Source organism: Pelodiscus sinensis, chromosome 15 (genome assembly GCF_049634645.1).
Source record: "Pelodiscus sinensis isolate JC-2024 chromosome 15, ASM4963464v1, whole genome shotgun sequence".
Classification (NCBI taxonomy): Eukaryota; Metazoa; Chordata; order Testudines; family Trionychidae; genus Pelodiscus; species Pelodiscus sinensis.
Window position 1 is genome coordinate 16,725,915 of NC_134725.1, and position 143,048 is coordinate 16,868,962.

At 45.0% G+C, this 143,048-nt stretch overlaps 5 protein-coding genes across 9 annotated transcripts; 3 read left to right on the forward strand and 2 right to left on the reverse strand.

Moving 5' to 3' along the window:
* Positions 1-7,732: 7,732 nt before the first annotated feature.
* Positions 7,733-13,961, reverse strand: LOC102445756 (peripheral-type benzodiazepine receptor-associated protein 1-like). Its single transcript, XM_014569134.3, has one exon. The coding sequence runs from the start codon at positions 13,637-13,639 to the stop codon at positions 8,024-8,026; it is 5,616 nt and encodes a 1,871-aa protein (XP_014424620.3). The 5' UTR covers positions 13,640-13,961; the 3' UTR covers positions 7,733-8,023.
* Positions 13,962-22,011: 8,050 nt separating this feature from the next.
* UBE2L3 (ubiquitin conjugating enzyme E2 L3) lies at positions 22,012-48,023 on the forward strand. 2 transcript variants are annotated; one of them, XM_075898273.1, is made up of 5 exons: positions 22,012-22,097; positions 23,250-23,334; positions 35,581-35,676; positions 41,618-41,804; positions 45,934-48,023. In XM_075898273.1, exons 1-5 carry the CDS (start codon positions 22,027-22,029, stop codon positions 46,086-46,088), a joined length of 594 nt encoding a protein of 197 aa, XP_075754388.1. In that variant the 5' UTR covers positions 22,012-22,026; the 3' UTR covers positions 46,089-48,023. The 2 variants fall into 2 exon arrangements, with proteins under 2 accessions (XP_075754388.1, XP_075754389.1); XM_075898274.1 differs by lacking the exons at positions 22,012-22,097; positions 23,250-23,334 and adding an exon at positions 23,507-23,872.
* Positions 47,965-71,605, reverse strand: YDJC (YdjC chitooligosaccharide deacetylase homolog). Of its 3 annotated transcripts, none has more exons than XM_075898271.1 (6): positions 71,469-71,605; positions 69,192-69,370; positions 58,124-58,280; positions 55,770-55,869; positions 53,302-53,467; positions 47,965-51,741 (listed from the first exon to the last, which is right to left on the reverse strand). In XM_075898271.1, exons 2-6 carry the CDS (start codon positions 69,353-69,355, stop codon positions 51,399-51,401), a joined length of 930 nt encoding a protein of 309 aa, XP_075754386.1. In that variant the 5' UTR covers positions 69,356-69,370; positions 71,469-71,605; the 3' UTR covers positions 47,965-51,398. The 3 variants fall into 3 exon arrangements, with proteins under 3 accessions (XP_075754386.1, XP_075754385.1, XP_075754387.1); XM_075898270.1 differs by having other exon boundaries at positions 53,290-53,467; XM_075898272.1 differs by lacking the exons at positions 47,965-51,741; positions 53,302-53,467 and adding an exon at positions 53,486-55,295.
* Positions 71,606-90,375: 18,770 nt separating this feature from the next.
* On the forward strand, positions 90,376-108,039 carry CCDC116 (coiled-coil domain containing 116). Of its 2 annotated transcripts, XM_075898276.1 has the most exons (6): positions 90,376-90,633; positions 90,985-91,100; positions 91,197-91,339; positions 96,307-96,906; positions 102,621-103,415; positions 107,047-108,039. In XM_075898276.1, the coding sequence occupies exons 3-6, from the start codon at positions 91,280-91,282 to the stop codon at positions 108,037-108,039; spliced, it is 2,448 nt and encodes an 815-aa protein (XP_075754391.1). In that variant the 5' UTR covers positions 90,376-90,633; positions 90,985-91,100; positions 91,197-91,279. The 2 variants fall into 2 exon arrangements, with proteins under 2 accessions (XP_075754391.1, XP_075754390.1); XM_075898275.1 differs by lacking the exon at positions 90,985-91,100 and having other exon boundaries at positions 91,168-91,339.
* Positions 108,040-112,164: 4,125 nt separating this feature from the next.
* On the forward strand, positions 112,165-118,129 carry SDF2L1 (stromal cell derived factor 2 like 1). Its single transcript, XM_075898277.1, has 3 exons — positions 112,165-112,826; positions 115,988-116,184; positions 117,439-118,129. Exons 1-3 carry the CDS (start codon positions 112,667-112,669, stop codon positions 117,715-117,717), a joined length of 636 nt encoding a protein of 211 aa, XP_075754392.1. The 5' UTR covers positions 112,165-112,666; the 3' UTR covers positions 117,718-118,129.
* Positions 118,130-143,048: the final 24,919 nt, after the last annotated feature.

A 143,048-nucleotide genomic window follows, 5' to 3' on the forward strand; every position in this document is an offset into this window, starting at 1 on the left:
GCTGAGGGACTTGGTCTTATTTAGTCTGCAGAAGAGAAGAGTGAGGGGGGATTTGATAGCAGCCTTCAACTTCCTGAAGGGAGGTTCCAAAGAGGATGGAGAAAGGCTGTTCTCAGTAGTGACAGATGGCAGAACAAGGAGCAATGGTCTCAAGTTGCAGTGGGAGAGGTCTAGGTTGGATATTAGGAAAAACTATTTGCCTAGGATGGTGGTGAAGCACTGGAATGGGTTACCTAAAGAGGTGATGGAATCTCCATCCCTAGAGGTTTCTAAGTACTGGCTTGACAAAACCCTGGCTGAGATGATTTAGTTGGGGGCTGGACCTGCTTTTGACCTCCTGAGGTATCTTCCAGCCCTAGGATTCTATTATTCTAGGATTCTATGTCTCAGGCTCCTCTCTTTTGTCTACCTCCTTGACCGTCAGCAAACCCATTCCTTTACCCTCTGTGGTTGCCCTCGCGAACACCTCAGCTCTCTAGCTATGGAGCCAGAGCTGCCTCTCAGAACTTGATGGCTCTTATTTGACATGATGCAGCTCCTGCAGCAGTTTCTGCAGGCTGCCATCCAGGCCCTGGAGGAATGCAACCCCTAGCTCCTTGCAGAGAACATTACCATCTTTCTGTGGGTGAAGCTCATGCAGCTGGACCCCACTGTGCCCGCCGCTTCTGTCATCTGGACACCAGTTCACACTGGTAGAAGCAGCTTATTATGGAGCAGTGGGACAACCAGCAGTGGCTCCAGAATTTCTACATGTGGAAGGACACCTTTCTGAAGTTGTGTGAATGACTCGCCCCTGCCCTCAGATGATAGGACACCCACATGCGACCCGCCATCCCTCTTCAGAAGCAGGTTGCCATCACCCTATGGAAACTCACCACGCCAGACAGCTACTAATCCACTGGGAACCAGTTCAGCGAGGGGCGATTGACAGCCAGTGCCCTGGTCATGCAGGTATGGCACTCTCAGCTATTGTCCCAGAAGGGGGGTGAAGTTCTGGAAAGGAGTTCCCTAGGAAAGGGGGGGGGAGTGGTGGAAGAGGTTTTTCAGTCCTGCCCTCACAAAACTCTTCCAGGGGATATGGTAAATAGGGGGTTGCCCCTGATGTGTGGGGGAAAGGGAGAGTGAAATCAGGGATCTCCCAAAGGCTCTGGCAAACGTGTGATTTTCTGTTTGTTTGTCTCCTTCTACAAGTGGTGAGGACCATCAACACCATCCTGCTGCACAGGATCATCAATCTCGGCATGTGGACCCCATCATCACAGGCTTTGCAGACATGGGCTTCCCAAACTGCGGGGGCGGGAGGGAGGAGACTATTGACTGCACCTATATATCCCCATTCAGGCCCCCAACTACCAGGCATCTGTGTACATCAACTGGAAAAGATACTTTTCAATGATTCTGCAGGCCATAATGGATCACCAAGTTCACCGACATCTACGCTGGGTTGTCAAGGGAAGCACATGACATCCATATCTTCTGAAACTCCAGTGTGTTTTAGAAGGTGCACGCCAGCACTTTTTTTCCCAGACCATATCATCAGGGTCGAGGACGTGAATATGCCAATGGGAAAAAATAAACTCTTTTGTTTTTCGTTATTTGGGTTTTTTTTTATTTTATTTATAGAAGTAACTGGGGAGAGAACATGAGAGAGGGAACTGGGGAAAGAACCTGAGAAGGGGGGGGAAGGGAGAGAGAGGCTCACGGCTGAGACGGAGTGGCGCTTGCCTCTGGTGGTCCCACTGCCTCATTAGGACCTTATAAGGACCTTGGCGGTCATGGGGGGAGAGGAACCTAGGGGGAGAAGCAGGAGCTGGGGGAGGAGCTAGTGTGTTGATGTGCATTGTAGAGGGGTGCAGCCTACCCTCTGTTGCCCTGGCTAATGAACCCCTACACTTTGACCACTCCAAGGAACGCGTCAATGCCAGGTTTAGCAGGGTCTATATGCTGGTGAAGACAAGACATCTGAAGGCAAGATTCCAGTGCCTCCTCATCCAGCTGGATGTTGGGGAGTGAAACATCCCCCAAGTGGTAGCCACATGCTGTATCCTTCACAATTTATATGAAAGGAGGGGGAGATGTTACTGCCAGGATGGGGGGCAGAGGCTGGCTGACTTGGCAGAACCTTTTAGCAGCTATGCACGGTTGCCATCCGGCAGGCCCATCAGGGAGCTATGTGCATCTGGGAGAGAGCGTTCCTCTCAAGGAACCCAGTGACACTCTCCCCTGGGCCTCCACACTTGGAGGCTGTGCATTGCCCTTCTGTGCCTTCCCTTTCAATCTCTCCTTACCATTCTCCCTCCTCCCCTACAGAGACAATAAACCACACTTTTTGTTTTGAAAAAAAAAACCCTCTTTTTTTTATTTGGAGTAGAAGTAACTGAGAAAGGACTGTGGAAAGAACCTGGAAGAGGGGAAAAGGGATGAGAAGAGGCTCAGGGCTGAGGCTGGGAGTGGTGCCTGGCTCTGGTGGTCCCACCGATTCAGGTGGAGGGACCTCATTGGTCACGGGGGCAGCTAGGGAGAGAGGCAGGAACTGGGGCAGGAGCAGCAGCAGGAGCAAGTACCATGGCAGCGATGAGTGCTTGTACAGCTGTGCAGATGGTGCGGCCCTGCTCAGCATCTCCTGCCAGGTCTGTTGCCACAGCTCGATGTCTTCTTCCAGTCTCCAGTCCAGGGTTTGTTGCAGAGCATGCTGTATGGAGATGTGCTCCTGCTGGAATTTCTCCTGGGTTCTCCTGTGTGGATGGTTCACTCAGGGACGAGAGGCTGGCCCAGATGGTGTTGACTATCACCCTCTTGCAGCTGGTCCAGCTGTGGAGAACAGAGAGAAAGTCTGTGATCCCTGGAGACTCCTCCAGGTGCCTGAAGCGTTGCCCTCATCTGTGAGCCGAGACTGAAAGGTCTCAGGTGAGACAAAGGCAGTGTGCTTGAAGCATGGCCAGGGATGGCAGGTTTGTATAATTTTTGGTGGTGCTCCATTAGCCACACCCCCTGACCCATGTTAACCACTCCCCTGACCCCTGTTAACCAGGCCTTTGGAGGTAACATGCTTGAGGCAAGATGGACACATGACCAGAAGTAAAAGGTGTCATGTCACCCCTCTTGAAGGACTTTTTCCACCAACCTCTTACCAACAAAGATTAGTTTGGCCCCCACCAAACCCCCCTCATGCAACTATCTTGCAATTGCATTAACCCAGTGTGTGTGACATTAACTTGGGGGCAGAGAAGCTGGGGGAAGTGTTCCCTCTAAGGCTATGTCTACACTCGTGTCTTCTTGCACAAGTATAGCCTCTCTTGTGCAAGAATCCACAGAGCAGCCACACTTCCTGCCTGCTCTCATGAAGGAAATTTACAGTATGGCGTGGTAAGAGAGGGCGTTTTGTGCAAGAGTACACTCTTTTCTAACAAGTATAAGCTCTCTTGCACAAGAGGGCAGTGTGGATGCTCAGCACGGATTTCTTGCGCAAGAAACCCCTATGGCTAAAATTGCCATTGGCGCTTTCTTGCGCAAGAGAACGTCCACTCTGCCATGGATGCTCCTGCGCAAAAAGCACAGCTTGCACATGGCAGTGTGGACGTGTTCTCGCACAAGACTTCTTGCACAAGATGTTCTTGCGCAAGAAACTGCCAGTGTAGACATAGCCTAAGAGTTTCCTCCCATGAGAATGAATTTTCTGTTATGCACCAGTACTGAGTTCATGTGGCTTGTTTGGATGTGCCACTGTGGCACCCAAGTTATTAATAAATATTTTATAAACCTTTACCTTTTCTCTCTGCTGTCATGTCTTCTCCCCTTGCTCCATCAGCTCCCCTGGTGCCTGATGCCCCCCAACTCCTCACCCTCCTCTGCTGTCCTGACTCTTGCCCTTCTCACTGCCCTCAGCCCTCCTGCAACCTGCCCTCCCACCGGTCCTTCTCTCCTCCTTGTGCCAACTTCTCCAGTACCCCCACTCTGATCATGTGAGCTACCCCTCCTCATCCCCTCTTCTAACACCTCCCTCTACACACCTGCCCTGCCTCTCTCCTCTGGTGCTGGTCCCTCCCCTGCAGGTGTCTGCCCTTCTGCTTCACCCCCAGAATCCCCTGGCACCTGCACCTTCCCTTACCCCTGCACCTTCCTGGTGCCTCCCCCTTCCCTTACTGCTTTTGCCCCCTTTGCCCTCTTTTTCACTGATGCCCATCCTCTCATCACACTCTGCCCCCAGTCCTCTTATGCCCTGGTGCCCTCACACATGACTTGTTTCATCCCCACCTTTCTCATGCCCACCCCTTCTTTCAAGCCTTTTCCCAGCACCTCCCCCTACCCCCTCTAGCTCCCAATGACCTTACTCTCTCCTCTCCCAGCATCACCCTGTCCCCCCTCCCACTGATACCTCGCCTCCTGCCCTTTTCCTCATTGTCTGCATTTGGGACCCTGGCATTTGTCTCTCCTCCATGCTGTCCCTTGGTGCCTTCCCCTTTATTCCTCTCCCCCTCCCCCTCCACACAAGCCCCTTCCTCTCCAACCCCTTCCCCTATTTTCCCCCTCCCCCGCCACACAAGCCCCTTCCTCACCCACCTCTTACCCCTAGTTTTCCCTCTTCCCCTCCCCTCTCCTCCCTTACCTTACCTTCTGCCTTCCACTTTGCAGGGCTGGAGTCTGTGCTCGGGCCCCAGAAGTCCCCAGACTCTGAACCCAGAGCTAGGCCATGTGGCGCAACGCTGTGCTGAGCAATTTTAAAGTCCCAGGACGTGATGTCACGTCACACTCGGGTGTCTCCCCACTCACCTGTAAAAGCTGCACATGGCAGCAGCAGCCGGCAGCGCAGGCTGGCAAGGGGGAGCCAGACTGAAAACTGCGCACAGGGCCGGGGCCAGGGGGGACGCTCTGGGGCCAAGGTGGGAGGACGTGCGGGGGGGCTGGCAAGCGGGGGCCATGAGCATGGCTAGCTGTAGACTTGACAGCAGGCCATTTCCAAGGGGGGAGCCTTACCGCCCCCACATCATGGGGACAAGTAGGCTTGGGAAGGTGGCAGCTAGATAGGATCCTGTGGGCAAGAGTGGGGCCACAGGATGGCTGGGCTTCCCTCTGTGCTGCTCATGTGTGGATCTGGCAATGGCAGTGTCCCACAGAGAGAGGACTTGTCAGCTTAAGGAGGGGGAAAGGGTGTTGGTGGGAAGGTGTGTGTGAGCAGCTGATGCTCATGCGCTTCGCTGCACTGTTCACCTGAGCGGGTGCTCTCCTAAGAGTGCAGGCATGCCTGTGTACTGTGTGCAGCACTCCTGTGTGTATGTGTCTCCAAGTCCGCAGCAGCCTCCTTCTAATGGTGGCTTGTGGTAGGAGAGTGTCCCACCCCAGTGTCAGTATGGCAGGGCTCCACAGACCCTGTGAACAATATCACAAGGGTACTCTGGTGCAACCTCCTGGGGCTGTATGCCCCAAACTAGTGCTCCACATGCTGAACCCCAGCCAAGAAGGCTGAGCAGAGTGCCCCCCAGCCCTTCACCCCCTGCCACCTCCACCCTGTGTGTGCAGAGAAAGTAATGGCACTCATCTGAAGTGCCTTCCCCGACTTGGACAATGCCTGGGAGACATCCAGGGCATGGGTTATCAGCTCAAGGGTGAGCATCATGATGGTGTTAGCCTTGTCCAGCTCCTCTTCTTCCTTCTCCTCTGCGTCTCTGTCCCCCAGGAGGATGACAAAAAGCATCTCCAGTCTTGAGTCCACTACTTGGGGGGGAGGGAGAGACTGACCCGCGCCCTAAGATGCAGTGCAGGTCTGTGTAATAGTGGCAAGTGTGGGGTTCAGCCTTGGAGCAGGAGTGCTGGCCTTGGCATAGGCCTGCCTCAGCTCCTTAACTTTCATCCGCATCTGATGTGGCCCTTGGTACTCAGGCTCTCAGCTATGCGGCCATAAATGTTTGCATTCCCTCATCAGGTATGGAGATCCTGGAGGTTTGCCTCCTCTCCCCAGACTTCAGTGAAGGCCAGGATCTCTGCACCAGACCAGGAAGGCGTGCACCTCTTCTGTCGCCTGGCAGGGTTCTGGGAATCTGCTGCCTGTTCAGCTGAAGCTGTGGAGGGCTCAGACAAAGCATGGGGGTGGCTCATAGCAGCAGTGACATCTGTGCAGGCTGTTTCAGTGTGGCAGAGGAATGGCAGGGCCTGCTTCCTGCCACAAGCCCTTTCCCTTCTACTTCCAGCTTTAAGGGCTGCAGAATAAGGGAAGCTATAGAGTTGTGATGAGTGTCGACAAAACAGCCAGCAGGGCACCTGTGGGATTTCTTGGAGGCCCTTTATTTTGAAATAGGCATTATTCCTCGCAGTATGAGGTTTATAGAATCCAAAATAAGCTATACATTATTTTGAAATTATTTTGAAATAACAGGCTCACTGTGTGGACACTTGCAAAGTTATTGTATAGATGCACCCTAAAATGCCACAGGACTTCTTGTTGTTTTTTCAGATACAGACTAACATGGCTACCCCTCTGAGACTGTTTAGACACAGAATGAAATGGAAAAACCAAACAAGAAAAGTAAAAAAACTTTGAATCAAAATTTTGCAAGTTTAAAACACCACTTTAAGTGTCAATGAAGAACAGAGGCAAATTCTCAGAAAATAAGAAAATAGGCTTTATTATATTAATATTTTACATAAAAAAATGTATCACCAGCACCCATGGATATCAATTTTAAAATGCAAACTTGAAAATTAAATATATTGCTTTCTTAAGACAATAAAAGTGAAATATGCAAGGAAAATAAAAGATAGTATAAAAGATTGTAAACTTCCCATAGGTCTAAAAAGTAACATTATAACAGGAAAAATACATCTCGTAAGTAAATATCTGCAAACTCTCCTGTTTTCAAACTCATCTACACATATAGCTCTGATCTTACCCCAAGAACTTTAAGATACTTTTCACAGCTTCTGTAGTCAAATAAGTATTTAAATATAAAAACAATTATTTACATAAATATCTCAGTACATAAATGAACAAGCAAAATATTTAAATAAGTTTAAGACAAGACACTACCACTCCATTTTCAACACAATCTGCTCAAAAGGATGCTCTGTTCCTGCAAGTAAGTTTGTGCCTGAACGGAAACACCTCCAGATTGAGAATCTAACTTTAACCCAACCAAACCCTTCCTATTAAAACCTGTCTTTGGGATGATGATTCTCTGAAGCAAAAGTAAGCTCTACAGTGTGCAAAACTATTTAACGTAGCCTTTAGTTCAAGAATGCTTTTGGTATGAACTCCTATGTGGAGCATGACTTATGTGATGTTAGTAACCTCTGAGATGTGAGACAATAAAGTGCAACCAGTGGACGCAAACCAGCTCTCTTTGAAGACAACTGAAAATCTCCTACTGACTTCAGTGGCAGCAGAAAAGGACATTCTTTTCAACAAATGTTGAGAAATTACAGATCTCCCATTCTGAAATCAGAAAGAGAAATTCCAGGGTAAATCCCAAAAAGAAACCAGAGTGTTAAAGTCTCTCTTAGATAATACAAGTTTTCATGGGAGCCACTGGCTAGAGGGAAACTAGTGTCTTCCTTAAAATCAAATCTAAAACAAAAAGGGCAGATATTCAGTTGAGAGCGGAAATCATTTGGACACTGTTCTAAATAGGTCTACTCTGTGTCCACAATTAGAACATTCTGCCCACTGTCAGTGTAGCATTCTACACATTTGGAACATTTTCTTCTTTTTGAACTGCAGCTCTCAATGAAGAAGAGGAGATGAGGGCTAGTGAATCGTTTATTTGTCCAGAAAAAGACATGCTAAAAAGTAGTTGAAGTTCACTTACCCCTTACAAAAAAACCTATTTGTCATGCTTTAATGAGCTATTTCACATCATTACTGTATATACCTATAGTTGTTTAACATATATTTTTTGTAGAAGGCATTTTTATGGATAGTTTTTAATGCTACACTTCACTATAGATTGAATGTGTGCTTTTTTGTTGATATATCAGATTCTTCAGTTCTTCTATAGCTCTATGCAAAGGTCTCTTTCAAATGAATACTCTTTTATTCTTCATCCCAAGAAATAGCTGTGAGAAGGTCAGAAGGAATAAAGCCTCTCTGTCCATTGAACTCTCCATAGTAGAATCCATCATCATCCACTGACCCAAATACTGTGATGATGTCCCCAACACTAAATGTGAGTACACCTTCCACATTTGCATTTAATGAGTTCTCCCCTGGGTTGTGATCACAGACAGCCACCATTGTCTTAGAAGGAAGCTGTTCATCTTTGCTATCCTGCAAGCTGTGTTCTGAGACAGACTTACTGTTATTCTGTGCATCCACCTCCACTAAGTTACTCACAGATTTTTCATCAGTAACAGAATCTTGTTTTAACAGATGCTGTTTCATTTCATTTCTCTCCACATGCACTTCAGACACCATATTATAGGGAATATACCCTACCCTACCTGCATATTCACCTCTGTAAAAGCCATCATCATCTTTATCACCAACCACCTTTAGAATCTGCCCTTTTTTAAATGCGAGCTCCTCTTCAGCTGCATCAAGATTAGGTGACATAGATATGGGATCATAGTCAAAAAGGGCCACAAACATTCTTAATGAATCATCATTCACTATTTCCTCTGAGACAAAGCTTTTCAAAGGGCCTGTTTTAGAAAATGAAGATGTCCCTGCTTGGCCTACTCTTAAAGACTTGCTCATATTTCTGTTTTGAGCCACCCACTGCATGGGAAACTCTGGAAGCTCTGTTAGACTGTTATCATTACCAGCCATCTTTAATATATTTTCTTCCTGCATGTTTAAATCCAGGTCTTCTTCTTCCTCTTCCAAAATATCTGAAAGATCAGAACTATGGCTGTGATCACCAACAGGATTCAATTGCCAGTTTCCTGTTCTTGACGTTTGGTCTTCTTGTATTTCACTTCTAGGCATCCCAAGGCTAGGGTCTTCTTTGGATAATTCTTTCATCTGTTTCTTCTCAGTGGAAACATCTGGGATTTCCTGAACACAGATACCCTGTATACCTATGTCTCTGTAACATTCCTCCTCTAATTCAAGTTGACTAGAACACAGCTGAGGTACAGAACTTAAGCAGCTCTCATCATAGCCTTCAATATCTTGAGTGGTTGAATCTTTCACAGACTTGTCATCAGGGTGCACACACTGGGTGGTCATAGACATTTTCACGTTACTAGTGACCGTTTGATTTTCAAGTACAGCTTTTTTAGTTACAAAGAGCTTTTTTACCCTCTTTCTCTGGCTGTCTTCAGAAAGTTCTTTTAATGTTGGCATACTGGAATTGACTGATTCTTCATACCATCTGGATGGAAAGACAAGGTCCACAGGTTGCACGCTGACTGCTGTCTGATAAGACTTTAAACAATTATCATCTTTATCTCTTGCTACATTATCACCAGTGTTGCACATTGCAAGCTCATTTATCAAGGAAGAACTCTGAGAGGAGAACTGGTGTGTGGGGATGCTTGCTGGCAGAGAAGCTACTGAGTCTCCACAGTTGGAGGCAAAATGAATGGTGAATTTTTCATCTTGACTGGCCATGCACATCTCTGAAGAGGGAGAAGACATGAAATGCATGAAAGAGTTTTTCACATTCTGAGAGTCTATTAATTCCCCATAGAGCAATTCAGAGTTCAGACTGGTAGACAGGGACTTTAATGATGAAGAACAACAGGGAACATTCAAGACAGCTGAGGGAATCAGAGCTGGCACAGAATCAACTGATTCTCCATTGGGTGATACAGTTCTCACAGAAACCCTCTGAGATCCTGGTAGCATCTTTAATTGGGACAGTTCTAATATGGCACTCCCAGCTGTTGGAGACATAACTTCAGTTACTCTTTGACCATTTACATATACAGCATAACCAGTAACTTGTACCCCATTAGATGATCCTGCTGCATCAATTGTCACTGGTATCCAACTGATAACTAGAATGTCTGCTGAGTGACCAGGCTGTACTTGGACATCAAGTGGAGCATCAGGTGGTCCCACTGATGGTGTAATGAATTTAATCATTGAAGATTTCTGTTCCCATTCCTCTTGAGGCAAATCCCATAGTAACTTCTGAGGCTTTGTTTCCACTCTTGCTTTGTACTGAGTGTTGGGTTGCAAGTTGTAGAAAGTGTACCAGTAGATCCCTTCCTTTGTTACATCATACTCCTTCTCATTAAGGTACACTGCATGAGTGTAGTTGCTACTGCTTGGCAACCAAGTGACCTCTGCTGAAGTGGCAGTGACACTCCTAAGTTTCAGAAGTGCTGGCGCTATATGGAAACCATGCCCCACGAGGAAAGTGCATTGCTTCTTATCTGAGTTTCCCTTCTCAGTCACACTTTGTACAGAGATCCGATATGACTTAAACTTTAAATCCAAATTCTCAATTGTTGCTTGAGTCTGACAACCAGACCTTACATTTTGGTATAGTTCTGTATCTATGTAAATGTTATAGCTCTGCACATCTCCCCAGCCAGCTGGCATGAGTGGTGGCTCCCAGAATATAACAACACTTCCTGTAAATTGTTTGATTAGAGTCAAATTTCGTGGACAAGGCACAGCTACATGATCATCAGGCATCTCCATGTCTCCTTCTAGTCTATTAAGCAATAGACTGACAAGGATTTCTTCATCTTCACTCTTTTCACCACTACTAGCACTTCTGCTGAGGAAACTCATTTCATGATCTGAAGCACAGGAGAGATTACTTGTCTTTGGAGGCACAAAAGTCATGAGATCATCATCTGAAACTTCTTCTATCAAATTAGAGGGAACCAGCCCTCTTCTGCCATCCATCAACTCTCCTTCAAAGAAGCCATCCTCATCCATGTCTCCATAGATGTAAACGTATTCTCCAGCTGTCAGGGGAAGCTCTGCCTCAGGGTTCTTATTAGGACCATCAAAAGGGTCATAGCTGTAACGAGCTAAAAAAACTTGAAGTTTTGCAGGACCTTGTCTCTCAGGCTCCAAGCTTAGGGAAAATTTCTCTGTCTCCACTTCATCCATCTCACTTGCACTATCTCCCTCTGGAGTGGGAAAATACTTTGGACTGTACTGTATGGATTCTGATTTTGAAGAGTTTGACTGGAACTCCAGTTTCTTGGTTTGTTTCTTAGAAGCTGTTGGAGTGGCCACAAACTCTATGTGATTAATATTTTTACTGCACTGAAGAGCATGGCAATCTTCTGAGGAATGGCACATAGAATGTGGCAACTCTGAAGACATAAGGTCAGAATTTTTTATTTGTAATTGTTCAAGTTCCTGAGACAGAAGATTAAAATGTTCAGTTTGACTATGATACTGATTCTCCAATTCTCTTACCTGGGCTTCTAATAGCTGTACTACATCTTCATGTTCCCTTTTTGCTTCTATCTGAGCCTGCTGCAAATATTTGACCTCCTCTTCTTTCTTCTGAAGTGCTAACAGTGCTTCCTCATGGTCAACTTCCAGCTGCTGCCTTTTCTCTGCCATTTCTTTCATGTCCTTCAAAATAAGCTCTAGATCCTCTACCTTGGTTTGAAGTCCTTCGGTCAATTGGACAGCGGAATTCTTTTCCTCTGTCATGCCCATTAATTTCTCCTTTAAGTCAGCATTTTCGGATTCCACCTTCTCAGTCCATTTAGTTTTTCCACTGAGTTGAGCATTTTCCTCAGCCATTCTGGCATTTTCCATCAGCACTTTTCTAAGCTGCATTTCCAACTCTTCACATTTTTTCTGCTTTTTCTCCACTTCTTGTTCAAGGGTTTCACACTGCTTAATTTTTTTACTAAGCTCTATTTCCAACTGCTGTATTTTTTTGCTGTCTGAGTCTGTTTTTAAAGGGATATTTTCATATTCCTCAGACACATTTCCCAAACATGGTACTACTGGTTTAATGTCCTTTACCAAAATGATTGATCCTGATGGTGTTTGTTTTGGCAAAGATGAAGCATCTAAGCTTCTATCAATGTGGGTCACGAGTGTTTCCTGTGTTAGGCACATGGTAGGAGCTGAAGAACCAGTGTCTGGACCAATTTTGGAGAACTGTAGAGACTCTTTCAAGTTCTTCAGTGTGATTTGTCTCTGTAAACGTAACACTTCTTTCTGAGACTCCCTCAACAAATGATCAAAATCACTTAAATTGAGCCAGCATGAGCCTTCCTTGCCTGTGGCCAGTTTGGCCTGCAGCTCCCAACACTCTCTTTGCAAACTGTCTATCTGTTTATCTTTGGCCAGAAGGATGCTGGCTTGTTCGCTTAAATCTTTTGCCCGCTGCCGGGCAAAAGCTTTTTTGCATAGTTCCACATTGGAGCCTTTGAAGGGCAGTGGTATTGGGGCATTGACCACCTTTAGGTTGGACTCCTGGAGTTTCCTGGCTCTCTCTTCCAATCGCTTGGCAATGATGGCCAGCTCTGCATTTTTCCTCTTCAACCGCTTCACCTTCTCCTGCATTTCAGGAAAACTGTTTCTCCTTAGAAGGCCATTCTCTTCCTTAAGAGCTGTGCATCGTCGCTCTAGATCCTCCAGGGCACTTAACAGGTCCATGTTCTGCTTCACCAGTTGGCTATAACTGTTGCCAGAGAGCCACTCCTGCTGCTGCAACCCTGCCTGGGTTGCACCTTCTCCAGCAGACCCCCAGCTCCCTATCTTCCCTTCCGGAGGTGAGTCCAAGCACTCCAAGGGACCCTCCTTGCTAGTGGGCTTCATGGGAAGCTCCTTGGCTGCTCCTTCCTGCGGATGGGCATCTTCTTCTAAGGCCTTTTGGGCCTCCTCCTGCTCCAGGCAGGGACTCTTCAGGGGGCTCCCCTCCAGCGGGGACTGCTGCGCTGCCTGTGAAGGCTCGGCCTTAGCCAGGCTGCTGTCCAGCGAACGGGATCTGGCGGCTCCGCCATCCGGGGAGGCGGCAGCGATGAGGCTCTCTAAAGAGCGGGGCCTCGGCCCTTCCAGGAGCCTTCTGCTGAGGCGGCACTGCGGGCCGTGCCTGGCTCGGTGCGGGGAGCCGGTGGGCTGCTGCTCACCCTCGTACCACTCCAGGATGTACTTGAGGAAAAGGCCCTTCTCCAGCTCCAGCTCCGCCTTGAGGTGACGGATGCGGGCGGCCTGCTCGCCGTCGGTCTCCCAGCGCAGCTTGCCCAGCACCTCCTGTAGCTTGCTGCGGCACTCGCTGCTCAGCCCCGCCGGGCCGCCCCGGGTGCTGCTGTAGCCCCGGCTCACCAGCTCCTCGGCCAGTTGCCGCTGCAGGTCCCGGGCCTGCCGGACGGCGGCGTCCCGCTCCCGCTGGAGCAGCTCCTGGGCCTGGCGCAGCTCGGCGTCCTTCCAGCGGATGAGCTGGCGGATCTCGGCCTCCCGCTCCCGCAGGTTCAGCTCCCGCAGCTGGTGCAGCTCCCGGGCCCGCTGCTGCTCCCATTTGGAGCGGAGCTGGTCGGCCAGCAGCTGCCGGTCGCGCTCGGCCGCCTCCCGCAGCTCGCGGGCCTCGACAGCGAAGCGGCGCCGGCTCTCCTGCGAGCGCAGCCGCTCCCCGTCCAGCTCGGCCCGCAGCGCCTCCACCTCCCGCTTGTGCTCGTCGTGCTGGGCCTGGCTGCCGACGGGCTGCGCCGGGGCCTTGCGGGGCGATAGCCGGCCCCCCACGGGCGGGCCCGCGCCCGGACTGTCTCGGGTCATGGTCCGGGAGAGACGCGGTTCCCGCGCAGGGGCCTGGCGAGGAGCGCTGCCTCCGAGGAACGGCCGCCAACCGCCACCCGCGCGCGTGGCCTTCGGGGCCCCCTCGAACTAGGCGCTAAATAACGGCTTCCCGAGCTGGCCAGCCGCCCCCTTCCACTATCGGCCCTGGGCCTGTGCTTCCGCAGGCAGCCCGTGTTCACATTCAGCTTCTCGGCAAACGTCAGATTTCTTGTCAACATGCTCTGGTTCATCCCCCTTCCTCTTATCCTCAGGGCTGTAACACCAGGCCTGGTTTTCTCCTGCTGGGTGTGTTCCCCTCCAGACAGGCAGCTGCATCACCATCATGACTTAGCCTGCATGTGCAATGAAGTAGAAAGCATTCTTTACCAAATCGAGATTATTTTACAAAATTGAGAGGATTCTACTCGTTCCCCTAATACACCAACCTCTTGAGACAGCTGCAGCTAAGCAAGTCAAAGATGCCCTGTGGTTAAATTCCACAGGAACTACATTGCATTCAGAGCAGGGGTTGCAAAACATTTTAATGGCATGGTCCACTTTGTAATACAAGAAGTATCTCATTGGCAGCTTTCCCATTCCTGAGCTCATTGGCAGCCTTCCCATTCCTGATGGTAGGAATCACCTTTTCTCTCATTCACCATTACTTAAATTCCCTGTAGAAAGGGCAGCAGTTTTGTTATAGGGATGTTAAATATCAGTTAACTGAATAGTCGATTAACCTCATGAATTCTTATTGGTTACTCAACTATTCTATAGTCCCTGGGGGTGCGACCAGCAACCAGCGTGCTCTAGCCCCACTCCTAAGGAGCCCCCCTGCCACTCCGTGCTGCTGCTTTTGTACGGCCGCTTTAAAAAACAGCTCCCCATGCGAACTGGCTGCCTGTCGCTCTGCGCTGCTGCCTCTGTCAGGCGGAGGGAGTGTCTGAGCTCCCCGATCCGGTGCAAGTCGGAATTGAGCCGGGGTACCTACCAACCTGGTTCCTAATACACTTTAAATGCAGAGCCACTGCAGCGGTAGGTCCCAGACCCAGCGCAAGCCAGGACTGAACTGGGCTGCTGATCAGCCTGCTAGAAAATGTGTAGGGGAGGGGAGGAATCTGTGTAGTCTATAGCATTAACCAATACACTTTTGCTTATTGGTTAATTGACTAAACTACTATATTTCTATTTTGTTGGGAAAGTATTTGCGTACTTTTTTGCTATCATTATGCCAGGCATCTGCAAGTATCACCGATTTCCAGTCTTTGCACTGATAGATCTGAAGTCATATACAGGCAGTTTGGAAAAAGAACGAAAGCAACTATGTTACTAGCCAGTGAAACCTCCTCAGAGCACCAATGGTCAGAGGACCACACTTTATGAATTGCGATTTAAGTATTTATTCTGTTTATAAATCTATTCTGCTCTCCATCCACTCACTGTTCCTTCATGAAGGAGGATGTATTGCTTTTAAGACAGTCATCATGCATACCATCATTGTTTTAAAACCATGTAATGGCAGTTCCTTCCCCCTGTAATAGGTTAACCAGTTAACCAATTAAAGGGATTTGATATCCCTAATTTGAATCACCAAAGCTTTGTACTGTGTACACTAGTTGTCTGTCAGCCAACCATTTTTAAACATGGGTCTGAAAAAACTGTCATGCCATCCCATAAATTGGGTATATCTCTGTTATATAAACAATTCACTAATAAGACTAGGTTATGAGAATCATAGAATCATAGAATAATAGGACTGGAAGGGACCTCGAGAGGTCATCGAGTCCAGCCCCCTGCCCTCAAGGCAGGACCAAGCTCCGTCTACACCATCCCTGACAGATGGCTATCTAACTGTTCTTAAATATCTCCAGAGAGGGAGATTCCACCACCTCCCTTGGCAATTTATTCCAATATTTGACCACCCTGACAGTTAGGAATTTTTTCCTAATGTCCAATCTAAACCTCCCCTGCTGCACTTTAAGCCCATTACTCCTTGTCCTGTCCTTAGAAACCAAGAGGAACAAATTTTCTCCTTCCTCCTTGTGACACCCTTTTAGATATTTGAAAACCGCTATCATGTCCCCCCTTAATCTTCTTTTTTCCAAACTAAACAAGCCCAGTTCATGAAGCCTGGCTTCATAGGTCATGTTCTCTAGACCTTTAATCATTCTTGTCGCTCTTCTCTGTACCCTTTCCAATTTCTCCACATCTTTCCTGAAATGTGGCGCCCAGAACTGGACACAGTACTCCAGCTGAGGCCTAACTAGTGCAGAGTAGAGCGGCAGAATGACTTCACAAGTTTTGCTTACAACACACCTATTGATACAACCTAGAATCATATTTGCTTTTTTTGCAACAGCATCACACTGTTGACTCATATTCAACTTGTGGTCCACTATGACCCCTAGATCCCTTTCCGCCATGCTCCTTCCTAGACAGTCGCTTCCCATCTTGTATGTATGGAACTGATTGTTCCTTCCTAAGTGGAGCACTTTGCATTTCTCTTTATTAAACCTTGTCCTGTTTACCTCTGACCATTTCTCTAACTTGCTAAGATCATTTTGAATTATGTCCCTATCCTCCAAAGAAGTTGCAACCCCACCCAGTTTGGTATCATCTGCAAACTTAATAAGCGTACTCTCTATCCCAATATCTACGTCATTGATGAAGATATTGAACAGTACGGGTCCCAAAACAGACCCTTGCGGAACTCCACTTGTTATCCCTTTCCAGCAGGATTTAGCACCGTTAACAACAACTCTCTGACTACGGTTATCCAGCCAATTATGAACCCACCTTATTGTGGCCCTATCTAAGTTATATTTGCCTAGTTTATCAATAAGAATATCATGCGAGACCGTATCAAATGCCTTACTAAAGTCTAGGTATATGACATCCACCGCTTCTCCCTTATCCACAAGGCTCGTTATCCTATCAAAGAAAGCTATCAGATTAGTTTGGCATGACTTGTTCTTCACAAACCCATGCTGGCTATTCCCTATCACTTTATTACCTTCCAAGTGTTTGCATATGATTTCCTTAATTACCTGCTCCATTATCTTCCCTGGGACAGACGTTAAACTGACCGGTCTGTAGTTTCCTGGGTTGTTCTTATTCCCCTTTTTATAGATAGGCACAATATTTGCCCTTTTCCAGTCTTCTGGAATCTCCCCTGTCTGCCAAGATTTTTCAAAGATCATAGCTAAAGGCTCAGATACCTCCTCTATCAACTCCTTGAGTATCCTGGGATGTATTTCATCAGGACCTGGTGACTTGCTGACATCTAACTTTTCTAAGTGATTTTTAACTTGTTCTTTGTGTATCCTATCTTCTAAACTTACCCTTTCTCTGCTTGTATTCACTACGTTAGGCACACCTCCAGACCTCTCGGTGAAGACCGAAACAAAGAAGTCATTGAGCATCTCCGCCATTTCCAAGTTTCCTGCTACTGCTTCTCCCGCCTCACTAAGCAGTGGGCCTACCCTGTCCTTGGTCTTCCTCTTGTTTTTAATGTATTTATAAAAGGTCTTCTTGTTTCCCTTTATGCCTGTAGCTAGTTTGATCTCATTTTGTGCCTTTGCCTTTCTAATCTTGCCCCTGCATTCCCGTGTTGCTTGCCTATATTCATCCTTTGTTATTTGTCCTAGTTTCCATTTTTTATATGACTCCTTTTTTATTTTGAGATCATGCAAGATCTCCTTGTTAAGCCAAGCCGGTCTTTTGCCATATTTTCTATCTTTCCTACACAGCGGAATTGTTTGCTTTTGGGCCCTTAACAACGTCCCTTTGAAATACTTCCAACTCTCCTCAGTTGTTTTTCCCTTCAGTCTTGCTTCCCATGGGACCTTACCTACAAGTTCTCTGAGCTTATCAAAATCTGCCTTGAGGATATTTTTCATCCAGTATAAAGTATCTGAGGAAAACCATCTAAATGTTTTGTTAGTCTATAAAGTGCTACCAGACCATTTGTTGTTTTTTTCTGTAACAGACTAACTTGGCTACCCCCTGAAGCTGAAGAAATAGTGTTCTAACTTGTAGCCTAGCTTTGGGGACTCTATATAGCAGATTTCAAGTAGTGTATTAGCTGAAATATTGCTAGTTCTTAGAGCAGCTTTTTTCAGTCTTCAACTGCTGGTCTCTGCAGAATAGGCTGGTCACCTGGTGCTGGCTTTCTTTGTTTCCTGCTGATATAAAACATTAAAAGGAAGTAATAATATATTACTTATTTTTCAAATATTATTTTCCTTATAATCAATTACTGTAGTTGTGACAGTAGTGTTATGTGATCATGAGAGAAATGCGAGTTGCTATAAATGAAAAATATAGTAGTCCATGAGTCAATCTCTCCATTAAGACATGAACATACTAACAAAAAGCTTGAGAAACCTCTGTATTAGGATTTTGTGCATCTGTTCATGCTACTGTTATACACATATATAGTGTCAATTAAGTCATACATCCAGCTTTTTTCTCAGGATGGACAGTTTTGTGGACTTTTCTTCTGGAGGGAGAGGAGCTAGGAGACATTTTTTCATTAATGTTTTAAGAATTGTTCCATAATACAGAATTAATATGGCAATGTACATTACACACAAATCACAGAAGGAAAGAGAGAAAAAGAAAAAAAAGTTTATAAATCTGTATTAAATCTTCAGATGAGAGAGTAAAAGTCACAATAATCACCTCAATACATAATTCATTGCTTAAAAATGCTTACTATTAGAAACAGCTTGAGATAAGACAGCATATATAGGAACAGCATTTGTCAGCAATTTTATGGGAATGTAGGGTGAAAAATCCCAAATGAAAAAAGTTAAAACTATATCTTCATTCTTTTATCCATTTTAGACTTTTAGCAGATGCAGCTGAGAGTCATATAAAATGGTTTAGGACATGGAGAATTTTTTTATAAATGTTTTATTCTATTTGTAGTAGTTATTGAAAATGAATGTGACAGTACTAGATTAGAGATAGAGTCTTTAACTGAATTTCTATCTAAGCAAATACAAATTCTAAAAGTAAACATAATAAAGGATTTCTGTTTTTCTCTCTGCTCCACTCCTGTACCCTCACCTTCCATCAGCAAGGGTTTTTATGTTTGTTTTGTTATTACAAGAAAACTTAATAAAAGATATGGGCTTTACATTTGTCTAATGAGACTGTGAGACATGTCTAATATCAAAACCTCTGGGACTGAATTGCTGTTGTGGTCTAGTTGCTGAGAAAACTTTATTGCCTCTCAAAGTTCTGTACCCTGCATCAGTGGAACTGTAAAGGAATATCATCTTCAAGAGTGATGAGGCCTGCTAGTTTAGGCCAGGCCCTAGGGGAATTTGGAAGGTAAGGACTGAAATCTGGGCTCTTGATTATCAAGTAAACTCATGCATTTTTAATTTCTTGGCATTGTTTTCTCATGTTTTGGTTTAAGTCATATACGTTTCATTCTTGGGTAGAGCGATTACAGTAATCAAACTTGATGGTCGCAAAAGCAGGAGCTGCATTAGACAAATGCAGAACATGCTGCAAAATACAGTATAGCAGAGGACTCTGGTCTGATTACATGCGGGAGAATGGTGATGGAGGAGCAGTTTCCTCCATGAGGAAACCTCTGCCACTTCTCTGAAGTGATACATCAGCACTAACTAATAAATGTTATGGAGAGATCCAGCAGCACAGCTGTTTTACATTGCCTGTGTTTATGGACAAAGATGATCCACCAGTGAGATCACTACCGAATATGTTCTGTGTTGAGTCTGAAGTTGAAGGTTATGAAGGATATTAGCAATTGGTAAGTGAATATACCCAGTTCTTTGCAAGCTTCTGGATCCTCTGTCTAGAAAGAGGATTAAGATACCAGGCAGTAATTCAACTGCAGTGAACAATGTTTCATAAAAATGGATGGACTATCTCTACTATAGTCTAGGTGGTAGCTTTTCCTCTACAAAGTAAGGGCCACAGATACCTTGTTGACTGTTTTACCAGCTATCAAGGGCACGGATCACAATTGCAGATGATGTCTTAGTTTTCATGAACTTTTAGGACTTCATATTGAAGAAAGATGAAGAGAGATGGGATTCTTTTTCCAGGAACAGTTGGGGATCTGAACAGTTGTATACAGGCAGTCCCCGAGTTACGTGGAGCACTTACGAACGGGGCTTTCTCACCCCAGAGCTCGCAGGCAGCGGGACCGCCCAGAGCGCAGCGGTCTCGCCACCTCAACCTCCGGGGCGAGAAAAGCTGCTCTGTCTGCCCCTGATCTGCTGGGGACCGTCTCCAGCAGACCAGGGACACCTGGAGCAAAGCCGGGGAGGGGAGGGGTCCCGTGCCTCTGAGGCTTTGCCAGAGCAAAGCCTCAGAGGTGCGGCACCCCGCCGCCACTGCCACTTTGCTCCCGGTGCCTCTGGTCTGCTGGGAACCGTCTCCAGCAGACCAGGGACACGGGGAGCAAAGCCGCAGCGGCGGCGGGGTGCCGCTGCGGCTTTGCTCCCCGTGTCCCTGGTCTGCTCCCCGTGTTCCTCCCCCAGCAGACCAGGCTTTTGTTGTGGACCCTGGGGTAGAGCAGCTGGGGTGCTGCCGGGTTGGTCCTGCAGGGACCTACCTGGCAGCCCAGCTGTTCTGTCCCAGGCTCGAGATTCAGCTGCTGTTGAAACTGATCAGTGGCTGATTCCAGGAAGCTGGGGGCAGAGCAATTCTGCTTCCAGCTTCCTGTAACCAGCCCCTGGTCAGTTTCAGCAGCAGCGGCTGAATCTGGAGCCAGTTCCGACTTACATACAAATTCAACTTAAGAACAAACCTATAGTCCCTATCTTGTACGTAACCCGGGGACTGCCTGTATTTGGGAAAGCTGAAGTTTAAAGAATAAGGATTTATGTTGTCTTTGAAGGACTATAAAGCCAACATTGATCAAGGGTATGTCTAAACTACTTTTTTTTTCAAAAGAGCTTATGCAAATTCTGTGGGAATTTGCATATCTTCTTCCGATCTCACTTTCAAAAGAGAATCTTTCAAAAGTGAAAGTCTGGATGGGTTTTTTTTTTTCAGAAAAAACCCCTTTTTCAAAAAACCCGCTCTTCTTTAAAAAATGAGGTTTACATTTTTTTAAAAAAAAAGGGATTTTTCCCCGAAAAAAATGCATCCAAACTATTTTCACTTTCAAAAGAGGAGCTTTTGAAAGTGAGATTGGAAGAAGATATGCGCAAATTCCCGTGGAATTTGCACATCCTCTTTCGAAAAAAAACCCCATAGTTTAGACATACCCTAAGGCTACGTCTAGACTGGCATGATTTTCCGGAAATACTTTTAACAGAAAATTTTTCCATTAAAAGCATTTTCGGAAAAGAGCGTCTAGATTGGCAGGACTCTTTTCCGCAAAAGCACTTTTTGTGGAAAAGCGTCTGTGGCCAATCTAGACGTAAGAATAAGTAAGAATAACAGCCTCCGGAAAAGGGCACTTTTTCCGGAGGATCGGGGCCAGTCTAGACGCTCTTTTCCGGCTTTTTTAAAAGCCGGAAAAAAGCGGCGGACATTTTTATTTAAATGCCGCGGGGGATATTTAAATCCCCCGCGGATTTCCCTACGACGACTGCTGAAATTTACATGCCCCTTCCGGAAAAGGGGCCAGTGTAGACGTAGCCCCTATGTTTGACAGGACTCTACAATTTTTATGAAAGTCTTAAAGCTTTTCAGGGAAGAAAAACAGCATTTCCTAAAGAGTTAGATTTGCCATGTCTCAGTCAGCTGGGAACATGTCCAATGCAAAGAGGACCTAAGGGACACACATATAATCAGAATGGAGTTAGGTACTCCCAGAGAGAACTGTGCCAACAATGTGAAAATTGATGAGCCAACTGGGAGGAAATAGAATGGAGATAGCCATGCTTGGAGACCAGGGAAAAGACTATAAAGCACATCAAATTGTTGTGCTGGTTAGTATTAGCTATACTATTCCATATTTCATTCTTCCTGGAGAAAGGTAAACATAGCTGCAGAGGGGAAGCCAGCAGCATGATGGCACCTGAACTAGCTGTGCTTCTTAGTGTATTTTGTGGTGGAGTTAGTCTGCACATCATTTCTTATTATCCCTGGGGCACATGGCGGATTCATAGTCTCATAGAACACTAGAACTGGAAGGGACCTCAAGAGGTCATCAAGTCCAGTCAGTTCCATGCCCTCATGGCAGGACTCAATATTGTTAAATGAGTTCCCAGTATGTGCTGGAATTACATACCGCACTCTTGTAAAAGTACCCCGAAGAGGGAGCATTTGTGGCTCAGAGATCAGATTTATTCAGTAGCATTCTCTTTTTTGCACAGATGTTTCTGTGGAAGAGATGATGCAGTAAATAAAATTCAACACAGCTGCCGCAGCTAAAGCAGTAATCATAAAAAATGGAAAATAATAAACTGACCAACCTAAACATCATAAAGGAAGAAGCTTTTAAAGCTAGTACCAAAGAAAGGTATGTGCAGTGCATTCTCCATTCTTCCCTTCCTTCACCCCAGATTTGTGAATGATGGGTTCTTCCTCTGCCCCATATCAGAGCCTACAGGATAGAGGACAAGAAGAGTTGCCTCTTTTCCCTGTGCCCCAAGAGGATTCAGGGGGTAGCCAAGTTAGTCTGTACAGGATAAACTTAAAAAATAACAAGTGGTCTGGGTAGCACTTTATAGACTAACAAAACATGTAAATGCTATCATGAGCTTTCATGGGAACAGCCCACTTCTTCAGATGACCAGAGTTTTGAGTTTAGGATGTGCAGACCCAAAATAAATAGGGGGGGGGGGGAGGAAAAAAGTGGAAGGGGCCAGGAAACAAGGAGCAGAGGATATGAAAGAGAAAAACAGGAGGCAGAACTGGTAACCTATAAGCACCTAAATATTGTATAATTAAAAGAAGCAGATAAGGATCATAAGATAGCAATTAGATAATACCCTTATTGGTTACCATTTCTGCCTCCTGTTTTTCCCTTTGATATTTTCATTCCCTCTGATCCTTGTTTTGCTCCCCTATTTATTTTGGGTCTGCACATACTAAACAAAAACTCCGGACATCTGAAGAAGTGGGCTGTGCCCAGGAAAGCTCATGATACTATCTACATGTTTTGTTTGTTAGTCTCTAAAGTGCTACTAGACTATTTGTTGTTTTTTTTAAGTTTATCCCAAGAGGATTGTGAGTGTGCAGATTTCTGCTCTTACACATACCTGGCTGCACAGGGCTCATCAGGCATCTCCCAAAAGGGTCCATGTGCCTGATGGTGGGGGACGAGTGGGATGGAGTTTTGTTTTCTAAAGCTTCAGAGGGGGTAGCTTAGTCTGTAACTGGAAAAACTTAAAAAACAACAAATAGTCTAGCAGCACCTTAATGACTAACAAGACATGCAGATGGGATCAGGAGCTAGTGTGGGCATAACCCGCAGGGAGGACCCTCTCCTCCTTTCTTCAGAGCCCAGCCCCTCCGCCCCCAGAAGAGGAAGGGATGTTTACTTTCCCCATTTCCACGTGCGGCAAACTAGATGCGGGGGGCTGGTCTCTCCCTGCCCCTCCCCCAACCCAGAGGTGTGTGAAGGGGCGGGGAAGGAGATTGGCCCTTGTTTCCCCGCCCTCCCTTTCAGGAAGCGCCGCCCTGGCTGCAGCCGCCATGCATTGTGGGGTAGCAGAAGCAGATCCAAGATGGCGGCCAGCAGGAGGCTGATGAAGGTAACATCCAGCGCCGCGCCAGGGGAAGGCGGGTAGGGGGGCGGCCTGGGGCGGGAGCGTTTCCTCCTCGGGTCCCCCTTCGCGCCAAGGGTGTGGGGGGGAAGCTCTCGCTTCCGACTCGGGGCGGGGGAACTGTCCCCTCCCCCAGCGGCAGTCCGTGGGACGAGGGGACCGGAACGGGAACAGCCGGCATCTAGGCCGCGCCTCGGAGAGGCCTCCCTCCGCCTGCTCTGCCCGGAGCTTGGCTTCCCGAGACGCTGTGGCCGCCCGACACCGTGTGGGAGCCGGCGAAAGGTGCTAGGGGTACCCTGGTCCGCTCGGGCCCCTCCATGAGGGGGCTCTTGCGGTGACTAAGCAAAGAGGAAGAGTTGGTGCGGGAGGAAATGCTGCCTGGGCTCCGGCCGAGGGCAGGGCTTTTTCTCCCCGGGTTCACTGGGACGGAGCCATTCGCCCAAACTGCTTGACGTGCTGCCCGAGCGCCCCGCAGCCTCTGACGGGCAGACGCCCCGACCTGCCGGGACAATGAGAACTGCATAAGGTGGGACGCACTGAGGTTATTACATTCATTTTTGTGGTTTTAACGGTATTCTTTCTGCCCCGCAAATGAGGGAGAGGTGGCTGTGTTTGAAGTTGAAATATATACTTAGATTCAGAAGTTACTTCATTCAGTTTGTCTTAAAGACAGATGCATTTGTTGTTCCCAAACTTTTATTCAGTAGGACTTGTTTAATAGTAACGTAAAGAACAGCTCAGGCCTATCGTGGTAGGTTTTTTACTTAAGAATTATTTTATTATAATAGTTTAATCCTATTCTTCAATGTGTCTTTATTCTCTTGTAATAGCTCTCACATAGTGTATGTAGCTATTCCAAACACTTAAAAACTTCAGGGGGTAGCCAAGTTAGTTTTACAGAAAAGCAACATGAAATGGTCTTGTAGCACTTCATAGACTAACAAAACATGTAGATGGTATCATGAGCTGTTGTAGGCACAGCCTGCTTTTTCAGATGACTGGAGCTCATGATACCAAAACTTAGAAGGACAGCCACTGCCCCCTGAAGTTTACAGTGTTTGTAGTGGATGACATCATCATCATCATCATCAATTCAGATTACATACTACTCTGGGCAAGGATCTGCCACACTTTCTTTATAGCAACTAGTAGGTCTGAATCAACTAATTATCAGTATACCATGAACTATATAAATATGCTTTGCTCTTTGCATTGAAGTGTTCATAATTGGAGTCAGATTATATAGCTTCAGAGGGGTAGCTGAGTTAATCTGTAATAGGAAAAATTTAAAAAAACAACGTAGACTAGTAGTATCTTAAAGACTAACAAAACATGTAGATGGTATATGAGCAACTGGGGGCGCAACCCACTTCTTCAGATGACAAAAGTATTAGAATTCCAGATCCAAGAATAAATGGGGGGGGAGGGGGAGGGGGAAAAAAGGAGGGTGAAAGGAGAGAAAAAATAGAGACAGTGAGTAAATTGTTCAAATAGTTACAACAGGCATAGTTTATCCATGTGATACATAGATGCATGGACATACTGAATGTGGTGCAATATCCTTCATTTTTCACATATCTTGTATGTGATGGGAGAGAAGTTTGGTGCCACTACTGTTAGTTTTGTTCTTTAAAGTCTTGATCCTGAAACTGGCATCAGTCAGGTGGAGCCCTGCTCCGAGTCTTACTAAGATCAATTGTGTTCCAACCAGACATAGGGGTCTATCCTTGTTGAGCCAGTTGCTGGAATGGGGTCTGAAACTTAAGTTATACAAATGCACAGTCTATACATTCAAGTGTGCTAGAGGATTATAATGGAAAAGAGAATTATGATAGCTCAATATTGGCTTCATTTAAGATTAGCATTGCTATTTTCAGTTTGTTCAGAGTGTAGATCGTAATTAAAACTGGAACACTTTGGATGCCGAGTCATGCATACAAGACAATATCCATAACCTCAGCGAGGAATATAAACTGCCCCTTTATGAGTTTAGTGAGATTGAACTAATTTGGATTTATTTTTGTATTTATTTTAATAATATATATTTATTACTACCACCTGTGAAGCTACTGCTGCAAGTATGTCAAAATGAGAGTTCCCTCTGTTTCACATGGTGAACAAGAATAGTTATTTTGTTTTTATAAACTTAGGTTTTTTGTTCTTTGAAATTAAATTTCATCTTTTTAAACTTTTTGTAAAGTAAATGTATATAAATACTCCTAGTACATTTCTGAACAGGAGTAAAACATATACAATCTTAAAAATCGGGAGGCCTGCAGAGAACTAATATTACTAAGCATCTCCCAAAGCTAGTTATCATTCTACTACATTTTGTGGTGCTAATTGTATTGTCAGTATGTTTACAGAGACAGAATATAGGTTTTAAGGTTTTTAAAAAAATATTTGGTTCTCTAGCTGCAGTTAGATATATCTCTTGTAGAAGAAATTTGTGGCCAGCCATTAGCTGATTTGAGAGAGTGGTGTTAGGACTAAAGAGATGTATTAATAACAAAACTAGTAGATTTTACTTTCATTTTTGTTTTGTGTTCATGAATTGTAATAATCAGAAACTTTTCTCCAAGAGTTCAGCAGCTACATAATGCTCTTAGGTGTTCAGAAGTTACCTTTTGATAAACACCACAATTAGCTGAAATTGTTACCCACCCTCCCAATTACTCTGATCATTCTTTCTATACTAGCTCAATCCAGCTGCCATCAAGTTTTGTCATGGGACTACCTGAGAGCTAGATTTAAAAAAAAAAAAAAAAGATCCAGATTCTATAATTGGATCTGTGTGGGCCCTTCAGTGGGGACCTGGCTTCAGCATTTTGGCCTATCATACAATTCCACAGTACACAAACTTTACCCATGTGTTTCATTGCTGAACAGATTTTCCTAATTTTTTTAAATAATTGGATGTCTCCTCAGTTATGTAAATTATGCTTTTTTTAAACAAAGCTTAGGGTCTTATAATGAATTCTGGAAATATCAAAGGAAACCAAGTTTTAGCTCTATTTTCACTCTTAATAATAATAATAAATTAATAATTTTAAAATCTCAACTTTCTTACAAGTCTTTGAACTAAATGTAGTTTGTTTTATAACTGAAAATAAATTTGGAACTTCCTGTAAGATTGTTCAAAATACAACTTACACATGAACAGGGATGTAAGTGAATGGAAAATGTTTATTCTAAAGTATTGGAGTTGCTTGGAACCATTGATGTGGACCATGGTTATTTATTTGTATTACACCAATAAGCTCCATTTGAGATCAGGGTCCTATTGCATTAGGTAATAGTGCTTGTTGTGAAGAGCTTACAGTATAACTAGACCAGATAAAGTGTGGGAGATTGAAGTAACACCCCTACTTTGCAGATGAAAACTTCATTTTTAAATTAAGAAAACCAGTATTTATTTATATTTAGTTTTGACCGAATTCAATTTTTATTTTTATAATTTCAGTGGATAATATCTATTTATTTTGAGCATTTTTTAGATTTGTATAAATTTAATTGTTGACATTTGTGTGAAGTTATGAGTCTTAAGTACTGACCTCTAATTTCATCATTTTAAATGTTCAGTTTCAGGAAGCTTTGTGGACCGGGGATTATTTAGTGGCAGTAGAACATTGAGATTAAAAAAATTCAAGCTTTAGAACTGTTAAAATATAACTATGTCAAAATATATACGAAGTAAATATCTAGGATTTGTTGATTTTTTTTTTTTTTTTTCTCATCCATTTGTTAGTCCATTTGTAGTGAGTCTGATTCTAAATCACTGGATTTTGACTGTTTTCAAGAAGTGTTTTTTCTTTCTTTGCCTGGCTATACATTTTGGTTACTGTTGACTGAAATAGTTTTGTTTCATGACACTGACATATTACCTATTAAAAATAATCTTTCTAAAACAATCTCTTTATATATAAAAAAGGTTTTTCCTGCCATGTGATAGAATCACATCAGTCTCTCTGGCTGTGAAAGTAGCCAGAAAGAGGGGGGCTGGCGAGCATAACAAGCAGGAGGCAGTCCCCTAACATTTGTTTAATTTACAAATCTTAATATGACATACTGAAATTTATACAAATGCAATTGTATGGTTATAATCATAAACATTCAAGATGGTGAGTGAGATGTTGTGATTTCTAGAGTTCTGAATCCCATTGTGCTAGGACCTGTACACACAGTAACTAGTGAGGGCTCTTTTGTTGCAAACTCTCATTCATCTGACTAGTCTAATAATTGAAGTCATGGGAGGGTACTTGTATGAGAATTTTACGGGATCAGGCCCCAAGTTTACTGTAACAAGTGTGGTTAGTAGATTAAAACTGGGATGTTGATGTACTTGTTGCTTAATCTATGAACCATCAAGACAGCTGTGCTCCTTTAGAACAGTGCAGATCTCAAACCTCAGAGCAAAGCATGTGAGAGTTGGCAACAAGGCATTCTCTGTCAAGAGGATGCAGCTATGAACCAGTTTTCCAGAGGAGATGTGGCAAATTTGGACTCTTTGAAAACCCTGTAATGCTTTCCCTTTTCACAGAGCCTTTACATCATAATTGATACAATTAAAACACCTCTTAGTTCCAAACTGTTACTAACCCTTACCTATCAACACCACAGAAATCCTTAAGTAGAGTTCTAATTCCAGAAACAGAAGTACCAGAAACTCAGTGATGTCCATAACCAATTATTTTGCTCTTGCTATTGATTTTATATGTTGCTTGGATACTACAACAATGGGCAAAGTATAAAACCCTAAAATGGATGGATTGTTGGAGAGATGATAATAGCGGGTGGTACAATTGAAGGTGGGAGAGAGGCTTGTATGGAAAAGGTGGTGAAGTTATTTCTTTTTGCAGATATGCATCATGTTAATATAAAATATCATATATGGAAATTTATACTTTTTTAATTGGATTGGGTCAACTGTATATTGAGAGAGAGACTTAAAAACATAACTAGTAGTCCAGAAGACTCTCTTGGGTAGTATCTGATGTGGTGTTGTGTGTATGGGTGTTAAAATATGTTTAATTTTGTAAATTTGTAACCCCTGTAAATTTCACTGGTTACACGTTTACATATAGGGGAGCAGGTGGGAGCCAGCTCCTTGGGAGCATTGGCTCCCATCTGCCCCCCTCTCTTTTCTCCCCTCCCCCACTGCCTCTATGGGAGGCAGCAGGGTTGGGGGGAAGCGACTCCAAGGATCCAGCTCCCCATGTGTACGAGCTCCAACCTTGCCCCCCTTCTGTCCCTGTATCGAGGAGGGAAGGAGGCAGGCAGCATGTGGAAGCCAGTGCTCAGGGAGGCAGCAGCATGACAGGGTGTACCCTGTGAGCATGAGCTACCACCTGCACCTCCTCCCACCACACTGCCTCTGTGGGAGGCAGCAGAGAAGGGGGAAAGCAGTTCTGTGGAAGCTGTTACAAGTGGAGAGCTGGCTATAAAGCCAGCCCCCACACTCCACCCCCGCTCACTGGCTCCTGCCTGTCCTGCCACTCTTCCCCCCCCTCCCCCACACACACGTTTGTATTGGAGGCAGTGGTGGGACTTCATGTTGAGGATTTTAAAAGGTGGGTAACTGACTAATCATGTAATCGATACAATTTGTATAGACTATTAGACACTAAAGGAAGATGCTCTGTCCAGGCTCATGCTAGTTCAGGAGGTAGCCTGGCTCCTGCAGCAGGGATAAGTACTGGACCAGCATGCACTGGGACAGAGCAGGAGCACTGCAGCTCTGCATTTTAAATTTAGTTTAAAATACAGAGCTGCAGCAGTCCTGGATCGGCATGAGCCAGGCTCACTCAATACTGGCTGTCACTAGGTCCAGCAGCCTCTGTCCACAGCCAGCCCCAACTGCTGCTGTTACCTCTGCACACGATGAGCCTGGGCTCACTGTAGGCAGAGACTGCTTTGCAGCAGCCTCCCTTTACCCCCCTCGCCCTTTAAATTGCCCTCCCCTATTGAGAGAACTAGCTTTTAAGCTGGCACTAGTTCTTATTCTCCCCCCACCTTTGATACAGAGGTGGAGGGGGGGAGTGAGTAGTTGACTCGACTGCTCATTTACATTCCTACTGTGTATAACCATTAGGAGTAACTGATGCGCCTCCAGACTCATCCTGTAAATGGCTACATGTTCCCATCCCTAATTGTATGGGTTTTTTAAGTTTGCACATTTTACAGCAGAAGTGAGAACAGTATGGTTTTATAATTAAAAAATGGATAAAGTTATTTTACTCAATTGAATTTGAGCAGAGATTAAACTTTAAGTCTTCTCACAGAAAGTCTTTCAGAAAATAAAGGATATGTGGTAACGCAACACTGTAATGTTTCAATTGAACCTAAACTATAGCTTTTATGAAAACTAAATATTACACAATTTGATTTTAAAAAACCCACTAACTTGCGGTACCAAAACCAGAAATGGAAATAGATTAACATCTTATCACTGGCTTACGGGACATGTAATAAAAACAGTTACGTTTAGAAATTGTTTTTCTACTCTTATGCCTAAATATTCGTTACAGAATATCTTTTCTCTATTCAGTTTGTTTACTTTGTGCATTTAACTGCACTTTTGTGCCTGATACAAAGCTTACTGGAGTCAGTGGAAGTCTTTCCATTGATTTCAGTTGGCTCTGGGTTTATACCCTTTGGGTGTGTGTTTTCCAAATAAACTAAAATTTACATGGCTCCGTTGAGCCATGTAGTCTAGACATACCCTTTCTGTGTAGTTACCCTGTTTTCCCTATGTAGACTGACAGATGGCAGTCTTGGGATGGTTCATGTGCACAAGTCTTTTTTCCTTATTTGTGTAGCTTTTTCAGAGATTAGCAGGACATTTTTCTGGGTTTTTCAGCTATTTATAAAATCACAAACTGGCAGAGGGACTCAGGTGTATGTTTAGTACTTGAAATTACTTTTAACTTTTTTAATTGACAAGATTTCAAGTAGATGGCACTTTTATTTTTTGCTTGCTTTTAAATTTTTAATTTATGCTTTCTAATAGCATACATGGTTAAAAGGACTTTTTCATTTTTGGTAATAAACATATAGGAAAATACTTAATTCTTTTTGTGATTGTCCCTTTACTGCTGTAACTTATGATTAAATATTACATATCAATCAATATAGTCTCCATTTTATATACAGTAATATTTATCTCAACATGTTGAAACACTTGGCAAATATGAAGTCCCAATGCATACATATAATATAATATCTCCATGTTATAAAAGGGGAATCTGATTCAGCAAGGTCACCTAGAGTTGGTGGCAGAACTGGAAATAGAATCAAGAGTGTGCACTCCTGCTTCCATGTTCTGGCTATTTGTACACACTCTCATAAAGTCTCTAATTTTACGTTACTTAAAACAGCAACATTGAAGAGGATGTGAGAGAATGGGAATCTGAGTACTCACTACCTTTCTAACTTTAAGGTGTCTTCTAGAAAAAAAATGCATATGTAGCCTCAGTCTCTCACTTCCCAGAATCCTTTTCGTCCTTTCAGAGTCAGTGGTCATAAGGTGAAATTAGACATCTTTCTGATTCTGAAAGGTGCTACCTTTTACCAGCCTGTTGCCTGTGGACATTCAGCAGAATCATACTTTCTTATTTCTTTGACAATTGTTTGTTTTTTATTCATTAGCTTTATTGCCTTTGTTGTGCTAACTTTTTTTTATGAATTTTGTATCACTAACAGAAGTAACTACATTTCAGTTACAAAATCTTTTTCTGGCAATGTACTAGCCAGAGGGGGAACGCAACTTGATTTGCAGGTTCCTGGTTGAATTTGCCAGAGAAGCATTAAATGAAAGCCTCTTCTAAAGTGAATAAGTTTAATATGGAAGTTACTGATTTGTAGTAACCATGAAACCTTAGAGTGCTACTTTCAGTCTGTTGCTTTTGAATATAAGGTGAAACTTGTAAGCAACCACAAGGTAGTAGGGGATGTTAAATATCAGTTAATTGAATAGTTGATAAACTTCATTAGTTCTTATCAGCTACTTGACTATTCTAAAATCCCCAGGGGTGTGGCTGATAGCCAGTGTGCTCTGGCCCCACTCCCGAAGAGCCCCCTGACACTTGTTTAAAAACCAGCTCCCCTTGCAGACCGACTGTCTGTTGGCCTGCACTGCATGGGGTGGCAGCAGCACCTGTCCCGGGGGGGGCAGGTCTGAGCTCCTAGAACTGGTGCGAACCAGAACTGAGCCAGGCTGTCTGTCCACCTACCACCGTATACACTTTAAATGCAGTGCCGCAGCAGGGGTAGGTCCTGGACCCAGAACAAGCCAGCAGCCCAGCTCAGTTCCAGCCAGCCTGCTAAAAAATTTACTGGTGGGGGTGTGGAAAGCATGTAGTCTGTAGCAAAAGCTTATAGGTTAATGCTTACTGGTTAATCAGTTAATTGACTACACTATTACATCCCTATAAGATAGTGACACAAATGTCTAATGGAGATGGTTTTCTAATAAAGAAGTAGGTTGGTACTAAAGAACATGATTCTCCACAGTCTTGCACCTTGTGTAGTCATACTTGTTTAAAATACATGTACTATATTCTAGTCTGAGTTGGCAGCTTTTTATACCTACTTTGTACTTCCTGTGCAGAGGTAGAATTGCTGCAGTAGCTAAAAGTCAGTAGAGAATCAGTCTCAGACATTCGGTGATACTTGACAGAAGAGATCTCTTGAACTAGTTTCACTATTATATGTCATTTCAAATGGAAGCAGTGTTGAGTCAGTAGTATTACTGGGGGGAGGAAAATCTAATTCATTTTCCTTTGAATGAAGGAGTTTAAGGGGGAAAAAAGGGAGGCTTGCTGATTTCACTTGAAACTTACTTTGGTTGTATATAAAGCTTAATAATTTTGTGGCAATCACAGTTTATAGCTGTACTCTATTGCATTTCTTAAATCAACCACATTAGACATGTCAAGATTTTAAAATAAAAGTGAAAGTATTTGTGTATTTTAACGTCATTCATTTTTTCATTCTTTTAAAGCTTACCCCCCACTTATATGTACAAATGAGGCCTGTGGCACCTTAAAGATTAATTTGATCAAGTGGATTTTTACCTAAATAAATCTGTTAGTCTTTAAGGTACCACAAGATTTCTTGTTTTTGCAGATTCAGAATAATAGGATTACCTTTCTGACATTTAAATGTCAGTTATTTTGATGGAGGCACAGACTTATCACGGTGATTATTAACTTGTCTTAAAAACAGATGAAATAGTTATTTATGAGTACAGATAGGGATCTCCCTGGTCTGGTGACCTTGGGACCTGACTGGTCCTCGGATTCTGCCAGGGGAGGTCATTCCTGGACCTCCTGCTACCACCCCATGTCCTGTCTTCCCACCTCACTAGGCTTCCAGGCAGCCCAGCTGGGTCGCAAGCCAAATTTCTTGACCCCACCCCTTGTGATTTCCCAGCCCCATGCCAGGTTTTCAGTCCCGCCTTCCCCAGCCCAGCTGAGACATGCATGCTTGGCTCCCTAGCCCCCTTCTCTCCTCCCTTCCCCCCCCCATGCATTGTGCTGGGCTCCCAGCCTCCCCCCTTCCCGCAGCACGGTGCTACTCTCTGATTCTGGAACATCCATTGTCCTGCTAGACCTGAGAATTCCAGTTTATAGAGGTGCAACCTGTATTCGATTGCAAGCTTGTCTAGTCAGAGACATGTCTTTTTGTGTTTGTAGAACTTCTGACACAATCTTAATTCTAAACAAGGAGCAATTTGAGAGAACTAATATATATAAATGTATATTATATAAAAATCAGGAGTTAAAAATATATCTAAAATAACCAGTTTTCTATCTTTGCTGGTTTTTGGATATGTTTTGTTTTAAATGTGTGCTGGTATCTGTAACTTGCTCTCTTAATGATATTCCATAAGTTATTTTTGGCTTAGAATATGCTTTGTTTTTTAAAATTGTGGGCTATGAAAAAGGGTAGTTCAGTGTGAAGACTCAATGCTACATGCAAAAAAATGAACCAACAAAAAACAATGAGCTGTTCAGAAAAAAACACAATCTTCTGCACTCTCGAACCTTTTGTACTTTCAGTGTCCAAAATTAAATACAGGTTGAACCTCTCTAATTCAACACCCTCCTGACCGATGCCAAGTAATGGGAGGTCAGTATTGTCAGCAGCATTACCAACATTGCCACTGCTTCCTGGGCTCTTAAAAGGCATTTAGGGATAAATTAGAGCTAAATAACAGCACAGAACAGTGAGAGTCAGGACAAGTGATTGTAAATTAACTTTATGGGAACTTGTCCACATCCATAATAAATGGACATCCAGCTAACTAAAATCATGCTGGACCAGATCTAGGGATGTTAGAAAGAAGGGTTTTTAATAATCATGTAACCACTAATTTTTTTAGTGGTTACATGATTACTCAATATCGCCACAGGGTAGCCTTTGTTTGCAGGTAGCTTGGGTCCCTGTGCTGCTGTCTCTGAAACATCAGATTTGGACTGGGAGTGCCCTTTACTGATTTATTTATTAATACAGTAAATAAACATAGGGTTTGTTTTCCTTGATTTAAACTCTTAAAATGTTGTGTAAACTTGTATGTAATTGGCTTATTTTTCACTGAAAACTAATAAGTTTTAGCTTGTAAGGCTTGTCATTCCCTCAGAAATAATTGCTGAAGAAAGGGAAAATACAGTTAGCTCACTACATGAGCTAAGAAACTATATTGCAGCTCCTGAAGGTATTAAGTATCCAAATTGCTGTAATATTGCTGTTTCTTTGTTTTGTTTTCAGCCTTAATTTAGAGCTTTCTCTATATGATGGAGGTAAACTGAATTGGTTTCTAAACCAGTCTAATTAGACTGGTACAATCCTCTGGTTTATTTTGGTTTAAGGTAGGCTTATTTCTGTTTAGCTTTAATCTTAAATCAAAATAAGTATCCACACAGTGGTTTGTGTAAATTTAATTAGATTAATTTAAAATAATAACTTTAATTAAATCAGTATAACTTTCTCTTATAGTCAAGTCCCAGCATATCTGTTTCTTGTATTGTAGCTGACAAGTTGATAAATATTCTCAATAGGGATGTTAGCATTTAGTTGTTTAAATGATGAACCGATAAGCCTATGCTTATCAGTTCATCCTAATGATGAATGTACCTCCCTTCCCTGCCTTTGCATCAGCAGAGCGGCAGGCAGGCTGATCAGAGGCAGAGAAGCAGGAGCCAGTGCCCATGGGGAGCTGGCTTTTAAGCGGCTCCCCATGTATACTGGTTCCCGCGGACCACCTGCTTCCCCACACCTGTGCTGCTGCTTTTGGTAGAGAGGCAGCAGTGCAGAAGGTGAGTGGCATAGACGGGAGCTAGAACATGAGGGAAGCTGACTTTGCCAGTACCCTACATGTATTTTCTCATTCAGAGCCATATGTCCTCTTCTCTCCCCTGTTCCTGCCTTTCTATCAGAGGCAGCAGCACATAGGAGAGAGGGGGGCAGGTGGGAGTTGATACATGTAGGGAGCTGACTCTCTGCGCATGCTGGCTCCAGGGAGCCCCATACATCCCACCGTACCTCCACCTCCATACACATCTACCTCTGTATCAGAGGCAGCAATGCGGATGTGGGAGGAAGCAGCTGGTATGCTGGAGCAGGCTTTGTCCACAGGGAGCTCAGACAGGGGCTGCTGCCACCCTACACTGTTGCCTCTGTATCTGGAGTCAGTCCACAAGTGGCCTGTCCACAAGGGGAGCCAAAACCTCTGATACAGCGGCAGCAGTGCAGGGAATGCACTGTCTGCCAGCTCCACCCCAAAGAAGTATTTTAGTAATCGTGTAGCTGCAAAAAAATGTATTGATTACATGGTTACTAAAGTGAACATTATCTAACATCCCTAATTCTCAATCCACAAATTCTTTGAGAATAAGTTTTTAAAACGAATTAATGTCATACATTCATTTGTGTAACAAAAGTGTATAGATATAGATAGTGATGATGCAATATTTTTAGGCTTTTATTATAATTTCATGGTGTATCTTTTAATTCATTATATAAAGATTTTGATTGCCTGCTTTAGATAACTGATTCTTTGAGTGCAGGAATTCCATGTGTTTTGTTAATTATGTGGCTTGTCACAACTCTCTTCTGAAACAGATTAATATAAAACAAAAGAACCCGTGTTTACCTTTAAATTTCTTTAAAAAAATGAACATGATGCTTATTACTGTTGTTAATGTACACTTATGCTCTGCTTTTTTTTTTCAGGAACTTGAAGAAATCCGCAAGTGTGGAATGAAAAACTTCCGTAATATCCAGGTTGATGAAGCTAATTTATTGACTTGGCAAGGGCTTATTGTTCCTGTGAGTATAGAACACTTGTGGAATGCTTTCAAGCACAATACAGCACTGTTTGTACCTGGTGATAACTTGTGTTGCAAATGCAAGGGGGATGCATCCATAACTACAGGCAGTCCCCGGGTTACGTACAAGATAGGGACTGTAGGTTTGTTCTTAAGTTGAATTTGTATGTAAGTCGGAACTGGTACATATTGTAGCGGAAACTCTAGCCAAACATTTCTCCAGAGCTCAGTTTTATTCTCCCACACCTCACTTCCCTCAGTCCTTTATTCTCAAGCTGAGGTGTCTGCTGAGAAAAGCCACTCCGCGTCTCCCTGGTCTGCTGGGGGGAAGCAGCTAGTGCGGGGTTGCTTCACCCTGTTTGTAAGTAGGGATCCGATGTAAGTCGGATCCATGTAACCTGGGGACTGCCTGTATTAGAACCTGACACATGGGTGATTATTTGCTGTTTTAAAGCATGGCTTTCATAGTATGGTTACTCTTCTTATGTATGAAGAAGAAAATAAGATCCAGCAAATGGTTGCCCTGAAAATATTCATGTTTACTGGCTATAATAATAACTAGGCTTAGCAGGATTCAGTTTCAGTTGCTAAATGTTGATTTCATTGACATGTTGAAATTGACCAAAATGAAAATCAGTAACAGTTAACATGCCTACAGCAATCAAGCCTTCATTGGCCCTACAGCTGTTTAGGGAGCACTCTGGAGCCCTGTTGTCAGAGTGAGTGAATGGGTCCAGCTGCAGAGGGCTCCCTGTGCTTTCAGGGCTGGTGACACCTGATCCTGCAGTGGGAGTACATTTTAGCCCCAGGACAAGCCTTAATTTATGGGGGAAGGCTAGCCCACTGCCAAATGACTCCAGCAGTTTAGGGAGCCCTTTGCAGCCCCACTGTCATGGACCTGCTTTCTCACACACCAGTTGAGTGCCAGGAGACTTTCAGGGACCTTTGCACCTATAGAGATTGGGTGTCACCGGTGCTGTAGCCATTGAGGGAGCACCTTGCAACTTTGCTGTCTCAGTCCCTCTCCCTCACTTGTGTGACAGCAGAATTGCAGGGGTCTCTAGTATCTGGGTACCAGTAATACCCAATACCTGCAGGCACTATGTGCTAGAGAGGCTGCAATTATCTGGGACCATTGGAGCAGAGATCCCTGGCCAGAACTGCAAAGGAGGACCTCAGGTCCCTGGCCATGCAAGAAACCACTTTGTAATTGAAGAGGTCCTGTCTTCAGAAGGCTCCCATGTTCCTGGTGGGAGAGTGAGTGAGTGGGGCTAGTGATACTGGACACTGAACTGTGCTCTGTTTGGGAATGGCTCCCATGCTCTGAGCTGGTGAATGAACAAGCTGGCCTGTGACAGTGGAGCTGCAGAGGGCATCCTGAAATGCTGCTGGGCCAGTGATGCTGGATCCCTGCAGGCACAAGATGTACGGAAAGTTGTGGCCCTAGCCGAACAGACTAGAGAACCCTAGCCAGGAGTGTGCAGCAGAGTCAGTGTCCCTGATGTGGAGGGTTCCACCCCACTAGTGAATGGCTCCATTGCTGTGCAGGAGCCATTTAGTAGTGAGGTGGCCTCTCCCACAACCAGGGACTCATATTTGTCCTGTTCACAATCCTGGCTTACAGTCCAGCATCGCCAGCCCTGCAGTTTTTCAGGATGCTCTCTGCAGCTCCACCATCATGTCCCTGCTTATTCATTAACCAACTCCGAATGTGGGAGCCATCCCCAAACAGGGCACAGGTCAGCGGTGGGGTGGCCTGACTCATGACCCACAGCTAACCCTTACCCCTGACGTATTTATTTTTATTTTCAATGATAAAAAATGTAAAATGTTAATTGTTAGCACTAAATATAACCTAGGTATGTATGCGTTGCATAATTGCATTTTTAGATGCTCCAGGGAAGAAGGAGATTTTGAGATTGAAGCACTAATGTGGGTGATTTTGGGAGTTCTTGATTCAGTTTTCAGCTGTACCGCAGATTTCCTGCATGACTTTGCGCAAGTTATCTCCTACTCTCTGGCTGTGTCTAGACTCCAGGGTTTTGTCGACAAAACTATACCTGCGTGTCTATTGCTGCTGAGTTCTGTCAACATAATGTCGACAGAACTCAGCAATTTTTCTCAATGGCTGTAAACCTCATTCTACGAGGAATAATGCCTTTTGTCGACAGAGTTCTGTCAACAGAAGACATTATTGCATCTACACGGCAATAATGTTAAAAAATATTAAAAGCGGCTTGCTTTGTCGACAGAACTGGATGCAGTCTAGACACTCTGTCGACAGTATCTGTCGACAAAGCCTCTCAACAAAAGCCTGTCTAGACGTACCCTCTGAGACTATAGAGGTATAGGAATTACCTTATCTCACATAGGTGTCAGGATAAATCCGTAGATACTAGGAATGCTGTCATGATGGACATCACATTAGTACCTGTATCAGGAGTGAGGAACCTTTTTTCAGTCGGGGCCACTGACCCACAGAAGAATCAGTTAGAGGCTGCACACAAGTGGGAAGCACAAAAACAAATCTTCACTGATGTGGTCCCTGACTTAGAAGGTAAAAGACACTCCCCACATTCCTCTGGCACAATAGAGACCAGTGGGGGCCTAGGCTAGTACATTTTGTAATCTCCAGCTTCATGGGAGGGTGGCATGGGGACTGGAGCACCAGCACCGGGCTCTTCATTGCTGGGCAGGGGCCTTGAGCCAGATCCACATCCATTCCACAGGCCCTTAGGTTCCCCATCCCTGACCTAGATAAATGCTTGAAAACTTCAGGTCTGATTTTGCAACTGGCTCCTTGTGAGCAGGATTGGAGCCTTAGTCATATTGTTATGTTGTCCTGCTTTTTTTAGTGTACAGACACTTTTTTTAATATTAAAATGACTATTTAAAAAAATGGATTGTCGGCTTATAAACAAAGCATGTTTAACAAAAGTGTCATAATCCTCAAATGGCATTATTTTATAATCCCAGTTTATACCAGGTCTGAGGGAAAAAACGTTTTCCTACAATTAAATATCAAATTGTCATGGAATTCCTATATTTAACATCTTTTAAACTAGATGAGTCTTTAAATGTGGAAATACTAAATTTGCATATAGAATCTTTTTAACTACATTATGAAAAATTATAGTCTGATCTAGGGCAGTTAGAATGTAGTGTGTATATATGAGGGGTAGGGCTTTCAAAACCACTTGCCACCCCATTGATTTTTTTTTCCTGAATCAAAATAAGTTTCTAGGTTAACTAGGCATCTTTGAATTTTACTTGCTCACAAAGACAAATGCATTTTAAATGAAATTTAACAAGCTGTATATTTTAAAATAAATTCTGTTGTAAGGGAACTTGAGCATTTAAGTTGCTTAACAATCACTTGCAGCTTAGTTGGGAGGAAGAGGACAGAGAGGTTTGTGGTGACAGTCCGTAATTCTGGGGTAATGCAATAACATGTAAAGACTATCTTACTTTGAAGCAGCTAGACTAAGGCTTTCTCTATGCTGCCACAGCTTTCACGGGTACCCTCCCTCTCCCTCCCCCAAGACAAAAGTTTTGCCAGGGCAGTGTGAATGGTTAGTTGTCAACAGAAGTGCTGTCCTGTCAACAACACACATCCTGCTTCTAGGGAGCAGGAGTATTTTGTCCACAAAAGTGCCAACAAACAGTATTTACACTGTATCGATGCAACCATTTAACTAAAAGCTGTGTGGTAACAAAACATAAGCAGATACAAAAGCTCTAAAGCTTTGTGTGAGATGGCACTTAGATCATGATAGTAAATCGATTTTTACAATTCTAAAATGGTTTCTGTTAACTTGGCATAAACATAGTTTGTCTGCCTATTATGACTTAGTAAAAAGAGTATTAAAACAGTTATGGCAGTATTATCATAGCCAGGCAAACCATATTTACCTAATTTTAGCAGGAATAATTTTGAAATTGTTTTAAAACAGTCCTTCTAGTATGGTTTTTATGCCAAGATAGGTGGGCCTAAACCGGTCTTAAACTGGTGCAGGAAATACAAAAATAACTGAGTCCATAACATTGTTCCCTTAAGATGATCCCTGGCCAGCTGATCAGGAGAGATTCAAATGCTGCACAGCTGATTAGCAGAGCGCTCACAGCTAGGTTTTGTGTTTTTGTTGGTGGTGAACATTCGCATATGACTTGGTGCATATAGACAAATGTATTCAACACATGGATGGAAAAGATGAGGGGGAACATTTTTGGTCCATATAATCAGGTGTGCTATGGCATCAGAGCTTACTATCTACATGATTTAAAACTGACTAAAGATAATGGAGAAAGGGGGAATTATGGGAAAACATGCCATTAATTTTGACATACTTTTTTCCCCCCCCCCCAAAAATCTAGTCTCACTACTTTAAAATGCTCAGTGTAAAATAATTTTGACTGAATTTTCAGGATTGGGCATTTTAAATTAGGCTCTTAGAGCTGGGTTTTAAAAATCTCAGGACCTCTGGAAAAACAGGCCACTTAATTATGCATTTAGGTAAGGATTTAGGTAACTAAATGTTGGCATCCACTTTTAAAACTGTCTGGGGTTTTATATTCTTGAAAGAGGCGTTTTAATAGGAAACTTTTCATCTTGTCTACATGGTGTTTAATGCATCATATGGGGTTGTGACTTCTAAAGCGTATTAAGGTGCTGTGCATTAATTGATCTGTGATGAACTCTGGTGTGCTTAACAGCATGCTGTTTATATTATGTGAAAGTTCACTAGGGAACCTTTACTGTGCACCAGCAGAATTCTACAGGGATGACTTGATAGTTAAAGTTCTTTGGAAATCACACCCTTATAGACTACATTAATGCACTGTTTAGACAAGCCCTAAAAGTAAATTATTACTATATTAGCTAAATAGAGAGGGATTTGTTGGAAAGGGGAAGTGTATTTAGTTGAAGTCATGTGGATTTTCACCTTTATTTTGGGCATCTTCCATTACCAAGTTTCATACTCACTTTCCTGAATGAATAGCTACATGAGCTACTTGGACATCAATGCTGCCTTTTGGTTGGATGCACTAGAAAGCTGGAGAGAAATTTAATCACCATGTGATCTTAAAGACTTTCAACATCAGTTCTGCAGTGCTTCTGGCTTTGTTAGTTGAAAGCCATTCCTGAACATGGATAATATATGCTACATCAAGATTCTTGCTGATCCTTTGGATTTGAAACACTGTAGAATGACAAGTTTAAAGTTAAAATCTGTGTTATCTAATTCATGCAAATAATCCATTTCAGTCTTTCATGCCTCTTTTGTGAATGAAGTAAGAAAGATTTACCTTTAGGGAAAGAAATGTTTATTAAGTAATATATTTTTTATAAAAGGGTTTTACTGCTTTGGCATTTTCCTAAACAATATTAAGCCCTGTGCTTTTCTTTTTAAATAAAAACTAGGTTTAAATAAAAACTGCACCCCCTGCTTGCTACACTTGCCAAACCCCCTCTCTCTGCGGGGTAGGTGTCTGGCCAGGGATGAGGGGGCAGGAGCAGGCTAGGAGTAGGTGTCTGGCCACGAGGGCCAGACGGTATTTATAAGAAGACTTGAAAACCTTTATGAAATGGAGAATAACAAAAACATTGAGATTGGAGGCCTTGTCACCATTATCACGAAGTTCTGCTTTCACCTAGTAAAAATGTCAGCCACCCCTCAGTGCTGCTTTTTGTGTAGTAACTTTTTTCTTCCTTTTATGGGTAAATAAAAAATATTGACAAAATGCTATTACCTTTCTGTAAAAGAATATCCAAGTTTTGATGTTTGACACACACTTAAGTAAATGGAGCTGAAGGCCTACCCAGAAAACAGGTGTATCTTAAACATGGACCATTCAAAATCCTGAGATCTATAGCCACAGTCCCTTCAAGTATATATGTTCTGATGTCTGAAATACCTTAATGTTTTATCTTCTCATTCCAGGACAACCCTCCATATGATAAGGGAGCCTTCAGAATTGAAATCAACTTTCCAGCAGAATATCCATTCAAACCTCCCAAGATTACATTTAAAACAAAGATCTATCACCCTAACATTGATGAAAAGGGGCAGGTTTGTCTGCCAGTAATTAGTGCTGAAAACTGGAAGCCAGCAACCAAAACTGACCAAGGTAAATCACTATGTATGGAGAACTTGAAATTAAGTTACTATGTTGGTTAAAGCCAATGGGTGCTTGGTTTTATCATGTGGTAGCTGATATCCCAAGATATCTGTGTATAGGTTTATGCAATAGATTACTCCCTATAGCAGGGTTAGGAAACCCTTTTAGGGTCAGGGGCTACTGGCCCGTAGAAAAATCAGTCAGGGGCTGCATACAAGTAAGAAGCTCATACGCGTGCACACACAAAACAAACCATCACTGAAGTGGCCCCTGCCTGAGAAGGAGAATGACACTCCCTATTCCTTTCACACATCAGAGGCCCACAGATAGTAGATTTTGTGTGCTCCAGCCTGGCAGTGGGGAGGACCCCTGAGGCATGCAGGCCCGGCCCTGAGGTTTCCCACCCGTGCCCTATGGGAATGTAGTGAATCGGTGGTAGTTGATCTTCAGTTATACACTAGGATAATGCATTGACGTAGTATCTGCAGCAGTAGAGCTCCATCATTGATGACGAAAGCACCTAGAAACCATAGAACTACAAATTCAGACCCTAACAAAGATTAATTCTTAGATCTTAAAAGATTATATGAAATTTAAGGTGTGAGGACTCTTGGAAAAGACCTTTAACATTTGGATTTGAAGGACCTTTTGTTTCCATTTACTGTCAGGCTAAGAATGTATCTCCATTTGATATTTGATGCTGGCTGGCAGAGTTGATATTGAATGCTGCTAGGTGGCTATTGTAATTCTATTGTTAGGGAGCTCCTTTTTTGTATGGGCTTTTTTTAGTGCTATAAACCCAAATTAGTAATAGAAATTCTTTCTTCTTCAAAGCTTTAGTGATAATAAAGAGCTTTTTTTATGTAATAGGCAGATTCTGTACAGATAAATTCCCTTCTCCCAGCCTTCGTCTGTCAGTTTCTCACCATGAATAGTGTGTTGACAAAACCAGATACTATAGTTACATATAGATATCCATGAAAAAGCCTTCAATTTCTGAACTCCCATTTTCACTTCCATATGCTCATAACTTTGTAATTCTAGGCTTGACTTCAGTTCAGAGAAAGCTTTAGGAAAATAATTTAGGTATTTTTGTCCACCAGTAACTTAAATAGCTAAATAAAATCCACCAAGTCTACTTTGTGGTGAGTCCTCCTGGAGTCAGAGCCTCTTGGGGAAACAACTATGCACCTGCTAAAAACTGAAGGTGGTGTGCTTCAGTAATTTAGCTGGCACAGAAAAGTAAAACGAGAACTATACATTCTCTCTACTTGGCCTTACAACCCAACTTTGCTCAGCAGTCTCAACTGAGACCAACTGAAAAACAGTAAAATCTTTTTTTAAATAAGTGAGGGAAGATAAACTGGTTTAAAATCAGGAATCTGAACAAATCCTAGGTGAAAAAATATTGCTGATCCCACCTTTTTTTGCCATATTTTGCAAGTTTTAAGCCAGTTTTAAAAATTCGTTTTCTCTTTCAATGTCAAATAACTGTCTGCACCCAAATATTAGCAGTTTGACCGAGGTGCAATTTTTTCTTATAATGGAATCATAGGACTGGAAGTAACCTTCAAGAGGTCATTTAGTCCATTGCCCTGCCGTTTACCCCATCCCTGTTCTGTGTTCTGAGAGATGACTTTCAAAATAGGCATGAACCAAAGGAAAAAATGCAACATCAGTCAAATTTGCATGTTTAATTAAAACTATCTTGATGCTGCTCTCAGGAACTGGGAAAGTTAGGAGTATTGACCTTTTATATACTAAATGCACATCTTAAGGCTATACTACATATTAAGGTTGCAGCTGCTTAATATTAAAGACATGTGCATTGTGACTGAATTATGTTAAGACTCATCTTAATACTATGTTAGGGCCTGATTTGTGTGTTAAATGTTGCAGTTATTTTCATACTTTATTTAAACATCTCTTGTTTACCTTAAACACATATAAGCCAGCCTCCTGTCATAGCAGCAAAGGATGAGGTTATCCTACTGGGTTCCAATTTTTTGGTCTTGAGCTATGCTTCTTGCTGCCAGGGTCACAAAGGATGGAGAGTGATGTGAATACAGTGTGTTATGTCTTCTAGGAAGAAGTACGACATGTCTGCTTTGACTGATGTTGCACTCCCTGGGAGAGGGGATTATCATAGTCATGTAACTGCTAAAATTTGCAGTTACACGATTATTGAATTAATCAATAGCTAACATCCCGATTAAATACAACTTATCAAGACCACTTTTAAACTGTCTATAATACATATTCATGATAGTTTTCCATGCACCATCATACAGCTAACATCCGTAGAAATAATTACACATAGAAATCCTAATTTAACTAGTGTTATTTCTATCATAAATTCATTTTTAGCTGTATGCTGTGGGGAAGGGCTTGAGTTTAAGCACAGGAATGTAGTGGTTAGTTTAATATGTGTTTTACTCTACAGGCTTATTTTCTACTGTCACTCAGCACATTAACATACTTGGCACTGTAAGAAACAATGAGTGTTTTGGTACCTATCCAAAGAAACTTTCAATTGACACTTTATTTCAGAGCAAGTTTTTTTTTATTCAGTTAGTCTGCCTTTGGACGTATCTACTGTAATCAGTGTTAGATCACGTGCTTCTTGATCATCAACATCATATGTAATGTGTCTTGGTCTCAGTTACGAAGCTCTTGCTCACCTTTTGACACTATACAAAAATGAATTAAAACTGTCAGATGTTTACTAATTTGTACACTTTTGGTTAGATAATCTACAAAATTTTATAAAATCAGTGATGGTTTTAATCCCATTACATTTATTTTCCTTGGTTTCCTTTTTCGGTGTTTTCTTCCTTTCAGGATATCTAAAGTTTTTATTTTGGGGGGGGAAGGGGGTATTTTTCTTTTTTTTTCCTTTTTTCTTTTTATTTTTTTTTAACTTGCAGTTTAGGGTAATTGTTGCAGATCCCTTAGCAGAAGTAACAGTTAGACCTACAGTGTGCTTTAGCTAGGTTGAAAAGCCCTGATGCTAGAATAAAGTTTTGCTACTATAAAACTAGTTCCTGTCTATTCAGTATTAGGAATGTTGGCATGTAGCCGTTCACACAATTAACTAGTAAGACCAGGCTTATCGGTTAATCTTAACGGTTACGCACGCGCACACACACACACACACACACACCCCCTTGCTGCCTCTATTTTTCTATTCCATATGGCAGCTGGTTACCAGTGTGTTAATGAAATTTTGGCTTAGTTATGGAAGCAATTTTATATATTGTTTGAGACCCCTAAATCTGACTAGATTGAGGTGTTATGAACGTCAGACAATGAATTCCTATTTTTTTCCACATTTCTTTTCTGTAGATTAAAAAGATTTATCACAGATAAGATACCTTCCATTTATGCTCATTCCTTTTATTGACTGCATGCAGTACAGTTTGAGAATTTGTAATTACTGCCCCCTATCGGTTAGTCTCTAATGGTCACGGGTACATTAATAAAAGTAGCATTAGATTTCACAGCAGTATGCCAAGTCCATCATTTGAGTACCATGTCTAGTTTAGTTGAATATGGTTTAGACTGAGGTTTCTGATGGAGAACATTGACACTTTTGGAGCATGGTCCTGAATATTGGTGTGAGAAATATCCTGAAGTATTACCAGTTTGTTCATCTAGTATATCTTCACCAGCTGCTATATTTGGCAATTTATTTTAGAGTAATGGTAAAGTAGAAGCTGTTTAAGGAATTGAGGGAATATACAGTTTACTGTATTTATTTTATATCTGTTCCTGTAACAATGGTAGTTTTTCCATATGTAATTAGATGAAATACACTGTATTAGTCATGCCAGAAAGTCTGGAGTCCAGTTTGAACTGTATGGGATTTGTCTATTTTTCTAATGTCAGCTTCCAGTTTTTCCTTCTTGAGATGAATATTAATTCAGAATCATTACCAAACTACAATTTTGAACTGGGTCCAGTTGCTATGTTCTCAATAATTTATCAATGTATTGGTTTGTTTTTGGAAAGCATATAGATTTATAAGGACATTCTTAACACCATTTAAACTCTATTTTTTAATGCATCATTCATACATTTCAGCAATTTAAAAATTAAATGTTCAAACCACTGACAATACTTGTACTTCTTTTAACAGTAATCCAGTCCCTCATAGCTCTGGTGAATGACCCACAGCCTGAGCACCCCCTTCGGGCTGATCTAGCTGAAGAATACTCTAAGGACCGTAAAAAATTCTGTAAGAATGCTGAAGAGTTTACAAAGAAATATGGTGAAAAGCGACCAGTGGACTAAAATCTGACAAAATTGATGTCAGCAATGTGTGATAGAAGATCCGGAGCAGTGCATTTCAGACACACCACAAAGCAGGACTCTATGGAAAATTGACAAGTGCCACCTTTTGGTGTTTGCTTGTGGCTGTTACTAACTTTCTACAGTTTTCTTAATCAAAAGTGGTCTAGGTAACCTGTAAAGAAAGGATTAAAAAATTAAGATGTTCTAGTTCTGCTTTCTTTGTTTAAAAATCACTGCTTCAGTATACTTTAAAGGATGCTGTTTCTTTTACTTGTCAGAATTTATCAAAATTATCTTAGACTTATATTCTGCCCTTAAAATTCAAAAGGTTGTGGCTGTTGTTTCTTCTTTTCCTTTGCAGTTCCCACTATCTTGCATTCATTTAATTTTTCATTTAATTTTCTTCCCCCAAACTGATGTCTTAGAAAATATATCCCTGTCCTCATGGAACATGGTTGGATGTTTGGCAGTTGTTTACTTTTTCTCTTTAAATGTTGCACTGTGCTTTGTGGAACTTGGGTAGCAAGTTCCCCTTAACTTCAGTTTGTAACATAATAAACAAAACAAAACCCCACAAAAACAATCAGAAAAATAGCCTAGGGGTCTTATGTAAATTTGGCTGATGTTACCACAATAATGTTTATTAAATGGGGAAACCCAAGTTTTGTGTGCGTGATTGAATTAAAATATGGCTTATGTCCTAGTTTTGGAAAACTAAAAAAAAATCTATAGCAAATGAATAGTGGAATGTGATTGTGAAATTCTTTCACTTTTATTATTAATATCTATGCAGACGAGCTAGGAAAAATTGCACAGAACAACATTGCAACCACTTTAGGAAGTTTTTGAAATTGGGGACCAATAGGTACCAAAGTAAAAAAACTGAATTAAAAATCAATCCTTTTGGAAATATTAATTTTGAAATTGAAAGCTAAATCTGACGCCATGGCTAGCTATTTGAGTACATCTTCACATCAAAATGTATTATGAAACCATCTGTATTTTTTGGGATAGCAATGCCCCTCCCCCCACCAATTATTGTATAATTCTTTTTTAATGGTATGATAATAGCATTAAGCAATAAATAAATAGAATTCATTTCACTAGTATTGTTCATAAATATCTAAAATAATATACTACACTCGAGTTAGATGAGTCAATGAGTATTTAAAGTAATACTCCCTCCTCACTTATTCAGGTAAAAATAAGGTATTTTCCCTTCCATCCAAGGCATCCCTGCTCAGATAAAAGGAAGCTCTTCCTGTTCAGGACACAATACCTTTTACGCTTTCATATTTTTAGCTGCCTTTTTCCCCTCCTTAAATCTAAAATGAGGTCATAGCCACACAGTCAATTGCCTTCTCTTCCCAACCATTAGAATTTTGGTGTCTTATTGAAAAAGCAAGTTTATTTCCAGAAATCTGAGATTTGGAGTGCATATCTGTTGTGCAGAAAGCTATATTAGTAAATTCTTCACACCCAGATGGTTATTTGTACTCCTACAATCAGCATTAGTATAGGATCTGTCTTTGCAATGTTTCAGAACTTGTGTGTGAAACCCTTTTTGGTTTAAGTATGTCTTGTATATTTCTGTCTCTTCTGCCCAGACTCTTTTTAATCTAGATCCAGCTTTGATTTAGAATTTAGTATAACCAATGACAGCCCAGTACCTCTGTTGAAAAGAAAACATTTTATAAGTGAGGGAGCTTAAGAACTTTTGTTTAAGTGTTCTTAGATTCTCTGGCAGGTAAATAAAGTTAAACCATGGTCACCTTATAAAGGAAATTTGCATTTCCTACGTGTGTTCAGGTTTGGTGAGCACTGTCTATTACCAGATTTTCACATCTTTGTCTTCATTTGCAGAAAGTTGGTACTGATTTTGTTTCATTCACGCTCACTGATTCAAAATAAAAAAATGCCAAATTATCTGTCAAACTGAAATGTGTAACTTCTGCATCAGATACCTAAATGACCTATTGCTTTTTCTCCTCTTGATCAAGTGTGTTAGCATGGAGACTTGCCATTGCCCAAATTTACATTTATAAAAACTGTAGCACCGGTTTGTCACTTTTCTTTCTATTTAATAGTGAATATACTTTGACTGTAAACCTCTCAGGTTAAATGCTGAATTCATGTGAATTAGATACCACTGAAAGGGAACTGAAGAGGTTGGATAATGTTAAGAATTACATTTCAAATTCACAACAGCCAGTAGGAAGGCCATGCTTACCCAATTTTATGTCTAGGGTCAGGTGGAAGAAAATACTGATCCCAAGTCTATTCTTTATAGTCCTGTCTGCAAACTGTAAGATGTGAAACACATGTAGTAGCTTTTACTTATAGGTGACTTTCTGCAAAATATACAGACCAAATAAGTATATGTACTGTATGGGTGAAGTGGGAGTAGACAAGTGAAAAGTACTAAGCCAGTCCTGTGTAAACTCAGGAATTCAAACTCTTGTTCTATTAGTTCCCTAAGTCATGTTCAATTCTAAACATGCAGTTTAAGATCCAAAAGTATAGCATACTGGTAAAACTATACACCCAAAAGTATTGGTATAGGCTTTCTGCAATTCCATTCTGCTACCTGTAATAAAAATACTCTCAAAGGCTTCGTGGCATGCTTTATTTTTAGTCAGATTGGATTGTGAAAAAAATTTTATACAGGAGAAGCTTATAGTTTGATGAACTTCAGCTCTCAATACTTTGTCAAATCTGGACTTCTAATACTCCAGTCATTTGAAGAAGTGGGTCGTATCCACAAAAGCTCATGATACCACCTACACATTTTGTTAGCCTTTATGGTGCTGCTAGACTATTCATTGCTTTTTAAGTTTTTACTAAGTTTAGTTTCCCTATTAACAAAATATAGTTCAGCCCATCTACTTAAAATTAGGAACTCTTTACTCACATCTCTACATTAAAGTGCTTTCAACTCATTTGAATGTTAAAATTCTGCTTTTATCCTATTTAAAAATATGGTCAATTACAAAACTGTCTAATATTCACAGTGCAGAACTGAATTGGTGAAGGCCACTGTTAACGCTGATTTCACAGTATTCCGTTAGTTTGAAGGAAGCAAATGAATACAAATCACAGTACAATTCATAACAATGGAAGTTCTGATGATTAAATGTGATCAAAGCAAATTCAGAGTAAGTATTCCTGAGACTAAATCAAAGGTTTAAAAGTATGTAATAAAACAAGGTCATGTGTAAAAATCTTAGATAATCCCCAGTGCCTCTGGTATATTCTTGCACAACAAATAGTCAAACACTAGATGGCACTTACACTTCTACCAGCACTTTTACAATCTCATTCTTCTATTGTTAATTGCAACTCTTACAGCCCTTGTTCTTTTATTATACTTTATTATATAAAGTAACCTGAAAATGTTACCACTCACTGTAAACACTAATGGTCACGTAAAGTTGTTTGACATATCAAGCACTTCCAAAAATTGGTTTCTTTTCTAATATTGCCTCAGGCACATTCTGTACATATTATGGTAGCAATTGTAAACCTGTGTAATATTGTGGTAATCTAAATTTATGGAATTGCTGTATCAAGCACCTTTCAGGCAATCTTAATACTGCATTAATGTTTCTTACTTTTCCTTGCACAAATATTAATATTCCCAGTTGGCAAGGAACAGGCCACGAAATAGGTCCAGTTAATCATGGAAAAATCATGCCCTGTTTGCACACAGCCCTAGTATGAATGGGTACTGGGTAGACTAATTTTTCTGCAGTTTGCACTTCAAACAGTTACGACTTTGTAACAAAGGCATTTGTGCCAAAATGAGGTCTCTTAATATATCCAAGATGAACAACACTGACTCACATGAAACTACAGTTTTGGCAGGCACTAAGCTCATACCTTTGGAAAAATCTTCCTTGAGGTAACGCTGAATGAAAACTGATCTGGAACTGTAGCAAAAGGTGCCAGGAACAACAGAAGTTAGAAAGTCTTGAAGTTTTTGTTTTGTTTTTCCCTTCTCATTGTCACTGTTCCCGTTAGACCACCTTCATGATTATGGTAAGTGGCTGCCATCACAACCACCATCTCATGAATGGTGTGGCGTGTATTTACAGTTGTTGGTAGGATTTTTACAGGTAACAGACATGAAATATCAAATGAGCCAACAGTTGCTGTTCTTGCAAAATCATAAAATGTTTGTCTGGAAATGCTGTCAATATTATTTGCTTTTGACAGTTAAATAGAATAGTAACTCTGCATCTAGCCAGTGGTATGAAATATGATTGAAGGAATCAGTAGGCTAATACCATGAGCTGATTACTTTTAGGCTATGTCTAGACAGGCATGATTTTCCAGAAATGCTTTTAATGGACAAGTTTTCCGTTACAAGCATTTGCGGAAAAGAGCATCTAGATTGGCACGGACGCTTTTCTGCAAAAGCACTTTTTGCGGAAAAGCGTCTGTGCCGATCTAGTTGCGCTTTTGCGCAAAAAAGCCCCGATCACCATTTTCGCTGGCCCTTTTGCGCAAAAGCTTTGTGCAAAAGGACTTTTGCCTGAACAGGAGCAGCATAGTATTTCTGCAAGAAGCACTGATTTCAGACAGCAGGAAGTCAGTGTTCTTGCAGAAATTCAAGCGGCCAGTGTAGACAGCTTTTGCGGAAAAACTTGCCAGTCTAGATGCAGCCCTAGTGCAGGAAAAGAAATGTTTGCAATGACCCGTTCTCTTCTATACGCATCAATAAAAATGCAACATTTTCAAATACAAAAATAAAAAGGAAAATACAGTAATTTTGAATATTTAACTAAATGTTCAAAGTTATTAGGTTTACAAAAATCAGGCTCTCTTGGCCAGCTAAGCCTTACTTCCTAGGCTTTGTGTCTTTTTGCAACTAATCCCTGCCACCTCACAAAAAAATATTTCAAAAAGTTGATGCATGATTGTCAGCCACATGTGGGTGAGCTGTGGGTGAGCTATGTGCTATTGCAGCATCTGCAGGAAATGATTTACTGTTAGACTGAGAGTTGGGCCTTGATTTCCAAGTTAAAGTGTGTAGTGTCCCATGAGTACATTACACAAAGGAAATCCATCGCTTTCAAATCAGCTGAGGTGGTTTACAAATCTGATAATGAAAGAGATACAAGTTGAGATGTTGCTGTTGAGTGTTTTGGAGAATCCAATTATTTCTACTTACTTTAATTACAAGATGATCCCAGTCCACTCACAGTTCTCATCTTCATTAATGAGGCGTATAGACAAAAGTGGTCTAAATCCTTAGTATACTATCAGCTATAGTTCCCCCCAGTATAGGCTATATGTATCTCCTCTTGCTTAAAGATCTTTAAATGCACAAAGTTGAATGTTCCTTGTTTTGTAATAGTTCTGCAACTCTGGATTCATTAATATCTGGAGTTCATGCAAGCGCTCCCATGACTGTGAAAAATCATCTGGTCCTTCGCCACAGCCTCCAGCAGGTGGAATAGTAGGGTACCCTGGATGTACCATCAGTTCAATTGTGACTGTTCTGCTTTGCTGATCTTGAGGTGAAAACTGAGTCATGTGAGAGTTTTCCTTGGTGGTAAAAGTCAGCATGGCACTATCGATGGCACTCTTAATGTTGCTGACAGACATGTTTTTGCCCATTGTACTCAAACCTATATAAATGTCGACCCACCTATTGAAAGGGGGAGATACAAAAATTAATATGAATAAAAGGTATGAAACGTAGCTGTAGTGTGATATTTTCAAAACAAAGTTATTTCAGATATTTAAACACAAAATAAATCCAAACAAGCCTAACAATAACTCATCCTTTAACATACACCAACACAGAACACCATCAATTAATATATCCATTTTTGAACAAAAGCTCCATTCCTGCAGGCTGTAAGATGTATGAGGACCTTGTGCCCATAGAGACCCCCAGCGAAGTTAACTTTGTCCCATTGCTTTGGTTTGAAAATGTGTAAATGAGTCATGCTACAGCTGTTGTTAGAGCCCTATAGACCTACTTTAAACTGGGGGTAAGCATGTTGATCAGGAAGGATACCGTTTACTACTGTACATTAAAATTGTGTGTTTTTATTGAAAGATTTGTTGAAAAATTAATAAATCATAATTTCAGGTTCTAGTTACCTCTAATACCTTGATTTTGCCTCAATTTGACTGTAAAATGGGAAACCTTGCTAACAGAGCTGACTCTCGTGCTTAGCCAGAGCCATACTTGCTTACTTTAGGGACAAAATTACAGGATTTTACTGCAGTTAGTATTGATAAGCCAACAAAATGAAGAGGGAGGGAGGGAGCCAGAGGTTATGTCTTCTTATGCATTATTAACAGAATTATTAGTGATGTTCCAGTTGCAGGGCCAAACTCTTAAAAATTTCACCTGTACAAACCAAAGTGGGTTTGACAGGTGTAAGGGCATGCAGAATTAAAATACAACAAAGTTCTCAGGTATAACTGAGCACAGAACTTGGCTTAGGAAGGCCATTTGTCTGGTGTTAAACTAGAAGGTCCTCTGTTTAAGAGGTCTGTCCCCAGGGTGCCAGATCAGGGAGATCCAATCTATACACATTAAATATAAGGTCAGATCAAGTGCACAGAGTCATGTCTATAGCACTTTAAGAACTCTGGTTTGAACAGCTGGCATGGATACTAGAAATTAGGGATGTGAATGGTTAAGTGGTTAACCAGTAAGCATAACACTTTAACAGGTGATGCTTACCAGTTATGGTTAACTAGTGTGGGCAGGAGCAGCCCCTCCACCCAACCCCATTTAATTGGTTAACTGATTAAACTTAATGTTTAACCTGTTAACTAATTAAAGAGAATTTTATATTATCTCACCCACATTTGTCTTTTTAATATCCTAGGACTGACATGGCCACAACAACACTGCAAACAGAAGTCCCGATTTATACTTTCCCTATTGTCTCAGTAGGAGACTGTAGTGGTGCATATCTGCCACCATATGGTGCTGTGAGAGGGTAAAAAGCAACAGCAGTTGCAGGCCAATTGCCTGATTTAATATGGTATTTCCTATAAGTAACCTAGTTCTTGCTACTGTGCCCTTGAGTCCAAAGGAGATAGAAAACACTGAAGAAACCTGCCCTGTGAAGGTTGGAGAACACCTGCTTTCTGTTTATGTAATGTTCTGCGAGGAATAATGAAAAACATCGAGAATAGATAAGAGCTGAATTCTTTGGTGTACGTGTCTTACCTTATTCCATACCTTGTAAATACATCTACTGTGTCAAGGGAATCTTTTTCTACTCCCAGATAAAAGTCCATTAGAGGTGGCTCTATCCACACACAGCTGTGAAGACCTGGTTCTATTGGTACACGTGTATACTTGATCCCATACTCCTCTAACACCTGTGCAAACACATGTCTAACCTCTACAAGAAAAGGGAGAATTTACGGTTAGAAATTACAAAACTAGGAAATCAGCTCTCCTGAGCTATCATGACCCTGGTGATTGCTGGCCCTGAGTGCACCCATCTATATCTATTTGATCTAGTTGTTTTTCCATTGCTACAAATAAGCTGATTGGCCTAGAATAAGGTGCTCTCTCTCTCTCTGAATATCTGCTGACACCGGTGGAAGGCAACTGCAGTCAGGCCCTGTGATTCTCAGAAACTTGCTGGAAGAAAGAGGCCTGAATTGCTGTGAAGCTCGGGCTCCAAAATCCTCACCCTAGACATAGCAGCACTGTGGCCCACTGCTAGACCTCCCAATGTACTCTAAGTGAGGCTCAACTGATCAATTACTGTCGTCATTGGAGACTGGCAGAAATGGAAGCCTCTCCAGTCTTGTCAGCAGCTGTACTCCATTTACTGCTCCCTGAAATTACCGCCACAGCTACAGTAGATAAACAACTCAGCTGAAACCTTCAAAAGTGCCTGATACATTTCTGGGTATTGCATGCAACCCTCTGGTGTCAGCACTTGAGAAGGTTTGACACCACCTATAAGCCACACAAAATCCTCCTACGGCAGTGAGGGCACAACAGTAATTTCTCTCACCAGATCCAGTCTTTCTGGAAACATAATGTGATCAGTTCTTCTCATTATAATTAAATTAATATTTATTGCTCTTCATTACTATAATTAACTGTTAACAGGCAGCATTTGGGTTGTTTTGTAGGAAGGGAAGCCATGGAAAACACCTGCACTGAGCAACATTAACTTCCCTAGCTAATTTCAGCATCTATTACCCAGACATATCTGGGAAACATGCAGCATAAAATGTCTTCCCAACATCTATCTGACTGAACACAGATCTCTGCATGGCATGTATGTGACAGGAAGGGGCATAGGAAAGTATGGCGCAGTTGCCTTCTTCCCACCCACCAGTCTCTCCCTGTTCCTTCTCCATCTGCTTGCTCGCCTCTGTGACCAGCAAAAAGAGAGAAACATATAAGCTCTAGAGTAGTAGGTAAAATTCCTGCTTCTTAATTATAAGAAGCTAGCAGATTTATCCAGCATTGCCCAATACTGAACAGAGCACTACTCCAAATTTCTCCACCTTATCTCTTTTCAGTAATGTTATTGAGAAGCAATCCTATTACAGATTCATCCTTTTTCTTTTCTTTTGAAGAAAAAGGGGGGGGCTCATTTTGGTTCAGTCTCTTTCAAAATTCACTCCATTATGACAATTGTGAGGACTGTACTTCAACTGGTGATTCTCTCTCCTTTCTGCATGATTTTATGAAAAGCAATCCCAATCCAGGCACATCTCATTTTCCTGGCACAACCAAGCCCTTGTGCAGCTTTAAGTTATGATATTAGGAAGCTGTATACCACATTTGATGGTCTTAGCTCTTACCATTTAGGAGGAGTTCTTGATCAAACAGACAGACAAACCCTCTAAAATATGTAGTAGATGTGCTGCTGAGATCATAAAGTTGCAGTGAACAGCAATAATATAATTGCTGGTTTGGGCAGGAAGTCAGAACAATTAATAGATTCAGAGCATTTAAAGTCAGAAGGGACCCCAGTGCTCAAGCTGACTTGATTTCCTGCATAGCACAAGCCAGAGAGCCTTGATATCTAAGGCGGGCCCAGCACAGATATCTGGGGAAGAAGAGAAGATGTTCAAAGGCATAAAATGTAGTCATTCACCTAAGTGCCATTTGTTTTTCTGTACATCCTGCCCAAAAGGATAAAGGGTCTCTTTTTCTCTTTATGTGATACCTTTAACCTCAATCATCTCAAACGTCTGATGCTAAGAAAACACAGTAGAAAAAACACCCAATTATTTATAAAATGGTAAAAACAAATATTAAAAAATCTCCTCCAACAGTATTGTAATGCTGAGAATTTCAGAATGGTCAGGTGGCTGCCGGTCTGTTCCCTGCCTGACTTTGACAGGGTAGAGAATTAGTAAAGGAAGATTCAGCACTGAATTATCAGCTCTGGGAGGGAAGCTGCCATTCTAGGACTGTGAAGATCTTCACAGTGTTAGAGGCAGTGAAAGGGAGGTTAAATGGCAGCAGATTCAGGCACAGGAAGGATAATTTCCTCTCATGCTGGATGTGGAAAATGGGATTTCTGGAATGGGATTTCTGTAGTTTATGACCAAATATTCAGCAATATTTGGCAAAAAAGCTTATTCAGCAAACTGGGTGTGGGGGGGTTCCCTCTAAACAAAATTATCCTTAATTACAGGGGGCTGGGAGGAAAATCACCAACATCCTACCTGGAAGAACATGAACATGCTGGTGTCCATCCATGTGATGAGGGATGTGACCTGTCAGTTCCCGAAACAGGTCGACTTGTGCCATTAGCTCCTGTTTCACCTAAATAATGAAGATGGTAGGTGGGAAGGAAGGGGGAGAAAGAGAAAAATGTCACTAATGCAGAGACTAGGAGACATCTGATATAAGATATTCACTGGAGGACACCCTACCCCATCCATGACTCCGTCCATTATTACTCATGTAGGGCTTGCTCCTAAAAGGTGGTGAGCACCCTCAACTGGTAGCGAAGCCAAACCTGAACTAGGGATGCTAACTACCAAGTATTTGGGTAAGCGTGTAACTGCTTGAAATTTTAGCAGTTACACGTTTACACATGGGGGGGGGGGCAGGCAGGAGCCGGTGCTCACAGGGAGCTGACTTAAAAGCTTAAAAGCCTGCTCCTTGTGAGCACCAGTTCCCACCTGCTCTCCCCATACTGCCTCTACAGGAGGCAGCCAGGAAGGGACAGGTGACTCTATGGAGCAAGCACGCTTGGAGAGCCAATTTAAAAGCTGGCTCCCCATATGTGCCCACTCTGACCTGTCCCCACCCCAGGGACTCTGTGAGAGGCAGCAAGGAGAGGGGAAGGCAGCTCCTTGGAGCCAGCATGCACAGGGAACCAGCTTAAAAGCTGGCTCCCTGCGCATATTTGACTCCTACCTCCCCCTGCTTGCTGCTCTGATTCAGAGGCAGCAAGAGGAGGGGAGTGCATGTAGTCAATAGGATTAACCAATAAGCCCAGGCCTATTGGTTAATCGTGTAGCTGACTACATGTTGACATTCCTACTTTGGACACTCCCCTGTAATTTGCCAAGGGTTCTGGTCCCCCATTAGGTTTCTGGGACCAGGTCCCTGAGGAGCACCATTTATGTGTGGAGAGGGGCTATAAATAGAGGGTGAAATTGTTAAAGACACCCAAGGGAGCTGGATTTCCAGTGTCCATTAAAGCGAATGGGAAACAGGCACTGAGCTTTGACAATTTCATCCCAACATTCCTGTAGGTTCTTTCAGGCAGACACTGCTGGCCTTTTAGTCTGTGCAATGGGGCTCTGTCCCAACCAAGGCCTTTGGGCACCACACCCAGGCTCACTGGGAAGGCTCTCCTTGAATGTAGTTATTTGTGTCTGAGTGGGCAGCTCTCCACAAACAACAGGGAAGGGAAAACTCTTGGCTCTCACCAGCCCTTGTGGGGGTGATTCCTCCCCCAGCCCTACTCTGACCTGCCCAGACATGTTAGCACTTGTTACTGTGCTCTGGGCTGCTGTTGAAGATACACCCTAGAGTGTTACATTGGGTGGTGGCCACGTATTCTTAAAAGTCACTGGGAATTAAATTGTAGCCACCAAACTTCTCTCACTAGCTACCAAAATCCTGTTTGAACATAGGTGAAAACCTCTTCCCTCACCCACCAAGTCAATGGCTGTGTCTACATTGGCATCCCTTTCCGGAAAAGGGATGCTAATGAGACACTTCGGAATTGCAAATCCATGGGGGATTTAAATATTCCCCGCGGCATTTGCATTTACATGGCTGCTGCTTTTTTCCGGCTCGGGGTTTTTACCAGAGAAAAGCACCAGTGTAGATGCGATTTTCCAGAAAATAAGCCCTTCTCCGGAAGATCCCTTATTCCTACTTGAAAGAAGGAATAAGGGATCTTCCGGAGAAGGGCTTATTTTCCGGAAAATTGCGTCTACACTGGCGCTTTTCTCCGGCAAAAACCCCGAGCTGGAAAAAAGCGGCAGCCATGTAAATGCAAATGCTGCAGGGGATATTTAAATCCCCCGCGGATTTGCATTTCCGAAGTGTCTCATTAGCATCCCTTTTCCAGAAAGGGATGCCAATGTAGACACAGCCTATGTGTTTAACATACTCTGAAGATTCAAACTGACAACTATCAGACTCAAACAGTTTCTCAACAGGCAAATTAACCCTAGAAAGCACTTCTACTGCATTTCCATGAAATGATCTCAGGACACTTTAAAAGCCATAATTCCTGTAAAATTTAAGGAAGTGGTTATAAAACAAATGAATGTGGGGTCACTGAGGCAAAAAGAAGTGCTATGATTTGCCCATAGTCACAAAGCCGATCTAGTAAAATCCAATGCTCCTGCCTGCCAGGCTCATGCTTCAACTATAAGACAAAATTCTGCAACACAGGCCATGTTAATCCTGGAGCTCACCCTGAGACTTGTCTACGTTACTACAAACCATCGACATGCCCCTGATCTCTGACCTGGAAAAGCTTTCACCTGGTCTGTGGATAAGCAATCAAGCAAAATGATGTCTAGGGAGTGTCATTTGTCTTTTCTCCCACCTCTGACATTTTCAGGAGACCTTTTGCTAGAACCGTCCTGAACCCCATCTTTCCGTGGAAGAATCCATCTTTGTTGAGCAGGGAGGAATTCTTGAGCGCCTTGCAGACAGGGGAGCCCTCAGACAGGTTGGCATGCAGACCTATTGGAATGTTATGCCTAGAACATGAACAAAAGGCTGGTTACATTTCCCCTTCCCTGTCTCCAGGGAGATCCTAGTTGCTGGATTTATGTGGAGAGGTTTCATTGTCTCTTTTCATCATGGAATGTAGTGTTGTTGCTCCTCTGGAAGGAGAAGCAGAGCAAGACGCTAAACAAGAATAGATCCTCTCTAAGGAACAATCCTATGTTGTCTGCTGGGAGACAACCTAATAAATCCCTTTCACTTCTAAGTCTTTGATTCTATGACACAGAATGGCAGAATCAGTAGCAATGAAACACTCTGGCTGTGTCTACACTCAGTGTGCACATTCCTCCGTTCATTGTTAAAGGTGGCTTACCTCATTCTTTGGGATTTGATCCCATCTGGGAAGTGATATCCCAGGAAGCTGGGTCCTAAACTGCACTCTCCTTGGACCTGAAGTGGTTCAATGTCTGTACTGCTTCTCGGTGGGGGCAGGAGCGTTGGCTGGGGGAGACCAGCCCAGCAGGACCAGGCAGTGAGGAGCCCCAGAGAGTAGGATGGCAAGTGACAGAACCCTGGGAGTCACCCTCAAGGTGTTGTCTGTGACTGTACCCCGTCACACAAGGCATGTTCCAAATTTTGGCCAAAAAGAGTTGAGCATCTGATAAACCCTTTATTGAAGAGTTATATTCTGCCCTGCAGCTTGTGTAGATCTTTAACTCTAAAGTCCTCTGAGGAGTACTGATAACGTGTCATCTTCCTGTCCTACCTGCATGTGTTTTCTTTGGGATGCCATATGCCAGGGGTTCTCAAACTGTGGGGTGGGACCCCAGCAAGTATGAAGTCCAAGCCCCACTACCCAAGGCTAAGGTTACACACCACACACCCAGAACAGAAGCCATTGGGGCTTCAGCGTTGGCCCTTCCACCCAGAGCAGCAGGGCTTGGTAGGCTCAGTATTCAGTCCTGTCTCTTATGGTCATGTAGTAATTTTTGTTCTCAGAAGTGGATCATGGTACAACAGGAGTGAGCAATAATTTTTGGTGGGGGCGAGCCACTCCAAGATTTTGGTAAGTGGTCAAGGGCCACACGTCTATGGAGGGGCATGAGCTCTGGGGTGTAGAAGGGAACCTGGGATAGAGAACTAGGGTGCAGGAGAGGGTGTGGGGTCTGAGAGGGAGTTTGGGTGAAGGAGGGGGCTATAGGGTCTGAGAGGGAGTTTGGGTGAAGGAGGGGGCTATGATCTGGGGCTGTGGACTGGAGTATAGGGCTCAGGAGGGGGTCTGAATGCAGGAGAGGATTCTGGCCTGGGGGAGGGTGTAGGAGGGAATGCAGGGTCTGAGAGGGAGTAGTGACCTGGAGGAGGTGGGGAGAGTGGGTACAGAGAGTTTGGGTGGTAGCCTGGGTCAGATAGTTTGGGGGAGACAAGGAGTGGAGTGCTAGAGGCAGGCTCCGGCTGGGAGCTGCTTACTTAGGTGGTTTCTAGCCAGCAGCCCTGCCGAAACCTGAGGCAAGCTCCCCACCTGTCTGTGGCAGTTCCAAGCTGCTCCACATAACTCTGCTCCAAGCAGGGACAGGAGAGGAGGGGTGGAGACTTTGCAGCCCTTGCCCCAGCAACATTTCTCAGTTCCTATTGGCCAGAAACTGGCCAGTGGGAGCTGAGAGATTTTGCTGGAGGAGGTCAAGACAGCATGCAAAGCCTCCTCCTCCCTCCCCAGCACACAGAGCAGAGAGTAGGCAGTCATTAAAATGGATGTAGCTGCTAAGAAGTTTGAGAGTCATTAAACCATTGAATGTGGTGTCGCTGCATGTATTCAGCAGCAGCTATTCTGCACTGAGTGGTGTTTATAATAATCCTGATGTTGGGGAGAGGTTCTCTCCCAAATTAACTCAACTGGATGAAAACACAAACAAAAGTAATATTTTGGCAGTGATCTGTACTGCCACAAAGGGGACAGGATTCTGTTCCTGATCCCAGGCATACTTTATCCAGGTTAGTGGGGTACAGGCATATGGAGGAAACACTAGAACGTGACCCAGGCTACATCTTGACTACAATGATCTATCGGAAAAAGGTACACAAAATGTGCTCCGCAATTTATGTACCTTTTTCCAATAGTTTTTTAGAAAGAGGCTTTTCTGAAATTTGGCCTGTCTACACTGGGCTAAATTTTGGAAAATCCTCCTCTTTCTGAAGAGCCCTTCTTCCTTGTGGAAGGAGGACTTCCAAAAGAGCACATCTACTCTTCTGCAAGAAAAGACGTGTTCCCTGGACACAGCAGAGTCTTCCTGGATCCGCAGCTCTGCAGCATCAGGGTTTAACTAAACTGTGATAAACCAAAATGACACCTTTTGTGAAATGGGGAAAACACCTTACGACGGGTACCCAAAGGGACTATCCATAAGAATCAGACAAGTAGGACTTAGTTTTATTGTAAGCTTCTTGGGGCAGAATTCTAATCTATTCTGTGTTCTGTACGATACTGAGTATGTTGTCAACACTCAATAATGGGACAGCATACAGCTACTTCTCTTGAGTGAATGGTAACTGTCAAAGCCAGCCTACCAGCTCTGTTCTCAAAATTCATTTTGCATCATTCAAGTCAGTGGTAGGGGAGACAAATGTACTCATGTGGTAAAGGCAAACAACTGAGGGGAATAAAACAGGTAAGTGAATCATTGGAATAGTTTCCTTTTCAAGGATCTGTGGTTTCTCAGTCTGAGTGCTCTAAGCAATTGTTCCGGCTGAAATAACTAACCTAATCTGATATCACAGTAAATGCTGAATTCAGAATACAACTGAGTTTCTCTGGTTACTGGATTCTTCTTACATAACTGAGTTAAACTTGCTGTGAGCATTTCCATCAGCTTTCTAGATGTGTGTCTGTTCCTAGATCCAAGTCCTGACCAGCCATATGCTGGGTTCAATGCAGAATCTTCAGTTGTTTTCAATTCCTTGCGGGGAATCTGGAAGGGATCTTTATACGCCCTTCCACAGCTCTTGCTTTAAGCTGCATGTTTTCAAATAGCAATGCTAGGTTAATTCAATTCACATCCTTTTTAAGTAAACTGACTTCCTATTGGCTTTCTGTTTGTAACCCTACCTCGGAAACAACCAGCTGACTGGGCTTGATGGCTTTTATTACTAAGTGCTGACATGATAAAGATAGAAATGCCTGCATACAGATGTCACGTTAGTAAATACCTGAGTGCCTGATGACAGGGAAAGCAATGCTAGGCTGTGCAATGCTTAGAAGAACTTATGGCAGCAGACCACCACTGCTTTGGATTTCTGCTTGGTAAATACAAAAACATTTGCACACCTATAATGTTGTTGCATAAAAGCTAGTCATTGCCACCCTCTGATGAACTCTGAGGTCTGGTCAAAGAACACATCTAAAGTAATTGTCTTGTATCTTGTTCTTGTTTTTCTTCCCATTATTTCAGATTACAAAGCCTCTTAAAAAGAGACAAGGCTTCTTAAGCCTGATCTACATTATAAACTTTTGTTTGTGTAGTAATGTTGGTTAGAGGCATGGTTTTATTATGATACTTTTATACCAGCAAAAGCGCTCAGGTAGGAGCAGTTTATACCTGCAAAAAAAGTCCTTTTTCCCTGTAGGTTACTTCATGTGGGGAGCTTGTATAAGCTATACCAGTAAAAGCACTCTTTTGCTGAAGTAATCTGACACCAGGTACCAGAATGAAACAAGCTGCAGCGGCACAAGCACACTTTTGCTGGTTGGTATAAGCTGTGCCTACAGTAGGCAGGTTTGCTGGGACAGCTCTCCTAATACCACTATGCCAACAAACCCTATCTAGAGTAATGCCACTGACTGGCCTTCAAGGCAAGCCACATTCAGCTTTTTCTGAACAGATAGTGACAGGGCACTTTCATGATCATTAGTGATCCAAGTAAGGAATCATGAACTGCTACATACATAGAGCTAAGGATTCAGTGTGAGGAAGATGGATTACAGTACAGAGTCTGGCACATGAAGGGGCAGAATCTTTGAGCAAGGTCTTAACCAGAGACAAAATCAGATAGAAGGGTCCAAAGAGTAGGTTACGCTCCTGTGGGGAAGCCTTGAGCTAGGGCTGACAAGAGCAGGTTGATGCCAAGGGGAACCTGCCAGGGAAGCACCAAGGGAAAACCTACTAAGAGAAGAAGGAAGACGAGAAGGGGAATTGTGCAGCAGCAGGCTAGGCTGCTGTGGGGAAGGCTGAAGAAGGGCCAATGCAAACATTGCAGTGGAGCCTGAGAAGTTGGAAGAACTATTACTTGGACATTTAGCTTGGATTTTCCGTTGTATCTTGTGCTACCCTGGAAGGGGATCGTACTTTATGACTTAGCCACAGGACTGAGTCACAGAAGACCTGGTGAGAGGCAGACAGCTCCCAGGACACATTGAAGACAAGGCCCTTTGCAGCACTGCAGTCTGATGATGCAAGAGGGTGCTACGGAGGCTGAGTACATTACCTCCCAGGCAGACAAGATCTTCTATTGGGCTGCCCCCATGTCATCACTGCTTACTGAGGAAATGATGGCGATGCAGGTCTTAATAAGATGAGAATGTGGAGGGAATAGCAGAAATACTTCCAGATTAGGGCAATGTCATGCAGGAAAGCCAAAATGAAGTTACTGTTTACACATGCATTTTGCAATCAGTGTTGATGAGAAAGGAAAGGAAAACACAGAAGGCACTTAAATGTGGTTTTGTTAGAATTTCCAATGTTCAATCACAATTTAACTGACAAAAGAATGAAGAAAGCATTGTGGAAAATGTTTAAAAGACCTCTCTATCTCCAGTAAGGATAAGATGATGGAATCTATTTATATAATTCAATAAATCAGTTTAAGAATGGCAGGTCTCAGTCTCCACCCTTATGTAATGCTGTTGATATCAGGAAAGTTACTATTAAGGATGACTGATAAATTGTTTCACGACTGGCTGAAACAAGACATTAAGATGTTTTTCAAGTCCTGCAACAATTCAGACTTTGTGGTGAGCACCAACTCCTGCTCTGATGCTAGAAGCAACTTACCAGCCACACAAACCTGCTGGTACAGCAAACAGCAGGTCCAATCAAACCAGCAGAATTACATATTTTTATGTCCCAGTGGTAATTAATACAATGAAATCTACCCTAAGATCCACTTCCAATAGGCAAGTCTGCTCTTTTTATAAAACTTTATAAGAACATCCAATATCCTATTGTGCCAATGAAGAGACATGCCAGCTGGAGCATGATGGGACATTAAACTAGGAGCCAATATTCGGAGCCAGGCATGCTGAGGGGCTTAACAAGGAAAAAAGATGTTTCAAACTTTGAACGTGTTGATTCCCAGAGGCATTGAGGTTGTACATTACTCTTCAGACTAATAGATCAGCATCTTATTTATTTGAAGCAATAATTATTCATCTTCATAAAATCTGCAAACGTGGCTGGATACAAGGGTATTGTAAGATATGGAACAAAGATGAGCAGTACAAACTAAATCAAGTAGCACTGAAAATTAACAAGCAAACTGTTGAGAGGCAAAACCAGAACCCAACCCTAACATAGGTATAAAACTCCACCTATCCAAAGGGACTTCCCATATGCAAGTCTCCTCTTAGCTGGGGGGAAGACTTTAATCAGAAAAATGTGAATAAAAATAGGGAATTGTTTAAGAACAGTTTAATGAATGCTCCAAAGCCACAATCCCACAGTTAAGGAAGAAGGCTCTATTGGTTAAAAAGCAGCCTGATGTAAAGGTGATGTGAAAGCAGCTATAAAAAAATATGCAGCAAATGAAAAAAGGGGAAGTTGACAATTATAAATATAAATCAGAAGCTAAGAATTTTAGAAAATTGATAAGGGAAGCAAAGGGACACAAGGAGAGAGGCATGGCCAGCATAGTGAAAGAGTGTTTTAAATACTTGACAAAAAGAATCCTATAATGGAATTGGTCTATTACTAGACTGAAATGATAGTATTATCAATAGTAATGCTGAAAAAGCAGACATGTTCAATACATTTTTTGTTCTATATTTGGGGAAAAATTGGATGATGTAGTCCTATCATATGATAACACTCTTTCCATTCTATTAGTATCTCAAAGGATGTTAAACAGCAATTACTAAAGTTAGACATTTTAAACCAGTGGGTTAAAATAAACTCGCATTCATGATTTTATAGAGCTGAACTGTGAGTGTTCATTTTCATTAAGTCTTAGAACCCCAGAGAAGTTCCAGAAAACTGAAGAAAAGCTAATATTGCTCAATATTTGAAAAAGGTAAATGACATGACTTGAATAATTATAGGTCTATCAGTCTGACATCAATCCCAAGCAAGATAATGGAGCAGTTGATATGGGACTCAATTAATAAATAAAGGAGAGCAATATAATTAAAATGGGTCCGATTCGTCATGCTCTATAGTCACTTGTTTTGCTTTATAGCTGCTATTAAGATCTGCTAATACCTGCTCTGTTTCTTCTGCTGAATAGCCCAACCACAGCAAAAGGCAACATAGGATGTTCCAAGGGAGGCATAACAAAGTGATGGTGAAATGAAGTCTAGAATGACACACACTTCATTACATCAGGCTTGCCTGAACATTTAGTTCATGGAAAGCTCAGATATGAATCTACCACACACAGGGGTGCTTCACACTGAGTTTCACATGGACCGTGTTAATTCTTATTAATGATTCGTTTTGCTCTTCAATCACTCTCTCCCACCCCAGCGCTGTAGCTAGATCAAAGTGTCCTAGGGACCTGCTATTGCATGCAGTGGGGTCCATGCAGACACTAAGCCTGCAACAGGGTAGATTCATACCCTGACTAGAGATATAATAAGAGTTCATTTACACATACCCAGTGGGAAACAAAAATAAACTAATTCCAATTGGAAGGGCTTTTACTCCTACCATTTCAATGAAGGATGGGATGCTTAAGAGAGAAAAACAACAAGTGGCCCTGTGGCACCTTAGAGACTAGCCAAAGTATACACAGTCATAAGCTTTTGTGGGAAAAACCCACTTGATGAGATAAATTGGAGAAGAGACTTCATTTTGAAAGGTGATATTTGAGAGAGAAGAGTAGCCATTTGTTTGTGCTTAATTAGTTAAGCTTTGCCTGCCTATAATGAAGTTGAGGCTAATTACTTCAGTGATCCTTCTCTAAATCCAAAGATAAGTTCAAAAGGTACAGGCACCTCACCACAATTGTTCTCCATTCTCAGGCTGAAAACTTCACTATGGAATTCAGGTTGCAAATATTTGCCAGTTACTTTGCGGGCTTGGATAGAAAACCAGGAAAGAATGTTGTAGTTTTCTTTTAAAGGCAACCAAAAATCATAGTAGAATTAAACTTCAAAATCTCCAAACATGAGAGAATCTGGAATTACATAGACAGTCATGCAAACTGTCCTCCTTTTCCTGCTCCCTGCACCAATATTTTGGCATAGGATTCACTACGGACTTTAAGAATTTCACAGCCTCAGACTTGTTTAAAATCAGATTTCTGACAGAATGCTGGTTTGAGCCTTTATAGCAACCAGCTAACATCTCAATCAGAAAAAAGAGCTAAAAGGGTTCTTATGCATAATCAGATGCTACATTTATTGTGGCAACATGCACAAACACTACCTGAATTAAGCTCTCCTGTGGGAGCTTCACTTTGGAGCTTTATAAACAATAAGATCCTACAAACATCTGTGTATATGAATCACGTTGAATTAGATGGGACTGCTAAATCTGCTTAAAGTTATTCATCTGTTTTCAGGTCCTTGGCTACCGTTATTTAGTATTAAAATGTTTCCAAGGCTACCAAGCTTGTTTTCCCTCAAATGATTTAAATCAATTTCACATGTTTAGAATCCAAAGCAACCCGTTTGCTTTGATAAAATAAAGGAAGGGAAAGGAGGGTTGTAATTTGTACTGTCAAATGTCCCTCCAAATCTGTTCTAGAACACGTAGTCAGCTGACAGTATAAATGCTGTGACCTGCATTCAGTTATGCCATTTTAAACTGTAGTCACATGGTCTCCGGAAGTGTATGTAACCAGAAACTAGGCCAGGTGGAGACTATATTTAAAAACCTGCCAGTGAATAGGGCTTGAAAGGCTATAATACCAGACTATCACCAGAGTGCCAGGGTTTAAAGCTTTCCATGATACATCTGTTATCTTGAGAAAGTGTTACCTTAATCTCACAGTTATACAACTTTTTTTTTAATTTACTAATAAGCAGGCCTCTAGGTTATACTTTCTCCTGACACATCCTACCTGATCTACTCTGCTGTCAACAGTTGCAAGTCATTCTAACAAACAAACTTGATACTAAATTAATTGGTCCCTTGTAGGCAGAGAGATCATGGACTAAAGGAGCAGTTAGACTGAACTCCCATCTTGCCCTTAGGAAAGATTCTTGGCTCAGGGTTGACATGATGGTGGGAAAACTATGCTGGTGCCACGTGTGTTAGGTCGTATCTGTGGGTAGAGGGCCACAGTTGTAGGGCTACAAGTTGGGCATCTTCCCTGATTGTTTTTAATGACTGTCTTTCAATGTGGCTGCAGTTATACACACATCATGCAAAACACACATGTATATCCCAACCTCTTCCAAAGACGGATTTGGGTGCTCACAGAGAACTAGCAGGAAGCTGTTAGTATAAAGCTGTCCCCTGGGAACAACTGGAGTTGGGAAATGGGACACAAGATCTCAGAGCCCTCTTTTTAAAAAGACACTTTTTAGCCTATTCAGTACTTTCCAGGTGCATTTTATAAAGTTGGCCTCTGTTTCAGGAAATACATCTGTTTCCAAGAGCTAGCCCAGCCTGGAGTTGGGGTATAAGCTGGGTTTTTCCTTCTAAATAAGTTGCAAATAATACTTTGCCTGAAAGGGTTTGTGAATACAGAGTCAAGGGTGACAGTGTTTCTTAAAGAGCCCCTGCAGTAATCAGGGATGTGTACATAAAATCATTAAAGTACCAAACTTCTTTGTGTGTGTGCATGTGTTTTATCAATGGTTTTATGAGTATGCGTAAAATGCTTTCATTAAAAATGTTTAAAAATATGGTTTCTTGGTTGGAATTGCATAGGTATGCAGCCCAAATATTGTAGAATTGCACTAGTGCCTGAGGACCAGAGAGTGAAACCTGAGTGAAGTTCAAAAAGTAATACAGCATAAATGGTAAAAATAAGTGAGATGTTTACAATTTGTTCAGTTCTAAGAATCTAAGCTAATGCCATGACTTCAATCTGTGGAAAATCACCGCTGCTGTGATCAATCTTCCAGTGTTCGATTTAAGACTTCCTAAATCAAATTTAGAGGAAGTTCCCACAGACATCTGGTACTCCTGCTCTTGCCAGGAGTAAAGGATGCTGAGGAGAGTATTTGCTCCCATTCACCTCCCACTGTGGGGATGCCGCCAAACTCAGTTTTATGTAAACTGACTCCATCTATGTATTCTATGTAGCTGGAGTTGCATACCTTAAGCCGGGCTGCTGGGTCTAGTGTAGACCTGGCCTAAGGCATAAGCAGTTCGGTAAAGCTATTTGCTTTTTAAAGCATGGACTTTTCATCAGATGGCATCCCTTGAAGCTCTCTGGAAAGCAAGAGATTAACAAACTCATACTGCAACAATGAAATAACAACCAACATTCTGGAATAACAACAAACATTCTGCCCCTTATTCATGAGGGAAAAAATGTAAAAAGTAGTAGTAAAAAGGAGGCAGAGTCATTTAGGGTATGTCTACACTGAAATTAAAACTTGAGATTGGCCCAGACCAGCTATCTGAATCTGGTGGGGGTTGGGCTGCTCAAGCGTAAACAGGAGGGAAGGAGGTCATAGAGTTCAGACTTTAGTCCCAACCCAAATATCAGCACTGCAATTCAACAGCCCCTTACCAGGAACCTGAGGCTACAGCTACACTCCTGGAGAGGCATAAGGATCTTGCGCAAAAAGGGGTTTTGCCCAAAACGGCCACAGCCGCACTGCTTGTTTTTGCGCAAAAACCCCTTGCGTGAAAACAGATTGAAAGACATTATGCAAATGAAGCACAAGAAAATGCTAATCTGCTCTTAATTTGCATTGCCTCTTTTTTGGGCAAAACTCATAGTGCAGACTAAGCTTGAGGGTGCTGAACTGTAGCGTGGATGTACCCTTAGAGTACTGTGTGCAGACAAGTGTATTTTGTTTACTTTGCTAATAAAGTAATGTTGTAGCTGTGTTGTTCCCAGGAGATTAGAGACAAAGTGGGTGAAGTCAACTCAGTTGGTAAATGTGCACAATATCTTCAAAAGACAGGTCTGCAAGCTTAAATTCATATGTGCTAGACACTACAAATCATGGAGTAGGTAGGAACACTGGATTTATGGCTGATTACAACTCTCCCTTGTCTTATGACTAATGAAGTTAACTGCCCACTTGACCTTTAATGGACTCTAGCAACATTATGTTACACCTTGTATTACATAGTAAACAATATGTTAAACAATATGTTACACCATGTATTCAGTGTTCACTGTAAACTTGTGCAGCTACTCAGGACACATTCAAATGCCGCACAGCTGCCCAGAAGAGTACCCACGGCTAAATGTTTTTGTTCCTACTGGTGGTGCACATTCACACAGTGCACATAAAATATTCTGCACATAGATACAAAAATTCCACAAGTGGATGGAAAAGATTAGAGGGAACATTGCCCGTGTTTAGTTGTCACACTTTGGAGTACTTTTCCCAGTCCTGAAGAAAGGCTCTGTGTAACTTCAAAAACTTCTCTCCATCCACCTTGTTTCTCTATGTACCAGTTCTAGTTTTCCTTACATAAGTCTAGGAAAGATGAATTTTTCCATTTGGCTATAAGTATTATGAATTCAATTAATGTTACAGTGTTGGCTCTGTTCCTATTGCCTGGAAAGGTTGCATGTGAAAAGGACTAAAGTAAGTAGCTCACCTTCTTGCCAGTTGTGCAGCATCTGAGGCAGCACTGCCATTGACCAGAAGAGAAACATTGGAAACTGCACCAGCCAGGAAACACTCCACGATTCCTTGGTTCCTCCTTGGACAGTAGCCAAAGTCATCTCCGGTTACAATTAACTTCACCCTGGACTGAAGCATCCTTAGGGGTCAGCCCTGACAGGAAATCAAAGGAAACAAGATCAAAGAAATGAATGCTGTAGCACACATTAATGGGCTACAGGAAAAGGCAGGATCAGGTAGAAAATGAATAAAAAAATGAGTCTGCCTCCTACCGGATCTGCTGCTCTACCTCAGCTGTTTACAATGGTAATGACTAATACATTGGCATGCTAGTTTCAATTTACTGTAATTGTGGCTCTCACATATGGTACTCTGCCCATCCCACAGTGCCAAGACCAGCCTCATTCACATTTCTATTCAGGGACGGAAGGAGTGTCATGCTATATTACCCAGATGGATTAAGAGTAGTTTTTCCAGATTAAAAGGTTACTGATTTACAATAAGTTAAATGACTGACAGTCTGTCAAGGTTCAGAATCCTCTGGTTTCTCGATTCAATAATATTGAACAGCTAGTTTATAGTATCTGAATAGGAGAAACATCAGGAATCAGGGCTCAGACAATCCTAGAAGAAAATAAACTGTTAGTCTGTGTAAAAAGACTGATTTATTCCAATAGCCAAATTTCAGGGAAAGCCCAATAGCCATATCTCAAGGAAAGGGTGAAGAGTGGTTCCTTGTTCTGTATAAGATGTCTGAGTTCTGCTATTATTCCAAAGAAGTAACTTACATCCTTGTTTAAAAAAGGCATCAAATATGTTATTTTGAAATAAAACACTGAACAAGGGAAATAGGTTAGTGTCTTAATTTCCTCACACTGCCTTTCCCCTTAGTCTGATGAAGAGGAAGTAAAGTTCCCTCATGCTGGTATTTGCACTTTCTTATCACTCATATCTGAGGCTAGTTTAATTGTTGAGCATATGGAGTTTATTTAGCATTTGACACATAGGAAAGCTGGAGGTTTTCCGGTTCACCAGAACTGCCCTGGGAGTAGAGCACGCCTCCAGGAGTCAATCAGATCTTCTTTCCCTCCCCTCCCTCTTTAGTTCTTCCTTCTCTACGTACATACAAGCCGTTCGTCATCTCTGTGCTTTTGAGCTGGGACTCCAGCAGTAGTAAGGAGCCTGCAGGGCATGCGCTGAGAACAAGCAGGAAGCGTGGAGTACTGAATCAAGCAGCAAAGACCTGAGCTATTTATAGAGTCCACCGTGTTTGCTTAGGAAGAGGGTAAGAGAACTAGAATTCTTAATTATTGCCCGCAAACAAGAGGGCAGAAAGCAACTGGCTGAAGCAACAGCGAACTTGTCTCATTTTCTAAGCGATTGTTCAGTATAATCGAGCTGCTTATTCACAGGGCCATGCCTCCTTTGTTCTTAAATCATATAAAATATAGCACCCAACCCCTGCCTCCCCTCCCCCTCAGCTGGAGCACTTAACACTATCTGCAGCAATAACATTTCATCACAGGAATTCCTTTCTCCTTCCCTAGCTGCAGAGCCCTTCAGGTCCCATTGGCCTTTTCCCGCGTAAACCATCAGGAGCAGGGAGGTCCCCTGAAAAGGATGGCATTGTCCTGAAGGAGGCAGAGACGCACAAAAAAGCCCTTGATAAATCAGGGCTGGTCCCGGCAAGCTAGACCCGCTAAGATCCCCTAGGGTGAAGCCGGGGCCCTGATTTCCTGGCCAGCCCCCAAGTTAACTCCCCTGCCAGCACGCCAGCCTGTTGCCAGAAGTCCCCCAGCCCCACAACTCCAATGCACAATCGCTGCCCGGCTCCTCCACCAGCGGCAGTGTCGGGAACTAAGCAAAGGGGGGGGAGCCCCACATTGGTGGGCTGCGGAGAGCAGGAGGCTCCCAGGAGCGCTGCCCCCGGCCAGGGACTTGCAGCCAGTGCTGGGCCCTTAAGCTAGAGCCCAACATGTTGCGGCGCACAAGGGCCAGCCCGGCCGGCGAGGCACCTCTCCAGCGTGACGAGGGCGGTGGCTGGCCAAGCTGGCCGCTCCCAGCCCCTTCCCGTGGCGGGAGCTGCTGCTGCCGCCTTCCTCCGGGTGAGAGCCGCGCTTCAAGGCAAGGGGCCGAGGCTGCCGAGTCCTCTCCTGCTCCAGGGCGGGGAGCGGGGCCCGCTGCGGCTGGCAGCTCGCCCCTCGTGCAAGCTAGGGCACGTGTCCCGCGGCCAAGAGGGTCCCGGACTCACCCATCATGAAGCGCCCGCATGACCCCTGGCAGCGGCCGCTGCAGCATCCATGACACGCTTCCGAGCCAGGCGCCTCTGCAGTGTTGTGCTGCACAGAGGCCCGCGGGGAGACTCGGCTGCTCCTGGGCTGTGGCGTGTGCGCCCCGTAGTGGTAGAAACGGGAGGCGGCTCGGATTGCAAGGGGCTGGAGGGAGCCGGGGGCCCTGGCAGATGCCCAGGCCGTGAAAAGGAGCGGTGTACCCTGTGCACTGGAGCGATTGGCAGACAGCGCTTAGTACGTGCCTCAGCATCTCTAGGCTTGGCTGGCAGTTCATAGCCCCCATATCCGTGGGTTGGCTGCCTCAGTTATGAAGCTAAAAAGTGATTTGAACCACAGCTCCAGTTTCACTAATTAGGCACTGTTGGCCCAGCTCTGCAGGGCGTGTGTGGGGGTCCTGAATTGTGTATGTGGGATAGGTTAGCTGAGTGGATCCCAGGATATTAGAGAGACAAGGTGGGTGAGGTAGCAGCTTTTAGTAGATCAACTTCTGTTCAAGCCACACAGCAGCTTTTTGTGCTCTACACAGCTTTCAGCAAAGGGGCCATGTCGACACAGCCATGTGGCTAAAAGTTGGGCAGCGCAGTGAAGTGTTTGTCAAAATACTTCCACCCCCTGAGTGACATTCACATTGTTGACAGGACAGAGCTCCTGCCCCAACAAGGGGTTGTTCATTGACCCTTGCCCCCAGCAAAATTTTTGTCTTTCAGGGGAAAGAGGGTGTGAACACCTCTCAGGCCCTTCAGCGAAGGCAGGAGGCAAAGGAGGCAATTGCTGGGAAAGAATGGTTTGGCGTATTTGGCATGGCCCTGAGAGCTGACTGCCCCAGGCTCCATTCCTCCCACCTGAGGCCTTGTCCTTTGTAGGAGCACAGAGTCCCCTCCCCTCCCACCGCAACCAGGGGCCTGTGGAAGCTGTTTCCTCTGTTGACACTTCTGCACAATGAAAGTTTTGTAACTCAGTTGCCAGTGTGGGCTGAGGTTACAGCTACCTAACAGCCTGGATCAGGATCCAAGATCAATGCACTGGGAGTAACTTTAGTAGTTTAGTGAAGACCCCTAAATTGCCCACAGAACAACCTCCCAAATGTTTTGTGCTCAGGGCTGGCACGAGCCATTTTGGCACCCCAGGCAGGTGGCGCCAACCAGGTGCATGGTGCATGCATGAGCCTGCCTCCAGGGTGCGTGGGCCCACCTCCAGCCGCATGTGCAAGCCTCTTTGTGCACGGCACATACGCGAGCCCACCCTCGGGGCACGCAGGCGGGTGCACAGCTCATGCGCTACCTGGCCACTGCCACTGGCGCACAGCCCAGGGCCGCCCGGGTGGGCCGCGCCTGGCTGTGCAGGGCCCTGCAGCCGTGCGGGGAAGAGCACTGTAGGGGTTAACGCAGCTCCCACCCCAGGCGGCCACTGCAGCCCTTCGGGAGCTGCAGCGCACCCCTTAAAGGTGCCATCAGGCACCCCCCATTGGTTGACACCCCGGGCAGCTGCCTGGCTCGCCCATCCTTAGTCCGACCCTGTTTGTGCTCATCATCAAAAGCAAGCTTGCCAGAACAACAGAGGCAAAACTTGCTACAAATAATCAACATCCCCAAACAACACATCTTTCAAGATCTGTGGGTTCTACAAATGCCTGTCACAACATGTGATATACCTTCAGCCCCACAATAACAATGTGGGTGAAACAGATAATCCCTACGCTCTTGAATGAGCATACACCGAAAACCAATAAAACACAAAACAGCCTCCAGGATTGTCCTAGTGTCTCCAGGAATTAATCTTTAATTACAGATTATGTCATGTGATGAAACCTCAAGGAATATGTTCAAGTAAAATTGACAGTACTGCTTATGAGTGAATATTTTTCACAAAGCTGTCATTCCATATTTTACCTCTCAGTCCTCATTCTCAAAGGAAACCTGCACAACACTTTCAAAAGATGAGCCTGGAAGTTTAAATTCATTACTCTACCAGACACCAAAATCATGGACTGAACAGAGACACTGAATTTATGGGTTTTTACAACAATTTGAAACCCACTAACCCCTTCTTTTTGTCCTGTGACTGCAAAGGTATTAACAAGTGACTCCACCTTGCATGATCCCTTACAATATGTGCTAACTACTTTCGCTAAACCATCTGTTGCACTTTCAGTTTGCTGTGACCCTGCAAATTCCTTTCCCACACCTGAAGAAGAACTCTGTGTAGCTCAAAAGCTTCTCTCTTTCATCACTGGAAGCTGGTCCAATAAAAGGTATTTTATTTACCTTGTCATTGTTGGGAGGTAGGCATTTCCATTGAGCTAACCATAAGTGTACCCAGTAAGCTATGCACTTGTGCAGCCACTTAGGAGAGATTCCACTGCCACCCAGCTGGTTAGCAGAGCACCTACAGCTAGGTTTTGTATATCTATTGGTGGTGCACATTCACATATACCTCAGTGCTCATAAAAATTGTTCCACACATGGATGGGAAAAAATCTGCCAATGGATGGAAAAGGTAAGAGGGGAATATTGTTCACTATGCATGCTCTGCATGCTCAATATCTGAGCATGCAGAGTCTTCTCATTTACACCAGAAGAGTGGGGTACTCCAAGCCTAGCATGATGGTATGAGAGGGCAAGAAGATGGCATGGCAGTATTACCAAACTTAACTTCTGAAACAAGAAAACACAGGCACCTCTCTTGTTTTTCTGCTTTGTTATAAATGCAAAACTCAGTCTACATTTATGAAAGATGTCCTAAAAATGCTGAATGTTTCCAGGAATGTTGGGTTAATTTTTTTCCATAGCTGAACCTAGGGTTGACTTATGGTTTCACACTAGTTTGCATTATTCCACAATTTTGTTACAAAACAAGCTCTCTGATTTCAGTTGAGTTTTGTGTTGCAGTTTAGTTAATGACAATCCCATCAGTAGGGAATGTACTTTATTCAGAATGAAAGAAAGCCCCATTGGATCAATTACCCAGGGCTTCCTAGAGCAAATCCAACTGCCCAAACTCTGTTCAACCAAACAGCGGATAGGTCCCCAAATGTTGCACTGACTGAAGCTATACTCCTTTGTTGTCTGCTAAGCCCTACAAAGTCTACCAAAATCTGTGAGACTGAAGCTCTTGTCTGCTAAAATCAGCAAACCTTTCATTTTAAAAAACAGAGTTATCTGAATTTTCACATTTACAAAGATTCTGGGTGTCTTGTGAGAGCCATAAAACTGAGGTTTTACTGTTTGATATTTTCTGATATGGCCTGGGTGTATATTTCCCCACGGTACCCCAACATGCCTTGGTAGCTAAAACTAGTCCCGAAACCAGCCTTAGCGTGCCAACTTAATTTACCGAGGAAGTGCTTAGATACTACAGGCAGTCCCCGGGTTACGTACAAGATAGGGACTGTAGGTTTGTTCTTAAGTTGAATTTGTATGTAAGTCGGAACTGGTACATATTGTAGGGGAAACTCTAGCCAAACATTTTTTTTAGTTTTGGATAGCATAGGGAAAGGTTAACTCCCCTCTAATGTTTGTTTTGCTGTCTGTTCCCCTGTTCAGAAGATTTCACATCTATTTCTGTCCCTGTGACAAACTCAGGACTAAAGGAGTAACTCATCAAATACCAAACAGCTCTGCACCATGCTTTGAGCTAATAGCTTTATTTCCACACACCACCCAGAGTTCTAGGAGGAGGGTCCTTTTTTTGCTAACACAATGAGGCCAGCACTTTGTTTGTTTTGGTGGAGTCTTTGTTTGCCCAGGGAGCCCAGCATGTATAGGGGGAGGAGGGGCGGAGAGGCTGCTTTTGTCTGCTGTTCCGCAGCCTGTTGCTCAGGGGAGGGGGCAGCCTGTTGCTGGCAGGGGGGAGGGGGGAGGCGTGCAGGATGCGAGGCCGCGGGGGGGGGGGGGGGGGAGAGGGCGTGGGGAGGCACTTTTCCTCTGCCCGGCAGCTCTGCGGGATCCCTGTCCCTGTGGCCAGCTGCTGCAGGCAGAGGCCAGTTGGAGCCGGCCGAAGAGGAGGAGAAGGTGGATTCTAGGACCCAGGTGAGCGAGCCCCGGGGACGCTGCTGCGCTCCGGGAGCCCGGCATGTATAGAGGGGAGGAGGGGCAGAGAGGCTGCTTTTGTCTGTTCGGCAGCCTGTTGCTCAGGGGAGGGGGCAGCCTGTTGCTGGCAGGGGGGTGGGAGGGGCAGCGGGCGTGGGGAGGCACTTTTCCTCTGCCCGGCAGCTCTGCGGGACCCCAGTCGGAGCCGGCCCGAGGAGGAGGAGGATCCTAGGACCCAGGTGAGCGAGCCCCGGGAATGCTGCTGCGCATGTGCGGGAGTTGCCTCACCTCGTTCGTATCTAGGGATCCGACATAAGTCGGATCCATGTAAGTCGGGGACTGCCTGTATACTCATGACTGGTATAAAAAAAACCTGGAAATAGACAGATAGGTGAAAATCCCTTCTCTTCCAGACAGCATGCCCACATCACACATCATAGAAAGAGATGACTTCCTTTTTTTTTTTCAAATCTGCTGATGAAATTAAATTTGTAGCTGTAGATATTGGTCCAGTCACATAAGGTGATTTCTTTGGTTTTCCCAGTATAAAATAAATCACAATATTTTTTTACTACCAGATACCATTTGGTTCTTGGATGGCCTGGATAGCCACTGCCAAGTCCTGATTTCTACCTACCTTTGTCTGTTTGCAGCTCTGAGCTCCAGTGTTGATCTAGAGCTGAAATCCAATCAGATCTTGATCAGGAAGTACCTAAACTTCCTGTCCTGGGATGGGGAGGAACAGTGGGTGGAATAGATAAGTCATATGGAGGAAACTTAACTTAGACCACAAGCTGCTATTTAGTTTTTCATTAGACTTATCCCTTATTATGCTGTGTGTAAAACACTTTCTCTAGGCTTTTAACTGCTTTTTTCCCCCTTATTGCAGAGAAAAAAAGTTTAATAAAGTTGTGTAAACAGTAACAAAAATGCTGAGTAAGAAATATCAATGTTCTCGAGTTGGAATGGAGAGGACCAAGTTTCACCAATATTTAGCGATCCTCATCTCAGTTGTTAGGATTGTCCCTAAGGCTATGGCTACACTGTAGCTTTCTTCCGGAAAAGCTTATGCTTATGTGGAATATTGCCGTGCTTCATTTGCATAATTAATTAGCAGCTGCTTTTGCGCAAGAAGCTTTTGTGCAAAAGTGGCTGCTAATTAATTATAAAAATGAAGCACGGCGATATTCCATGCCGCGCTTCGTTTGCATAAGCTTTTCTGGAACAAGGCTACAGTGTAGCCGTAGCCTCAATGTTCACACTACCACTGTACTCTTCCTGAACAGGCCAGAAGAAAAGAAGTAGAAAAGCTAAATACAGTAGCTGGTGTTGGACTAGAGAGAGGCTAACCAAAGCACCCCCATTGTTGTATGAGGGATCCTGTAAAATTGCCTATATTTAGACAAATCAGTGGCTGGCGCTGGGGGGGAAGTGGAAAAGTGATATGGTAAAGATATAGAGGTAGATATTACCATATCCGAAGTAAAAGCCAAACTTGAACAGCTTAATGGGAGTAAATCGGGGGGCCCAGATAATCTTCATCCAAGAATATTAAAGGAACTGGCACATGAACTTGCAAGTCCATTACCAAAAATTTTTAATAAATCTCTAAACTCAGGGGTTGTACCATTTGACTGGAGAATTGCTAATATAGTTCCGATTTTTAAGAAAGGGAAAAAAAAGCGACCCGGGTAACTATAGGCCTGTTAGTTTGACATCTGTAGTATGTAAGATCCTGGAAAAAATTTTGAAGGAGAAAGTAGTTAGAGACATTGAGGCTAATGGCAATTGGGACAAATTACAACATGGTTTTACAAAAGGTAGATCATGCCAAACCAACCTGATCTCCTTTTTTGAGAAAGTAACAGATTTTTTATATAAAGGAAATGCAGTGGATCTAATCTACCTCGACTTTAGTAAGGCATTTGATACAGTACCACATGGGGAATTATTTGTTAAATTGGAAAAGATAGGGATTAATATGAAAGTGTAGGGATAACATATTAATGTATTGAAAATGATTCCTCCAAATGGAAGTGACTCCCCATAATTTGTTCCCCACAACTGAAAGTGTTTAGATTTATTATTAATTCTTATTATTATTATTATTATTATTATTATTTGTTAAGATTGTTAAATGTTTAGATTTATTATTATTATTGCCCCTTTAGAATATAATGTATTAGGTCATGTAACTTAGAACTGTTAAGAATATAATCAAGGGGCTGCTTGAAATTGACATTGCAGAAATACATTGTAACAATGCATTGGCAAGGCACTAACTCTGCTATGGGAGCCAAGCCCTGTAATTGACTAAGGGCATTGTTACATAATTGACGCCCATTCAGAGAATGTTTTAAGCAATACCACCCAGGAACTTTTGTAACTACAACTTTTATTATTATACAAAATACTGTATGGGAAACATTAATTAGGGAATGTATGTAAGAGAGAGAGAGAGTGCTTGGACGATGAATGAATGGTTCTGAGAGGTGCCAGCCTGAGAATACAGCAACAAAGGGCTGAAGAAGGCGTCAGGTGCCAGTGCAACCAAAAGGTGTCAAGTGGAGAAAACCAAGTACTGGAGGTCCACCCGATGAGATCACTGATGAGCACCTGGCAGCCACCCTGGAGACATCAGCATGATGCAGCAATTTCCATAGACTGGCTTAGGAAAAAATTCCTATAAGAACTGGACTAAAAAACTATGGAATCAGAGTCCAAGGTTCTGCTGCCAGCCTACCAGGAGCTTCAGATGCGCATCTGATCAGGACTTCGCTCCCCACTACCATCACTTGTGTACAGAATACCTGGCCAGTATTCTGTCACAAGCAACTTCCAGGCTGGTAACTATAACAAATACACAGAACCTGAATGAATGTATGAATGAATGTTTATATGTATATGGGTTAAGTAGTTAAACAATGTTGTTTGCTTCTATCTTTTCTTTATTTTTTTATTATCTTTACAATAAATGTGGCTTTTTGCCTTATCCCCCTCATAAGATCCTGCTTGCTTTTATTTGGTATAACAAAAGTTGAGAGGTGGATAAGCAATTGGTTAAAGAGGAGACTACAGCGGGTCATATTGAAAGGTGAACTGTCGGGTTGGAGGAAGGTTACTAGCAGAGTTCCTCAGGGATCAGTTTTGGGGCCAATTTTATTTAATCTTTTTATTGCTGATCTTGGCATCAAAAGTGGAAGTGTCCTAATAAAATTTGCGGATGACATAAAGTTGGGAGCTATTGCCAATTCAGAAAAGGATCGGGATATCATATAGGAAGATCTGGATGATCTTGTAAATTGGAGTGATAGCAATAGGATGAAATTTAATAGTGAGAAGTGTAAGGTTATGCATTTAGGGATTAATAACAAGAATTTTAGTTATAAGCTGGGGACACTTCAGTTGGAAGTAACGGAGGAGGAGAAGGACCTCGGAGTCCTGGTTGATTATAGAATGACTATGAGCCGCCATTGTGACATGGCCATGAAAAAGGCTAATACGATCTTGGGATGTATTAGGCGAGGTATTTCCAGTAGGGATAAGGAGGTGTTAGTGCCATTATACAAGGCATTGGTGAGACCCCATTTGGAATACTGTGTGCAGTTCTGGTCTCCCATGTTTAAGAAGGATGAATTCAAACTGGAACAGGTACAAAGAAGGGCCACTAGGATGATCCGAGGAATGGAAAACCTGTCTTATGAAAGGAGACTCGAGGAGCTTGGCTTGTTTACCTTAACCAAAAGAAGGCTGAGGCGGGACATGATTGCACTTTTTAAATATATTAGAGGGATAAATACCAGGGAGGGAGATGAATTATTTAAGCTTAATACCAATGTGGACACAAGAACAAATGGATATAAGCTGTCTAGTAGGAAGTTTAGACTTGAGATTAGACAAAGGTTTCTAACCATTAGAGGAGTGAGGTTCTGGAACGGCCTTCCAAGGGAAGTACTGGGGGCAAAAGATCTATCTGGTTTCAAGATTAAACTAGATGGGTTTATGAAGGGGATGGTTTGATGAGATAACATGATCTTGGTAACTAATTGACCATTCATTATCAGTGGGAAATAGGTCACTGGAGGGATGATAGAAGTTACTATAGAGAACTTTCTGGGTGTCTGGCTGATGAGTCTTGCCCACATGCTCAGGGTTTAGCTGATCGCCATATTTGGGGTCGGGAAGGAATTTTCCTCCAGGGTAGATTGGCAGAGGCCCTGGAAGTTTTTTGCCTTCCTCTGTAGCATGGGGTACAGATCACAGCTGGAGGATTCTCTGCATCTTGGGGTCTTCAAAGTATTTGAAGGCTTCGATATCTGAGATATAAGTGAGAGGATTATTCTGGGAGGGGTGGGTGAGATTCTGTGGCCTGCACTGTGCAGGGGGTCAGACTAGATGATCATAATGGTCCCTTCTGACCTTAAAGTCTATGAGTCTAAGTGGCAGAGCTCTAGGGATTAGGGCTGGCACCTGGGGGGAGGGGGGGCTCTTAGGGCTGGGACTTTTGTTGCACCAGTAATATATTATTTACATATCTGCATATTCATTATTTGCTGTGCTGATCAGAAGTTGCACCACACCACCTGGGAACAGCTGTCTTAGCAGCATGAGAGCATGTGTGTGGCTTACACGAATGCCACTGAGCACATCATTATCACCATGAAGGAGTCCAGCAGCTGTCCCCCCATGCCCGCTTCTTCCCAAGTCCCCCCAGCACCCGTCCCTGTCCCGCCCCCCAGCTTCTACTCCTAGCCCCCCCAGGGCCACCAAGAGCCCCGCACACAAAGCAGATGCCACTCTCTGCTCCATCCCTGAGCCCCTCCTTCCCTCTCTTCCCCCTCCTCTCCTTCCTGGGTTCTTTCTCCCGTCCCTCCCCAGTTCTAGATTCCCCAATTAAAAATCAGAGAGTGTATTATTTCAAACAAAAAGTCTGGTTTATTTGGTCTTCAAGGAGAGTGGGAAAGGGAGGGCTGGGGGAGGAAAGGCACACAGAGGCAATGCAGAGGCTCCTTGTGGTGAGGCCCAGGGAAGAGACTCACAGTTGGTCTTGCCTTAAACTCTCCCTCAGGACCTCTGGATGCCCACAACCTTCTGATGGGCTTGCCATATGGCAGTGGAGCACAGCTGCCAGAAGCCCTTTGCAAGCTGCTTGGCCTCTGCCCTCCACCTTGGCAGGAAAGTCTCCCCTTTTTTCGCAAAGATTGTGGAGGACAGCAGAGGCCACCACCACCACCTGGGTGATGTTCTCATTGCCAAGGCCCAAATGGGTAAGGAGACACTGGAACTTCCCTCTGAGGCAGCCAGAGGCGCTCTCTACCATGATATGACATCTGCTCAGTCTGGCGTTGAACCATTTGTTGGTGGGTCTAGGTGTCCTTTGTAGAGCTTCATGAGCCAGGGGAGCAAAGGATAGGCTGTGTCATCCACAATGCACATAGCCATGTCCCTGTCCCCAACCTTGATGGTGCGGTTGGAGGGAAAAAGTACCGGCGTGCACTCTCTGGAAGAGGCTAAAGCTCCTAAAGATGTGGGCATTGTGTGCCTTCCCCAACCACCCAACGTTAATGTCCATGAAGCAGCCTCAATGATCCATGAGGGCCTGCAGGACCATAGAAATATACCCATCGGGAGCCCGGATGGGGATGTGGATGCCATCAATGCTCCCCCCCTCACACACACACACACAGTTGAGGAAGCCCAATGTTGGAGTCCATGTCACTCAGAATGGCATTGATGGCCCTCACCACCTATAGAATCACAGGGTTGCCAGAGTCCTTGGGAGTTCCCCGAGCCCAAGCCCCTTCCCACAACAGGAACAACCCCAACTACCCCATCCCTGGCAGGACTTTGTGAAGGCAGGACTGAAAAATCTTCTGAGAGGGAGAATCCACAACCCCCCTTCCCTAGGGAAGCCATTGCAGTGCTTCTCCACCCTTCTAGGACAACAATAAGAGAGTCATACCTGCATGATCACAGCACCAATGGTCTATCTCCCCATGCCAAACTGGTTCCTCACAGAGCAGTAGCTATCTGGTGTAGTGAGCTTCCAAAGAGTAATGGCGATGGGCTTCTGGAGGGGGATGGCAGGTCACATGCAGGTGTCCTATTGCTGGAAGGCAGGGTGAGCCACTCACAGAGATCCAGGAAGGTGGCCTTCTGCATGTGGAAGTTCTGGAACCATTGCTGGTCGTCCCACCACTCCATGACAGTCCAGTCCCACCAACCAATACTGGTCTGTCGTCGCCTGAAGCGACATTGCACAGTGTGTGTGGTGGGAGATGGGATGTGAGGGACTGTGGTGCATTACGAGCACTTGGGTTTGGGTAAGAAGGCTCCCCATGCCAGGCTGGTCATCATCCTCAAGCAGTGCCACAAGGGCAGCCTGCATAAACTGCACTAGGAACTGCAGCAGCAGGTCCTGCTCCATGGTAGAAGGACGGTGGTGATTGCCAGGGCAATCAGAACACGCGGTGTGGTGTTTGCTGTTCCTCAAGGAGGTAGGCAATGGAGAAGAGTCTGAGACATGACTGTAGTGAGGGGCCCCTTTAAGAACAAGCCTCAGATAGGCTCAGGCAACAGCTCCAGGAAGTGACTGCTGTCCTGGTGCCCTGCCCCGAGTGCTTCTCGGGAGTCTTAAATGCGATTCAGGCTCCAATCAGTGTGGATGCGTTATATCGAAATAGTTATTTCAGTGCTATTTTGATGGGCATTTGTAGTGTGGATGTGTTATTTCAAAATAGTTATTTTGGGAATTATAATTATGAAATCACTTATTTTGAAATACTGTAACGCTGTAGTGTAGACGTGATCTAAGGTGGTAACAGGAGTCTGTCTTTTCTTCCTCCTTCCCTCATAACCTGCCCTCTGTTTTTGCCCACAGCTATCCCTTGAAACTTCTCCCCTCCTCATGACCACTTGGCTTGGCTATTCTTTATTTCTCCATGCAGCTGATTCACCCAACAACATAATATTCCATTAGTACAGAAAGGGTTAGGCTCCCCAAGCTGAGAACAGTACTGGTAGCAATGGGAATACACAAGCTCTCTTTCCTGTAAGGATATAATCCTTCATGCAACCAGGGCCGGCTTTAGGAAGTGAGGGGCCCAATTTGAACAATTTCAACAGGGCCCCGCAGCAATTTTGGTTGATCAAAAAAAAGGCACACAAAAAATCCCCCGCCAACACACACACACTCCCTCCCGCGGTGCAGGAAAACCCTGCACTAAACTCACACCTCCTGTGGCGCAGGCAGCCAACGCACTCCTCCCCCGGGGCTGACATGCCCTCCCACAGCGCGCCTGCCCAGCACACTTCCGGGTTCAGGGCACGGGGCCCCTTTAGGCACAGAGCCCGATTCAGGGGAATCGGGCGAATTGGCCAAAGGCCGGCCCTGCATGCAACCAGAGCATGTAAGGACCTAATCCTACATACAACCAGAGCAATCATGTCTTTGAATACAATGGGCCCAAGTTGCCTTTGACTTATAAACTCATAGGCTACGTCTAGACTGGCATGATTTTCCAGAAATGCTTTTAACGGAAAAGTTTTCCGTTAAAAGCATTTGTGGAAAAGAGCATCTAGATTGGCACAGACGCTTTTCCACAAAAGCACTTTTTGCGGAAAAGCGTCCATGGCCAATCTAGATGCGCTTTTGCACAAAAAAGCCCCGATTGCCATTTTTGCGATCGGGGCTTTTTTGCACAAAACAAATCTGAGCTGTCTACACTGGCCCTTTTGCACAAAAGTTTTGCGCAAAAGGGACTTTTGCCCAAACAGGAGCAGCATAGTATTTCCGCAAAAAGCACTGATTTCTTACAGTAGGAAGTCAGTGCTTTTGCAGAAATTCAAGCGGCCAGTGTAGACAGCTGGCAAGTTTTTCCGGAAAAGCGTCTGATTTTCTGGAAAAACTGGCCAGTCTAGACAAAGCCATTTATGTGTACCACCTTCACTTTTGGCCCAAAAGCAGAAGTGCTGTGTAAGATGGTATAATGTACAGACTCCCTTTCATTCCGTCAGGCTACCTTAGCCTAACATTCACACACTCTGCTAAGGTATAGAGGAGGCACCTTGTTGAACTTAGATGCTGAGGAGCTGGAAGAAAGTAAATTTTAGAACCTTCCACCTCACTTTAAACGATACTTTCTAGCTTCTTACAGATTCTCAGTATGTAAATTACAATGAATGTCCTCAAACATTTCGTAGAATGGGAGTAAGTAGATCTAGGGGAAGTGTAGCCTAACTTTCACCATCTTACACACTATATATGAATTTGACCGTTTGTGTACACATCTGCTGTTGGAGATCTGGAAAAGTCTCCTCTCTCCAACTGAGCTGAGAAATCTCAGTGAGAAAAGCTGTATTTCCTATGAGCTAACATTTTCTCCTCTGAAAATAAAAGCAAGTTCTGAGTCTGGTTTGTGATCAGGACAAACAGAGGTCTCAGAGGCATAAAATAACAGGAGACAACCAGTAGTTCACAAGAGAGGAAGGATGGTCCAGTAGTTAGGACTAGGACTTAGAGTTCTGGGTAAAGTCTCCTGCATTGCCACAGACTTCCTATGTGGCATTGAACAAGTTCTTTAACTTCTCTGTGCCTCATTTCCTGTCTGCACCTGGGTGTTGAGAGACTAATGATTGTGAGGTATTCACATACTCCAACTGGATTCCAAATCTGTCCAAGAAAATCTAATTGCACTACTCTTTCCAACTTTGTTTTGGGAAAATTTCACAAAGATTCATGTACAGTTTTCTTGTTTATTTATGTGTTATTGCTGTGAGCTCTGACTGTTGCTAGCTTACCATCCAATAACTAAATTGTCTGCATAACAATATTGTAACAAATTGCAAACAATCTGCAAACTAACATTCCTGTAATGAAAAAAATTGTGACTCAATGCAAACAACAAATATGCTCAAGAATTTTGTGACGTGTTTGGATGACTCACCAGCTGTGGGAGAGGGGGCGTGAATTCACTGCAGAAATAATTCTTTTTGAATTATTTGCCCACTTCCACCTGACATGCAACAGAACAGTTTTAATTTCTTCCAGTAGATGGCAGTGTTGCACTTACACTACTGTCTTCCAAGAAACACTTCAAGAGCTCCAACTCAATAATTTAACTAATTCTCCTTATTTCCTTATGGAAATCCAGATGTTTTGGTATAAACATATAAATGAATAAAATCCCTTGGCTTTCCATATATTTCTTTAACCAGACACTATTGTATCAAAACCTACTGTGTCTAAAGTTACCATTATTTATAGATATTGTTTCTACAGACTTTTCTTTTGCTTGCTGTGGTTGTCCTTGCAGACACCTCAGCTATCCTGCTATGGAGCTGGAGCTGCATCTGGGCAGTCTACGGCTATTGCAGCTTGTGCTGCACCTCATGCAGCAGTTTCTGCAGGCTGTCTCCCAGGCCCTGCAGGAACACAACCTCCAGCTCCTCTTGGAGACCCTTGGCTCTCTGTAGGCACAGCTCATGCTGCTGGATCCTGCCTTTCCTCTCCTGCACACCATGCACTGCCGCTTCTGGTGTCTGGCGCCGAGGCAGACTGGTGGGAATGGAACGGTGCAGCAATCAGCAATAGCTCCAGAATTTTTGGATGAGGAAAGACATCTTTCTGAAGCTCTGTGAGTGGCTTCCCCCTGTCCTCAGGTGACGGGACACTCACATGAAACTCGCCATCCCCTCCAAAAGCAGGTCACCACAGCCATGTGGAAGCTCACCAGGCCGGAGAGCTACCAAACCATTGGGAACCAATTTGGCGAGGGGAGATTGACCGTTGGGGCCCTGCAGGTGTGGCAGTCTCAGGATACTGTCCCAGGAGGGGGGTGGACTGCTGGAGTGGGGTTCCTTAGGGAAAGTGGTGGTGGAGGTGCAAGCCCCGACCCCAGGAGGTTTTTCTGTCATGCCCTCAGAAAGCCCTGCCAGGGGATGGGGTAAGTGGGCGGGGGGTTGCTCCTGGAGTGTGGTGGGGAGACGGGGAGGTTTGGATCTCAGGACCTCCCGAGGGCTCTGGCCACCTTGTGATTCTCTGTTTGTTTGGCTTCTTCTCCAGGTAGTGCAGGGCATCAACACCATCTTGCTGCACAGGGTCATCCACTTTGGCAATATAGACGCCATCGTCACCAGCTTTGCCAACATGGGCTTCCCCAACTACGGAAGGGCTATTGATGGCACCCACATTCCCATCCAGGCACCCAACCACCAGGCATCTGTCTTCATCAACCAGAAGGGATACTTCTCAGTGATGCTGAAGGCCATCACAGACCACAGGGGCCAGTTTACAGACATCTATATCAGGAGGCCCGTGCCTTCCACAAGCCCCATGTGTTCCATAAGCTGCACTCCAGAACTTTTTTCCCTGTCTTTTTTCCCCTTTTTCAGGGTCAGGGATGTGGACATGCCCATGGTGGGTGATGTGACCTGCCCTCTCTTGCCCTGGTTCATGAAGCCGTACACCAGCCACCTTGACTCGGCCACCTAGGGAACAGTTCAACACCAGGCTCAGCAGGGACCACATGGTCAGTGAGGGCACCGTCAGGTGTCTGAAAGCGCAGTTCAGATGCCTCCTCACCCAGCTATATGTTGGAGAGTGGAACATCCCATGGTGGCTGCATGCTGAGTGCTCCAAAATATTTGAGAGTGGAAGCAGAAGACATTCCTGCCAGGGTATGGGGCAGAGGCTGATTGCATTGGCAGGGCCTTCAAGCAGCCATGCACAGCTGCCATCTGGCAGGCCCATCAGGAGTTATGTGCATCCATGAGGCCCCGAGAGAGAGTCCACTGTCCCCTGGTTCTCCCCACTGGGGGCCTGTGCATCTCCCCTCCCTGCCTTTCCTCCAACACCCCTCCCTTCCCCCACTCCTCTGCAAATACAATAAAAAGACAGTTTTTTTGGAAAAAATAAACTCTGTATTTTTATTTGGGGTCAAAGTAACTGGGGAGGGACTGGGGAAAGAACCTGAGAGAGTGGAGGACAGGGGGAAGAGGGAGGAGAGGGAATGAGAACCTTGTAGGGGGAAGGAGCAGTGAGGAGATGCTCAGGGCTGGGAGTGGTACCTGGCACTGGTGCTCCCCCTCCCATAGGTACGGGGGCCTCAGTGGCCACAGTGGAGAGTATTGTGGGAGGAGTGGGAGTGGGAGCTGGCATTTGCATCATGCTGGCAATGAGGGATTGCACGGCTGCACACATGGTGTGGCCCTGATTCAGCATCTCCCGCCAGGTGTCTTGACGCAGCTGGATGTCTTCCTGCAGTCTTCAGTGGATGGCCTGCTCCAGAGATCAGAGTGCCATGAGGTGCTTCCTCTGGAATTCATCCATGGGTCTCCAGCATCTGCAGGTCCTCAGATTTGGGAGGCTGCCTCAGATGGTGTTGACTGCCCCCCTCTTGCAGCTGCTCCAGCTATGGAGAATAAAGAGATAGTCAGTCATCTCTGCCGCTACTCCTACTGGCTACCTGCTGGTCATTCCCGCCAGCCGCTCTGCTGGCCGCAATGGGTCTGGCTCTGCAGGGATAAAAGACTAATCCGCTGGGGGCAGGGCTTGTCACTATATCCCGGGCTCCAGCCCTGCTGCTCCGGCAGCTGGGCAGTGTGGTCCCTGCTGCTCCAGCCAGTCCCGGAATCTGGTAGCTGGGTAGCACAGTGGCCACACTCCCAGCACCCAGCACAACCCCAAACCCCTGTTCCGAATCCCCCACAATCCAATCACCTTCCCTAAACCCCCCACACTCTACAACCCATTGTCCTGACCCCTACACTGTCCACACCAGTACACTGAGCCCTCCAGCCCCGTGTCCTGACTCCTGGACCCCCCACCCCACCCTCAACCCCCATAGCTCCCAACCTCTGCCTTGATTCCTGCATCCCCACAACACAATCCCTCGCCCTGACTCCTGCATCCCATCACATTCCGCTCTGTGCTGAGCCTCCTGTAGCCCTGAGTCCCTTGCCTTGAACAGTGTTCCGGAATAAGGACTTATGCCCGAGTGGGAGCAGCGTAGCTTTTCCGGAATAGCGGCTGATTTTGTACAGAAGAGTGTCGTTGCTTTTCCGGAAATTCAAGGGCCAGTGTAGACAGCTCGCAGCTTATTCCGGAAAAGCGGCTGATTTTCCGGAATAAGTGGCCCAGTGTAGACACAGCCAATATGTGTACGGGAACCATGATAGGTTGTCATTGTGATGGTGTATGGAAACTGAGGGTCATTTTAGGATATTATGAATACCAATATTGTAAAATTTCAATGAATTGTGCCATACACACCATGTAATGTATCTGCAAGCATGTTATAATTTGCCAAGTATGATGCTCTTGTTCATATGTTTCTATCACCTTTGTATTATAAGTTATAGATATGTGTATATATCTGTGCTTCAAACTTGGGCTATGCTTCTAGGTGATGCCCCCAGCCAATTTGGCATCAGCACTGCCTACCCTGCTTGATGGCCCATAAAAGAACCCATCGAAAGAGTAAAGGGCTACACTTTATGATGCAGGAAGGCATGCAGAGGCATGCCTATGAACAGAACTCTACGGCTTTCAAGTCATGTGTTGGGCAGCTTGTGTTTAGAACAGAGGAAATACAAGCTGCCCTGCAAAAGACTATAAAAGGCAGCTGCATCTCCTCCATTTTTTCTTTAGTCCAGCTTCTTGTCTGTAATCCTGCTCTTTACGTGGGGAGATTAACCTTTCTACAAAGGAAGCTCTGAACAAAGGACTGAATGACCCCTCCAAGCTGTGGATGTATTCCAAAAGTCCTTTCAAACCAGAAAACTCACCAATACTGCTAAGAACCTGATATATGGACTTTGAAGTCTTTGTATGTATGTGATTGTTTTACCATTTATACCTCTCTTCTTGTTCTTTTTTTTCCCCTTTATAATAAACCTTTAACTTTATAGGCTAAAATATTGGCTGGCAATCTGGTATTTTGGGTAAGATCCAAACCAGTACTGACCTAGCAATATAGCTAACACTTTGGTGTCAGAAGAACATTCTGTATATGTAACAAATTTTCAAAATAACTTCTCACTATACTGGGCCTCTGTGCTAACAGGTGGTGGTTCACCCAGGACAGGTGGATTAGTGCCTCCACCTACTCTTCTTTGCATTTCCTCATCTTTCCTCCACTGAGGCTCTAATTCAGTGCTGTTCTTAAGCCTGTATGAGTGGTTATACCGCAACACCAGAGGCAAGTTGCTCCTTAAATAGCTTTCTTTTTTCCCCTGCCTATTCCTCCATGACTCACTGGTTTTTGTTTTTTATGTTTGGGGTTTGGGTTTTTTTTTGGGGGGGGGGGGGGCTGGTGAGTATTTACATAGGAGGTAGGTCAGGCCCCTGACTACTTCCTTCTCTCCTCTTTTCTGAACCCCCCACGATCTCCCATCTTGATTGTCTTTTCAGTCTTTACCTGGCTCCTTCACCTTTTTTTCTTCTCTCTCTACATGCTGGGAATATCCTGTGACATCAGAGACAGGTCCCCCTATTTCTACCTTCCATTTCTCTTCTCAATCTTCCTTGTTTTTCTCTCTCCTCCTTTCTATAGAATTGTCATATCAGAAGAAGTCACAATCCAGAACAGCTCATGACTGAATGGTGGCATGACAACTAGAGGCCACCAACTCATTTCTCATATCCACCTAATCTTTGCTCTTTAATGGGACTGCTCCAAAGGAGGCCAAGTGTCACAGTATGTTTTGCAATAAAGGCAGCTGTCTACAAGGATGGTGTCCTTTCACATAGGCATCCACAACAAATATATATGTCTTAGAGTGTGTCTAGACATAACGTCGACAGAACTCAGCAGTTTTGTCGATGGCTGTAAACCTCATTCAACGAGGAATAACGCCTTTTGTCAACAGAGTTCTGTCGACAGAAGGCGTTATTGCATCTAAACTGTCATGTTGACAAAGCGGCTTGCTTTGTGGACAGAACTGGATGTAGTCTAGATGCTCTTTGTCAACAGAAGCTTTGTTGACAGTATCAGTCAACAAAACTTCTGTCGACAAAAGCCTGTCGTCTAGACATACCCTTAAAGACCAACATGAGGACTTAATCTGGTAATGACTTTTGGTCCCTAACAAATCAAACCTAATTTGAAATAGTGTCCAAGGGGTGAAAGGCTCCATATTCTCTGAACCATCAACTTTCCTCAGCCTAGCTTCCATGTCTGAGATGGTGGGGCCCAATGATTTCAACTGAAGCTGCAAACAGACCTTATATAATTTATATTTGAACATATTTGTGACACTGTAACTCCATATTCTTCACAGTGATATTATTTTGATATGATTATGGCATAATTATGATGCCTTGGGTACAAATGGATCATGTGAGATATGTATCTGTACTTCAAATGTAGTAATGCTCTCTAGACAAGATACTTCCAGTCTAGATAGCTGGTTGGGAAGGGCTTATTAGGGCAAGGAGCCATTAAGGAAAACAAAAACCATTAGGAGAATTTTATCTCCCATCTGGTGAGCCTTCCTGAGAATACTCCAGACAGCTTGTAAGTAATGGCTGCTATAACTCCACAAGGTGTGTCAGAGGGTTCAGTGGTGCTCCAGTTCCAGGTGGCATCCTGAAGAGACATTGTCACTATATTTAAAAACTTTTAATGCACAACTAATTGTATGCAGAATATTATTTATGATTTCTGCAGAATAATAAAGGGAGGTGATTCTTAGAATCAATAAAATGAAAGCATGGAACTGCTTTTTCATCAGCCAGGTCATGCTATGCAAATGAATGGAATCCTCCATGGAAATGCATAGAAACCACTATGCAAATGTATGGAATTTTTTGTACAAATAAATAGAATCTCCTACACAACAATCACCGGGGAAGACTTGTTGGAAGAGAGGGTGAGGGTTCTGATGTGCTTAGCTCATCTGTTTTCCATCTGAATTCTTCAAGTCAGGTTTCTCCCTTATGGCTTCAAGGTCTTGTCCACTGAAGGTCTCATCTGCTAACTTCTGAATTAGGCAATTTCCATATTGAAATCTTACAGCACTGAAACAAATAATAAGAAATCGAAGTCTTGGATGCCACAGACTCTAATTGCCTAATTAAGCCTTCACAAAAGCAGCTGTAAGTATTAAATACAACTGCAAGGAGTAAATTTATTTGCCAGAAGCTGGGAATGAGTGACGGGATGAATCACTTGATGATTCCTTGTTCTGTTCATTCACTCTTGGGCACCTGGCATTGGCCACTAGACAAGATGGACCTTTGACCTGACCCGGTACACCCATTCTTACATTTTTATCAGGAGGTTAGAAATGACGTATAGCAATTAGACATTTGGTGGTATTTTAAATATGCTATCATGGGCTAAATTCTGCTCTCATTTACATGGAGGTAAATCCAGAATGGCTCCAGTTTATTCTGACCTTGTGACTAATTCATCTGATCTAGAAATCTGCTTGGATTTCCTTTTAGAATTTTCTTTTAGACTGAAGTATTTCTAAGGCTTTTGGATGAGATGAGCATGTGGATGGAGATTGCAGAGGATCTTTGACAGATGGTGTGAAATCCTGGCCCCACTGCAGACTATGGTAAAACTGCCACTTATTTAAATATGGTCAAGATTTCACCAGTGCTGTGTATCTCTATTCCCTCAAGAGCTCTTCTGTGTGGGAAAATCTTTCCAGAGTGCTGTGCAGCTTCAGCAGAATGAGGAGGTAAAGGGAGCTGCAGGCAAGAGAGGACAGAGAGTCGCTGTCCTTTCAGCACCATGGAAGGCCACTGCTACTCAGGCTATTTGGCAGATGATGAAGATCTTCAAGGAGCTCAGGTAGGAAAGAGAAAATGCCCCCTTAGTTTGCATTTTTAGGGATTCATCCAGCCATCTGTGCACACTGGGATCAGGATTTAATTATTTAAACTAATAACACTGCAGACAGAAGTAACTGGATGCCCTGGGACTGCAACACTTTCCTACCTGGAGTCACCCCAATAATCAACCTTTCATTTCTAATTCAAAGGAAAGATTTCTGGTCCCACCTGTTCATCCTATATATCCATTTTCACTCCACAGATTTCATTTCCCCCATCCTAATACTTCCAACTCTCTTTCATACACATCCCTTGCTCTCATACACCTCACCAGCTCACATACACAGCATCCTTACTACATCACACCTGCAAATCATCCTTCTTCACCAGTTTCCTCACTCTTCTCACTCCCACCAGCACTTGCACTGCCCACTCTCACACACCTTATCCCAGTGGTACTCACAGTTATATGACTTAGGAGCCACATTTGCAACCACCATTAACCAGAAGAGTTACATGTCACAATACTTCAGTTGAGGCCTAATCAGCATAAAGTAGAGTTGTACCTCAGTGCCTCCCAGCATACCTCATCTTCACCCCCCTATTTACACCAGTACTATATACACATGCTCCTGGCATCCTTCCCCCCCATTCTGCACCCACCAGCATGAGCTTGATTGACCTTTGCACTTGGCATATATCAATTGTAACTACTGAGATCAGTGCAGTTGGAGTGTTGTGAAAAGGCTGCAAAGGAAGAAGGATCAGGCATGCTATATTTTGCTAATGATATTTCTGTTCAGCTTGCTGTCGGTAAAACGTGATTTGGTGGGGGAAGGCGCATGATGTGGAAGGAGAGAAATGGCAAGTAGCCTTTGTAAAGAACAGGCTGGTTATTACAGCTCATTACAATCTCTATATTAATGCTTCCCCAGCTGAGTGATATGGTTTCCTCTTCTAGACTTACACAAACTTTCACAAGCCCAGTTAATGCACCTGATTCAATACTTAGTCCTTCTACACCTGCAACCAGTGTCAGGGTCACATTCAAAGTTGTTCAACAGAAATAATGTTTAACCTTCTTTCCTTGCAAAGTGAATATTAGAATCACAAAAATTAGAGCTGGCAAAGGACACTGTCACGCACTGTGGTATAAGTGCTTGACAGTGTCACAGTACAGCATTACACAGCAGCATTATTTTGAAATAACAGCCGGTATTCCAAAATAACAATGTGAGCATCTACACAGCAATTCTGTTATTTCAAAATTAATTCAAAATAATGGATGGTTTATTCTGATTTCTGTAAATCTCATTCCACAAGGAGTAACATCTATTCCAAAACAGCTATTTCAGAATAATAGGCATGCGCACGGGGTGTGCCTGGTGTGCCCAGGCACACCCTAATGTTTCACAGGGCCGCCCTGGTGCGCTGGAGAACGGATGCTGTGCAGGGTTTGCCACACATGGGATGGAAGAATCCCAAGCATAGTTACAAGCTGGGGACCAACCAGTTAAGTAGTAGTTCTGCAGAAAAGGGCCTGGGGGTTACAGTCGATGAGAAGCTGGATATAAGTCAACAGTGTGCCCTTGTAGCCAAGAAGGCTAATGGCTTATTAGGTTGCATTAAGAGGAGCATTGCCAGCAGATCCAGAGATGTCATTATTCCCCTTTTATCGGCTTTGGTGAGGCCACATCTGGAGTATTGTGTCCAGTTCTGGGCCACCCACTACAAAAAGGATGTGGATGCATTGGAGAGGGTCCAGCGGAGGGCAACCAAAATGATTAGGGGGCTGGAGCATATGACTTATGAGGAGAGGCTGAGGGACTTGGGTCTGTTTAGTCTGCAGAAGCGAAGAGTGAGGGGGGATTTGATAGTAGCCTTCAAATTCCTGAAGGGAGGTTCCAAAGAGGATGGAGAGAGGCTGTTCTCAGTAGTGACAGATGACAGAACATGGAGCGATGGTCTCAAGTTGTGGTGGGAGAGGTCCAGGTTGGATATTAGGAAAAACTATTTCACTAAGAGGGTGGTGAAGCACTGGAATGGGTTACCTAGGGAAGTAGTGGAGTCTCCATCCCTAAAGGTGTTTAAGTCTCGGCTTGACAGAGCCCTGGTTGGGTTGATTTAGTTGAGATTGGTCCTGCCTAGAGCAGGGGGCTGGACTTGATGACCTCCTGAGGTCTCTTCCAGTTCTATGATTCTATGACATGTGTGGTTAAAACCAGAGGGTCTTAGGACCCCACGGAAACAGGTGGCAGGGAGCAGAATCATCACCCCGCCTCCCCAGCAAGCGAGGTAAGTTTAAACCCCAGGCGGGAAGTTGGGGGGGGGGTGTGCCCGCCCCCGGGCAGGGGATGGGAGCAGCGCGGCTGGGCTTGGGGTGGGAGGGGGGACTGGGGTCGGGAGCAGCACGGCTGGGCTTGGGGTGGGGAGGCGGGGGTGGGAGCAGCATGGCTGGGCCTGAGGCGGGGGGAGTCGGGGGCAGCACGGCTGGGCTTGGGGTGTTGGGGGGGTCGGGCTCGGGGCAGGGAGCAGCACGGCTGGGCTCAGGGTGGGAGGGGCCCAGGGTCGGGGGCAATGCGGCTGGCCTGGGGTAGGGAGGGGAGGGGAGGGGAGGGGAAGGGTCGGGGGCAATGCTGCTGGCCCCCGCTCCCTAAGAGCTGCTTCCCATCCCCCCTTCCTCCCAGCCCCCCTCTTCCTCCCTGCCAACCCCGCGTTCCTCAACCCCCCTCCAGCTCTGCTTCCTGCTCCCCCTTCTTCCTGGCAGCTGCCCCCTCCCCACTAGAGGCTCCCAGTGCCGATTGTACCCCACCTTCCAGTCATTCCCCCTGCCACTGCCAGGCTTCAGTGTGGCACCCAGCCAGAAAACCAGAAAATACCAGACATTGCATGTGTCGGGTATTTTCTGGATTTTTTTTTTACCAGACAGAAGCCCCAAAAAACGGACTGTCTGGTAGAAAACTGGACACCTGGCAACCCTATGAGTCAGACCCGAAGCAGGCACCAAGTGATGGGGACTGCCGGAACTTTGGGAACCAGAGACTGCGGGGTGGGGGTTTGTGGCCCAAAAGGAGGCTGAGAAACCTAAGAAAGACAGAGTAGGAGGAGCACCAGAAGGGTGACAGTCAGGGTGACCCTAGAACTCTGTTACAGACCAGCTGGCAGCTGCTGGAGGAGGAGGGAAAAATAGGGGGAAAGAGTCAGAGAGGAAGGGGCTTGTGCTGAGGGGAGGAGGGCAGGCCAGGAGAAGAAAGGGAAAGGCACCAAGGGACAGAGTGGAGGAGAGACAGAAATGCTAGGGGGCCAAGTGGAGACAATGAGGAAAAGGGCAGGAGGGGACATGTCAGTGAGAGGGGGGACAGGATGATGCTAGGAGAGGAGAGGATAAGGGTTTTGGGGGGCTAGAGGAGAGAAGGGGAAGTACCGGGAGAAGGCTTGAAAGAAGGGGTGGGCATGAGGAAGGCAGGGATGGAGCAAGGCATGTGTGAGGGCATGGGGCACTGAGTGGAATGGGGGCAGAGGATGGTGAGGGGGTGGGCATCAGGGAAAAAGAGGGCAAAGGGGGCAGGCGCAGTGAGGGAAGGGGGAGGCATCAGGAGGGTGCAGGGCTAATGGAAGGTGCAGGTGCCAGGGGATTCTGGGGTTGAAGCAGAAGGGCAGACACCTGCAGGGGAGGGACCAGCACCAGAGGAGAGAGGCAGGGCAGGTGTGTAGTGGGAGGTGTTAGGAGAGGGGATGAGGAGGGGTAGCTCACATGATCAGAGTGGGGCTACTGGAGGAGTGGGCACAGGGGGGAGGGAAGGGCTGGTGGAGGGGGAGCAGGTCTCAGGAAGGCTAAGGGCAATGAGAAGGGCAGGAGTCAGGACAGCAGAGGTGGGTGAGGGGTTGGAGGGGGGTCAGCAGGCACCAGGGGAGCTGATGGACCAAGGGGAGGAGATGTGGCAGCAGAGGGAAAGGGTAGAGGTTTCTAAGATACTTATTAATAACTTGGGTGCCACAGTGGCACATCCAAACAAGCCACAAACTTAGTACTGGTGCACAACACAACATTTATTGTGCTCATGGGAGGAAACTCTTAGAGGGGATTCTTCCCCCAGCCTCTCCAACCCCGAGTTAATGTCACACACATTGGGTTAAAGGAATTGCAGGGTAGTTGCAGAGTGTTGGTGAGGGCCAAACTAATCCCTATTGGTAAGAGGATGGTGAGAAAAGTCCTTGGGGAGGGGCGGGTGTCACATGACACCTTTTATTTGGTCATGTGTCCATATTGCCTCAAAAGTATTATCCCCAGAGGCGTAGCTAATGAGGGTCAGGTGGTGTGGCTAATGGGGGTCAAAGTACATTTTAAAAAAAATCTTTGGGTGCACACCCTAATGAAATGTGCTGCGCATGCCTATGTTCAGAATAGCTGTAGTGTGGATGCTCCACTATTGCTATTTCAAAATAGTTCCTTCCCCAGGCCATTCAAAGTAATCACACCCCAGTTATTCTTGGTGCTCTAAATTGAGCTAGCATGTCTGCATTAGGGAAACCTGCTTTGGACTAATTTTGAGGCTTCCCTGTAGAGTAGACATGCTATTTCAAAATAAGCTATTTCAGAGTATTTTTTCCAGAATAGCTTATTTTGGAATAAATAGCACTGTAGACAGACCCAGTGTGAGCTGAACTAAACCACTGTGCCTCAGTTTCCTCATTTATAAAATGGGAGTAATAAAACATTCCTCTTTCATGAGATATTGTGCAGTTACCTTCACTAATTCTTGCAAAATCTAGTTATCATAGAAAAAAAAAACACCAGAATAGCGCAAAGAATTTTAAAGCCTTTGTCCTGAATATGCAGGATTATTCTAAAATATAATTTCTCTTGCTTTATTATGAAATTACAATAGCAACTCTACACTTAAGGCTGTAAAAGCCAGTGAAAAACTAGACTATCTCAAGCTTTCAACTCTGACTAATGACACTCCCTGCTTTGTTTACTTACAGAGAGACAAATTCTCAACCAAGCCAACTGTCGCCCAAGTGAGAAATACCTATGACTGGAAAGCCCTCCTGAGAGCAGCTTCTCCCTGTGGATGCCAGAATCCAGCTGTATCATCAGATGTTTTATCTTTTAGAGCATTTCAGAGTGACAATGGGGAGAAAAAAGGGAATCAGGATGATCCCTTCTCTAATTTCCATGGAGCTGCACAGGAGTTCTCCAACTTTGTGGACTTTTTGGTTGACATGGATGCACTGGACAGCCTCCAGGAAATCATGGAAGAGGCAATCCATAAAATAAAGGAAGCAATGGTTGAGGATGAAGAGGGCTTATTTGATTTCAAAGATGTCAGTTCTAGACCAGAAAGTGAGTCTTTGGCCTTCTCCTGTGGAAAGCAATGTGATTGTTTCAGCTCATATCATTATCCATCCATATCCAGCTCAGAGGAAGAATGCACAGAATGTTTAAGAAGCAAGACTGGGCATAGACTAAGAGGTAAATTTAAACATCAGGATCAATGCATGCTGGATAAGTTTGTAGCCCAAATCCCAAAGAAAGAGATGAGGAGCAGGACAGAGGAAGTGTCTGGGATATTCCATACAAAGGTATTTCTACACTTCTCTTTTAGTTTTAGAACTATTTTTCATAAGATTAAAATAGGAAGGAAAATACTCCCAAATTTTATTTGGCACTGTAACAGAGTCAGAACTCACTGTTGCAGCACCTCCTGCTGGTCACTCAAGGAATTGGCTCTCCTGCCTCAGAATGCCTTCTGCTTGCCCTTAGTTACCTGTCTCGTGCTCTGGTTCAGGACCCGGGTCCCTTCCTGCCCTCAGTGCCTTTTCCTTCCAGTTCTGCCCTACTGCAATGCCTCTGCACTCTGTGGCCCTCTCCTCCCAGGGAACACCAACCCCCTATATCCATCTTGCCTCAGTGACCTACTGCCAGTTTTCATCTAGCCCCTGCCACAGGGCCAAACTGCACTCTGAAATGACCATTCATCATTGGAAGGGGGAGGAGGTCTTGCTGCTTTTTGCTGCCCTAACTGCCTCCCTGCAGCCCTGGTACCCTCAGGCTTTGAGAGCAAGGCCTCAGTCTGGGAGGTTGCATGGCCAGCACACTCCCCACCCCATCTCAGTCTACCATTTTCCCCAGTATTATTCTGTCTCAAGAAGCCTCTGCAGTCTCCATGGCAGCCAGGTCCCTCCTCCTCCACAGCTGGCAGAAGAGTATGTTTTCTTCCTCTCCAGGAGCCCCTATTTATACAGCCCCAGCTGGGCCCAAATTAACTGCTATACAGGCAGTCCCCGAGTTACGAGATCCGCAGTTACGAACGGGGCTTTTCTCGCCCCGGAGGATGGGAGCGGCGGGACGCCCAGATGTGCCACGGTCCGCCGCCCCCGTCCTCCGGGGCGAGAAAAGCTGCTCCCCATCTCCCTGGTCTGCAGGAAGACGGGGAGCAAAGCCTTGGAGCACACCCGCAGCGGGACAGCCCGGGCGTGCTTGAGTTGTCCCCCTGCGGGCGTGCTCCGTGGCTTTGCTCCCCGTCTCCCGACCAGAAGACCAGGGAGATGGGGAGCAAAGCCTCGGAGCACGCCAGCAGTGGGACAGCCGTGGCGCGCCTGGACTGTCCCGCTGCCCGCGTGCTCTGCGGCTTTGCTCCGCGTCTCCCAGGTCAGCAGACCAGGGAGACGAAGCAAAGCCGTGGAGGACTTGGGCGGTCCTGCCACCCCCGTCTCCCTGGTCTGCTGGGGGGGGTGCAGCTAGTGATCCCCTCCCCCAGCAGACCAGGCTTTTCTTGCCTACCCCTGGGGTAGAGCAGCTGGGGGCTGCCGGGTTGGTCCCGCAGCGCCACTCCGGACCAACCCAGCAGCACCCCAGCTGCCCTGCTCCAGGCGTCCTGATTCAGCCGCTGCTGGTCAGTTTCAGCAGCAGCTGAATCAGGACGCCTGGGGCAGAGCAGCTGGGGTGCTGCTGGGTTGCTCCAGTAGCGCCGAGGAGCCGCGCTACTGGAGCAACCCAGGAGCACCCCAGCTGCTCTGCCCCAGGCGTCCCCAAGTCAGCCTGCTGAAACTGACCAGCGGCTGACTACAGGAAGCCCGAGGCCGAGTTGCTCTGCCCCAGGCTTCCTAGAATCAGCCGCTGATCAGTTTCAGCAGCAGCTGACTTGGGGACGCCTGGGTTTCTTAAGTTGAATCTATATGTAAGTCAGAACTGGCGTCCAGATTCAGCCGCGGTTGAAACTGATCAGTTTCAGCAGCGGCTGACGCCAGTTCCGACTTACATACAGATTCAACTTAAGAACAAACCTACAGTCCCTATCTTGTACGTAACCCGGGGACTGCCTGTATGCCATAATTGCTTGCTCCACAGTCCCCGCCCTCTCCCAGAAATCAATTTAATCTTTGTTAGGGCCAGTGTAGGCCAGACACTCCATCACAGACACTACTTTTATAGCATCATAGACATACACAGGGCACAAAATCCAGCCTTTACCACAAAGTGCCTCACTGGCAGGGGAAGAGATAAGGATCTGTGCCTACTACTGGCTTAACACAAGAGACATTCTGCAAGAGCATGATGAAATGGCTCAGGAGAGGCAGCATCCAGGCATATACCTCCTCGGCTATGTCTACACTGCAGACTTTTTGTACAAGAACTGTTTTGCACAAGAGTTCTTGTGCACAAGGTCTTACGGAAGAGCGCGTCCACACTGCCATATGCTTTTCCGCAAGAGATGTGCTTTTGCGCAAGAGCATCCATGGTAGTATGGATGCTCTGTTGCACAATAAAGCTCTTAATGGCCATTTTAGCCATAGGGCTTTCTTGTGCAAGAAACCCCTGTTGCCCGTCCACACTGCCTTCTTGCGCAAGAGCTCTTGTGCAAGAGGGCTTATTCCTTGTGGGGAGGGAATAACTCTTGCGCAAGAAGCCCTTTTCTGATGCTTTACTGTAAATTTACTTGCGCAAGAATATGCATGCATGGCTGTTCATGCGCAAAAAGCCTGCAGTGTAGACATAGCTCACAGGTAGCACATGCCCAACAGCATAACAGCATGTATGCTTGCCAGCTGGGGACTTAGCCATGCCACCTAGTCAGCAGACCATTTCCTATAAGACCTATGATGGCCTTGCCTGTGCAGATGAACTCTCCAACCCTAGTGCTCTATGGTGTACTAGCTTCTTTGCAGGGCTGGGAGGTAGGAGGCTTCTTATGCCCTGTTCCCCTAACCATCTACTAGGTTACTCATGTAGTACAGCATTGGATTTAGCTCCAATAAAAGAATTCATGGAGCATGTTTCCCCTTGTTTGAAGGGCACTGCATTATTCAAGCATAATATGGTGGTGAGGTAAGACTGGCACAGCCAGCTCTGAAATTAAAAGAATTAAAAGTGTAAAAGAATCCAACTATTATAAAAGCCATGAATCTGCACCAAACCAGAAGATACAGTGAAACCTGGTTTATGTAATCAGCCAAGGAACCATGGCAGATAAAAGATCTAAGAAATAAAGTTACAAAATTTTAATAGAAGCTTCAGAAATATTTTACAGTAACTGCTTGAAGCGATGGGGCTATTGAGGATGGATGAATTCTGGGTTCTGTTCCAGGTTTTCAGAGGAGTGTAATCCTACATGCCCTAGTCCCACCAAAACCTAACCCTAGTCCCCAGTTCTTTTCCCAGTTACAGGCTCCATCACCCATCTTTAATTCTTCATGCTAGTCGTTCTCCTCCATGCCACAGTGCCATGTCTCATTCCCAGTCCACTTCCCCTCAGCTCCTCAACAGCATCACCCGCAACACTACCCCAGCCTTGGCTCCTCACCTCTCTATATTCCAGTCTGGCTATCTCCTCGCTGCCTGAGTGACAGCGAGGGGACCACAAGAGAGGGAGTCTCCCTGCTACCAGTTTCTAGGTCGAGAATTACAGCAGCCCCTGATTCCTATGAGGTGCAACTGTCAGGAGAGTCCTGCTCAGTTTCTGCACCTCTGTGCACGCCCACTGCAAATGGACTGTTGTAGAATTTAGCTGTCAGACACTAGCAAGGCACTGCTTCACTCAGGCAAACTGGGTCTTTCAAAGGCTCATAACTTGGCCAACTTTGGGTTTATTTTATGGGGAAAGCATAAGGCATGTCCCTGACACAAAGGTGACTCCCTTCCCTCCTGCCACCCTGCAGCCAACTTGAAGTTCCTTCCACAAAGCTGTGATAGAACTTAATGAAACAGTTGTATTAATTTTCTAGTATCAGCAAAACAGCACATTTTTTCCTAATCTCCTTCTGAGAAATGGCTGAAACTTTTTTGTTGAAATGTTCTAAAAACTATTCATCCTGAAACAGACATCAGCTATGGAAAATTTCAGCCTGAATGGTTAAAGTTTGGCAAAATTATAAACTGCTGACAATAGGGTCTTATAATAGAAAATGTTGAGCAACTTACCCCACTCTGGCTTTTCAGCTCCCGGTTTGAGTAAGCACAATGTATATTGCTTCATGTCATCACAGAAGGCTCCCTTGTTCTGGCCTGGGCTGTACAGACCTGGAAAAGACAGTGATTTGCATTTCAGATGTGGGCTGCTACTCATCTCTTGAGTTGATTTGAGGCCCTTTTGTGTGCTCTACACTGCTGTAGAACTGCAGCATTTTCCTGCATGGGTTTTCCATTACTTTTCCCTTCACTACAGGATGTACTTTGAGTAGTCTCAAAGAAGCTAATTGGTACAATACACTGGAAAATGGATATGTACATTGAAAATAGGCTAAGAAAATGCTGTTTGGATCTGGATCTGATTTATTCTAAAGGTTCATATGTGGGCAGCATTGCTAGCCCAATAATTCAGAAACCATGAATCATGTACCTAAAAATCACAGATAATTAATTTAGGATTCTTTTTATTTGCCTTCTGGTTTCTGAGCCTTTATTTAGGTCACATTTTCAGGCTTTTCTCAACAACCATGATGCTACAAAATGACTTATTTAAAAATATAAAATCTCAGGTTCTCTAGAATTCACTAGTTGACTAGTGGAGCTTGGGTTTCAAACATAATACAATTTTTTCAAGATTTGTGATAAATCTACAAAAGCTGGCAACAGAATTTGAGGCCAAATGAAAGCTGCCCAATTCAGGCTTGGGTTTTATTTTTATTTTACAGGTTGAACCTCCTCGGTCCATCTTTCTCTGATCCAACAACATTTGTGGTCCAGCATGATTTTACTTAGCTGGATGTCCACTTATCATGAGTGTGGTCCATGTTCCAGTGGTCCTGTAAGGATTGTTTACAGACACCAGTCCTGGCTCTTAGGCTGCATCTATACTGAAGGCTTCTTGCTCAAGAAGCTTTTTGCGGAAGAGATCTTCCACAAAAACTTCTTGTGCAAAAGCGTGTCCACTCTCCAAAAGCACATCAGAAAAGCGATGTGCTTTTGCACAAGAGAGCATCCAGATTGCATGGATGCTCTCTCACAAGAAAGCTCTGATCGCCATTAACAGAATGGCCACCAGGGCAACTGTGCTTCTTTTGATAGCCTGTTTTTGCGCAAAAACCCCGTTTCCCATCCACACACCTTTTTGCACAAGAACTCTTGCACAAAAAGGAGTTATTCCTCGTAGAAAGAGGAATACCTACACCGGAAAAAATCCTCTGTTCTGTTGATTCACTGAAAATATTCTTACGCAAAAACGCGCTTGAGGTGTGGATGTTCTGTAGGTTTTTGCGCAAAAACCCTGTAGTGTAGACATAGCCTCAGTGTTCTGTGCTGTTCTTTAGCTCTAGTTTACCCCTAAATGTCTTCTAAAACCATAGTGAGTAGTGTGTGTGTGGGTAATATTGCTAGACAATATTGACTTTCAGTGGTTCAGCAAATTCTCTGGTTCAGCAATGGTCAGTTAATTTAGCATTCTAAAGGTCCCAAGGGTGCCAGACTAAAGAAGTTCAGCCTGTACTGCAATCTTGCAATTTTAGGTCTATGTGCTGGATGACTCATGAGAGCAACTGTTCTTATCCTGTTTGGTGCCATTTCATGGGAATGTTCTCAGAATAGTTGTGTGCATCCAAACAGAAAATACGTCCTTCTGGTTTTGGATCCATCCCAGAACCAATATTTGAAAAGGACCAGTTCAGACCAACTTCAGACTTGAATACATTTCCCAGGGGTTCAGGTTCCAGGACCCCTCTCTCACATCTGACATAGGATTTGTCCATTGAAACTTACCTCATTTCCTTCCTTTGCTACAAATTCTGAATGCTTCTTTATGCTTTTATCCATTACACTTATTTACTCCTTTCAGATCATAACCTTCTTTTTGTTCTTACAGAGTGTTACAGAAAAATCAGCTGATTATTATTTTCGCCAAGAACACTTTCACATTTGGGCACAACTGGCAGAGTCTTCTGTTGGCCTCCATGAACGAGCTGCATCAGATTTTTTCTCTAAGACCAAGAAGAAAGATAGATCTCAGCTTGAAGGAGACTCATCTTTTGATATTAAACACATTGAAAAAGAAATCACAAAAGTCCTGAAACAACCAACTCCATCTGCTACTGCTCTCTATTATCCTGATGAGGAACTATTTGATTTCTTAGAAGAAAATAAATTATTCTCTGCTCTTCAAGATATTGTAAACCAAGCCATTCTAGAAATATTGGATGCAACTAAGAAAGATGGATCCCCTTTATTTAGCATGGGTGATTACTCTGGCATTACTGGCGATTCCCAACCTCTGCCTGGAAATATTGATGAGTCAACTCAAACAGTTTCAGAAAATGCAAAGGAGGAGGAGGAAAGTACAAAAGAGGGAAAGGAACTCATGTCAGAGACAAGAGAATCTACAGAAAAATCAAAACATCATAAGTCCAAGCCCAAATCACCAGTTGAGAAACTTCCATCCAAACCAAAGTATGTGCCACCCCCACTTCCTAAATCCAAGCCGAGGGCACCATCTGAGCCACCTCCACCCAAGCCAAAATATGTACCACCCCCACTCCCTAAATCCAAACCAAGGCCACCAGCTGAGAAACCTCCACCCAAACCAAAATATGTGCCACCCCCACTTCCTAAACCTAAGTCAAAGAAACCACCAATAGTAGATGAGGAACTTCAATTTTCCCAGGTACCTTTGCTTTTTTAGTTCAAACAAAATTATTTATGATCATATATCTGGAATACTTGAATACTGTTATTAGTCCATTGTGCTTGGTGCTATTTTTACCTACTTCATAGTGTATAAACTCTATTTAAGAATCAGAAAGAAAATTAACTATTTTTGCCTAATTTCATATGCATTTGAATAGTGTGAACTCAAAATTCAGATTCAGTCATTGTAGGATCGTGTTCAATTTAGGAGCATTGACAGTGGTCATTATGAAATCCTCTCATTGCAACTACACTGGAGTATAGCTGTATGAACATCTGATTTTTTTAGTTTGTTGCTAGTTCTGAAAACCTGAAAAAAAATAAATGACTTGGTGGCATCCTGAAACCAAATCCTGATGGAATGAAAAAGAAACATTTTAAAGTCTGAATTGAAAAAACTCTTTATTCAACCCAAAACTAAACATTTCACTTAGATTTTCACTTAGATTTTGGGAATAACTTCTTTTTTTAAATAAAAGCAAGGGAAATTGGAAAACAAAGGGATGGATTCATAAGAGGACTTTGGAGCCACTTGTAAAATTGAGGAAATAGTGTTGGTGATGCCTCCATCTCTTTAACCCTATATCCTGATACTCAGAGCACTCATTCGGGATGTGAAGACTCAGTTTCCAATGCCCACTCTGAAGCAGGGCGTTTGCTCAATGAGATCATAACCAGCACCAGGGGAAACGGTGGGAGGCTGCACCAATGTAAAGAAAAGAGTTGACTTGTGGTGATGATTGTGGTGGCTTTTACTAGAATGTTGGGTTTAATATTAATTGGCTAATTTTCCAGTAGGAACGTAATAAACTAGGGCCCCAATTCTACAAGAAACTGAATGTGGGCAGGCTCACATGACAGAGCTCACATGACAGAGCTCGGTTGGTAGAGCTGCATACTCCTGGGCACATCTCCAGGTGGCAGGTAGGAGGGGGCCTCTTTTCAGAGGTTTGCTGCAAAATAAGTGCTCTTTGTCATGCAACTATGCAGCCGCGGACTAGCAGTGGCAACATTACCAAGTTGTGATGGGACATTGGGTGGTATCCGATGCTCTGACTAAAAGTCACAAGTGCCCAATGCTGGTGTTGTGACATGGCGAGTGCAACCCGCCATTAAATGAGGCTGTCCTATCCCTTCACTCTGTTGGTTGAGGGTCTGGTATACTTGGGTCCCTGGTTTACTTTGGATAATCTGATTGGTGAATGAACCAGGATTGATCACCAGCATCCAAGGAATAGTGACTCTTTACATCACCCCAGGGAAGAGAACCCTGACAGAAAATTCTCCACTGCCTTGTGGGTAGGTTCGGGAGATCCAAAGGCTATGGGAGTAAACTCAGAAAGATAATCGGGACATCCCCATACTCCCTCACTTGGGCCAAAACTTTGAAAGGTCTCAATTTTCTGGGTCCTAGTGGTGCCTGTGCCCTTCCCCTTCCCCTCACACACACACACACACACACACACACACACACACACACACACACACACACACACACAGTCTGGCACCTGAGGCAGCCGCCTCAGTTCACCTCATGGTAAGGCCAACCCTGATTAGAGCTAAGAAATGGTATTCATATCTTATGATATTTGTTGTGATTTCATAAATTTTCCTATTCCACATCAGGACAAAAGTGAGATCTTTCACACTCTTTCCCTTGGTCTCTCACAGAAAACTGTTCCCAGCAACAAAGTGAGAAATCCCAACCTCACCTCAGATCAGCCAATATTCTGTGAATAGGGCATTCATTTGTGATGTGGGTGACCTAGATTCAAGTCCCTGGTCAGACCAGGATTTGTACTTGTATCTTCCACACCCAAGGTGAGTACCCTGACCACAGATTATTCAGGGGGTGAGTTTTTCTCAATATCTTCAGGTAGAATTGTTGGTATAAATCAAATATGCACTGGAGCAGCAACTTGAACTTCAGTCTCCTACATATCAAGTGAGTGCCCTGACCACAAGGATATAATGAATTTGGTCTCTTTTACTCTCTGGTTTTGACTGAAAATTCCATCCTGGATTTGCAGATTTTTCCTAGCAGAAGTTTTGCTGAACTGAGATGCTCTATTGAAAAGTTTCTGTTTTGACAAACGGGCATTTTGTTATGAAAAATGGTTTTGTCTGAAAATTCCCAACAAACGTTAAACCTAATAGCCTCCAACCCTTCCACCCAGACTCCCTCTCTTCTCTTCTAATTTACCCCAGGCAGATTTCCACCAACCAGATTCAAAACTTATTTTACTGTGAATCCATATTTACATTAAGTTCCCTGCAAGCTATGTGCTTCTGTGGTCACTCAGTACAGTTTCAATTGCTGCCCAGCTGATTAGCAGAGCATCCCAGCTCGATTTTTTGTTTCTACTGGTGGTATATATTCACACGTGCATCATCAGTGCACATAAAAATTTATTCTGCACATATATAGAAAAAATCTGCACAGAGATGGAAAAGAATAGAGGAAATATAGATGGTAGGTACTTCAAACATCAGTGTTTTAAGGAAGTGTACATATACCAATAACATTTGGGAACCAGTGGACTAGACTTCAGCTGGACCAAGATTTGGCTATTAATTAGATTAATATTTATATACCATGCTGAAGTTAGAATGTCCAAACCTTTCTATACTTAAGTTTATTAATGTTTATTTACAGATAATTTTACTCAGTTCCCCTTTCTCTTCCTCATATTCTCTCCTACATACACTGAAAACCCATTAACATATGAGTCTGAGCTGAACCTGGAGTCCATTATATTTTAAATAAGGTCAAATAAATTTGTCTTTCCCTACCATAAAGAGCTTTTATGTCACATTCTTACAACAATTAGAAAATATAAAAGGGTTTGTTAAGTAAAAAGAGACTGGGAGTGGAAAAAGAGAATGAAGGCCCTCCCTAACATATAGTAAAATAACAGAACCAAACATATGAACACTTTGACAAACTTTGGTGCAAATGTTTGTTTCATCTTAAATCCAAGTGATGGGCTTATCACAGCAATATTACCTCAGAGCAGCAGCTGGGATGATATGCTCTGAAAATATTTTCTGATGTACATATGTAAAGGAAAGTGTCTTGAGAAGATAGGTAGATTCATGAAGGTTACAACAAGTCAGATTTTTAAAGATGCCCTCGCTCCCACTGAAATTGATGGGAGGAACGAACCTAAACTCTTGTGAAAATCTCACTAGATGCCCAACTGCACCTTTAAAAGCCTAAATACCTAAATACCATTGTGATCCACAATGTTGCATCCCCACTTTCAAATAACAAAAATAAAATAAAATAAAAACAGCAATCAAACCAAAATTTGGATGATTCCCTTCACATGCACAGCTTATAGGCTAAATGCTCTTTGCAGTTATCTTGCCAAACTAATACCATTTATTTCAATTTACACCTAACAGAGAGAGCAGAATTTGGCCCAACGGTCAAATTAGTATAAATCAAGAACAGCTCATGGCAAACCATGGAGATATACTTGGTTGCAAAGTTGTGCCTCAGATGTTTGAAATAATGTTAACTTGCTAAATTTTACATTTAAAATGTTGGTATTAAATTGACTTTTTAACGAATAACCTTTTTTTACTGTTTTGCCTACTGACAGATTTTGTATAAAGATCAATCAGGTGGACGCATGAAAGGCAAGCTTTACAGAAGACAAGAGGAGATTGTTAACTTTCTTGTGGAAAATGCAGCCAAACATGTATTGTACAAATATAACTATGAGAAGTCACTGTCAGAAAAGCTTGGGTTTATATCAGTTCCTGTAACCAAAGTACTCCTGGAGATAATGTTTGGCTTTAAAAAATTAAAAGGCAGTGGCATAAGATTATCATCACAGATAGACTGGGCCGAAGTATATCAACAGGTACATGCAAAAAGACCTGCTAAACCTAAAAAACCTGGTTTAAAGAGTGGTGACAAAAAAATCACTCATTCTAAACCAAAAATTATTACTGGCAAAGTAAAATTAATTAAGAAACCCACTGAACAAATCACTTCTCTGCCCAAAATAACTGAAATAGTTCCTCTAAAATTCCCTGATGATTTCCCACAAAGTAGAGAGGATTCACAAGGTCAAGATTCTGTTGAATCTTTAAGACAAAGGTCATCTTCTAGCAAGTCTATTATTCCTGCTGATAGTCAGAGAAAATTGTCTGTTGTTTTGCTGGACACTGAAGGCCAGAATTCTACAGAATCTCCTAGGCAATCCTTGTCTTCTCAAAGGGCTAGCATCACAAGTGAGAGCAACATAAAATCACCAACTGCTTTACCAGACACTGAAGTCCAGAATTCTGTAGAACGTCTATGGGAAGCCTCATCTTCTAGAAGGGCTAGTGTCACCAGGGAGAGCAGCCGAAAATCGTCAACTGTTTTACTGGAATCTGAAGGACAGAATTCTGTAGAAACTGTATGGCAAGCCTCATCTTCTCGAAGGACTAGCATAACTGAAGGGAGCAACAGAAAATCGACTATTTTACCAGACACTGAAGGCCAGAATTCTGTAGAGTCTCCAAAGCAATCCTCATTGTCTCAAAGGACTAGCATCACGGGAGAGAGCAGCCAAAAATCATCAACTGTTCTCCCCAAAATTTGAAATCCTATCAGTTGAAAATTAAACAAATATATTTGTAGTTTATTGTCAAATTTCTTCTGCTTATTTACATGTATTACTAACACAATACCTATTTTAGGTCCCTACTCCACAAATTACATGTCAGGCAGTTATACATTTCCAAAAATTCTTTGCAACCTACCCTTTCTTTTCACTACTTGTAGCTGTCCTTGAGTGATTAGTTCCTATTACAATTATTACTATCGGTTATTATTTGTAGTGCTGCTGTGCTTAGAGCCGCCACTCAGGGATCCAATATGCCAAACAAAGTGAAATAATAAAATAACTCAATCTGGAGAGGCATAATTACAAACAGTTTATCAATGTAGGAGAAAAGAAGTGGCAAAATAGAATAGTTGTAATGAGCCATAGAAGAGTTGGGGGGAGGATAATTTCTTTCTCTCCACTGTAATGTCATTGATTTCAGTGGAAAAACTCCTTATTTACACGCACTGATCTCTACAAGCCTTGGGACTGGTCCTGTGCAAAGTCAGACTCAGGCCCTGAATGTCTTGCCTCAAATTAGCAGCAATCTGAAGACTAGAATGCAATGTTTGGACATACATCCTCCATACCCAAGCACTTATATATGATGAGTCTAGCTAAATCAGTACAGTCTGGTGTATAGATTAAACCTAAGTGCTGCCTGCCATTTTAGCTTTGTTCTCAATTACTGCTGTTGTCATGCACACTAAACATAACGCTCAAAGCTTGTTTCACAAAAAAACCCTCAAGTAAAGTACAGTTGCCGTGTGTCAGAATACTCTTCTTAAGATACACCCCCTTAATCGCTTGGATACCAGTCCTGCAGCTCTAATCTACAACTGATTCCTACTGAAAAGTTCTTTAGGGCCTGATTTTCATGGATGCTTAGCTGTGTTCTCTGCAGTACAGCTTCACAAGTGATCAATCAGCCCTGCCCAGTAAGTGAGCTCTGTGCACTAGGCCCTGAGCTTCTGATTAATCACATGTGAAGCTGTGCTGCAGTGAAGCTTAGCAGGAGCACTGGTGCTCAGTAGCCATGTGAGTAGGAATCTGAATGGTTAATGGGTTAACCAGTAAGCATCACGCTTTCCAGCTAATGCTTCCCAGTTATGGTTAATTAGTAGGAGCTGGAGTAGCGCCTTGCTCAGTGTGGGCAAGCAGTTGCTCAAGCTCAGAAGGGCCCACTGTGCTGCAGGTAAGGGCACTCTAGACCTGCTGGAGCAGTCCCCACCCATCATGAGCTCAGCCTGCCCAGAACAGTGCACCATGGGCAGGGGCATTCCAGCCCAGTCAGAGTAGCCCCCACTTGCAGCAGGCCTGGCCAGAGCAACCCCACTCCCAACCCTATTGAAGGGGTTAACCAGTTAAACAGAACATAACATAACAGGAATTTACATCCCTAGTTGTGAGTACTTAGTATCTCTAAAAATCAAGACCACAACCTAAGGACTGTAAGATTAAGGCTACATCTACACTGCAGGCTTCTTGTGCAAGAACTGTTTTGTGAAAGGTCTTGCACAAGAGCATGTCCACACGACCATGGGCTTTTGAGCAAGAGATGTGCTTTTGCACAAGAGCATCCATGGCAGTGTGGACGCTGTCTTGCGCAAGTAAGCTCTGATGGCCATTTTTAGCCATAGCGGTTTCTTGTGCAAGAAATCCCTGTTGCCCCTCCACACTGCCTTCTTGCGCAAGAGGTCTTATTCCTCATGGGGAGAGGAATAACTCTTGTGCAAGAAGCCTTCTTTTCTGGTGCTTTAATATAAATTTACTTGCACAAGAACACGCATGCAGTGTGGATGCTCAGCAAGTTTTTGCGCAAGAATGGCCGTCCTTGCGCAAAAAGCTTGCAGTGTAGATGTAGCCTAAGTGAGTAAGAGCTAAAGACATTCTAGCTGTTGGCTGAATTGTGGTTAGTTTCACTGATTTCGCTTCATGTGCATGAAGAGAAATTATAATTCTGCCCTCCAAGAGGCACATCTCTATTGCACCCCATCATATAATTTCAAGGGAGAGTTTATCTGCAGCTCACAGCAGCCTGCTAAATCCAACAATAGCTCTTATAGCAATAACGTGGTTGTTAATTGCCATAGTTGTTTGGCACTGATGGGGTTTTTTGTTGGCAACTGTTCTAACCCAATTATGTTTCTAAAGTACAACTGAAAAGCACTGTAAAAAGCACCACATAAACTGCACTAAATGCACTGGGAATTAGTGACCTCCCAGAAAGACAAACAGGTGCCAGCTAAAGCCCCATATTATTGATTTTACATGGCTAACATAGCAACCACAGACATCTGTTTTGTCCTGTTTAAAAAGCAGTAACAAAAGCGATCTGTTGTCTTAGAAGAAGAGAAGAGCCTTCAAGAAGAAATAAAAATAAGGTATTCAAATGTCAAACTGCACCATATTCATTTGCATTCTACTGGATCAGATACAATCAACAAGCAATAGAAAAGGATTTTCTGATTAACAAAAATGGACATAGTGCAGAATGTGGGGGTACCATTGTGGTTCAGGGAGATTTAGGACTGAAGTTTAATTTAATCCAGTCTATTTAAAAAGGCATGAACAAAAAGTGTGGGACACTGCTCTACAAGTATAATAGGTTAATATAGGCAAGTCAAATAACAAATCTTTGAGTGAATGATTGAGTTTCATCATGTAGGGGGGAAGCAAAGGGCTTGGTAGATTCAGAGCTGGTGGAAAATGGAGTCTAATGAGTATCTCATGATGTTCTCACTAGCCCAGAGTGGTGATGTGCTACCCAAACTATCCAAGATAATTCAAAGTAGAGTCCCACTTTTATGCTGTTGCATCTTTGTTGCTTGGCGACTTTGTTCTGACCCAAGAAAATTATATTGCTTTCATAAGAGCATTACATTGGGTAGCTTGGCATCCTCACACCATGCTTCCAGTCATGAATGTAGTATATTATACAGGCCCTATATCCAATGTCAAATGCATACTTAAGACAGTCCACGTAGTTCTCTGAGGCTACGTCTACATTGGCATGATCTTGCGCAAATACTCTTTAACGTGAGAGTTCTTGCGTTAAAGTATTTGCACAAGAGAGCATCTACACTGGCATGTGCCTTTGCGCAAGAGCATCCGTGCCAGTGTAGACACTCTCTTGTACATGAAAGCTCCAATGGCCATTTTAACCATCGGGCTTTCTTGCGCAAGAAATTCATATTGCCTGTCTACACTGGCCTCTTGTGCAAGAACAGTTGCACAACAGGGCTTACTCCTGAGCAGGAGCATCATAGTTCTTCTGCAAGAAGCACTGATTTCACACATTAGAACATCAGTGTTCTTGCGCAAGAACTCGTGGCCAGTGTAGACAGGCAACATATTTTCATGCCAATGTAGACACAGCCTCAGGCTGTGTCTAGACTGGCCAGTTTTTTCGGAAAATCAGCCACTTTTCCGGAAAAACTTGCCAACTGTCTACACTGGCTGCTTGAATTTCCGCAAAAGCAGGGACGAGCTCATGTAAGATTGTCAGTGTTCTTGCGGAAATAGTATGCTGCTCTCATTCAGGCAAAAGTCCTTTTGCGCAAAAGGGCCAGTGTAAACAGCTCAGCTTTGTTTTCCGCATAAAAGCCCCGATTGCGAAAAAGGCAATTGGGGCTTTTTTGTGGAATAGCACGTCTAGATTAGCACGGACACTTTTCCGCAAAAAGTGCTTTTGCGGAAAAGCGTCTGTGCCAATCTAGACGCTCTGTTCCGAAAATGCTTTTAACGGAAAACTTTTCCATTAAAAGCATTTCCGGAAAATCATGCCAATCTAGACGCAACCTCAGTGTCATCTCCTACCCTGTTACTCCTGTAGATAAAGTGACGAGTAACACTATTTGTGACTTAAAATTAAACCAACCCTTAGCAGAACATGTTTATTATCCTCAAAAAAAAGGAGGGATTTTTTTAGTTTGGTGTTGGGGGCTTTGTTTGAAAACTTTTTAAGTTTTTCCATATTGAGGGCTTAATTTTGTTTTTTTGGAAAGGCAGAAATTCTCAGTGGATTAAAAAAAATAGATCAAGTCTGCGCATGGTGTTGCATCACTGCATATTGACGTCCCACTGCAATGGAAGGCAGTCAGGGCAGGCTGAAGCATGTTGTGCTTTGCTTGATGTGTGGGTGCCAGAAGGAGCTAGCTGAGCGCAGGGCTGATGGATGCAGCTGGGCCTCTTGCCGCTGCCAGTCCCTACAGCAGTGACTGTCCATGAGGCAGCCCCGCACATCGAAGGCCCAACCACCTGCTAGTTGCCACCTGCCCTACACGCGCCCCACTGACTAATGCCCTTGGTCTCCGAATTTTAGTTTCCCTTTGGGTCAGTTCCCTGCGCGGTGCCACGCCGCCTCTTCTGATTGGTTGCCTGGGCATCCTCCGCTGCCCAATGGGCTCCCCCTTCGTGTACGCTGTGTGCGGCCCGAGCAGGTGGCGCCCCAATGCGGCGGCGAAGTCGGAAGAGAGGCGGGCGGGGATTGGCAGGCTGCGGCGCTGGCATCGTGCGATTGGCCAAGATGCGGAAGCGGCAAGCGGGCTGCCGGTCGGTTGCGGAAGCGGCTGGGGCGGTTAGTTGCGCGCGCGCGGGCGGGCGGGCGCCGGGCTGAGGAGCGATGCGGCGCCGCTGTCTCCTGCTGCTCCTGGCGCTGCTGTGCCAGTCGGGCCGCGGCAAGGAGCCGGTGCCGGGCGCTGTGACCTGCGGGTCGGTGCTGAAGCTGCTGAACACCCGGCACAACGTGCGGCTGCACTCGCACGAGGTCAAGTACGGATCAGGTGAGGGCCGGGGGGGGGGGGGCAGGTAGGCCGGACTGAGGAAGGTGGGAGCGCGGGAGAGCTGGGAGGCGATGTCTGGAGGGGGGGGTTGCTCTGTGACGACAGCGGGAGGGGGGTTTGCTCTGTGGCGACAGCGGGGGGGGGGGGTTGCTCTGTGGCGACAGCGGGAGGGGGGGTTGCTCTGTGGCGACAGCGGGAGGGGGGGTTGCTCTGTGACGACAGCGGGAGGGGGGGTTGCTCTGTGGCGACAGCGGGAGGGGGGGTTGCTCTGTGGCGACAGCGGGAGGGGGGGTTGCTCTGTGGCGACAGCGGGAGGGGGGGTTGCTCTGTGGCGACAGCGGGAGGGGGGGTTGCTCTGTGGCGACAGCGGGAGGGGGGGTTGCTCTGTGACGACAGCGGGAGGGGGGTTTGCTCTGTGACGACAGCGGGAGGGGGGGTTTGCTCTGTGGCGACAGCGGGGGGGGGGGTTTGCTCTGTGGCGACAGCGGGGGGGGGGGTTTGCTCTGTGGCGACAGCGGGAGGGGGGGTTTGCTCTGTGACGACAGCGGGAAGGGGGGTTGGCTCTGTGACGACAGCGGGAGGGGGGGTTGGCTCTGTGACGACAGCGGGAGGGGGGGTTGGCTCTGTGACGACAGCGGGAGGGGGGTGACGTGACCCCGGGCGCTGCACTCAGCTGCCCTGGGGAGCCCGGCTCGGGCACTGCCTGCGGGACTGGTGGGCTGGCAGCTCCCTGCAGCGGGCGGGGAAGGCAGCTGCTGCGGGGCGCGGCTGGAGCCCAGAGGGGAGGCGCTGCCCGTCTCGACGAGGGTAGCAACGGTGCCAGTGCGACTGCCTGAGCCGGGGGGGGGGGGGGGGGGGCTGCCCTCATCTGTAAGCACGAGGCTTTCGCGGGGCGGGGAGGGTGGCTCCCGAAGAAACCTGGCGCTGTTAGGCGAGCGCCGCTGAGTGGGCTCCCGCGAGGGCGAAGGAAGAGGGTGAAAGGAAGGGCAGCTCCCACGGTTAGTGCCTCTGCCGCAGAAGCCCTGTAGGAGGGAGAGAAAATGCAAAACTGGCCTTTTAGTTATCCCCGGATTTCATTCTCCATACAGAGGGCATGTCAGCAGCCAAGTCCTCACATACCGCAGGCTTGTCACTGAGCTTCACATCTTCCTTAGCAGTAAGTCTGCAGGACTGAGCCATTCAGAACAGTTCGGGGACGTCCACAAGGACGTCTGGAGCCTTCATTAAAACTGCTTGATTTAATGAACACGCTTCTGTTTCTTCAGAACCCCATAGTCTATGGTGCAGAGCACCTGCCTCTCCCGCTGAAATCAGTGCAGGGAATGGTGAGGCACAACACTAGTGTTTCCTGTAAACTGTGCATTTGGGGTCCCAAGACAGATGCAGATATTGCCCAGCTTGATTAATGGCTACGGTTTGTTTTTCCACTGGTGGTGCATATTTGCACAGGCCTTGGTACACACATAGAAATATATTTCGCACATGGATTTAAAAGATTAGAGAAAATATTGCACAGAACTTTTGAAAATCATGGCATCCCTGGATAATATTCTTATGTATGTTAGTTTCTCTTTGCTCCTCAGATGTTCAGAATTTTTTTTTTCTGGTTTTAGATCACAGGTGAGATTTAGAGATGTTAGTGTATAGTCATTTAAATGATTAACCAATAAGACTGATAAGCTTGTTCTTATAGATTAATCTAAATAACTACATGCACACTTCTTCATTGCTACCTCTATCAAAGGCAGTAGGGGAAGGCAGGTGAGAGCCAGTTCTCTGGGGGAGTCAGCTTACAAGCCGGCTCCCCATGAGCGCTAGATCTCACGGAGGTACCTCTCCATGACCCTGCACTGCTGCCTCTCTGTTAGCAGTGAGGAGGGTGAGAGCTGGCTTCCCACTTGTATCCACTCTCACAGAATTGCCTGCCCTCCCCCACACACACTGCTGCCTCTCTGTGGTTATGTCTAGACTGCATCCCTCTGTCTGCGGAGGGATGCAGATTAGGCAGGTTGACATTGCAAATGAGGCAGGGATTTAAATATCCCGTGTCTAATCTGCATAAAAATGGCCACCGTGTTTTGCCAACTCAGCACTTTGTCAACTCAGCACTTTGTCGGCAAAAAGCTGCAGTCTAGAAAGGGATCTGTCAAGAAAGAAAGCCTTTTTCGATAGATCCCTTATGCCTCCTGCAAGTTTATGCTGCACTTTAAAGTGCTACACACTCCTTACAGGGTGGGAGAAAACATCACGCACGCTCCCTCACCCCCAAGCCCTGAATGGCCTGGGGGCGGGAGGAGCACGAAAAGTTTCCTCTGCCCTCCCCCCCACCCCACGAGGAGCACACAGCACTTCAAAGTGCCATGTGCCCATGCAAGGCGTGGGCAGGGTGAATAAAGCTTCGTGCAGCTCTCCCACCCCCAGGCCCTGATTGGCCTGGGGGTGGGGAGAGTGTGCAAAGCCTCCTCCCACCCTGCAAGGAGTGTATTGCACTTTGAAGTGTCATGTGCTCCTCGCAGGATGGGGGTAGGGCGGGAGGAGGTTTCTGGTGCTTCCTCCCTGCCCCCAGGCCAATCAGGGCCTGGGAGCAGGGAAGCTGCATGAAACTTCTTTGGCCCTGCCCCAGCCCTGCGAGGAGCATGCAGCACTTCAAAGTGCCACATGCTCCTCACAGGATGGGAGGAGGTTTTGAGCACTCCCCAGTCCCTGATTGGCCTGGAGGCAGGGGGAGCGCCCTGAAGCCTCCTCTCACCCTGCAAGGAACATGCAGCAGGGCGCAGTGTGTGCCTAGTGGGAAGGGGGAGCAAAGGGGCTCCCCCACTCCCAGACCAATCATGGTCTGTGGGTGGGATAGCCCAGAAGGATCCTGGCCCCGCCCCTTCGAGTTTAGGCCCCACTCCTTCCAGGCCAAGGACACTTCAAAAATTTTTCACATGGCCCCAGCCAAAAATTATTGCCCACCCCTGATCTAGAAGTTATACTCATGAGAGAAGTGTTGTCAAAATAGGGTAAGAAAGGAAATTAGTTTGGTAACCTTCCTTTGCTAGTCCCGTCCAATTATAAATCTGAACAGATTGATGCTCTTTATCAATAAATTATTTGTGATTCCCTGAAGTGGTGACAGGTGGGTTAGGTCAACTGCCATTTAAATTATTTTGAAACAGGAAGTGGACAGCAGTCAGTGACTGGAGTTGAAGTTTCAGATGATGCTAACAGTTACTGGCGGATTCGAGGGAAAAATGATGACATTTGCCAACGAGGAACACCGGTGAAGTGTGGGCAAGCAATACGACTTACGCATGTGAACACAGGAAAAAATTTACATACTCATCACTTCCAATCACCACTGTCCAACAATCAGGTAAGATGGTGAGTTGTGCCTTCAAAGCTTGTGCTTTATTCATTTCTCTTGTATGTGAAAAAGTGTCTACAATAGTCTCCATCCTAATTTGGAGCAGTTATTTGGTAAAGTGACCAGCATGATACTAAACATGGTCTAGTGGTTTGGAGGTTAGCCAGGAACCTATGAGACCCATTCTGTCTCAGGCTCTATATGTGACCTTGGGCAAACTCTAAGGGTATATCTTCATAGCAGCTGGATGGGTGCTTTCCAGTGCTGGTAGACACACATTAATTCAGCTCAAAAAATAACAATGTGGCTGCAGTTGTTTAGGCTACCTGTTCAAACGTGTACACAGGGGCCACACAGAATTGTATTCAGACAGCTAGCTGAAGCCACCACTTACCCCCATCCATAGCCATGTTTCAGATTTTAGTGCACAAACTCAAGTAGAGGTACCAGCTGCTGTATAGACAGACTCTCTCTATATCCTCATTTTACTGTCAGCCCACCCTATCAAAGGAACCTTTTGCTTCTACAGTCACGCTTGGACATTTAATCTTTGTACTTCTCTGAAGATCAGTGTTTCCCTTACTTAATCCCCCCAGCTCTTCCCTTCATCTTTCAGCAAGTACTTCTGCAAAACTGAAAATACTTAGCTAAATAAGAAATTTCTGTTTTGTGTTTCCACAAGTACTCAATGGAGTCTTCCTACCTGAGGTTGCATAGTACAAAGAATAGGACACTATATTGGGATACATGATACCTGAGTTCTGTTTCTGACATGTTCAAACCTCCTATGTGACCATGGCAAGTCACATGGCCTCCCACATTTTGTTTTCTCTACATAGATTCTAAGTTCTTTGAGAATGGTCTGTCTCTTTACTGTGTGTTTGTACAGTTCATCGCACAAAGGAATTCAGATCTTGGTTGGGATCTGTAGGTGATACTGCAATATAAATAGTAATAAAATAAATGACTGAGGTTTTATAAGAGTGATCAAAATACCTTACAGAAGCCATTCTATCGTGCTGAGAAAAAGGAAGGTAAGCCCTGTGTCTGAAGAATATTTTGTCCCATTTCTTCTGTTTTATTTTTGTTCATAATACTTTTATTTTTGGCAGTTTACCTTTGGAGTATACTGGTGGCAAATTATCTCATCTGGGTTAGATCTTTTGCCATTCTGATTTCCCATCTACCTTTGTTTTTACAATCTCTGCTGCCTCAGTAGTTGATGTTTTAAGTATCATTGATGTTCCTTTATTTCTGATTCAGGAAGTAAGTGCCTTTGGTGATGATGGTGAAGGAGATGACTTGGATATATGGACTGTACAGTGCAGTGGGACACACTGGGAGCGGGAGGATGCAGTGCGTTTCAAGCACATAGGAACGGATGTATTCCTTTCAATAACGGGAGAACAATATGGCCACCCAATCAGAGGCCAACGGGAAGTTCATGGCATGTCTTCTCCTAATCATCACAACTACTGGATGGCAATGGAAGGAGTTTTCATTAAACCTACCATGGACCCTGCAAAACACGATGAGCTATGAATGGCGAAAGGACTTTAATATAACTGTTAATTGAAGTGCGGGGAGGTGGAGCTGCTGTTCCTTGGTCTCTTGTAAATACTGTCTTGTTTGTGTCACTGTACTCTCTGTACTACGGAAGGGCATTAGGATATTCTAGGAATGCCACACTTCTGTGGGGAACTGCAATTTCCTGGATCACCTATTGAAACTTGATGGCAAAGTACTGTTTGTATTTTCTAATTTAATTGGTGGAAAGAGCTTGTTTTATTAACTTTCACTGTAATTCTCTCTGCTTATTACTTTCTTCCTTACTATCCAAACTAAAAGGAAGTAACAAATATGAAGTAAAGCACCTCTCTGATCAATCCAAAATATAATGCAAATTTATTATTTTGTATTCCTTGTGCAGTTATGATTAAAATTTTGGAAACTAGTCTCTGCTGTTTAGTGAAAGACCATAACATAATTAAATGACAAGATGGATTAGATCTAGAATGGAGAAAATATTTCTCAAACATAGCATCGTACAGATGTGGTAGACTCAACAATGCATTCTTCCTGGGGAAAAAATAGTTGCAGTTCACTTGAAAATTGCTTCTAATGTTTGTAATGGGTTTCATGGTATGCTGTATTTACAGTTAGAGATATCCTATTGGAAAATGTAAATATTATGTACGTTGGGATAGAGACATGATTTTTCACTCTATATGTATGTGGTGTTTTATGGGTTTTTTAAGTATTTGCATTTTGGTCTTGGTGGTGCTACTGCTACTTAAATAGTAAGATTGTTCTAAAAACTGTTACAAAACATTACTATTTATAGAAATATGTTCATTAAACAAATTTCTGTATATAGTCTAATAGAACAATTGCATTTTAACTTTAACTTTTTCATTTTATTAAGTTAAATATATTTATATATTCACACCTCACTTTGAAAAACCAGATGAATTAAGAATAGGGCCCCTTGAGTGCAGCATATGTCCATGTTTGGGGATGGTCAAAGTATACAAATTGTCTCATGGTCTGCCAGTGGATTACCCTTTTGGGCCGCATGCTGAAGGTTGCCAATCCCTGTACTTGAGATATGTAGTCTAGATAAAATTACTACAAGGTGGGTGCACAACTAGTTCAATCACTGGACTCAAACTAGTCATAAATGATTCCCTGTTAGACTGAGGGATGTATGTAGGAATCCTGCAGGAGTCAGTTCTGAGTTTAATATTCTATATTTTCACTGATAACTTGGGTAACAAAGTGGAAAGTAAGCTTATAAAAAATCATGGATGACACACAGCTGGAAGTGATTGCAAGTACTTTGGAGGACAGGATTAGAATTCAAAACAACTTTGGCAAATGTGAGGATCAGTCTGAATTCAACAACAGGAAATTCAGTAAAGATAAGTGCAAAAACAGAAAAATCAAATTCCCAGCTACAAAATGGGGAATGACTGGTTAGGTGGCAGTGCTGCTGAAAAGGACATGAGAGTTATAGTGAATCACATATTGAAGATGAGTCAACACTGAAGGTTAATAGTCCAGGATTTATTATCAGGAGTGTTGTAAGTCAGACACAGGAGCTAATTGTTCTGCTCTACTCAGAACTGGAGCAGCTTCATCTAGACTACTGTGTCCAATTCTGAGTGCCATACTTGTGAAAAGATTTGGAAAAATTGAAGGTAGAAGAGCAACACAAATTTTAAAAGGTTTTGAAAATTTGATCTATGAGGAAAGGTTAAAAATGGCGTAATTAGTCTTGAAAAGAAGACTGACGGGACCTGATAATCATCTTCAGCTATATTAAGAACTTATGAAGAGGAATATCATCAACTGTTCTCCTTGTCTCTGGAGGTAGGACAAGTATAATGGGCTTAGTCTGCAGCAAGGGAGACCTAGGCTAGATATTAGGAAAAACTTAATAATAAGGGTAATTAAACTGGATTAAAGTAATTAATCTGGAATAGGTTTACAAGGGATGTGGAATCCCCATCACAGAAAGTTTGTAAGAACTTTCAGGAATGGCTTAGGTATACTTGGTCCCACCTCTTCAGGGGTCTGGTGGACTTGATAATTTATTGAGGTTTCTTCAAGTCCTTCGTGTCTACAATTGAGTACTGATTAGGGATGTCAATGTGTACTCAGTTAACCAATAAACCTTAGTTTATTGGTTAATCCAGACTACTACATGCATTTCCCATCCCCTTTGCTGCTTCAGACTCCCAACGGACAGGGATTGCTGCAACCATGATGCTGCCTGTCTTACAGAGAGGGGTTCACCGGGAGTGGGATCAGGAGACCACTGGCTGCTGGCCCCGCCCCCAGTGATTATCAATGAGTCACATAACCACTAAAATTTTATGCGGTTACACAACTATTCAGTTACACGCTATGTAATATCCCTAGTATTGATCAGGAACTCTGTGACAGTGAAAAGTCATTTAATTTCTCTGAGTCTTTTTCTCCTCAGTCACAGTGGAGTATGAGAAAGATTAAGTAACATTTGTGAAAAAATTTTAAGATACAAATCACTATACAAGTTGCTTGCTCTAGATCAGGGGTCTCCAAACTTTTCAGCCCGAGGGCCGCATTAACTATCAAACAGCAGTTCGGGGGCCGCTTTCACGACGGGGAATTTCAGTTGCCTATTGCGCCCTCTGTCGCAGCGCGGCCGGTACTCTGACCATGCACTCCCTCCAGTGCTGAAGGGGAGGGAAAGGGGGGCCCGGACCCACCCTCACTCACGGGCCCCAGCCCAGGGCCCTAAGGACACGGAACCAGCTGGCTCCGGTCCGGCTGACGGGGCTCCTGCCGTAACTTGTCAGCCCGCCAACTCTAACGAGTTCTGCCCTGGGCTGCTTCCTTTCCCTCCTCGTGTGACCCTCTACCTCCCCCCACCGTGGGGCGGTCACCTTTGATTCGTCCGTCAGGCTGACGGTCGTATATCTAGACGCCCACCCCTCCCGCCGGGGCTGGTCCTGCCGTCTGGGTGGCCGTCGGGTCTGGACTCCTGAGAAGAGGGGGGCTTTTCCCCCTGCTCTCCCCTTCCTCTGCACGCTGTCCTCCCCTCCTGCTTGCCACCGCTCACTCCTTCCCCCCCCCCCCCCGGGCGGAAGGGGTCACCTTTTTAAAGTTCCCGCCGGGGTTCACGTTCCCCCGCACGTCGCCGGGCGGGCGTTACCACCACCGCCCATCCTGCCCCCTGATTGGCCGGCTGCCCTGTCAGTCTGGGCGGGGGAACGCCGCCCGTGCTAACCCCCGCCCCCTGCGCCGTTTGCCACCGCGCGGCCGCTTGTCAGCAGAGCGGCCCGCTTCTCCTGCCCCGGCGCGGCGTGAGTACACGCCGCACACCCCTGACAGGGCCCCCCCCCCCCCCCCGCGGCAAGAAGGGCCCGTTCGGCGGCGCCCCAGGGACGGGCGGGGGTCGCCTCGTCACACCGGCACGCGGAAGGCGGGGCCAGACAAAAAGGTCTCGACGGGCCGGATGAGAGGGCCTCGCGGGCCGCATCCGGCCCGCGGGCCGTAGTTTGGAGACCCCTGCTCTAGATGATTCATATAAAAATTGCTCAGCATAGCAGGGTGGATGAAAGGTTACAAAATTAGAAGCACTTGTCTCCTTGAATAGACTGTTTAATTACACTTGGAATAACTGGTCTATCCCTTACTGAAGCAGGAAGTTGGTTTGGACTATTAGGTTTGTTCCTTATGTTGCTATTGTCACAACAGTGAAGAAATCGGGAGCTATATCACTACTTGGCTCAAACAGCCCATTGCAGTTTAAAATGGTGAGGAGTGCTTTCTACAGAAACTAAGCCACTCCGCACTGGACAGGGAAAAATGGAAGGAAATAGTGAAGGAGGCATTGGACACTAACGGGCATTGAGCCCATGGTTGTTGATGATGAGTGCTTACTAAACTGTGATCATTTATGTGCTGTTGAGCCTCATAAGAGTGGCTTCAATTTTTTCCTTTAAGAGTTAGAATTGTTTGAAATTAGTCTGCACAAAAATTCTTCTGTTGCTTAGCCTCTTTGCTGCATTTATCTGCTTTTCCTACTTAAAAAAAAAAGAGGTGAGACTTTTCTACTGTTGCTGTAGATATTCACTAAACAGTGCTACTCAGAAGTTGCAAGTACTTAAGCTGGAGATTGTGGGTGCACAGATATTTTTACTTAGAGTATGTCTGCACTTGCACCCTCTTTCGAGAGAGGGATGCAAATGAAGACATTGGAAATTGCAATGAAGCTGGGATTTAAATATCCCACGCTTTATTTGCATAATTGCATTATGGCGCTATTTCGAAGTAGCGTTATTTTGAAATAACAGACGCTGTTAAGACGCAGTTATTTCAAAAGAAATCCCTTCTCTCGAAATAACTGTTAAACCTCATTGTATGAGGAATAAGGGTTATTTCGAGAGAAGGGTTTTTTCTCGAAATAACCGTGTCTTAACAGCATCTTTTATTTTGAAATAACGCCAAAACACGAGTATGCAAATGAAGCACAAAATATTTAAATCCCGGCTTCATTTTCCATTTCGAATGTCTTCATTTGCATCCTTCTCTCGAAAGAGGGTGCAAGGGTAGACATACCCTAACTTTTTATTTTAGACATTATCAGTTAACTAATAGTCAAACATTTTAGCAAATGTATAAGAACTAGTAGCTAGCTGCCACTTAAGTCAAATGTGTCTTTCAGCTGATCCTTCAGCCTGACCCCCATTAGCCACACTTCTGACCCCTATTAGCCACGCCTCTGGGGGTAATACTTTTGGGGCAATATGGACACATGGCCAGAAATAAAAGGTGTCATGTGACACACACACACACACCCCCAAAGGACTTTTCCCACCATCCTCTTACCAATAGGGATTAGTTTGGCCTGCACCAACCCTCTCCCCCCATGCACCTATTCTGCAATTCCTTTAACCCAATGTGTGTGACATTAACTCGGGGGGGTGGAGAAGCTAGGGGAAGTGTCCCTTCTAAGAGTTTCCTCCCATGAGAACAATAAATTTTGTGTTGTGCACCAGTACTGAGTTTGTGGCTTGTTTGGATGTGCCACTGTGGTGCCCAAGTTATTAATAAGTATCTTAGAAACCTCTAACCTTTCCCTCAGTTGCCCCATCTCCTCCCCTTGCTCCATCAGCTCCTCTGGTGCCTGCTGACCCCCGCAATCCCTCACCCCCCTCTGCTGTCCTGACTCCTGCCCTTCTAACTGCCCTCAGCCTTCCTGAGACCTGCCCCCCTCCACCAGCCCTTCTCTCCCCCCCCCCCCCCCCCCGTGCCCACTCCTCGGCTACGACTACGCTGGCATGATTTTTCGAAAATGCTTTTAACAGAAAAGTTTTCCATTAAAAGCATTTTTGGAAAAGCGCGCCTAGATTGGCAGGATGCTTTTCCGCAAAAGCACTTTTTGCGGAAAAGCGTCTGTGGCCAATCTAGACGCACTTTTCCGCAAAAAAGCCCCGATCACCATTTTCGCGATCAGGGAGCAGTGTTTGGTATTTTTTGTTAAACCATCTAGCAACCTCATATAAGCTATATGAATATAAACTATAAACACATTTAGGCTTGAAATTAAATGAAAATTTCTAGTTATCAGAGGAGTGAAGTTCTAGAGCAGCCTTCCAAGGGGGACAACAGAGACAAAATCCTAACTGTCTTCAACACTGAGTTTGATAAATATATTGTGGCAAAGTCTGGGCTAAGCCCCGTGGGTCCTGTGCTTCCTGGCAGGGTGTTTGTGTGCCTCAGAGGCTCGCAGTATCCCTAATACTGCCACAAAGGCAAGGGTACGCTGCTACCAGAGCCTTTTTTCCATTATTGGCCAGTCCAGTGTCCTTTTTCCCACTCCCTACTAGGCCTTTTAGCCAGAGGGGAGGGTTGAGGGGAACCTGGTCCCACCCACTTGCTCCAGGTTCCAGCCCAGAGCTTGGCCCTTGCCCCCTGAGCAACAGCCCCTCCCTGGGCCACTTCCCCAACCCTTCTGCGGTACCTGATGCTGTAGAGCAAACTTTGATGTCAGCTGTCTCATGTGTGTTCCCTGACACTAAGCTACTCATTTCTCCTCTAGTTCCCTCCCTTTTCTCCTTCCCCCTTAGCCTTGCCTGGGGTGTGTTTCTATAGTGTGCCATCCACTTTAAGTGGCTGCAGGTGTTCCAATTAGCCTTCCCTTCAGGCTGATGCCAGATAGGCTTCAGCTGTGGCTAGCTGGGCCACAGTCTTTACCAGTCTACTCAGGGAACATAAAACCCACATACCCTGCTCTCAGGGGCTACATCTAGACTGGCATGATTTTCTGGAAATGCTTTTAATGGAAAAGTTTTCCGTTAAAAGCATTTTCGGAACAGAGCATCTAAAAGCACTTTTTGCGGAAAAGCGTCTGTGTCAATCTATACACGCTTTTCCACAAAAAAGTCCTGATCGCCATTTTCGCCATCGGGGCTTTTTTTGCGGAAAACAAATCTGGGCTGTCTACACTGGCCCTTTTGCGCAAAAGTATTTCCACAAGAACACTGACAATCTTAAATGAGATCGTCAGTGCTTTTGCGGAAATTCAAGCAGCCAGTGTAGACAGCTGGCAAGTTTTTCCGGAAAAGTGGCTGATTTTCTGGAAAAATTGGCCAGTCTAGACACAGCCAGGTTGTGGCATTTTCCCCTGCACCCTCCTTCCTTTTTGGGTGGTAGTGTCTGTGAGGGGGGGGCTGCTGCTTTTGTGGTAGGAGGGCCCTGGCTACCATTACATTCTGGGCTAGGCCCCCTTTTTCCACCTGTCTTTTTGCTGGCAGCTTTCCCCACCCTCCTTTGCCTCAGCTAGTTGCTGAGGATGCTGTGTGCAGGGGCATGGGAGGGGGTGGGTCTCTGCTGCCCTGCCTTTGGGTGGGGGGAGGCCCTCCCTTCCATTTTCTTGGGGGCCTATTTTGGTCCCCTCTTTCTTCTTCACCTTGGCAGGCTTGAACTCCATTCTTGCTGCTTTCTTTGAGGCAGAGGAGGTAAGGGGGCTGCTTTAGGGCAACCCCTGGGGTTCTCTTTCCCCACAGTCTGCCCTGGGTTGGGAGGGAGACTAAGGGGCTTTCATCAAGATCCCTGGGTGGGAGCTGGTGTGGGTTTTGTGGGGTGCTGGGGACAAAGGGTGGTTCACCTTCCCCTGCCCCTGCTTTTTGCTGCTGCTCCCTCCCAAACCCCAGTTGCTATAGGGGCCTTTTCCATTTTGGGCCCCAGTACTTGCCTCCCTGCCCCTCCTCTGCTGAGCTCTGCAACAGGTGTTGCTGGCCTCTACTCAGGCACCTGTGGTCTCACGGGTTCTCTTCCCCTAGCCGTGTCTAGCTCCCTCCCAACCCCAAGCAGGCATCTCCTCACTGCCTGCCTCCCTTCCATTGGTTGTCCCATCCATCCTCTTGTGTGCCCCTGCCCCCCCTTCTTGTGTTTGGCACCTGAGCTTCCCCCTCTTTTTAGTTACTCCTCACACACACACAGCTCCACTTGTCCCCATGTTCTTTAAATAATAATTTACCCCGCATCTCCCCAGTGCAGCTGGAGGAGCCGCTCTTTCCAACCTGTACTGGGAGCTGTATGCCTTACTCCTTTTTCCCTTTCACCTTTCTGAATTGTCGCCCTCCACCCCACTTCCAGCCTAGTGGGGGGGGAGCAGTGAACCTCCTTCCTCCCCTCCCTCTCCTTCTTCCTCCTTGTTCCCTCCCCTGCTGTTTTTGGTTCTCCCCTAATTGTTTGTTTTTGTCTTTCCCTCCCTATCCATGACCACAATGGAGGGGTTGTCCAGCAACACCCCCGCCGACTCTTCCCCACCCCTCCCTAAAAACAACAACCCCTCTGAGGCTGCCGAGCCCCCCATCACTACGGTAAAGGGGGCGGACATGAATGAGGACCTCGGGGCCTCGAACACTTCTGCTGCGGCGCCTCCAGTCACCTCTGAAGAACCTCCCCTGAAAGGTAGGAAGAGCCGGGGGAGCAAGAAGGGCAAGAGCCCTGCCTGGAAGGCAAAACCTCCTGAGGTGAGGGCTCACTCCCCGGCCATGACCCATCTGCTGGCCCCGGCCCCCCCTCCTTCCCACTCCCCTGTTCCTTCCACCAGCTCTGGGGGTGACAGTGTGCCGGCCCCCAGAGTGTATGCCCAGGTAGCCACCCCACCTGCTGCCTCCCAAGCCACCTCCTGACATCCCATCTCTGATGGCTGCAGCCCCTTTCCCACCCTTACCAGGAGGCACAGGGTCTGTTGTCTCCTGGTGGCATCCTCACCCCACATGGAGACCTATGTGCGGGCGTTGGCACATGTAGTGGGGCCCGCGGCCATGATGGCGGCCTCTAGGATGTTCGGAAAGGTGGTATTCTTCCTGGCGTCTGAGGCCGCCGCCCAGGAGCAGTGGAAAGGGGTTTGGAGGTGGGGGGGGAGTCCACATTCCCCTTGAGCCTTTGGAGGACCTGGGCGTATGGGTGGTTTTGTCCTCCTTTCCTCCTTTCCTCCCCAATGCCACCCTACTGCCTTTCCAAAAAAGAGCATCTAGATTGGCACGGATGCTTTTCCGCAAAAAAGCCCCGTTCGCCATTTTTGCGATCGGGGTTTTTTTGTGCAAAACAAATCTGAGCTGTCTACACTGGCCCTTTTGTGTAAAAGCTTTGCACAAAAGGGACTTTTGCCCGAACGGGAGCAGCATAGTATTTCCGCAAGAAGCACTGATTTCAGACAATAGAAAGTCAGTGTTCTTGCGGAAATTCAAGCGGCCCATGTAGACAGCTGGGAAGTTTTTCTGCAAAAGCAGCTGCTTTTGTGGAAAAACTTGCCAGTGTAGACACAGCCAAGGTGTTTGAGGCCCCGATGCCAGACGCGCTGAAGGGCGAGATGTGTGCTTTCTTGGAAGACATCCGTGGCTCCAAGAAGAAAGTTGCTCTTACCCTTCAGCTCTGGGGAGATTTTCATCTCATCTTGCAAACAGTAAGGGCCCTCTTGGGGGAGGGTAAAGGGACCGGGCGGCAGGAGGCTATGTCTTACCAACGGGTCCGCAGCTTCTGTGACACCCTACTCACTTTTGGTACAGTCACAGTTTGCTGTGGGGCCCAATGGGGACTGCTAGCACTCCTGCTGGCAGGGATCTTCCCCAGCCCTCTCGATGCCGCTGATCATCTTTACCACTCTGAACACCTGGGGCTGCGGGTTGGGTCTCCACAGGAATCAGGTACTCTCCTTCCTTCAGGAGTCGGGGGTACTCTGTCATATTCCTACAGGAGACCCACACAGCTCCAGCCACCGAGGCTAGCTGGCAGCTGGACTCGGGGGACAGGGTTTATTTCAGCCACCTGTCAGCCTGTCAAGCCAGGGTGACTACTCTGTTCTCCCTGAACCTGCAGCCAGAGGTGCTGGGGACTACCGAGGTTGCCTGCTGCATCTCCGGGTTTGGATGGAGGGGCTGATACTAAATCTTGTCAACATCTTCGCCCCAACGTCCATCCTGGAGAGGCTCTGCTTCTATCAGCAGGTGTCTGCCTTCCTCGGCTCTCTGGATCCTTGTGAGTGCCTGGTCTTGGGCAGGGACTTCAACTGCACCCTTGAGGAATGGGACTGTACGGCGCTCAATCAGTGCCCGGCCGCTGCGGACGTCCTCAGGGAGGTATCAGACCATCATTCTCTGGTGGACGTCTGGTGAGACCTCCACCTGGGCGAGGAAACGGTCTTTACCTACATCCACGTGATTGGTCATCGGTCTTTCCACTCCCAGATGGACTGCATTTATCTGTGTCGTCATCATCTCTTCCTGACCCACTCCTCCAGCATTCAGCCTGCCCCTTTCTTGGACCACCACTTGGTGGCCGTGACAGCCTCTCTTACTTTGGAGAGGTTGGGGCCGGCCTATTGGCATTTCAATAACAGCCTGTTGGAGGACGTGGGTTTCATAGCATCCTTCTGGGAGTTCTGGCTGGCCTGGCGAGGGCGGTGGTGCACCTTTCCCTTGGTGCGGCAGTGGTGGGATGTGGGGAAGGTGTGAACGCGGCTCTTCTGCTGCGACTACGCTGGGGGGGCCAGCCGGTGGAGGGATGCAGCGATAGAGCAGTTGGAACGGGAGGTTTTAGAGCTAGAGAAGTGGTTGGCCACGGGCTGCAAAGATCCACCCCTCTGCAGAGCATACTGGGAGAAGCAGGAGGAACTCTGGACCCTCTAGGACTTTCGGGACCCGGGGTGCCTTTGTTCATTCTCGCATCCATCTCCTTTGAGAGATGGATCGAGGCTCCTGTTTCTTCTATGCCCCGGAGAAAAAGAGGGGGGCTAAAAACACATCATCTGCCTTCTGGCAGAGGATGGCATCCCCCTCATGGATCCGGTGGAGATGCGTAAGAGGGCTCATGCCTTGTACGCCTCTCTCTTCTCCCTGGATCCAACCAACACCGACGCCCACAGGGTTCTCTGGAACGAACTCCCAACGGTCAGCTCAGGCAACTGAGACCGGCTAGAGCTGCTTCTCTCTCTGGCCGAGTTCTTGGAAGCCCTCCGTCTCATGCCCACCAATAAATCCTCAGGCATGAACGGGCTGACTGTGGAGTTCTACCGTGTGTTCTGGGATATTTTCAGCCTGGACCTTGCTAGCGTCTGGGCCAAGTCTTTGGAGAGTGGGGTCCTCCCTTTATCGTGCAGGCGAGCCATGCTTGCCTTCCTACCCAAGAAGCGGGAACTCCGGAATCTGAGGAATTGGCGTCCCGTCTCACTCCTCAGCACAGACTATAAAATCGTCACCAAAGCCATCTTCCTAAGGCTGAAGTCTGTGCTGTGGACGTGGTCCATCCCGACCAGACCTACACCAACCTGGGCCGAACCATCTTTGACAACCTTTTTCTGGCCTGGGATCTCTTAGAGCTTGGGTGTAGGAACAGTCTGTCGTTCGCCTTCCTGTCCTTGAGAAGGCGTTCAACAGGATGGACCACAGGTACCTCTTGGACACCCTGTGGGCCTTTGGCTTCAGACCCCATTTTGTGGGGTTTCTCCAGGAGCTGTATGCCTCCACAGAGTGCTCGGTCAAGCTCAACTGGACCCTGACAACACCAGTCAGCTTCGGGCGGGGAGTATGTCAAGGCTGTCTGCTGTCGGGCCAGCTCTATGTTCTGGCCATGGAGCCCTTCCTCCGTCTCCTCCGCAAGAGGTTGACAGGGTTGGTGCTACGTGAGCTGGAGATGAGGCTGGTCCTGTTGGTGTATGTTGACGACGTGCTCCTTGTAGTCCAGGACCCAGGCGACCTGGTGAGGGTGGAGGCCTACCAAGCCATCTACTCAGCGGCCTCCTCCACCCAGGTCAACAGGTCAAGAGTTCTGGCCTTGTGGTAAGGGCTGGGTGGCAGGTGGGCTCCCTCCCACCCGCGCTTCAGGCCATCAGGTGGAGCACGGGTCCACTGCTCTATCTTGTATTTTTCTCTCTGCCAGGCATCCCTCTCTGCCGGAGAACTGGCAAGGTTTAGAGTTCAGGGTGGTTGAGCAGTTACAGAGATGGACAGGACTGCTCCAGTGCCTCTCCCTGCGCGAGAGGGCACTGGTACTTAACCAATTGGTCCTGTCCATGCTCTGGCACTGTCTCAACACCCTGGTCCTGCCCCCGGGTTTCCTGGCCCGTATCTAGCAGCTCATGCTGCGGTTCTTCTGGCCAGGACTGCATTGAGTCTCTGCAGGAGTTCTCCATCTCCCCCTGGAGGAGGGAGGGCAGGGCCTGATGTGTTTGTGCACGCGGGTTCATGTCCTCCGCCTCCAGGCCCTGCAGAGACTCCTATTTGATGCAGGTAGTCTGGTGTGGAGCACGCTTGTGCACTCTTTCATTTGCTACTTCCGAAGGCTCCAATATGACCGGCAGCTCCTTTATTTGAGAGATCTTCCGCGAGACCTCTCCGGGAGGCCAGCCTTCCACCGGGACCTCCTCCAGACCTGGAAAATGTGTGTGGTGACCACGTCCTTGGAAGCCACCAGGGGGGCAGACTTCCTTGTGGAGCCCCTGCTACACACTCCCCATCTATGTGTGCAGGCGGCAGAGTCTCCCTTGGTGTGCCAGAGCTTGGTCCTGGCAAAAGTCTGGACCTCCTGGACTATGACCGGGGAGACTGGGTGGATCCTCGAGTGCTCACCCAGTGCATGGGGCTCGTCACCCTATGTACTCCCCAGCGCATACTTCAGGAGGCGAAGGATGCTTTGCCGCCCACTGCTCAGGGTTATCTCAAGAAGGTCCTGCGAGAGGGTGCACCCCTCCCCCCCTTCCCTGCCAATCTCTTCTTCGGCCGCCAGCCCAGCATACCTTCCCGATTGCCTCCCCCTCATCACCAAAGCCGGCTGCAACTTCTGAACCGCGCCAAAGAGTCACCTGTACACGCTTGTGTTTCACACTCTCCACTTCCCCACCCTCATGTTCCACTCAGACACCAAGTGGCAGGACCTCCTACCATCAATAGAGGGTGGGGAATCTCGGTGGGCCAGCCTCTATTCGACCTTGGTTCTGTGGTCCACCGGGGACATCAGTTGGAGAATCCTGCACGGCGCTGTGAGCACAGGTGTGTACTTGGCACGGGTGACCCCCATTCCTGACACTTGCCTCTTCTGTGGCATGAGGGAGATCCTGGCCCACATCTACTTTGAGTGTGCCAGGTTTCAGCTCCTCCAGAACCTCCTGTTGAGGTTCTGGCTACACTTTTTCCCCCACACACACTTTTTAATTTACACACACCTCGTCCATGACCCCACAACGTTGCGGACCTCCTGGTCAATCTCCTCCTGGCTGTGGCCAAATTGGCAATCTATAAGACCAGGGAGAAGAGGTTGGCTGGAGGAGGGGCCTGTGACTGTGGGGCCTATTTCCATTCACGTATCTGGGCAGAGTTCCAATGGGCGGCACCCACTGGTTCACTCAAGACCTTCAAGGGGCAGTGGGTGCTGTTCAGGATTCTCTGCTTAATATCCCCATCTGGTTCCCTTGTGTTAGCCCTTTGACCCTCACACCCATCCCTGTTTTTTTTTATTATTTGTCCCAAGTAATTAGTTGGTTTTCTGGGCTCTGTGGACCCTCCCTGCAGCCTGGGACACTAAATAGTTGTCCCGGACACCTAGGGAACTATTTGGTATCTGCAGCATCCTGCTCTCAGAGTGCTGCACTTCTTCTGCACCCCTCCCCTCCTCTCTTCTTCCTTCTTGGGAGGGGGTGTCTGTGAAGGGGGGCTGCTGCTTTTGTGGCAGGTGGGTCCTGGCTACCCTTACATTCTGGGCCAGGCCCCTTTCTTTCACCTGCCTTTTTGCAGGCAGCTTCCACCTCCACCTCCACCCCACCCTTCGCCTCAGCTAGTTGCTGAGGGTGCTGGGTGAGGGTGCTGGGTGCAGGCTACCCTCCCATTTTCTTGGGGATCTACTTTGCCCCCCCCTTTCTTCAACTCAGCAGGCCTGACCTCCACCATTCCTGCTGCTGTTGCTCGCCCTGAAGCAGAGTAGGTAAGGGGGCTGCTTTAGAGCATCCCCTGGGGTTCTCTATCCCATCAGCCTACCCTGTGCTGGGGGTGAGAGTAAGGGGCCCTTTCCATCAGGGTTCCCAGGTGGGGGGTAGTGCAGCTCTTTTGGGGATGTTGGGGGCAGGGGTGGTTTATCTCCCCCTGGTTCATCTGTTCATCTGCCCTTGCACTTCTGCTGCTACTTCCACCCCAGACCCAGCCCTAGCCGCTGTAGGGGCCTTTCCATTCTCAGCCCCACTGCTTGCCTCCTTGCCTTTCTTTGCTCTTCTGGGTCCTGCAGCAGGAGCTGTGGGTCTGCTACCAAGTGCCTGTGGGCACACAAGTTCCCTTCCCCAGCCATGTCTCCTCCCTCTCCTCTTCCCCCCCCCCCAACCCCCCGCCCTGGAGCAGGCATCTCTGCCTGCCTTCCCTCTCCACTGCTTGTCCTATCCACCCTCTTGTTTGCCCATAGTCTCCCTTTCTTTTGTTGGGCGCTTGAGCTTCCCCCTCCTTTTTCGTTACCCTTCTCACACACACAGCTTCACTTGTCCCCATGTTTTTTCATTATTTGTCCAATGTAATCAGTTGATTTTCTGGGATCTGTGGACCCTCCCCATAGGCTGGGGGGAGGTCCTTTGGATGTGGGAGGGCTAATGCCCGGCCATCTCCCAGACATGAAATAGTCCCCACGTATCTGCCTTCCATGAGGCCTCGGTAGCTCCCTGCTCTCAGGCTGCCACAATAAGAAGGAGATGGTAAAATAAAACTGCCTAAAATGGCAAGTAGCAGATCTGTGATTGCAAGCAGCATATATCTCCAGTGGTTTTGGGACACTAGAGGGGAATTATGACACAGAATTCTTTCCCAGGTTTTCTAGGATGCTGTGTCTTCTCTACATGGTCAGAATCTAATTGCCATATATGGGGTCAGGAAGGAATTTTCCCCTGGATCAGATTGGCAGAAACCTGAAGGTGTGGGTGCCTTTCTCTGCACCATGGGCCACAGGACATTTGCAGGTTTAAACTAATGCCAGCAGTGGACTCTCTGTAAAGTCAAGTCTTTTTAAAATCACACGAGGACTTCATTAACTCAGCCAGACCGGGTCTACACTGGGGCATTAGTATGAAATTAGCCCCCCCCCCAGGTCAATTTTGTAAGCAATGAGTTCATACCATCAAGCCTATCTATTATTATGGAAGAAGGGGCTGCGGAATTTAAACTCTGTTGTCCTGCTTTTCATGAGGAATAACACTATTCCCAAACTTGGAAGTCCAAAATAATGTTAGGGTAACACTCAGTGCTGCTAATTCAAATGCATTGGCTTCCAGTAGGCTTACCATAGCTCCCCAGAGTGCTTTTTGGGGCTCTGAGTCCAAGGTAGTGCATCCATGTTAACAGAGCCTTCCTCAAACTACATTCAATTCTTCCCCATAGTGAGAACACGCAACTTCAAATTTGTAAAATTGGGTGCCCAGATGTCAAATTTAGTAAATTTGAAATAATCTCCCAGTGTAGACATGGCTCCAGAGATTAGGAATCTTATTACAGGAGTAGGTGGTTGAAATTCTGTGCTCTGCAATGTGCAAAAGATCAAAGTGAATGATTGGGAGGGTCTCTTCTGACCATAAAATCCACCAGTCTAAATGTCATGAGGAAATAATATGAGAAGGCAATGGCAAAGCAGAAGACGAAAAGCAAATTCCAGATGGTTCCTGGAATTGTGTGTTCCAGGAATGGCAGCAGAGCTCTGTAGTGGACTATTCATCCTTTTGGAGCTTCCTTTCTTACACAGTTCTCTCAGAGATGTGTTTGTTCAGTGTTGTGCCTGCTGCAGTTTCGTTTTGGTTTGCTTCAATTCCTGGCACATATGACAGATTATGAATCACTGGCAGCTGTTTAATCTGCCCCTGGTTGTGGGGAACATGAACTGTACCTCTTAAGTCATAATACATTTTTTATTGCTGAAGCTTGGACACCCAGGCAGTTACATACTATATTTATTTTGAAATAACATGCACAGCCCAATAAACCCCTGCTCTGACCATCATTTGTGGCTCTTCTCATAGGCCACCCTGCTAGACTGGAGAGTGCAAGAATGAGGATTGGACTGTGAACTTTACATTCCCCTAGGTTCACAAGGAGATGGGGGGGGGACAGAACTTCATACTAAAATGTATTTAAAACCCAAATGTAGCAACTGTTTTATTTTATCTTTTAACGTTGTGGCAAATTGTTATCAGGGTAAATAAGCAGCCCTCCTCGCTACTGGAGACATGGACGCTTGGCAGTTCCAATCACGGCCATTAGCTAGCGCTCCTCTTCTTTCTGTTTGGAGCTGTTACTGTCACGCCCCTGAGCAATGAAAGGCTCGCTTGTGCGTAGGATTTCATGGGACTGTTGCAGATTTGGCAACCCAGAAACATTTCAACATCGTGGCTTGGACTGTCTACAAATTTATACTCTTCGGGGGAAAACAAATAACATAATTTCCCTTGCTTTACAACTTCCACGGGCAAAGAGATCACCACTACGGTAATACCTCTAGCACAGCCGTGTCTTGCTTGTTAGGTGAGCTAGTCTCGACCAAATAATATGCTGCGCGGCTATTTAAAAGAAAAGTTTTAAAACATTAGTGCATCCTGTAAAGCAATGAATTGAGCATTTCAGTTCTGTCTTCCCACAGAACCCATAAAGCTCAGCCAAAACTGGAGTATTTGCTTAAAGCAGACACATTTAAAGCACTTACCCTTATATTAAAAAGTAAATCGGTTTCTAATTTTAGTTGGGGGAATGCACAAAGGAGTTAGGTAGAAATATGCTGGAAGGCCTAATCTTAAATAGACAAGAAAAAGGCTCTTGTTATTCCAATGTAAATCGTCTGCATTTGGGATCTCCCAGAAACAAAGAGCTGAAATCATAATCTGTCTCTGGCCACCGCCGGAGAGAGGACATCGATCCATGGTCATACTTACATATATGCTCCTTTTCCCTAGCTGCACTTAGCCGCACTTTCCGAGATCTCGAGCTCCCAGCCCCTGCAATATAACTCTTCACTCTCCGGCCATCCATCCTGGGCGTTCGCGCCCCCTCGGAAGCCGAGTGCGAAACGGTCCGTCTGTATGTAGCAAGGCAACCGGCCTGCCTCTGCGTTCCGCTTTGTGCTGCCATTCCCCTTGGCAGCCTTCGTGACCCGCAGCCTTGCGGGCCTGGGAGCGGTGCCTGCTGTGTTGAGTTGGCGTTGGTTTCGTGCCGGTCAGGGCTAGCGAGGACGCGGCCATGCAGATGGGAAGTGCAAACTCTCCCATAATCCAGGCTGCAGGCTGACTCCCCACCTCGCACCCGCCCTATGGCGCGCGCTGCTCTCGTGCAGTGGGGAAGGGGGCTGCGTGTCATTTGGCAGAGACCCTTCTCCTCTGCATCCCTTCTGCATCCCTTCTCCTTCTGCATCCCTTCTCCTCTGCATCCCTTCTCCTCTGCATCCCTTCTCCTCTGCATCCCTTCTGCATCCCTTCTCCTCTGCATCCCTTCTGCATCCCTTCTCCTCTGCATCCCTTCTCGTCTGCATCCTGTGGCCGCGGCTCCTTCTCAAGCTGCTCCCACGATCTACCCTTGTCTATTGGAAGCGGCTGGGATCCTGGCCCCCTACCCTGACCAACGCGGCCGCGGCCCTCCGCTCCTCCCAGCTCCTCTCTTTGGCACAAGCCGGGCTGCTGCTACATGACGTCTCTTTATTCAGCCTCCGCCCGTGGTCACGTCAAAACACTGGGATGGGGGAGGGGAGACAAAGGGTCCCGATCCTGACAGATGTGCCGGGACACTGGCATGTGTGGGGCTCCTCGCCCTCCTTGCACTCCCCGCGGTAGGTGTGAGCTTTTTCCGGCCCCACGAAAATTACAGGCTTTAACCGCTTTTCGGTCATGGAAGTTCTTTTCCCTTAACCCTGCTCTGTAGAGGAGCCGCGAGGCTGCGCTGTTAAGAGAAGATTCAGCTCCGGGAGGCTGCTGCTGCAAGATGTGGGGGCTGGGATGCTCCAGCGTACAGTTATCTGTGTGGAGAACTCCCATCCTACTCCGAGCTCCTTGGGAGACCTAGATCTTCCTTCTAGCCAGTGAGCACCAACCAGTCAATCGGGATCTCCTGGTAGATCTTGGAGCCTCTCACTCCTGATCCTGACTGGTTTGGCCAAGAGGCTATCAAGAGCCAGCACTTAACTGCCCCTCCCCCTGGGCAGCCTCCTGCCCTTTGCTTTGGAACTGTCCCTTTAGGAGCCTCTGCTTGCTGTGCAGGAGAGGGGAGGGAGAAGAGGGGCACTGATGTCAAGGTGCCCCCTCCCAGCCTGTATCCTGTCTCCACAGAGCAGAGAGGGACACAACAGGTCTTGGGATGGAGTTTTCTGGCTGCTTTTGGGAGTGGTGCAGGAACAGGGCAGGGGTGAGCCTGCCTTAGCCCCACTGCACCACCACCCAGGAGCCACCTGAGGTCTGCAGGGCCCAGCTGGAGCCCACATCCTGAAACCCTGCCCTAGTCATAAACCCTCTTACACTCCAAGGCCCAGTCCTAGCCCCGAGCACCCCTGCGTCCAAACACCTTCCCAGAGCCTGCACCGAGAACCTTTCAAGCACCCCAAGATCAGCTCAGAGCCCTTCTCGCTCTCCAAATCTCTTAATCCAAGACCAGAGCTTGCCCCCTCCTCCTCAACCCTCTGCCCTAGCCTGGTGAAAGTGAATGAGGATGGTCAAGAGAGGGAGGATGCAGGGGCAGTGCCTCAGAGAGGGGGCGGGAGGGAGGTGCGGCAAGGGTATTTATATTTGAGGTAGATCTTGGATTACACTTAAATTCAAAAGGTGATCTCATGCCTACCACTGATCTGGGCAGTCCCCTGAGGATGATTTCCCAGGGCTTTGGGAAGCCTGGTCAAAGTGCTCCCTGAGGCTGCAAGACAGCAGGAAAAGACAGACGGTGAGTATGTGCACACTAGTGAGGTGTCCCTCAGAAGCAGTACTTTGCATTGTCCTTTGTAGGGCATTGCGGGGCATTTCCTGAAAGCCAGTAACAAGGGATGTACATCTATGCTGATCCTGCCTAATTACATCAATCCTGACTTTGCACTGCTTATGGAGGTGGAGTTCCCAAAGCAGTGTAGAGGCAGCAGAGAGAGAGAAATTTAGGTAGTCACTTCCACAGCTAGGGCGATGCAATCAGGCCTGTCAACACAGTGGGCTAAGGAGGCAGTTGCTCTGGGGCCCAGTGATTCTAAATGTCCCAGGGCTCTTGGCCTCCACTGCTGCTACTACAGCAGTCGCAGGACCCCTGGGCTCTTTAAATCACCATTGGAGCCCCAAGTGGCCTGCTCTGGGTGACACTGACGGGCTGGCAAAAGGAGGTGCAGTGCAATCTGGGTGGCACTGAGAGCTGGCTGACTCTAATCTCACCATTCTACCAAAGTTCCTGATCCTTCCAGGAGCATGGAGCCATGCCCCCCTTACAAAGAATCCTAGGGCTGGAAGAGACCTCAGGAGGTCATCAAATCCAGCCCCCTGCTGTAGGCAGGACCAATCCCAAATGAATCATCCCCGCCAGGGCTTTGTCAAGCCGAGACTTAAACACCTCTAGGGATGGAGATTCCACCCCCTCCCTAGATAACCCATTCCAGTACTTCACCACCCTCCCAGTGAAATAGTTTTTCCTAATATCCAACCTAGACCACCCCTACTGTAACTTACCACAGGCCCAGCAATTCTGTTGGTCCTCCTGGATGCAAGCTAGCTTATATTAACATGACCCATTAGTGTAGATAAGTCTCAGAGCTATGTTAGTCTGTGACTTTAAAACCAACGAGTAGTCCTGTGGCACCTTAGAGACTAACAACAATATATAGAATCATGAGCAGGCCATAGGTTTTATTCAAGAGGTGTAAGTGTTCTGTATAGGATATACAGGAAACTCTTGCCATTCATGAACACAGAGATCTGTGGTTCCTAGCCCCCAGGATGAGCTGCTCTCCAAACTCTGAGCTGACTGCAGCTGTCAGGAGCTGCAGGGAATTCACTGTGGCTCTTGGCAGCTGCAGTGAGTTCTTCACAGGGGCTGAGAAGCACAGTGAACTCACCAATGGGGCCAGGAGCAATGGTTATTTCCCTACAGCTCCCAGCTCTGGCCCCCACTCCTGCAGGCCCACACACAAGACCCACAAATATGCGGAACTGCAAATAGTGATTTCATAAATCACGAAGGTCTTCTGTATGGTGATTGGGTACTTATCTGCAGTGCTATGGCCCACAAATTACATGCCAAGCAAGTATTCATGAAAATGTGTACTACTGCACTGTAGCTTGTAACACAAATTAATCTTTAATTAGGGCTAACTACAAGGCACTAATACTTGATAGGTGATAGGTTTAAAAAATGCTTAACATTTACAGCTGAAGTGTCTGGAATATATAAACCTACAGCTTTATGTCTGAAATATAGTTAACTTAGCCACTATTAAGCCTTGGGACTTGTGTTAAGTTAGCTATATTATAAAGATATAAACTAGAGTAAGTAAAATAATAAATCTGTTGAACCTGTAGTTGTTTACATGCTGATACTTTGAAAAATTACTGCTGAGTTTGGAGGATAATGTCCGAGAGATGAGTAAACATCACAAGATGAGTGCTAGTAGCTAGGGTGAAATATTAGAGACTTTAGTAAGCTAACCACATGTTACTATGGTGATAAGATGATGATGTAAATGTTAATGGTATAGGTTATCAAATGAGGAGTCCCTGATAATATCAGTGCGACCCTGCTATTAATGAGCTTTGGTGGGCATATGTGTAACTTATTATAAATAGGGCCTGGCAGATGGCTACAGGTCACCACTGCCTGGAGGTCATTCTTTCCTGACCCTTAATAGGAGCTGGCCACCTGCACTATTTTTAAGGATTCCATATGGAGATGTGAGTATGAAAGAATTGAAAATACTGGTGCTGGATGCTTTAGGGTTTTTTCCTCTAACCATTGCAAATCATGTGGCAATTATTGGAAAACCCCAATTAATGTGTGGTAAGACTTTTAACAAAGATTGTTGGCTTGCACATGCCAAGTCTCAAGCAATGATGCTAGAATACATGGTGCTGTTAGCCCTAATGCTTTAAATATTGGAGCAGCTGTGGAGATCACTCTTTTCTCTAATTCTAGAATTTAAAGCTTTATCAATATTAGTCAATATCATAACCAATAAAAGCCACACTACATTGTATGTATTGGTCTTGTGATATATTTCATAGTTATGGAATAAAGCAACTTCAACTGCTAATCCATCTACGCTGGTGCTATTGATAACATTCCATATAGAATCATAGAACTGGAAGAGACCTCAGGAGGTCATTAAGTCCAGCCACCTGCCCAAGGCAGGACCAATCCCAACTGATTCATCCCGGCCAGGGCTTTGTCAAGTTGAGACTTAAAAACCTCTAGGGATGGAGATTCCACCACCTCCCTAGATAACCCATCCCAGTACTTCACCACCCTCCTTGTGAAACAGTTTTTCCTAGTATCCAACCTAGACCTCCCGCACTGCAACTTAAGACCATTGCTCCTTGTTTTGCCTTCTGTCACTACTGAGAACAGCCTTTCTCAATCCTCTTTGGAACCTCCCTTCAGGAAGTTGAAGGCTGCTATCAAATCCCCCCTCACTCTTCGCTCTGCAGACTAAAGAAATCCAAGTCCCTCAGACTCTCCTCATAGGTCATGTGCTCCAGCCCCCTAATCATTTTGGTTGCCCTCCACTGGACCCTCTCCAATGTGTCCACATCCTTTCTGTAGTGGGGGGCCCAGAACTGGACACAATACTCCAGATGTGGCCTCACCAGAGCCAAATAAAGGGGAATAATCACTTCTCTGGATCTGCTGGCAACGCTCCTCCTAATGCAACCTAATATGCCATTAGCCTTCTTGGCTACAAGGGCACACTGTTGACTCATATCCAGCTTCTCATCCACTATAATCCCCAGGTCCTTTTCTGCAGAACTGTTACTTAGCCAGTCAGTCCACAGCCTGTAACAATGCTTGGGATTCTTCCGTTGCAAGTGCAAGACTCTACACTTGTCCTTGTTGAATGTCATCAGATTTCTTTTGGCCCAATCCTCTAATCTGTCTAGGTCACTCTGGACCTTATCCCTACCCTCCAGCATATCTACCTCTCCCCCAGCTTAGTGTCATCCACAAACTTGCTGAGGGTGCAATCCATCCCCTCATCCAGGTCATTAATAAAGATGTTGAATAAAACCAGCCCTAGGACCGATCCTTGGGGTACTCTGCTAGAAACCGACATTGAGCGATTGATCACTACCCGTTGGGCCCAACAGTCTAGCCAACTTTCTATCCATTTTTCAGTCCATTTATCCATTCCATACTTCCTTACCTTGCTGGCAGGAATATTGCATATTGAATATCTCTGAGCAGTATCAAACAACCATCATTTATTTGTATACCCGTTTGTCACCACAGTGTATCCTCCCCTCCTTCAGATGTGGTTTTGGAACTCCAAACTGAAGCATTCTTTCCTTGATTAGTGACCTCTTTAAAGCTATCTCAATGCCTGCCATGCTTATTGTTTGCTGAGACTCCCCCATCTATCTGTTTCTATCTATTGGTTGCCTTTTATCTTATTCTTAAATTTTAAACTCCATGTGGTAGAGACAGCTTTCTTGAACCATATATATATAACACCTACCATCGATGATGACCTAGGGCACAGTTAAGTTTGTAGGCACTATGGTATTACAAATAAATAGTAAAATGTGAACTCTCATAGCCATGCAGGGCTAGAAACAATGCTATATTATGATTAATGTTATGGTAGCACATAGAGCTCTAAGAATAGACACAGGAATTAGAATTACAACACTCCCGGGCTTCCAATCTAGCACCTAGCTTGCTAGCTGCTGCTTCATATGCTGAGGGCTCTGCTGCCACTCCTAAGTACCAAGGTCCTCTGCTGTCAGCCATGCATGCCCCAGCTGCCAATCCCGCACCCTGGGACTTTTCTTCTGGTCTCAGCGGGGGCGGGGAGGGGAGAAGTAAAGGGGTGGATTTCAGCACACACACCCTCTTAAAAATATTCTCATGTCACTGGCCCTAAATCCCATTGTACTAGGAGCCACATAAACTTATAGCAAAAAGTTGGTCTAGCACCAAAAAGCTTACAATCTGTGTATAAAATAAGAAATCATAGATAGATACAATGAACAGATTCAGGGAATGTATGATAACAGACATTTATACCATTAAGGAATGGTTACCTATCCTATCATTGACTTCTAGCTCCAGAATGTACTGAGTTATATTGTGTAGAAAAGCCATTGAAAAAACCCATCCTTTTTAAAATCCTCAATAGCCCTGTACAATTGTCTTCATTCTAATTAATGCACCAGACATCCCTTAGAGAAGTATATAAAATGTTTTAGAATTTTTTAAAAATTAGTAAAATAGTTCTTTCTGTAATGTGTCACATACAGAATAATGGTGTGATGTGGTCCAGAGGCTTTATTGACACTTGTTTTGGGATGATCCATGTAACTCTCTATAGCTTCACTTGTGCATAACATGCAAATCTCAAACTCAATACTACAAAATTACATATTCTTTATACATGTGTAAATATAATGACAGGGATTAGTGTAATATTAACATTGCCCAGCTAAAATAAAATTTGGGAACTATGGAAGTAAGGATGCTATAGCACCCTTAACTCAGTGCAGATCCATTAGCAGTGTATCTTCCTGTCCGTCTTACTAACGTGGCAATTTTAATATATTACTTTACTAGCCAATGTGTGCCATTAATGGAATAGGGGTGGAAAGGAAGTATTGTTTATTTGGAAAGAATACTATTGCCATTAAACAGACATGATGCTGTCTTGTGTCTTAGCAATGAAATTTCATTGCTTTCATTTAAAAAAAATCTTTTTATTGTATATTGCAGGGAAAAACAACAGAGTCTCTAAACTCTCAGGGGAGAAAAACATTTTAATGTCCACTTTTTTCTCCAGCTCCTGATGCAAAGGCACTGCTTTGTGGCAGAATTTTTAATGTTAATGACTTGCTGAAACAGTCTCCCCTGTGCAAAAGCCTCAGAAGCAGCCCCCATGCCTGCCAGGCCTTTGCTCAGGGAAAACGTGCATTTATAATATCACAAGGGAACGTGACTTCCGTAGGCTTTAAAAAAAAATCTGAGTGTCTTACTGAGCAAGTTCTGAAGGGATGTCTCAAAAGCTTATATTTTATTACCTCTTGGTGAGGAATCCTTAAATTATGAATTCTCAACCGGGGGTCATTACCACTACAGAAAGTGATCGGTGGGGAAGGCAGATTTGTAAATGTGGCCTTTCCTATATTGCCAAACAGGAAAAGAATTCAGCTAACTGGGAAGGGAAAGGTTGAGAACAGAAAAGGTTGAGAACCACTGCCTTAGATATGAGGCTTGAAACTTCAAAGTTAGTCTCTTCTACATTATTTATTTATTTATTTATTTATTTACAAAGGGGAAAGGCAGTGATCTAATATTTTTAATCGGAAAATATTCCCCTTCCTTCCCCTCACAGCTATAAAAGTATCAAAGGATTCTTTCTCATGCTATTAAAAAAATCATTTTTTCGGCAGAAGTCAAACCCTTAAAATATCAGACCAAAAGGTGAACCACAAAGATACTGGTGTGAAAACAAAGATTTCTGGTGGAAACTGCAGTGCAACCTAACTATATTAGTCACTATATTGCAAGTGTGTATGTGTGAATGAGAGAGAAAAGAAATCAGAACTGCCATTGGGTAGTCTCAGAAAGCTATGCTGTGCTGATTGAAACTGGTCAGCAAAAACTTCATACTGGGGCGGATATAGGGCAGGGCGAGTGGGGCGGCTGTCCCGGGCCCCGCGCTTCAAAAAGGCCCGCGCATGCGCATGGCGTCACTGCGTATGCATCGTGGCAAAGGGGGGGCCCCGCAGAATTATGCTGCCCGGGGCCCCGCAAAATGGTCATCTGCCCCTGACTTCATATATACATTAACTTCTCTGGAAGAATATGAGTTTACTTTCAGCTGTGACTCCCATTTGAATCAATTGTGTTTTGAGGATGGGGGTACAGGAAAAGGGACTGTGGGATTAAAGGGGGCATTGGCATGTGAGAAGGTGCGAGTGTGGTGGAAGGTAGCAGTGCATTGTGAAGGCAACAGGGCAAGAAATGTGCAAGTAAGGGTATGTCTACACTACAGTGTTATTTTGAAATATCTTATTTTGAAATAGTTATTTCGAAATAGCTTATGTCAAAATAACGCGTCTATTTCAAAATAACTTTGCTGTGTAAACATACCCTAAAGGATACTGCAGTCCTCCTCAGCCTGTCCCTTCAAGCCAGTTTTGCCGCTGCTTTTTCTTCATTCTTCCTTACATTACTCTTTGTGAAAATCCAGGAATATTCTATGCTCTATACTTAGTCTGTGCTTAGATTTCCATTAAAATTGAATTGGGGTGGAAAATCCTATACCAGCAGAAAGCAACTAGAAAGCTGAAGAAGATCCCTTGATTGGATAAAAAGCCACATGAAGCAACACTATTTAAGAATATTGCTGAGTGTAGCACTGTGCTATAGGATGTTTTTGAAGAAACAATGGAAAAAAACTCTTACCATCTCCATGCAATTATTACTTTCACCTTAATGCACGCGCAGGTTGTTCATCTTAGAATTTTCCTTACAAAAACAGAATTTCTCAGGGTCTAGCAATGGCTGGAAAAGACAATGGTAGGGTCACACACAGGGCTCTGGGGAACAGGACTGCTGCTTTTCTATCTCTGAATTGCTTGTTTCTTGCCTATAGCTATAGCTATTTGTGTGAGTCTTGAGGAAACAGCAAATTCTGACCCT

Coding starts and splice junctions, on each gene's coding strand:
- SDF2L1 (XM_075898277.1), top strand. CDS start 112,667: ATGCGGCGCCGCTGTCTCCTGCTGCTCCTGGCGCTGCTGTGCCAGTCG. Junction 112,827..115,987: donor CGAGGTCAAGTACGGATCAG/GTGAGGGCCGGG, acceptor ATTTTGAAACAG/GAAGTGGACAGCAGTCAGTG. Junction 116,185..117,438: donor CACCACTGTCCAACAATCAG/GTAAGATGGTGA, acceptor TTTCTGATTCAG/GAAGTAAGTGCCTTTGGTGA.
- UBE2L3 (XM_075898273.1), top strand. CDS start 22,027: ATGGAAAATAATAAACTGACCAACCTAAACATCATAAAGGAAGAAGCT. Junction 23,335..35,580: donor CCAGCAGGAGGCTGATGAAG/GTAACATCCAGC, acceptor TTTTTTTTTCAG/GAACTTGAAGAAATCCGCAA. Junction 35,677..41,617: donor GGCAAGGGCTTATTGTTCCT/GTGAGTATAGAA, acceptor TTCTCATTCCAG/GACAACCCTCCATATGATAA.
- CCDC116 (XM_075898276.1), top strand. CDS start 91,280: ATGGAAGGCCACTGCTACTCAGGCTATTTGGCAGATGATGAAGATCTT. Junction 91,340..96,306: donor AAGATCTTCAAGGAGCTCAG/GTAGGAAAGAGA, acceptor GTTTACTTACAG/AGAGACAAATTCTCAACCAA. Junction 96,907..102,620: donor CTGGGATATTCCATACAAAG/GTATTTCTACAC, acceptor TTGTTCTTACAG/AGTGTTACAGAAAAATCAGC.
- LOC102445756 (XM_014569134.3), bottom strand. CDS start 13,639: ATGACCCGAGACAGTCCGGGCGCGGGCCCGCCCGTGGGGGGCCGGCTA.
- YDJC (XM_075898270.1), bottom strand. CDS start 69,355: ATGCTTCAGTCCAGGGTGAAGTTAATTGTAACCGGAGATGACTTTGGC. Junction 53,468..55,769: donor GCATGTTCATGTTCTTCCAG/GTAGGATGTTGG, acceptor CTTTTCTTGTAG/AGGTTAGACATGTGTTTGCA. Junction 51,742..53,289: donor TTTACAAGGTATGGAATAAG/GTAAGACACGTA, acceptor CCCTTTCAATAG/GTGGGTCGACATTTATATAG.